Below are 144,179 nucleotides of genomic sequence, written 5' to 3'. Positions count from 1 at the left end.
GAATGCCAAAAATTCACAGACTGTCTCTTGACACCAAGTCATAGTGCCTATCTCAATTCAACAAGATGCTTGAGTCCCTTCCATATAATTAATGGCTACTTTGCCAACTTTTTGCTGGCTTCATTGCAAACCAATTCACTCCGTACTTAGTCCAAAGGAAATGGTCCAGCTATGCACTTGGCATTGGTATCTGAAGATTAAAAGCTTGTTACATACTTCTGAGAATATAGCTTGCTTTATAGGTCAGGACTCATTCATAAGTTCTGTATCTGACCTTATTAAGTTCTTGTCATTTTCTACAACCACAACATTAGATTAAAACTTATGCATATACCAAGTTTAAAATATGAAAGACTGATGTTCATTCTTATCAAGGCAGTTCCTCTCACTGATACCCAGGAGATGAGGAAATGTATTCAAATTCAAAGCTGCTCATGTCAGTCCTCACATAACCCTGAGGAACCCTTTCTTCAGGGAGCACAAAGTGTTATGTGGCTGCTGCATTCTTACTGCCAAACTCCCTGCCACTTCCACTTAAGCAGAAAAGTTTTAGCAGTTCCTCTGTGCTATGAAATTTACATTGCTTTTGCTACATAACCTTTTCCTGGCTGACAACTCTCTGATTGCTGTTCTTGAGATAGTGGGACAAGCTGACCCAATCAAATCATGTGCAGAGCCAGAGTTCAAGGAGGTTTGGGGTTTGTTATCAGAGGAAAGGTTCAGCCAAACTTAGTTCTGCTCCTGTCAGTCAGATCTGCTCCTCTCCCAAATTAAAATGAAGTTTCTGGCAGAGATTGCAAACGTGAGAGAATTATACTGGTAGAAAAGACACTCTTTGTGGCAAGATTTAATTCATTAACTATCATAACCAGAATTATACTGGTTTAATTTTCTCTCAATTTTATTTTTCTTTTTGTGTTGGTGCAAAAGCAATCAATTAATCTGGATAGTTTATGCATTAATAGGTTAGTATAATGAGAGAATTAGAAAAACAGCCATAAATTTTATGTTGAGCAAGACATTAATTTGTCCCAATGTAATTGGAACTGCAGAGGAAAGTGACGTGATGAAAGGGCCATCCTAATTCTTAGATGTTCTGATGTCCTGAATGTGGGAGTACAGTTCTCATCTAATGAAACACACTTTATTCAGTGAATGAAAAAAATATGGAATTAGATCTTCATGCAAACTACCATGTTCTTTAAGTCTCCTGAAATGCCAGACATTATTCCCAAAGGTGAGGCAGGTTAATGAAGGTAGAAACCTCCAGCTCTTCAGAAGACCTCTGAAACTACATGCTCTAAAATGTATGTTTATGTAATGCTATCTCTTTGTAAAATAATTGTGAGAGCATAGGATTATTGATAAATTCAAGTGAATAAGGGATGGTGCATCATGCTTTATGTTTTCACTGGAGCTTGTGAAACAGTGGTTCTTTAGCCTGGTTTCTCACCTTCATTTCCAACTAGGCCCTACTTATATCAGAGTTCAAGGAAAATATGTTCATTAAAGAGTTAATAATAGTATTTTGTTTTTCATCACCATCTTCCAATGGTAATTGAAGAGTTGCAGAGAATAAATTTAAACCTAAAGACTATTCCCAAGATGCTGAGCTGGTACAGTGAAAAAACCCAGCAGCTGAATTTTTTTATATTTACTATTTGACCAAGATAACTATAAACAGCAATTCAGTGTTTTTAAATGAGCAACAAATAAAGCAAGATTAAAAGCATGACTATATCTTCCATAACTCATCATATATTAGTTTTTATGTTCCCCATGAAATTAGTAATAATTGCACCCTTGTGAAAAGTATTCCAGAGAAATTAAAGGATTTCCTGATCCCTTACATGCAGAGAAGGTAACACAGAAACTGTTGCAGAATCATTAAGGCAAGGTGGTAATAGCCAGAATTTCTACCTTATCAACTCTGCCTGAAGGGCAGATGTAGTTGGGATGAAACTGAAAATTTTCTGGCTCTTTCTGGCTGGATTTTTTGTTTGAAATATTTTGTTTTATAAATCAGTAACAGTAAGCCCTGAGGACAGGGATGGAAACTCTGGCACTGCTGAGAACATTATTCATCTTCCTCGGCTGGTTGTTCAGCCCACTGGCATACAATCTTACATTGAAAGTGATAGCCATGCCTAACAGGAATGGATGATAACTTATCTAAAGGCTATATCTATTGGGCCTGTATTATTATATTGCAGGTAAAAGGAGTTTTTCAATTGACTGAAATAAAATGGAGATTTGGCACTGAGATTACTTATGAGTAGGATAAAGTGGCTTTAAGTTTTAAAGCTACATCAGAAATATAGTAAATACATCTTTTATTATTAGGTGCTGAAACTCATCCATGTGTATCAAGTCAGCAAAAAGCTTTTATACTACTCTCTGTAGTCTAGAGATTTCACTGCTGGAAAATGTTATAATAATTTTATAAGGTAGATAGATTATTATTACTTTAATATCTTTCCTTCAAAGGACAAATCAACTCTTCCCCCCAAAGAAGTCTTATCAGCTCTAAAAAAAGGAGCTAGTGAGGATCTTTTACACCTATCAGTCAGTATGTGAAAGAAAATGTGAATTATTCCTCTGAAAATGCACTTCTATGTATATCTAGTTCTATTTGTGTTTATTTTCATTATTCTTAATCTATTGCAGAGAAAAAGGGTTAGGAGAGAGAAAAGACTTTCAGAAGGATAGATACTCCCCACAACATACAGTAGGAGGAGGTCTGTAGGTGCTGGTTATTCTCTTGACCTCACTCCTGAAAATGTCTACCTTACTTTAAAAGGTCTTCAAAAATAAAATTTTCTTTCCTAGTGTGTTCAGAAAACACTTGACATCATTATATATACCATTATAAAAACATCCATCATATACGGTTATTTCATGAAAGTTGATTATTTCCTCTGACCAACCTGAAAAATTCTTCTAACTCCTTACACTTGTATCTGTCATCTTACATCTATTCATTTGTATCTGACAAAGCTAAATGTGCTCTGCTCTTTTCATCTTTCCTTTAGCATCTTGTAGTCTTTTATGTTCCTCCCTGTGCTCTCTTAGATGTGTCAACATTAGTGCTCACAGAAAAAGGGAAGACTTCAGGATGATCTAATAGATAGTTCTAAATCAGGAATTGGTTTGACAAAGTAACACAGGCTAGCCTGCACAGCCTGGCATACTGTGCCCAGTGAGGCAAATGGCAGAAATCATCTTAGGAGACAGCCAGGCAATTTTATATTGAGAGAAATTTGAAGGAGACAGTGACATATCAGAGAGTAAAAGAAAAGATAAGCTTAAGAGGGACAGACTTTGGGATAAGTTGGCTTTCCTTGCGTAAATAATTCTTAAGCTTCTGCAAGACATCTAACTTCAGCAGCTGATGTTTTATGTTACACTGAGGCAAAAAGTTTGCTAATGAAATCAAATATTATTTCATTTAAAAGGAGCACAGAGTTTTTTTCAGGAGTTCAGGGCAGGTTAAATGTGACACATTTGAGATTTAATATTTGAAAAACTAGCTTTCTAGCTAGAGATTCTGCAGATTTAATGTGCTTGATAAATCACTGTCATTGCTACAATGGGACTGACATAACAGGTATAGTAATAGAAGCCCAAAGGAAACACAACATGGTGAAGATGAATGATATGAAACAATACCTTTAATGGAAAGCAACTTGGACAGAAATGCCTTGAGCTGCTATGTTTTTTTATCACACTTTTTAAAATGTTGTATTGATTCGGCAGTAATTTTGAAACTTGAATGTAGGTGTACACATATACTGTAAGAATTTAGAAATATAAGTGTATCTGATGTATATAACATACATTATTGAAGATTACTTTGTTCTGTTTGCCTGAAACAATGAAAAATATATGAAAAGAAAGTGCTAAAGGCTGGGTGACTTTTAAGCCCTGTATAGATTTGGATATTTCTGCAACACCCATCAATTTTTAAGCACAATAACATAGAGTACAAGCAAAAGCTAGGAAAATATTATGGTATGGATTATGGAATGAGTTTTTTTAAGCACTTCTGCATTTGAGAAAATGGCTGTATTTGTACTTGGGCAAAGTTTAGTTACCAGAAAACCATCAGAGGCAGAATTTAGGTAAGGTATTTGCACCACTTTGAAAATTAAAACTCTAAAACTAAAATCTTATAACCTTGCCCAGACATTATAACTGATGTTTCTAGCAAAAAATAAGAAGCCACCTCAAAGTTGCAAGTTATAAGTAATAATTTCTCAGCACAGTTGGCATTTTACAGCATGTCATACACAGAAAAACGATGCAGTCACTGACAAAGAAGCAAAGGTATGTGATCAAAAGTCCATCTTAGGAAATATGGGAGGGGGTGAGGGAAAGAACTGGCAGAGCAAAACTGAGAAAAACTCACTTGATAAGTGGTTGCAATTAAAAGAGTTTAATAAATGAAGGGAAGGCCAAGAAGAACTGTAGTGATACAAAGGCAATCAGTCAGCTCCTCTCAGAAGCAGACCAGTGTCCAGTCAGTCTCTGGACAGCATCCAGAACTGGAAAGTCTGCCCCAGCACTTTCAATAATGCATATGATGCCACATGGCGTGGAACAACCTTTGGTCAGCTCAGGACAGCTGTTCTGATTGTGTCCACTCCCAGCCTCCTCACTGTGGGGGGCAGAGTGAAAGACAGAGCAAGTCTTGACTCTGTGCAATCCTATTCCAACATCAGTGTGTGAACACCAGCATTTTAGTCACAAATCAAAACCACAGGAGCACAGAGAGTGCTATAAAGAAAGCTAACTCTATCCCCACCAGACTAAGCCCTGTGAGTAAAAGCATTATGGATTGAAACTTAATTTTAGTCTTTGTCCCTGCCTGTCAGGGAGTTATTTGTTTTGGGGCATGATCCTACTGCCTTTTGAGTAAATGCAAGTAGACCCTAGTTCACTGTATTGTATTGTGGAAAATCTAGGTACAATATTCAAGCCATAGATGATTAAATGCCTTTGAAGCTGAATAAAGTATGAAAGTTAATTAAACTGAAAGGGTGGGATTTATGGAACATGGTCTTCACATGATGTGGTCTTCATGCTTCTCTATAGTCTAGATTCAAATCCAAGGATATGAAAGTTTTTGTCAAGATAATGCTTCATTTTGGCAATTTTACTCAAAGCTGGAATGATTTTTTTATCTTTCAGCACACCTAAACCTCTGCAATATTGGTCAATATTGAAACAATAATATATGAGACTGTCACATAGCCATTTACTAGAGTATTTGTATAAATGAAAATATAAACTATACCAATCCCAAAGTACCAGCACTTACTGTACTTCCTTGGACTGAAAAAATCAGGTGAAAAAAATAATCATATCAGACCCCTACCACTATTTCATTTTACATACATTTTCCTTTCAACAAAATTTCATCTATCATATGCAACAAGACCCTTTAAAGTGGATGCTGTTTGCCTATACTTGAAATATACTAATTTTTTTTCTGGTGCATGTAGACTTCTTTCATAGTCATCATTTATTGCCAGTTTCAGTTGTCCAAGCAGTAGATCCCGAGTCATCCTCATCCAGTTTCTTATCTCCTTTCCTTCCAACAATTCCATTTTCTGAAGACTCTGAAGATCCTTATCAGGAATGAATAATCAGATGTTGTTCTAATTTTATTAAATTAAAAAATCTTTGTTTTTTGCCTTCTAACCTGTGTCAGCTGCACTGCTTGAATTAAATTTACACACGCAAATGGATAAAAGATTAAAAAAACCTCACTGCAGTTTGAAAAACTTTTTGTCACAGCAAGAAAATGGAAGTTGTAGTGTTTTCTTTTCTTTAAATTATTCAGAGAGGAGCAAAAATTGCAGGTAAACATTCTTATTGGTGTAATGTCACTGGAGATAATTTGTTTTGCAAGTTATGTCCTGTGGCATTCTACCCAACTACCTCCTCCACCACTTTTCCTAGAGGTAATTAAAAGCAATATATCCTTTCACAGCCCATACACACCTTCTAAACTCAAGCCAACACAAACCAAAGTAAGTTAATATTTAATACATATTCCATTCAAAACATCAAACACCATAAATGCTGGTGGCAGAAAGAGCAATAAGTTTGCACCTAATCCTCAGTAAGAAGTAGAAGTTTAAAAAATGATAACATAATTTTGGTTTGTAGAGAAAAATCTCTCTGAATTTATTAGATTTGTCATTGCTGAAAACATGAGCAGCATAACTCCTGCATAGGCTCTATAACTGTGGTAAGCAGCACCAAACTGGGAAACAATTTTACTTAATGGAAATGTAAACAAAAAATAACTAATTGATCCAAGGGGATTCTCATGTCATTAAATGTCAAGTCAAGTTTATATGCAACAAACATCTTCCCCAAACTCACAATAATCCACAGCAGAATTGCCTGCCTCAGTGCTAGGTACATATGTAGTCAGCTTGGGTTTTTTGTCACAACAGATGCATTGGATTACTCATTTTCAATATTTATCACCAAAATAGATCAGAATTAACTGAAGAATATAGTTGGTTGCATTTACACTTAGATATTGACATAATCACTGTCTCTCAAAATTCCTAAGACTGATGTATACAGGCAAATAGAAGTAACTATTTTTGCACAGTCATCTACCATATTTTTCTATTATTAAAATTCACAACAGAAGTTGAACATCACACTCTTTGCAGGATGCTTTTATATTTTATGTATGCAGCTATAACCATTGGCAATGTCAGCTGGCACTTGTCAGAACAGCCATGCTCTTAGTAATAGCATTTCTGTCTTTTGGGAAGCTTTCAGAATTTTGGTTTCTCAGTTGAAGGGATATTTTTAGAACAGAAGATTAAAAGGAGCATAAAAATCCGAACCATCGGTATAGTACAGCTTATACAATTCATAGGTACTATCATATTTTCCTTTTCCAGGAATTGCCAATTAGCAGAAACAGTCATCTCCTGTGAAACTTACTGGTCATCTTCATTACGTTCTTCAAACAGGTAATGATCTTTTTTATAAGATTAGAACCTGTATTTACTCATATAGGTTGTTACCCTAGGTAGAAACAGCCATGCAAAAGAAATGCTGATGGCATTCCTTAGAGCAGGATAATGAAGGAAGTCAGACATTACTTGAAAATATTAGGGCACACCAGCTCTTTTAGTTTAAATGAGAACTGCATAATGGCTGTCACTATAAATGCTGCTGTGATCTGGATAAACATTAAATAAATCATACAGTGCTATGTATGGCTCCAGATGTGTTCCAGCCTTTATCACAAAAAGTACTCTCATTTGTCCCTGCCTGCTCTACTCATGATCAGGATCAGCTTTGCAAAATAGAATGTAAATAAAGGTAGAGCTGGAAATATGAGATTTACTAGAAAATTAAATGAAAAAAACCTGGTGATATATATGAGAGATTTATATTTCTAATGATATGCTCTTCCTTTTCCTGTCCCTGTCCCTAGGTTCATCCTGGAGACAGGGATTCTTTGTGGTGTGCTACCAGGAGCAGTACCAACCCAGCTCCAGGTGAAGCAGACTGTCTCCAGGGCAGCACTACTCCCACTTACAAAGTCCTGATGATCTGTGGTGTCTCCCACCCATCTTGGATCTCAGTCTAGGCACCCCAAGTTGGCATCCCTGTACTCACAAAGATGGGAATCCAAGGGAAGCAGAAAGACTGGAGCACTTATCTCTAGGTGCAGGATGTTCCTTCTGTGGGGGGGCAGTATCCCTTGTGATTACTCCATGACAGAGTGGAAGTCACACAACACAGTGGAAGTCACAGACTTTTGCAGAGGCAGGACACAGCCTTTCTGAAAGGTGGTTTCCCCTTGGCTCCTGTCAGCCCTCCAGCTCAGAAAGAACAAGGATGCCTTAGCTGTCAAGGTGGTAGGTTCTTCTGCTATAAAAGAACATGTTTTATGCCTGGATCCTTCTGAACTGGAACTTAAAACATTTTGAAAGTTTCAATTACATCTCAGAAGATATTTCTTCATTCAAGCAGGTCACAAAAGGAAGCAGGAAAAAAGTACTTGGAAGAATTATTTTTTGATGTCTGAATAGATGAAAGAGCTACATACCAAGCAGACAACAGGATACATTAGATGCTTTTCCCTTCTTGGGTCACATGCTGGTACAACACTCAGCACACATCATCTTGAGAAGTGATGAAATTTCTAATAAAACCTCTCTCTTTGTACTTCTTGTTCTCTTCACATTTTCTGAAGGTAAATTACCCTTTAATTTTTTTCAGTCTGGCTCACTGTTTGATTTCTCACTTCTCTCAGAGCTAGTTAGAGATTATATAGGAAGAGTTCCAGCATGCCCACAACCTCCTGTTGACTCTCAATTGCATTGTTTCTTCCTAATGACATTTACCTATACAAAAACTGATACAGTATTGACTTTAAAGGCATTTTCCCCACTCTTTCTTCCTAGGATGAAAAGCTCAACTTTTAAGGAAGCTTGTTGACTAGAGTAACCTTGAAGGTAGAAAGTCCTTCTTACTGCACATTTCTACCTTTTTTACTTGTCTCGAGCTGTCTCTCTCCACCTTGACCCCAATATTAAATCAAAATGACTGAATGTGTAATGTAATTCTTCAGATCACTGACGTGTTTTGTATTTGCCATACAAGCATGACATTCAGTCATGACACTGGTGTTGGACTGGGATGATTTTAAAAAAGATGTTTGGAAACTTTGACCTATAGACTATAAAACTGCAAAACATTGGCACTGGTTTGGTTTGCTTTCCATTGTAAAGCCCTTGTGGTATCTTAGATACTGTTAAAATGATAGCACATCATCTCCTGGCTCTCTTCCGCTCTCAGGCCAGAGCATTTATTTTTTATATGAATAAAAATAAAAAATAAATATAGATATAAATATATTTCATCATTGCTTTAACTTTGGAATTTTGTATACTGCACAGTTTATAGAAAAACATAAAATATTTCCATTATATTTGACATCTTCTGTCTGCCCATATCCAGACACCAGCTATTCCTATTTACTAAAAAAAAATCTAAAGAATTTTAAAAATATAAAAAATTCTTACTTCTCTTTCCCTTAAAAAATGAATGTGAGCTGTATTTCAATGTGTGTGAGAGAACAAAGATTGACTGTCCCCTCAAGGCATTTGGTAAGATAAGAAATAACCTCAAGGCAATATTGTGACTTTTGCAACTACTGCTGTTTTGGAGATGTAGGGTAACGAAGTCCATTCCTCCAATTTTAGTTGCCAGAGGCAATCTGCCCACAGAGGATAGAGCTTATGTTTCACATTTTTTGTCTTTCACGGATAATGCTAGAAGTAAGAATTATTTGACACATTAAAGGAAATCTCATACAAATCTCAATAGCCTCATAATTTGAAACTTTTTTTAATAGGCAAGAAATATTAGTTTAAACACTTAAAGTTTGAAACATAAGGCTGTTTTCAAATTTGTTACAGAAAGAAGGATGCAGTGTGCTCAAATTCCAGCACACCAACTGGGTTATGGGGAAAATGAGGTGGACTTAGTAGTACCATGAGCTCTGCAGATGTAAAATTGCCATTAAAAAAAGAGAAAGCCTTACCAAGTAGCTAACCTTTGGGAAAAGTATAAAAAAATACTGTCTTACTAGGGAAATATTTTAAGGTTGGATCCCACAGAACTCTCAAAGAAGGTCCTGCTGTAAGGCAATTATGAGCCTGGAACATGACCAAGTCCTACACTGCATAGAGTGGACATGAAAGTTAAAATAGCTGGAATAAAATTTTGGATTAATCTTACTAAAATTATCTCAAAGAAGAAGAGTTAAATATGAAATATAAAAACACATTGGGACTGAAATAAAAATCTATAACTAGTTCTTATTCTGCTAGCAAATGCATTCCAATATGTTAGCATTTTCAGCTAAACCCAAAATCATGAGGGAATTCTGACAAGAATTCTTCTCAGGGATGAAAAAGTGGAGTAAGATTGCACGTAGAACACAACATTAACCATTACAGGCTCCCTGGGCATACTATGTATTTCTGAGACTATGAGACATATTGAAAGTGAGGTGGCATTGAATTCCTTCTCTGCATCACTGTGACCCCTCTGTAGGGGGAAGCTGGCCCAATGTTTTCAGAGAATGTGTAACAAAAGAGCATAACTCTCTCTACAGGGCTAATTAGTCACTTGCCACTAGTTTCCTGCTTGAGAATCACAACACTGGGTAGTTTGGGTGTAGCCTGCTAATTACTTTTCTCTTTTACTCATTCTTCCAAGTCTTAAAATAAACCCAAATGAGATTAAGTGGGTCAATAAATTTCCAAATATTCACCGAAGCAGGAAATGTAATCTCATGGAAACCTGATTGCTCTAGAGACTTCTAAAAATCAGTGGATGCTGTGCATACCTGTTGAGACTCTAAGACACAAAGACAAGAGGGATTTGCTTGCATCCCACTCCTCCGGATTTTTTCCTTGTTTTTTATTGCTGGTGTATAAATGTGACAATAGCATGAATTATTTCTGCAGACACAGATAACCACTAGAACTTATATTCCAATAGATTCATATAGCATTGCAGACAAGGCACAAAGTTCTAGTATTAGTTATGTCACAGCTTAATGAATTTGACATAAAGCAAACATCCTTTCAGGAACACAAAAAAAAATATCCATCTTAAAAATACTGGCTACCTGTTTTGTCATGATGAGAAGACCAGCTGTGCTGCACTCTAAATTACTGGAAGCACTCGATTAGGCAATGATGATTTCAAATTTAAGGATAATCTGGACAAGAACAGTGGTTCAAATTTGACTTAAGCTGTTGTATGCTGGATAAGTTTAGCTACGAAATAAGGAAAATTAATAAGCTTATCTTACACTAAAATAGAATTTCAGCATAAAGACTGTTCAGTTAGAGTCTCATGAGAGGCATAATCAAGAAGTTTGAGCCTTTGTACTCTTTCCAAAGCCACCTAAATTTACATCATAGTTGTGTGCATATTTGTCCATATCTATACATGATGCAGACATTTGTGTGACAGGTTGTCAGTCTGGAATAAATTGACTCACATATTCTCAATACAGTATTTTGCAACCCAGGACCACTAGGAATTAAAGAACAGAAGTCTGTGAATATGGAATTTCTGAATAACTGCAGCGATGAGAGACTCTGCATTTCTGCAAGGAGTCTGTCTGTCGCCCCATCTAATGCATTTCCAGGATTTAAACTGCAGTTCCTGCTTCAGCAGCCCTCAACAAGTTACAAGAACAAATACACCCACTGATGATTTTATTCTACCGTTTTTATATCATCCATCTTTTAGTCATCTTTTTCAACTGGAATTATTTCTACAGGTATCTCAAGAATCCCCTTCCCTTCCCTTCCCTTCCCTTCCCTTCCCTTCCCTTCCCTTCCCTTCCCTTCCCTTCCCTTCCCTTCCCTTCCCTTCCCTTCCCTTCCCTTCCCTTCCCTTCCCTTCCCTTCCCTTCCCTTCCCTTCCCTTCCCTTCCCTTCCCTTCCCTTCCCTTCCCTTCCCTTCCCTTCCCTTCCCTTCCCTTCCCTTCCCTTCCCTTCCCTTCCCATTGATTTTCTCAGTTTCACATAAATATAATGCAAAGCATTTTGCTGAACTTAAGATACAATATAATAATATCTTAGTTCATGCTGTCAAAAAAGAAAGTCAAAACCATAATTGGATAAAAATCCTCACACTGTCAGAATTTTGGCATTTGGGGCACTATTTTTTGTCTGTCTGATAATGCAAAGTGCTGCTTTCCCTTCACAGTGGTAAATTTAAAATTATCTCATTTGCTACTGCCTGTTTGAACTTTTCATTTCTCACCTTTCATGTCAATCAGGGAATGTAGAAAGGGAAATAACTTCTTGGTGATTGGACACACATAGCTTTAATCATCTGTCAGCTTCTCTAAATCAGCAGAAAGAACAGTCAAAGACCGTTCAAAAACTATAACCAAAGTGTCTAAAGCTAGCCAGGTTTCTCTGATTGCTTGATTTAATTAAAAAAAAATTAAAAGTGAAAGAAAAGTACACTGGGTATCCAAAAATGAAATACGTAAGGGTTTGTTATAATGATCCTATATGTAAAAGACTATCTCTAACCTAATGGTTAATTAGACTTTGGAGAACATACCGTGTGTAGAAATCTGATTAAATGGAGACTATAACAAATTATTTCTTGTACCTAGGATTTTTGAAGGTAGATACCATCAGTCCTATAAGCTGGATTCTCACACTGGATACCCTCTCTGACGCTACCTGAGGCCACCCATTTCCATTTTCCTACCAACAGTTTAGCACAGGAATTAAGAAAAAATAATTAAGAAAAATTGATAGAACTTAAACAGGAATAGTGTTTGAGATAGGCGAGGCTTTCTGGGTACTCACTACCATTAACTCTGTAAATACATGTTTCTCTAAAACACAGTCAGGAAACCAGATGAGGGAGTGGCCACCTGCCATGCTTTGCTGCTATTTCCTGGCTGTTCTTGGATTTTGTCATCTTGCTTGCTCCATCCTGGCTGCAGAGCTCAGCCAGCGCTGGTCACAACAGGGTGAGTCAGGGGAGCAGTTTTGTCTCTGATGCCAAGATATTGACAGCAGTTGCTTATTTTATTTTGGCTGTTCCTTCTCTTCTCAAGGTCTTTTTTCTTCTCTTGTTTATGCAACATTTACTTCCTTTCCAGATTCTATAAATATTTGCTCATATTATTTTTTACATTGATTTTTGTGCCAAGTGTTTACAAAGTTAGATTTGTTGCCTCTTTTTAGTCTGTAAAATATCAGTGTGACTGTTAAAGGAATTCAAATAATTTTCCTAAGGGACCTATGATTTTTTAAAAGCTTTTCATTCACTCCAGGAAATGAATTTCAAGTCAAAAGGCAATTAAATTAATCCTGACAATGTAATTAAACATTTTCTTTGATGGGCAAATCCCAAGGAATTTGATGAGAAGCAAATAAAGGTAGTTATGAATTGTAGCTCCATTCTCTTTACAGAATAGAAAGAATGTAAATTAAGAGGCAGATACAGTCAGGAGCAAAACATCTCACAACACCACCCGAAGAGAAATTTATCTTTATTCTTCAAGTACATTCATAGCTTTTCTCTAATTGTTTTACTGTTCCTTCATGGATCAGTGGAAACATTAGAACTGTTGTCTCCTCTTGAGGCATTGACAGAAGTGAGGTGCAATTCTGATATCAGTGATTGACAAAACACAAAAATCACGGAATTACGGTAAAGATAAGGCCAAGTTCCCAAGGTCCCTTACAAGTGATGCATGTGGACATTACTCTGTCAAACAAGCACGGAGACCTTCAGGATCTAGCAGAGTTTAATAAGACAATATAATGATTTCATGGGATGCAGACAAAGCAAAGCAGATGCAGTTTGTTCAGTCAGATTATTTACATGCTTAGAAAATAAACATCTGCAAGGTTTTTATTTACTTTAAAAGGTTCAAAAGGTGAAATGACTGGCAGAATGTAGTTGAGGCTCATTGTATTTTTATTATTTCAGAACAATCAGGAGGGCAAATTCCAGATCCCTGGAACTTTATTGTAAACACCTAGTCATAAATAGTTTCAAATACATCAAAATGTGCTCACACATCTCATGCACTGATTTTTGTGGCACTCTGAGGAAAGACTAAGAACACTGCAGCTATTTCCACAGCAGCTGCATGTACTCACACACTGCATATCACCAATCCTGACTGAGTGCAAACACAACAGTAACGGGTAAAAATAAATGTGAAACAAAACATATTTTTTTTGGGGGGTGGGGTGGATCTATCATCAATGATGTTTCATTATATTAATTGGGAAGCAACACTTATGGCAAAAGTAGAGATGTTGGTGCTGTGCAAACAGTGATCAGAGGGGAAAAAGGTCTAAAGGCAAAGACTCCTGGTAACAGCAGTTCTACCACACCAATCTCTACCAAACAATTATGCAGATTATTACTTTACAAACTTATTGATAAGACAACAAACACAGACACTGCTCCACATGTTATCAGCATGTGAAGGGATTTTTACTATCAGATTTTGTGAACCTTTAAATTCTTCAAGATTCTTTATGATCTTGAATTCATAAAGATCAGCAATTTTGCTCAAAGTTAACACAGAGAATGTAAGAAGGAAGATTATTCCAAACAGTAATATACATTTTATAAATGTGTAGCTCAACTAAGCAGAAAAAGTTATCAACAAGCATTTAAGGAAACATTAAAACCACATAAATAATGGAAATCTATTTAGAATTTACACCTAATTTCCTTGAAATTTGTACACAAATTGTAATTCTGACTAGCAGCCAAATTTTGCAACTGTGATTTTTTTCCATAAAATACTTATGTATAATTGCAAATGGTGGATAATTTTATCAATTATTACAGGTTATTAGACATAGTTCAGTAACACTGACACTGAATTTACTAGACTTGATACAATTCTAAGATATTGATTAGACTCCAGCAGTTAATGACATTTAATATGAAGGGGGTTCCATTTATCAGGTTTATTTTATCTTGTGTATTTGGTTTCACTTAATTTCATTTTATTATCTATTCTATTCTATTCTATTCTATTCTATTCTATTCTATTCTATTCTATTCTTATATTCTATTCTGTTCTAGTCTATTATATTTTCTGCTTTATTTTATTGATTTAACTGATCAATATTTCTAAGTAGGCTCAGATTTTGGCATCTAAAACCTTCCATTTTCCGTGGCCATATTACATCTTACCAGTTAAATGGGCAAACCACAACTGCAACTTGCACATTTCTTTAGGATAGGCGCTGCTACTTTTCATCAATTTTCTTGATGTCCAGAGAAAGAGCTAAAATATTTTATTCCTTTAGACAATTTCAGGTCCTACCTTTCCTCAAGCATTAAGAAAGTTTGTAGGATTCAATCCAGGAAATGCTGCAAGGTTTTTAGTGTTATTTAATTATTTATTTCATTATGATGAAATGTTTGGATTTTAGTAAACTTCTCCATAGAGAATTTACTATGCTTTCTGAGAGCAACCTCTCCCATTATGAATGGACACACTTGGAGCTGTCTCCAGAGGCAGGCAACACCGCAGGTAAGAAGGGGAGGGGTGGGGAAAGACATGGTCACTCCTCCAGAAGCCCTCCAGAGAGAGGGCAAAAAAGGGTGTGCTCCATATACTCTCAGTGGTGAAGTGTTCCCCCTTTCCCTCATCCCTCCATGTGTCAGCTGGGCCTGGTGGGGTGGCTGCTCTCTGATCCCTGAGATGACTCCAGATAATGGTGTGTACACCTGGTGCAGACTGATGGGAAAGGGAGTGGATACATAGTGGAGTAGCTATCCAGATTTGTGCTAAATCCCTGCAGGGACTCATCAAGGGCTTTGACAGGAGTTAGGGGATATCCACCTAGGTGGTTTTGCTGAGAGAAATACAACTGCAGGATGTCACTGACAGCTTCAGACCTCTCATAAACTGAACTTGCATTATATTTATAATTTAATTTTTATTCTCACAAGTTTTAATTTCGTTGCAATTAGAAAAAGGATGCAGGGGTTTAATATTTGGAGCTGCAAGGACAATAGAGTTCTTTAAAGCTGTTAGTATTTTCTCTTAATCATTTTCTCTGTTAGTGTAAAGGGAAAAGAAGGAAATGGATTCAGTCACAGAACTGCTCAATAGTGTAACTACATCTCTCATCCTGGCAGCTTGCACCAGTATAACATACTTCATAAACAGTTACTTTGATGGACTGTACCCTTGTGACATTGGACAAGAGTAGTAATGGCAGGCAGTAAGTTCATCAAAAGGATTCACTCTGAAAAAGCTGCAGACCTTGTCAGAGGGTAACCTATGTGTGACAGCATGACCATTAATTTTCTCTTTTGCAAGTTTTTTTCTCTTTGTTAGCAGATTAGTCTTAATTAAAAACTAGCTGTTAGATCAAAGGCAGTTAGATCAAAGAAGGAAAAGGCCCAATACATTTATGCTCAAGTACTTGGCATGATACTTTATGAAAAGGCATGTGAAAAGTGTTATCTGACCATACACTTGTAGCCAGAGCCTGAGAAATCAGAGCCTCATCTTTATAGCTAGAGTCCTGCAGATTATCTTTTTGTTTTTTTTTTTTTCCAAGTCATACAAACACCCCTTCCAGGACTGTCTCAGATAAAGGTGTCCACTTATTGACAATAAACCTGGAAGTAGTGCCCAGCTTCAACAATAAATACAAAATAATCTTGGCCATGCTACAACTAAGCATTACTGGTTTAGGAGGCAAGTGAAGTCGAAGATGATTAAGTGGAAATCTGCTCAAAGTTTTAAGAAGGATTTGACAAGAGAAGCAATTTTCCTTTGAGCTCGTATTCAGCTTTGACTCTCACTAGAGCAGAGTTTTCATTTCACAGGCAGTCACTCACTGCACACCCAAGCTTTAAAATTTAATGAATGCATCCTTTGCAGGAGATTCTGGCAATAGCTCAGATATATTAGTAAGTGCAATGATGTCAATCAAAAAGGAAAAAAGAAGTGCAAGCAGTATCTTTCATTATTATGTTCATATTGACAGTTTCAAAGCTTCTGTGTTTTGAATTCTGGAACTGTTCTCTACTTTGAACAAAATATAACCATAAAAAAGGAAGCATATTAATTAATATAATATAATTAGAATAATCAGAAAGATAATAGAGCTATCTAATTATACAATAGTATATTAATGAATACACATATTTTAGGGAAAGTACTTTCAAATTAAAATAGCCAATGCTAATTTTAATTTAACTACTCTAAAAGGTAGCCACACTCACATATATAATAAGTTCAGCTCCTGTTAGGGTTCCAGTTAACACTTATACTTGCACTGCTAGGATTTACAAACATGCTGAAGCCAAGACAAGAGGTAACCTCATGGATAAAGTACAGCTGAAGGAAATGGGCTCAGCTGCTGGGAATAAAAGAGCAGAAGGAGGCACCCAAAGCTTTGCAGAGAGTGAGGAAGACTAAGAGAGGTGGGTGGTGCGGATTCTATGAGCAACAATGTTGTGTGACAGAAGCTGTCCTCACTGCTGGAGAGGCTCTTCTGGAGGGCAGAGGCTGTCCCAGGCATAGCTGAGGGACTTCAGCCCAGTGGTGGGATAGTACTGGTACGTTGCTTTCTGAAAATTGTTGATATGTGAACATGCATGTAAATGTTTGTTACAACTTTATCAAAGCACTCCTTGCATGTCCTGTTGACTCAGACCTTTTTGTGTTATGCTGGGGACCAATAAGACAAAATGCAAGTCTCCTTGTCAGAATTGCTGTATAGGACATATGAAGCTATTTCAAGTGTTGTCTTTATCTGAGATTCCTGGTTTTCTTGATCAGAGATAGCTGAAATTTAGTTGTTTCTATTCTCTCCTTGAAGTTAGGATGCAAAGGCCATGCAGATTTTAAAGGCAGAGTTTTATGAAGGTACCTCTGTGGAGGTGCAACGAAAATGCACCAACACACGAGTCATTCAACACAGAGTTATCTTTCCTACTGTATCCTTGCTCAATTGATGATTTTCTTAGATCCCACCAAAGTATCTGTGTTCTCCTTGTACAGGATGAGCTCTAACATATCTGGGTTTTAGGTATGTATCTTCTGCTTCTTAAGAGTGCCTGTGCTCCAGCTCTCTTTGTCTCTCCTCAGCCTGCTGCCTGACACTGTGCCAGCAGAGTGCAGCGTCCTTGGAGAGTGAGCCACGTCCTTCCCTCCTGGTGTTGTGCCTGGCTGGGAGCAAAGCAGCCTATACCTTCCATCACAACACCTGTGACATGCAAGTACATGCAGATGGAGGGGAAAATCAGTATATAGATGCATTGGGGTTTTTCTATTTTTATTTTGATCAGCTGTATTTTGTGGAATCCTCTGACTCCTCTGCCTCAGGGAAGATTATATCATAGTTTTCCCCACCTGGGCTGATAGAGAAGACTTAACCCATGATGCTCTGCAGCAGTACTGCCAATCTACATCAGATTGCCTCCCCCATTGGCCAATTGACACTGCTCTCCCCAATTATTCATCCCTCATTCCCCCTAAGTTGCTGCCCTTTGCCTATCCCTGTGCCCTCAGGTCATTGGTCACTGACCCCATATTCAAGTTCTGCAGACACATGGTTTGGTCTTTTGTCGCTGGTCCCTTTGGCATGCTGGATGCAAAAACATCTCACTGGAATGTACCACGCAAAGACCCTTCCTGTCTTTCCTCCACTGAGCTGTCTCTGGCACGTGCGTGTGCTTGGACTTGAAATGGCTGTTCTCGTGGCCTTACTCTGAACAGCTTCTGAAGGAGACGTTTCAAAGAAGGTCGCAGCATTTCTACCACCCTGCTACACTGCAACATTACTTGTTTATGTTCCAGTTACCTTCACCATCTTCTGGAGCTCACATCTGCTTGCAAATACTGGAAATTTGTAACTTGTGTTTATAGTTGGAATTTTTCCATGTTTTTATATTTCATGTTGCCTGATTTCTTTTCCTATTATAGTCCTGTGTTGAAACTAATAACTGCAATGGAAAGTATAGGAGACATGTAAATACAAAGTTGCTTTATATTATGAGACGTGTAAGCTTGATTTAATTTCTTTATCAGAAGCACTAAGTGCTCTTGTTCTTGCCATGACACTTTTTATCAGGACTTTGAAGATGATACTGATAATTAGCACAAATGTGTGCATGCATGAAGAACTCAGCCCAGCAGTCTCTTAAACTAAGCAAATTGGAAACCAATCAATTATTCCTAAGTAGGAAGACAACTACTTTACATAAGAAAAGATTAATGTAAAATGTAATTGTTGCTTTTATAAGCCAGGATTATTCATTATTTTGTGTCTCATAAAGTTGTAATCTTAATTACATAGAAGGCCGCATGTCAGATCCACAAGCCAAATTGCTACGGTTGTTCTGATAAACTCAAATCACGCACAGCATCCTCTCTGTACAGAATTTGTGCTGAATGAGCTCTTTCCAGACATTTCCTATCATTATTACTATGTAAAAACTTAATTTTGTCTTCTGCCTTGTAAAAATAGTCCACTTGGTTTCTTTGTGCATGTTTTAGCACTGAGCACTGAATGTTACAAGTTCCCTGCATCATACACAAATACAGAACAGCTTTCTTGTTTTACTTGTTATTTAGGAGTAGACTTATCTGTTACTTACCTGATACCACATACTGTTGACCGCAACTAACCTGTAGAAGTTTAAGAAAGGATTATCAACAAATAGAATAACTGAATGTAAATAATATTTATGGGGAGAATGAAACCTAATATCATTATTTCTTCATAATGTAAACATTGGTTTGGGGAGTATGGCAAATAGATTCCAGGAAAGCTTGCATATTTATACTTGCTTTTGAATTGCAGTGAATATGTGATAATTGAGAGCTGTTGTGTATTAAAAGTACATTTTGTACCTGCAATTTATTTATAAATCCACTGACATAACAATATTATAAATCTAAATATTGAGCAGTACTCTTGCTTTTAGACTTCTGACATTCCTGGGAGTACTGCTGCTAGCCTTGCCCCACCTGAAAATTGTGCTGAAAGCTAGTCTGTTTCAAGCCATTTCATTATATATCTTAATTTATCTCTATTATCTTGCCTAGTTTTTTGTCTTTATTAATACATGACACACTAGAGCACCTTTCAGTGCTGATTTATATTAGTGTCATGAAAATTGCAGCCTGCAAAAAGGAAATTCCTTCCCTCAGGAGGATGATAAATATCTACTTAAGCCTGTAATGACATTAAATATTAATGTTTTCCTGAAATGAATCAGACAGAAGAGGTGTTTAAATGAAGTGTGACCCAGAAAGCACAACCAAGTGAAAACAAAGTTTCTTAATGCACTTCTTAAGGTATCTCTCAGTATGAATGACACTTGAAAATACCAAGCCGCTTCAGAAAGAAAAGTGATGATACTTGTGCACTACTAGCAGTAGAGAGTCTCTTGAAGGAACAGTACATTTGGAGGGCTTTTTATATACCTAAGATTTAGCAAAAAAGGAAGGCTGAAAGCAAGATCATTAAATTAGGAGATTTTAAGGAGATTTTAAGGTTTAATATGGGAGAGTGGACTCCTTGGCTTATTGTGCTATGCCTTGTAATACTATGGACTTCTTTTGAAGATCTCTTAGTGATCAAAATGGGTTTTTCCAGTTTTTCATGAAACTAGATTTTATAATAAACAGAGTGTCTAGAGGCATTCAAAATGTCCATAGGAAAAAAGCTGTAGGTTACTTGTATATATATAATATTCACATTTCTCCTAGCAGGAGTCTCTGTGGGGACAGAGGACTTAGGGTCTTACGATATTTTGATATTTAGCTATGTAGCCATTTAAGACTAATTTTCTTGACCCTCTAAAGAATTGTCTCACCTGGCAACAGTTCAAAGCATGAAAAAACCAGATCTGTGGTGGCTAAATTTTTCAGTGTTACCTCTCTGCCTTAGTTATACATTATAGTGGCTACCTTCACTTTCATGATGTACTAGCATGAATGCTTTCACTATTTTGATTCTGTGAACTAAAATGCAGTCTTCAGATTTGCTGTAATGTGTGTGTGTGTGTGGTTGAGACATTTTTTTACTCTTTTTTTTTTTTTTTTTTTTCTGTTGTGAAACCAGTCTGGGAAAGAATCTACTGGCCCAGCAGGAAGTCTTCCTTTGAGGAAATTCCAGTAAGATAGCCCTTGCAGGAGAGCTGGGCTAATGTTTTGACAGATGTGATTACAGAAAAGATATAAGATGAAGTTGTACCATTACTATCAGTAATGTCTTAAACTGAGGTATTTAAAATGCTAATTTAAATTCCCAGAACTTATAAAAATTCCTAAATAACTGAGCTGTGAGGGTAAGCTTGAAATGAACCTCCAATGGCTTCAGGACAGAGGCAGCATTAAAAAGCAATGAACTGTGACTGTATGCTGAATGAGAAGTGCTGGAGAAATGTTTACTCTGCTCTTTCTACATATTCTCTATATTCAAGTTTTTGTTGCATTGTATGTTAATAGAACATCTTAGGTGCATGTAATTGTATGTTTGCGTGGAAAATTCAGTTTGAAACCTTTTATTTTTGCCAAGATGTATCTGTTATTTTGTTGTGCTTTAAGCCTGTCCTCTAGAAACAAATGGGCTGCTAACTGCAGGAAGGTCTCTGGACTGACGCGGCTCTGTACAGCAGAGGCTAATTTTTAGCTTTGTTTTCTCTTTTATAATATATTTTATAATATGCAAGCTGCAGTAAGGAAAGATCATTCCCCTTCAAAGTGCAGGGGGATTGGACCTGCCCAGACCTCCCTCAGAAGGAGACCAGCAGGGAAGCTGGTTAGGAAAAGAGGTTGCTTTGGCCTGGGGAAGGCCACCTTGGAGTTAATGGAATTCTCTGAGAAGTCACATAACAATCCAGTCAAGCTCTGTGCCTCTCCCCAAAAAGTGGCAAGATTGAGATTCAAAAGCCTGGAGAAAACAGGGCATCTGAACAGCAATTATCTGATGAGGATTTTGAGGGCCATAATAGTTGGGCCATTCACCCACCGTGGCTCTATCCAAGACGTAGGTGGAGGAAAGAATTGGTTAAATGCACCTGAGGAGAGTGAGAAATTATAGAAAAGGAAGGGCTAAAGGTTGTTCAGCACCAGGTATGATTATTCCTAGCTTCAAATGCCTTGACTGGTAAGGACTTTTCATTGGCACAGATATATGGCCACATCCAAACTCAGAATGGAGGTGATTTATTAGATGTGCTGGTGGCAGATAGCCCTCTTGAGGGCAAAAACTGGATACAACCTTCTTCTAATATTAACAATAACTTCCACCAGCTTTGACCAGTGAAAATATTTTCAGATAAATTTATTTATTTAGCTAAATAATTAGATAAATAATTACAAACTAAATATTTTTATTAACAATGGAGTAATTTAGCAGAATGTTGACCCTAATTCTGCTAAAATGACTCAATTTCTAATGAAAATACATACTATTACAAAACAAACTAAAACTGAACAGGACTCTATCAGCTTTTAAAGCACAATGTAAAGCTTCCTGTTCTTTATTCTTAAAACCAAAGAATGAAACTCCTGCACCAAGTGCTACTGGAGGGGAAACAAATACTTATGGTACTGTATGCTTAACAGCCTAGATAAACTCTTATTTTGCACTGTTTTTGCCTGAAACACTGCTTGGTAATGATTTACCTTGAGGCTTTTTTCCTCTCTAGAGTAAGACTCCTGGAGCAAAAATGTAACTATTAGAAGATAAAACAAATCTTTCCAACTTTGGAACTACTAAGGCTTCTTCATTACTCTGTATACTTGTGATGCATTTTTAAAATGCAAGGCAGAAAGGCTAAATACAAACTAGAAAAATATTCTCTTATTTCATTCAAGTACTTCTAGAGGGACCAACACTGATTAATGTTATGGAAGTTACTAATGTCAAATATACAGACCTGTGTTAATGCACAGTAAAAAAAATCCCTGGAAAATACAGATTGATGCTTCTTTGGGCTTCATACATTTATTATGTTGCAAAAAGAAAGAAATTTGGGATTGCTTTTTCATGTCATCTATCTGGCGCATTGTAGTATAGCTAACTGGGGTAAATGGAGGACATAGAATTTGAAAACTCCATAAAGCTCTGTTGCTCTGTCTCCATATGACAATGTCAAAGAAACTTAGACTTGAGTTGCTTGACCTGTCATAATGGATGATGAGGATTCAGTTTGCCATATGACAACAACAGGCTCTGAACTTGCATAGCTCTTAGCGTATGTAGCATGTATAGTTCAGAGAAAAAAACAGTATTTCTGTTCATACATGAGCATAGGGGAATGTCTGCTCTTGGATTTGAGATGTTCTAACAAGAAGTCTTTTCATTAAGAACCCCTAAATGAGGCATTCTTTTGTACATGTGTGCACCTGGAAATGAAAAATATGGCTGTCAAATTCCTCTAGGACAGAAATATAGAGGACTAAAAATCCTCAAAAAGAATATAAAATCTTCAACTAACTTCAGAGAATACATATTTATTACATTTTTCTCTTGAATATAGTTATTCAGTACTACCAACATAGACAGCAAAATCATACTCAAATGTTCATGTGTTACAAACAATTGGAAGAATAACTCCCAGAGTTTCTAACTTGCTCAAAGGATATCTTAAATCATTTAACAATGAGGTCCTGATTCATGTGTTACTCTGCCTGATGAGACACCTGCAGTCATGTGGAGGTCATTTCTAAGTCCTTAATAGGACACTGAACCTTGTTAATGTTACTTAACATCACTGTGGAGAGAGATTTATTTGGCTTTTCTGAAGAGTATATGGAGTTAAATTTAATTAAAAAAACAATAGTGATTTTTTTTTTTACATTTTCTTTGCAACTTAAATTGCAGGGTTTTTCTTCTATGAATCTCCTATACTTTAATCCTCAAGTAGGGATTTCTTTTATTAAAAGTTTTTAGGTGTCCTATGTCACTATGAATTAGTGAAAAGTGCCTTTAGGTTTTTTAGTACCATAACCCTGCTTGTTTAGAATCTGAGTTCTTTTAAGAGACGCTGCTTGCTTATCTCCACCTGTAACTTGAACTGCTCGGTCTTTCAGATGTGTGGATCAGAACTCAACAGGAATTCACAGAGATTCTGTGTAGTTTTAATATTGTCCCCTCTTGTTACCCAAACCCCTCTACTGATGACACACAACATCTCCTTGGCTGTCAGTGCACACTGACAACTCTGCTAAAATTGGTTCAGTTATGACTATGTCTTTTCCCTGAGTGTTAGCTGAACAAGGTATTAATTTTTTTTCCTCTAGATCTATTCCCAAGTTTTCACCCATCAAAACATCCCAGTCTTACCCATCTCAAAGTTTCAGTGGACTTTCCTCCCTATCAGCACAGTACTGTGACCTTATCTGTAACACAGGTTGCACTACAAATGCGTTTTCTACACATCACTGATCATGTATTCAAGTGGTCCCAGCACCAGTTTTCAGGAAGGTTGTATTTCTGACTTTACTGCTATAAAAAGTGACCATTAAGCCCTATCCTTCTCTTGGTATCTTAATTAACTTTCAAATCATAAGGAGATCTCTTCCAATTCCATATTATTTTATTTAATAAATCCTTAACAAGGGATTTTTATCCTTGTGCTTTTCAGACACTATTTTAGCCATCTACAACCTTTGTGAACTTAAACTCCCCTTTATACAAGTCCTACACCTTTTTGAGATGACAATGTTTATCCTTACTCTCAGTAAGCTTACTCATTATAGCCAAACTGACCATCCCATCAGAATTAGAAACTGTTCACTGGTCTGTAGCTTAGCTTTCCCTCTAGAGTCTCCTTTTTATAGGTGATAGATGTGTTGGCCATCTGTCAGGCCTCTGATGCAGAGGCAATCTGTAATGATAGGTGAAGGCACCTTGCTCTGCAGTCTCACATGTGATTTCTTTCAGAGCTCTTTGATAAATGCCATTCGGTTCAAGATCTTACCAGCACCTAGCTTATCTATTTAAAACAATTACACAGAATGTCCCAGACCATGCTGACCTATATCTTCTGGCCTACCTGGTACAGAGAAGTTGGTTCCTCTGTCACAGTCTTTATCAGTGGGTGCCCCTTTTTATACCTTTGTCATCAACCCTCTGAATAGTTCCCTGCTTTAGGTGTATTTTAAGAAGTCTGTGCTACCATGCTACTATGATGAGCATCATTTTCAGATAATTTTTTTGAACCTGTTATTTTTACAATTGACCTGTGTGCTGCTATGTTTTTACTTTTTGAATTGTGGCACATATTTTATCTCTGCTTCTAATGAAGTATTAAACAGCCACCAGGCTGTTTGTAGGTGTCTCGCTTTTTGCTTATTGTTTGCTGTTATTTGAGTGGGGTAGGTTTGTTTGCATTATTAGCTGCCTTTATTTCTAATATAATCCAACATAATTCAGATTTCACTTTGTCCTGTATTACAACAACATTTATCCTACTGTACTGTGGTTCTTGCTACAGAATAGCTATCCCATGATTACCTCTTACATAATACATTAGCACCTGGGCACTACTCAAGCTGCTGCTTTTGATTTGAATACTATGTCAGATGTATTAGTTGTTGCAGCAGGCAGCCATGTGTCACTGGAATCCTTTACCTCATCATAAGCTGAAATATTTAGTCTCATTAGCACAAGGTCTTAGGATCTCTCACTATTACTTCCTATCTGAAACTTGCAGTTTTTCTTCTTTCAAGTCACTTGTCATCTTGATCAAGTAGCACAGTTCTAATTTCTTTTTTAGAATACAATTTCCAACCATGGAGACTTACTGCTCTGCTTCTTGCAACATGTGCATGCTGTTGCATTCTATGTAATCTTTCCCATACAGCCCCACTTTGTCACCTGCAGATCCAGCTGTGCCATCCTTAAGTCATGAGACCGATAACTGTCCTAGTTATTTATTTTCCTACCACAGCTTTGAATGCTTGTTATACCAGGGCTGTTGTTCAATACCATACAATTTAATTTTTCCATCCCTTTCTCAAGCCTCTAGCACTGACATAAAACTCTTGCAAATTCTTTCCTGGCTTCCTTGTACTGGCACGTGCCAGTCAACTGGAATCATGGGCAAGCTGATCTGCCTTCCTGAATAACAGCTGAAGCATCTCTGAAAAGGCTTCAACCCCCTTCACAGTCCACATCAGTCAGTGAACCAGGCATTTTGAGTTTCAGTATTTACTCAGCTTCTAATTTAAATATCGCTCTATAACCTTCTAGTGTTTTCTCTAGGGTAATGAGTAGGTCTTGCTCTGTGTTTGTGTAAGATATAGGCTTTCTCTCCCTTTTCTTTTTTTTTTTTCCTTGTCCTAAAATGTTTCCCAGTTCTTAACATACCAGTATTTCTGGAGGAGAAATAGGTAAAAACATAAGATGAAGTGAGTTCTGTAAAGTCTAGTCAATCTTATCCTCATGCTTAGAGGCATTTTTATATTATGAATGAAGAAATTCCTAATGCTACTGATAGTGAATTGGTACTTGGAAAAGTTCCAGTTAGAAAACTGCCAATAGGGAGGAAAAGAAGTAGGACTGAGGTAGAGTATCTTGTGGTTGTTGTTTCCTAAGCCACTGAGAATAAACTATGTAGGTGTATACAAAGATTTATGAGTAACTCACATAATATGAGATGTGAACTGCTAAAAAAACCGGCATTTTTAAATGGCACTACTAATTCCTATATAAGCTTTTCAGAAAGCTCAATGGACACATAAAACTGGCAACTGCTGTAACCCCAGTTCCAATAGACTCATCTGTACTGTGTTACAAGCATCATTCAGGATAATACCTTCCTCCTGTTGCTACTTCAGGAAAGAAGCATGTTTTGGGTTATGAAATATTGTTGCTCCCCACCCTCCAATTTTGTCACCGCAGACTCAGCTTAAAAGGATCTGAGTTCTGACAGATGTAAGCCTTCTTTCATTCAAGATTCCATAATGAATTCCATAATGAATTTCATCCTTTGGCATAAGACAGAGATGAACTTGTAATGCATGTATTTACACACTGCTGAGTCAGGAAAAGGACTCCAGGATGAAAATGTTGTAGAATAGAATTTTATGTTAATGGCTCAGCATGTCAGAGCTGATCAGAGACTCTATACAAATATTCTGTTACAAAGCAAAGTGAGGGTAGGGTGTAGTCATTAAATAATAGTTTCTACCAGGAAACTTAATACTAGCCAAAGAACTGTTCAAAAACACATCTCAAAACAAAGTTCAGGTGAAAAATCTCAGAAATACCCTTTGGATCCATGTAGTACAGTTAATAAGGAAGACTTAAACAGAAGCCCATTATACTGAAATTTATTTAAATTCTTGAGCACACTATATTCATAACATTTGAGCACTTTCCAATGAGATATTTACTCTATGTTTCTATAAATGATGCATTCATTGCATAAAACTGCATTCAATTCTCTATCACCATACTATATAAATTATCACAAAAACAGATGAACCAACAAAAGATTCTTGAATACATGTAACATTGGTGGGCTGAAAATAGCAGTTATAGCTTATCTTCATGGTAAGCAGCTCTAAATGAATCTCGCTTGAATTCATTTAATTAAGAAGCTGAAAAGAAAGAAAACATGATTAAATGCTGAAAAATGCATATAAAACACAGCACCAAAATGATTTGAAAAGAATAATAAACAAGGGCTTCAAAACATTAATTTGAAAAGTCATTTGACATTTGTGTAATAATCTCTTAAGTTTTTATATTCAATTTAGTAATTATTAAGCAAGCATGAAAGTTATTAAATAAAACATAAGTGATTGAAACTTAAATTTGCCTATTAAAAAATTAAAAAGAAAAACACTTTTCAAACATCTGTTCTCTTTAATCAAGTTCTGCATCTGCTCTTACTACTTGAAGAGAGAAATCTCTCCCAAGGGATGTTTCAGGTTTATTTAAAACCATCTTCATTTACTGCTGAACTGGCCCCAGAGTTGGGAGAGTATAGAGCAATTGACAAGGTTCTGTAGGGTTGCTGACTCTTAAATTCTTAGTATTTTAATAAATTAAGAAGTTTACAATGATATTGCTATTTTACACCTGGAAGGAAATTTTTTATTTCTAAAATGTAGATATACGTCACACCTTTCTAAGTACTTTAGCAAGTCCTATGGACTGGGAAGTGGGAACCCAGAGAGACAGAGACTTGTGCATGACTATGGACTAACTGTACAAACACACAGGCATGGAACTACTAAATGGAAGTACTGCCTCTAGCTTTGCCTGGTAGGTCTTCCAACTCCTAGATATGCAGTGTGCACTAGCATACATGTAGTAATCTCACCAGTTATTCCATTCATGGCATTAATTAATTAATCATTACAAAACATAAATACAAGTGTCACACGCTTAAAAGACTATCAGTATTAAGATGTTCAGTGCTACAAAAATCTGACAAGATCATTAAGCAAGACATACAAAGCAAGGCAAAACAGCAACTCTCTGGGTCCTGGAGGGTGAAGGGATTAATGATAAGGAAAAGCTGGCGAGAGCAACATGGAGAGATGAACTGCAGAGGGCTGAAGGGGGAAGTAAGAGAATGCTGAGCACATGTGACTAAAAACATAACCCAATTTTAGAACAGATGTGTAAGACCATGTATAGAAAAGGATCTGAGAGGAGAAGAGAGAGGACTAATAGTAAAAAAGTTTGGAGAGAAGAGTGGGAAGGGCTGAAGATTTCTTAAGCCTAGCATTGATAGGCTAAAGAGGTGTAAAAGACTCAATGTAACAGCAAAGAAATACAAATACAGCAGTTGGGTCCACACATCTCGAATTCAGATCTCCCATTTTTTAAAGGATTAGAAATCAGTACTGATGTTGACACTTCCCTTAGAGAAGAATATGGAGATTTGTGGCTTTTCATGAATTCAGCAATGTTTAGATGAACAGAGGGAGACTGCTGTGTTGCATTTCCACAGGCAGCTTCTTTCTTGAACAATATACTGTTTAGCCACATTAATAGTAGTAGTATAGAAAATATTAAATGCAAAAGCTTTGTTTTGACATCTGTATATTATTGTTTTTCTGTCTTTTAAAGTAATCCTGATTCTTGCTGTTTTAAAGAAAGTAGCCAATTTTGCTGGGTACTATAGATCAAATTGTGAATCCTGGTATTTATCAGAAGTAGGTTTACCAATTCATAAACTTAAGGTAAATAAATTTAATTGTGCATGGAATATCTAAAAAGCTGCTAGTAGTATGCTCATGTTTATGAATAAATTTAATTTCATATGCCTTTAAATATAATTTGTTATGTGTATTAATATTTTTCTAGTATATTTCAAAGAAATAATGATTCTATTTACTTGCATTTAATTTCAATTTCAATATTATACAGGATTTCTTTACTGAAACTAATTTAACTACAGCACGGGTAGATGTGTATACAGTGAATGTGAGGATTTTTCAAGCTATGGAGCATCTTGCAATTTTTGTGTCCTGTTGCATTGACTGTCCTTCCCCAAGCAATAAATGAATACTTTATGTCTGAGTTAACATTTATGGGGTTTTGATGAAAATAAGATATCTCTTATCTATTACACTTTGCACAGCTTAGTTCCTTTTCTCTGCTAGCCAAAAAAGAATATGAATTTTTCTTCCATCAATACATAGTTCAGAAGGCTGATTATTTTTTATGTTTTAATTAAAAAAAAATCACATTAATCTTGTAAATAATACTGAAATATAATGGCTATGAAGGATAATTGGATAATGAAACATTCAACTGCCAGTCAAGTTCTAAAAAATTCAAAAGTTACTTAACAAAAAATTATGAAAATGTAGAATTTTCAGGTGTTTATTTCATTTAAATTGAGATTAAAACAGCAAATGATAAAATGTAGGCTTGAAAGAACAATTTAAAGTGTTGTGAGTATTGAAGCTGTGCTAGAAGTTTCTTTCAGAAAACAAAGCTGAAAAAACAATCTAGAGCAGTTAAGTTGCAGCCAAAGCTAAAAAAAGAAAAAAACAATAATTTTTTTTTATATCTGTAAAGCGTGGATAAAACTTTTCTCTGTGTCCTCTTGAAGCAATGAAACAAATATTTACATGCCTAAAATTCCCAATAACACAATATTGTGCTTATGTTCTTAGTACTGCTGTCATTCTTTTTCCTATTCTGTATACTTTTTGGGGTGAAACTGCCTAAGGTGTTGTTTCCAGAGAGCCAAGCTCTTTCCTGACTTGCAAAGTCAACTTAGAGCTCATGGTTTTGACTTACAGTGAAGAATAGTCTCTGTGCCACTCCTATATGTATGAGTTGACAGATAAAATTCTGTGTTGATATAATGGCATTTTATTGCTAGGTCACTGAGTATCTGATATCTAACATGTCATTTATTCACTTTAAATACTAGGGTGAAAAGACTTGCTAAAAACATTGTCTAAGATATATCAACACACTTGTCTTATCCAGAAAGAATTATAAAGAGAAAATGCTCAACGGTATAAAATAAAATTATTACATAATCTTTCATTAGTCAATGATATCAATTAAAGTGAAAGTTTTAGCAAAATGAAAAATTTAATCTCGTTCCCATAAAAAAGGTAGATTAATACAGCCATGAAGAAGTCCTGCCATGGCAAAAATGGCTATAGCAGAGAGATTTGCTGCATGTGAGCTCATCCATCATGACTGGGTTTGCTTAGTGAGTAACCTTCATGATGACCCCCACTTTGCATTACTGTTCCCATTTCAATGCCATACTGTGTAAGAGTATTTTACCAGCATATTAATTAAACAATTTTTTGCCCAACCCTAGCCTTCAAGAAGAAAATCCTGTGAAAGAAAGAATCAAATCAGAATTGGAAATGTCTGAAGTGGATTGAAAGGAGTCTGTCAAAATTACTTTCGCTTCCTATATACATGCTCTCTAAAGAGCACCTTATAGACCCCATTAGAAAAAGAAATAATGGTGTTTCTCCAGTTTATGTTTTTCCACCTCTGTTTTGATTTGTCTTCGCTACATGGAGGTCACTGCAGAAAGAGGATGCACAGCAGGTTGTGTTACTGTTTACTTACCATTGCATGATGTTTTACAAAGGACTGACTCGGTTTTTCAATGCCAGAGAAAGGAAACAATTTTGGACATTTGAATTTTTTTAAGTAGGATAGTGAAGTTGATGCTTGAGGTCATGCATATAGCATTAAAGCAATTTCAGTTTTCTTTAACTGTTGCTTTAGGCAGGCCAACATAATGTCACTTTTTTCCTGACAGATCATTAGTATTCATTGTTGTTAGTATTGTTAAAGGCAAAGTTTTACTAGCCTGAGGACAATTCATCACATAAAGACTGATAGTTTCAAGGTGAAATCTACAACCAGTGAAAGGAAAAGGATAGACATATTTCACATCTTAAGATATATCTGCACTGGGATCAATTGATGAGGCGTGGAAGTGGAACATCTTAAGGAATTCAGACAAAGATTAATGCATTTTAGCATATATGACAAGTTAAAATGCAGGATACTAAATTAAAAGGGGAAAGAGAAAATAACAGAGTTTATATACTTGGTCTGCCTTAGTGTTTTGCATGTTCATTAGAATCTGTAAGAACTATCAACAAAAAACAAAGAAGTTTCTCCAAAAAATGCTACAGGATTGTGAAGAAGATGACACATTAAGACCACTAAGTGTCAAAGAATCAACAGTATGTTTATTTAAAATACCACAAAACTGGGTCAGAGCTACCCAAGAGAACAACAGAAACATGAAAGATTTAACACTGCAAAGGACCCACTAAGCAAATTACACATTTGTGAAACTAGTCAATTAAATTTGGTAATAGCAGAGCAAAAAGATCAACTCCAGTGATGGTTTCCAACAATTCTGCATTGAGTGAGGATTTAAGATTAAATGATTAATTTATTACCATGAAAACTTGGAACCACCTAGGACAGACCAACTAAGCCCAAAAGACCTTGCTTAATCGTGCAGAAGAAGTAACATTATTAAAAAACTCCAACAAAATCACATAACACTTAGCTAGCTATTAAATATTTCCTATGTATTTAGGAATGCACACTGTTCATCTCTTTATGAATTTACTTGATTTGTAAGTTGTGGTATTAAGTCTACTTAGCTCCTTAAGACAGAATCTGGTTTATGGATCTATTAATTTCTTCACAGTAACAACATGATGTGGCATGACTTTATTTTATCAGGATTGTGATGAATTATCTTTTTTCATTGTCCTGGATTTATTTCATTTTTAACCAGCTTTAGCATAGTAACAGGTATGCTTACTTTTGATATGCATCACCTATCAAACCACATTTTTAAAAATTAACCTCTTAATAGAATTCTGCCCCCTAAACCCAAATCTTGCTGTCCTTTATGCTTAGCTTGGATAATAAAAGAGAAGTATGAAATCTACATAGAATCTACACAGAATCTAGGGGAATGTTCTGCTAGACACTCCCATTAAAAAATATCTGATATTTCAATAAATTCTAGATTAATTGTGGGGAGAATAAAATTTAAAAATCCATTCCACATAGTATTTACAGCAAACAGATTAGCAAGAAAAGAGGGAAAAAGCCCTACATTATTTAAATTAAGATTCCCAAAGCTTATAATGCCTTATACTACAAGATATACTAGGTGATTCAGTTTGCACTAACACCAATGGTATCATGTTGGCAGGCAAACACACAGAGCATACTAAAGCTCACAATGCTGTTCAGCACCAGACATTCTAGGTATCAGACCAAAAACCCCCATTGCAAACATTCACAAAAGCAATGCAAGGTTTGGCACAGATATATAAGCATGATAATTAATAGATGATGATATGAAGATTCCTAAGATGAACTAAAAATGAAACTAGTACAACTGTCAGGTTCTCTTTAGTAACTGATAAATTTCAGGGCAAGGAACACGCCACCACCACTGCCTTCTCCATTTAATAAACTTGTTATGAGGAGATGGAAGGGAGCTTACACCATGGGTTGCCATTCTTTGGAAATGCTCCTCAAGTGAGCTTTCAGCTGCAGATAAAGCTCGTAAGTCCTGCTTCTTTAATGTTTAAGACTTAAGGAGTTAATGGAAGGTAAGAAAAGCTCACAGTTAATAAAACTGGATCCTGCCTTTCACCTCAAATCATTCAAGCTGGAAGTAATCTCCAGAGAGGATGCTGAGAAGCAGGACATTCAATCCCAAATGGCAGTATGATGCTACTGGGCCCTTTCCAGACCTCTTTGCTCAGCAGAAATTACTAAAAAGCAGCAAGAGTTTCCTTGTCTTCAGTATTGTGTTATTAAATAATAAAACTAATCTGAAGTAACCTAATGTCAATTAAACAGCATAAAGAGACCAAGCTCTGTAAAAATGAAAATAGTTCTGAAGTCTTAGAGCAAAAACTAGTAGAAAAAATTTCATATTATAGCTGAAATGTTACATCTAAGTTGGATTTGCAAGGCTGAATCCTTTTTAGTGGCATATAACAAAGAATACAAAACTGGATGTTTTGTATTAGTACTAGCTGTATTAATCATGTGGCCTAATCAGAGAAATCTACTTTTTCACCTGTCAGAAAAATTGCAATTGTTTAACTGACACGTGTATGTATAATTTAGAAAAACTATAATCCTTTCTCTCCTCCATGGTGTGGCTGACAAAAGAAAAGGGTATATTTAGTGAAGTCAAATCTTAGCACTGTATGGTGCTTATTTGTTTTGTGCCCTGTCTTTTGTACATCTTAGTTATACAAAAATAAATACCTAATAGAGCCTTACAAACTAAAGCATGTTTTCCTTTTGCATTTTTCAGAGGGCACTGTGTATGTCATGCATCTGTGCTCAAACCCTTTTAACTGGTCTGCTTCAACAGCTGCATTCCAGCCCTTTTTGGTTTGCTTAAATTAATCACCATTCTTCTGTTTTTACCACCTTCCATTGACTTCAGTGGTAAAGATTAAAGATTGTTTAGCTGAAAGCAATTCTTAAACTTCTACAAAGCTATTACAGTCCATAGGATGAGAATTTAAGGACAGATTACCTGTATGGGTAGCCATGGTATTTGGAGCGAAATATCGACAGCAGGAAGCTGAAGAAAAAGACCACAAGACCAAGGCCTACCAGACATATTACTGGAAAGAAAACAACTTTGTTTATTTGCACATAAAAGATTTAAAACTGCAATCTCCACAAAGAATATTATTTACATCAATCATTTACAGAGAATTTTGGCACAGTTAAATACAAAATGTTACTGCCTTGACTACTGAAGCCCACTATCTTCTGACAGGATTTCAAACAGATATGGAAATAACATTTATGGTTATTAGGAAAAAATAACCTGTCAGGGTAAATGTATTTTCAAGAAAAAAGCAGAAATTTAAAAGTCAAATGTATGTGGATGCAAACATCTTACTGCTGATAATGGATTTAATAATCCATTAAATTATATATATCAAATAATGTCATTTCAGGTATTTGCTTGTTCTTTTTGAAAAAAAAAAAAATACATTTAGAAAAGCAATTTAGTCAAGTTCCTTTGACTAATGGAATCATGTTGTTTCTAGCCAACCATCTATGTCTGAAGTAGCAGTAAAGGCAGCTTAGTAACTACTTTATCTAGTTACTAATGGTTAAAAATTTCACTGTTCTAAGTTCCAAGGCTGGCAGCTAAATCACTTTTTACTCTTAGCTCAGTAGCAATATAAATCTTCAGGCTTTGAAGGTAAAAACAATGATGCAGATCTTCTGACACCATCCAGGTGAAAGTGCTTTGCATCTTTTCAGGCAAAAAATTAACTAACAAAATAAATGCTTAAATTAGCAAACAAAATTTTGAACATCTGTTGTCATCCTGTGGAATAATAGCATAAAACCTTCTTGATTGTAATAGCCCACTCTATTGCAAGTAAATAAATTTTTTAAAAAGGGGGACATGTTACAAACTGATATGCAGCTCATCTACATTAGATAACACTTTGATTCCAGTGAGCTACTTTGATTTTAAAAACTCTTCTTCTTATACTATTCCTACTTTAGCCAACTCTTTGCTATTTAATTGCAATATTCATGCTTCAAAAGTGTGCTGCCTTTGAGTGAAGGATGAGAAAACATGAAGCTAAGGAAATTGACAATGATGCATTTTTTCATTAAAACTGACCATGTGGAAAGTGACACATGTCAACTGGAATATAAAATTTCTACAGTTATTTTGAGAAAGCTAGCCAGGTACAATCCTAATAAACATACTTCATTATAAAGAAATCACCACTCACAAATATGATTTCCAAGCATGGATGAATAAATTGGAAGCATGAACGGTGCAAGGCAGATACACAGACAGCATTCACATAATGGCCACAAAGAACAAAGAGCCTGAATTTTTACTGCAGTCCACTGATATTTCACTGTGTCTGTGTTCACAGGCCCAGATCTATGATAATATTCCAATTAAAGTTAGTTCACTGTATCCTTTTGATACCTTGTGAAGGCTGACCTAGAACAGAAGCTAGACAGAGCCAAAGAATAAAGTTGGTATTTATTAGAAGGCCTCAATGGATACAACTTGGGCAGTACAAGAGCCCAGCCAGGGCTACACCCAAGATGAACACAAAATGGTCACAAAATGGACTACCATTCACAGGGTCTCTCACTTTTATAAATCCTGGTCCATTCGCATATTGGAGTTAATTGTCCAATTATAGCTTTAGGTTTTAAGTCCCATCCTTATTGTTTTTCTCTCTTCATCTCACCATTGTTTATGCTCTTGGACCTAAAATTTGGATTGGTTGTTCTTGGTCCCAGGCTAGAAAAGGAATTGTTTTGTCTACCTACTCTGTGAAGAGATCTTACCATCCCTTAATATGAAGCTCAGAACTATACACTAAAGCAGCACAAAATCTGAAAAATATAAAAGCTAAAACCTAAGGCATCACTTTGATACCATTGTTAAAGCTAGTTATTGTAGAAGATATTCAGAATTAATGACAGATCTACAGCTTGCTGAAGGAGATCCTCAAATCACTATAGATTAGAGATTTCTTTGGCCTTGCAACCACCTATTATGAAGAGTTCTAGAATGCTATTAAAGAAAATAGTTGACCAGCTCAATCTGCAATACTGTGTGTTACAAGGAAGCTAAAGAACTGACCTCAAAAGAAAGAGGAGGCAGTGTAGGAAATCTGGTACGTTTCAAAGACCTTCAGTGGCTTATATGAGAAAAATAAGTTAGGGGATATAAAAGATGCAAAGGCAGATGGGCATCTTTGTTTCAACCTATGTCATACTCAGTAAAACCTTGTTTGACATAACAATGAGGAAGTTTGATTCTGGATGAAATACTTTCATATTGTGTGTTTATGTGATTCATTGACAAAAAAATCTCACAAATACTCTTGAGTAACAAAAAAAATCAGAAAAACATTAAAAATTGCACTTCAAGCTAAATACCTTTAGACATTACAGATTACATATGTTCTGTATTACAGAACTACTGCTGAGTTTCCACCTTCCTCTGGAGACATGATACTGGCAAGAGTACCAAATAAAATAATTTTCACACACTTTTGGATGGAATAATCTTAAAACAATGTTTTAAACTCTTGTTCTTTGAAATCACTGACTTCTGACATAATTCAAGAGCCAAAAAGCATTTATACAATGTAGCGTCAAGCTGTACCTTGGCTGAGAATGCTTAAAGTATTTTTTACTGTTTCTACTTCATGTGAATGCAGTTTTATTGACAGAATTTTTATGCTCTCCTCTTTTCCAAACAACTAAAGGTAAACATTGGTTTAAGTTAGAGACCATCTGAAAACTTAATCAGATATTCACTTGTACTTTGACAAGTGTCTTCTAATTGTCTAAGCATTTCCTTAGCTATAAAGTACAACTTACTTCTCCTTTTTCCAACATCACCTTTGGAGGTAGCAGCTTCATTCAAGAGTACCATTCCCATGGTGATAGCAGCATCTGAATCACCATTGTCAAGGAAAGCAGCAGATGTGTGGATACCTCAGAAAGTCACAAAGGCACATCTATGAACTACAGCTTTCAGGTTCATAAAATGAAATAAGGTACTTATTACTTAAAAACTACATATCACAATCTGTACTGTGCCGACACACCTGTGGCAAAAAGGCATAGAATCTTTCTTTGTGCATTCTGGATTTAAAAAAAATGAAAGAAGGTTCAAGAAGCTTTAAAGGACAAGTCATCAAATAGGACACAAATTTTGGACAGTTATGGAAATAGCCATTCCCAAATATTTTAAAATATTCTGTATATTGGTAGCAAAAGATTTTTAAAAACAAAACCTGTAAGATCCAGAAATCATTCACTGCAATTGCACACAATTCACCGGTTATTTGACACAAACTGAAGCAGCTGGACTGGTTTATCTTCCTCTGCATTTATATAAGACATTAACTCCCTCTTTAGTGTCATATTGCTTAACAGTTTAGCAGAGAAACATCTCAGAGGCAAAGTCCTCAGTCACTTTCAGTGTTTTGTTGTCTCATTATAAGTGTTACAAATGTGAACAAGTACATAACGATAAAACAATTTCACTAATCTAGCAAGCTTTTAAGCCATTCTCCTAATTGTTTATTTCAAACCATATGAACAAAAAGGAACAGTTACTACTGTGCATAACATCTGTTCTGAAGCAGAGGCAAGCCTGAATGCTACTCTAAAGGGGTGAATCATGAGAACAGTAAGTTACAATAATAATAAACACGAACTTCAACACCTTTTTATAGATGGTCAAATCATGTAGTTTTCAACATTACTTAACCCAGGGCATGATGACTACAGACTTCAAGAATAAGATGTTATTATTTATGCACACTATTCAAGAAGATACTTCAAATGTGCTAGATTCATCAGTAATATCTGCATATTGTAACATTACACTTGCACTAATTTTAATATATTAGTATTTTGCATCTAAGGAATGTTCAAAATAAGACCAAAATATTCAAAGACATCTGAAATTTTCAATGTAAAATTTTAATTAAGCTGAACTTGAGCAAAAGGATTTAGAGCTGTCAGTGCTAACACAATCACACTTCCTAAGAGATGAGCAGCCTGATTCAGGTTTAACTTCCAAATTTTATAAACACTGAGAAAACTGAGAAAAGTCAAAGGAAGAATAAAAAGATTTTAAAAAGTAAACATCAATGGTGAAAGATGGCAGAGGCAAACAGGCAACATGAAGGAGATATAATTTTTAACATCAACTCTCTGATGCAGACATCTACCTACAGTCCTAAATTAAGCCACAATTAAAATCATGCTAGTAGCTCAAATTAAATTCCTCACACATGTACAAGCTGTAAGATATAGAGCCACTCTATGAATAATTGGTTATGTTCAAGTCTTCCAAAAGCTTATGACTGCACTTGAAAAAACACTAAAAAAAAAAAAAAAAAAAAAAAAGGCAAAATATTGTGAAAAAAATTTAACTTGGAATCCATGATACAAAAATTGCTTTCTAAAAGTTTCATTTGTTAAGATTCAGATTCACGAGCATATGAGACTGGGAATCTCCTGTTCTACTGCTCTGCTCCCAGCAGGGAAAATGAATTGGGGAGAATGTAAAGAGAATAATTCAATTCAATTTTCAATGTTACAAAAACATAAATTAACTGAGGCAGTTGTCACAAAAAGGGCTGAGAAAAAAAATTTCCATATGTATTTCTACCCTATTCAAAAAAACCCCTAAGGTAGCATTACCTAATAACTTTATTTTACCAATTCCTAACTTAGACTTATAGTACTGCTTTTCTCATGAGTTTAACAGTCACAGGAAAAAACCCCACAGTCCCAAGATGTAAAGGTAACTCACCAGGTCTTCTTGGGAAAGTACTGCTTTTTGCAAAGGTTGTGAAATGCCTTGTAAATGTTTTTTGTTTTGTTGTTTTGGTTTTTTTTTTCTTGATTATCTCATGCAGTATCGGTACATAATGTGTTTCTTAGCTATTTCTCTTACCTGGCTGCTTTTGAGAAACAAACCAACCAACCACACACTAGAAAGCCATTTGGGAGACATTCCTTCTGTAACACAGTTCTTATTTTCTTAGCAGACCATGAGTTTAATTCACTTTTCTTACCATCAGGAACAACAACCTCACAAAAGTAAGTTGTCTGCTCTGCAACTGAGAATTATAGGTCTGCAACCACATGAATTGTGCTGGGGGTTTCTCCCCCCCCCCTCTCTTTTGGAGCTTCACATCATTACCCCTGAAGCTTCCCTCACACTACCACTATTTTCGCCTCAGTAGTTGTTTCCAACTTTAATCAACATTGCTGAGCTTTCAGCCTCATTGGCTGCCTTTTACCTTCAATGATATCAGCTTCATATCTGCACTGTAACACTGCATGGTACTTGCCTCAGGTCCCTGTTGCTAAAATAAAAATTCAACCTGAGTTGTCATTTTGATACAATAATTAGCTTTTTACCACAGAACATATAGCTTGTTTCACTATTTTTCACTCATTTCTAACATTCTATGTTATGCCTTTACAATGTCTTGATATTATACAACATAAAGCAACAGTCCCAGCTCTGAAAATAATCTTTTACAGTATTGCAATTCTCTAATAAAATTTTAGCAAGTGGGTTACTTGAACAGTTTTTTATCTGTAAAAAATGATGCATTATTTTCCAATTCCTCTTTAGCTGCCTCACTATGCAGTATGAAACTATTTTGAAAAGATGAGAGGAATGTGGCACTCATATAAGCCATGGAAAGAAAATGTTTTCTGATAAATTTCTTCTTCTATTGAATTTTTTTGTGTAAATCCTGTTATATACCTTTTCAAATTATAACACTTTTAAATATGAAACTTCCGCTTTTCCTTTTCTCACCTGATACATGTTTTCATAAAAAATGAAAACATATTATTTATATAGGGCTTTTGAAAAGGTTTTGAATTTTGATATAGTAATAACAACAGTTTTAAAGCAGAATAAAAAATATATTAATAATAAAAATTTATAAGCTTATACAGAAAATGATCAGTAGTAACAGAATAAAATATTCAGCCCTGAAAAAAATCAAGACGTATGACCAAAAATAGGGAAAAAAACAGACCCCAAATCCAAAACAATACAGAACAAAAAATATTGGATCAATAAAACCTAAAATTATAGATAGCCTACAAAATGAAACTAATTGCATGTACATTTGGGATACTTATAATTAGCATACTTAAAGAGAAAATTTAATCACAGAATGCCCAAAAGAAACAAAATCTGACCATTCCAAAATTTATTAATGTAATACACAATTCATATCTTTATGTCACAAATTTATTCCTAATTAGTAGTAAGTGAGGAATGAAAGAAGGAGAGAAAATAGCTTGACTAACATTTGGTTACTTTTGTGAAAAAAGTTTGGTGGTCTCATTAATATTCAGTTGTTTTTCTGCCAAGGGTGCAAAATCTGTCATTAGCATTACAAACATAAAGAAACAACTACCTTTAAAATGCAGATCACGCAGTTGCTTAATAATGCATGAGGAAGAAAAACTAGAGAACAAAATATTCACCCACTTGAGTCTGTGCTCAGTTTACTGTTACCTAAAATGGGGATAGATTATCATGCAATCTTTAAAAATTGCTAGTTCAATTTGTCAGACATGGAACAAATAAAAGCACATACTTTTTTTTAAGGAGTAATATGATCAACAGAAAGATCTATGGAGGTGTCATCTTCTCTCTTTTTTTTTTTTTTTCCCTTTTTATTTTTTTTCTTTTTTGATTTTATTTTTTGGTTGGTTTGGGTTTTTTTTTTGCCAGAGGGTGATGATTTGAACATGAGAAATTGAGAAATGCTTTGCTGGTCTCTTACAAGAGGGCATATTATGCTGATAGAGATATTTATTTTAACCTTTTCCTACTGAGACTTAAACTTCTATGTTTAAGATGACAACTCCTGTATATTTAATCTCACTGAAAAAGGATGATTTCTAAATCAGAAGTTGAAAAAGTGGAGAACACTCTGAAAATTATTTATCTGAATATGGATTTATGGATGAACACACAATCAAGCTGTATTTAGGTATTTTTATATGGCCAGGAATCCAGTTGTAATAATACTAACAACAACCCTGAACATACTTTCTGTTTAAAACCCTCTGGCTTCATCTTAACTGAATAGTTTTTCAGTAATTTTAGGAAGTATCACACAAGTCTTGGCACTCAATTAATTCTACTCAACTCCTTGAAATATGCATGTCACAACAGTGAAGTAGCTCAAAGTTTGCATTTCTACCACTGAAGTGCCAACTACACTATACTATTTTCCTTTTTGATGCTTTTTAATAATTTTAACAGAGTCAGAGAATAGAGTTCACACCAATATAGAATTTCCTATAGTGAAAAAGTTTATTATTAATTTCATTGGTTTCCATTTCAATTTATGAATCTGTCTCTCTAATCCACAGACAATCTGATGGAATCATTGCTCTTGTGGTGCTTTTACACAGCTCAGAATGGAAAGGCCATATAAAAGCATCAGAAGAAGAAAAAGACTCGGGAATCTGTTTTAATTCAGCTGCAAAATGGAGCATAGAGATTCCTGATTAAGTGTGTGTTAAATCACTAATCAAACATTCAGAGTTTTTCAGCCTGATTTACATCCTAATTATTCACATTTAGGATCAGCTAAAACTAACACTAAGGAAATTAATTTTACATTTATTATTTATTACCTTTTTGGTTGTATAGATTACATCTAATGACATTTCAGGTTTAGTCCTGTCCATCTTCCAAATGTCTATACTGTGGTTTGCCCGATAGTAACATTTTTTTAGCTTTGCTTATGTTTTGTAATCAGTTTCTCTGAATTTTAAAATATATATTTTAAAGAAATATTCAAATCACAAAAGTATAAACACCTCTAGAACAGGTAGATGCATAACAGTACTTTACTTTCTTTAATGTTAAGCATACCAGAGAAACAAATAAATTAGGGGATTTCTTAACAGTTTAATTTAACTTTTAAATGCAGACACATTTTCTAAAACAAACTTCATTTGAGCTATTTTTAAGTATTTATGAGGCTATATAAATTTCTCTCACTATTCTAACGATATTACATCCCCCTTATTTTCAAACACTTTATTTCAAACACTAGACCTAGTATATCTCATCTGTTAGCACACATTTGATACTTGCATACAGACACAATCACTCTTGCTTTCTCTAAAACCCTATAAATATTTTTTGAGAATACCACATATTCTTTTCCACACCACAAGTCATCATCAATGGGAATCCAGGCTGTCATTTTACTCTCCATCATTCCTAGGATCTAGGCAATATAATTTATTTCGCTGCATGCGCTTGAGGCCTACTCCATTAGTAAAAAGTATATGTGGATCCAAAAGGTAAAAATTGAACTTTGGACTAGATTTCTACATCTTTTAGCCATTCAAGCAGATGTGTTCCTTAACCATTAAAATATTCATTAAAATAATTAACTGAAGCCTAAAAAAACCCTTAAAAATGTCTTCAGCCTGTAATCAGTGAATGCCTCTTGTTGTGTGGATTAGTAGTCAGCTATTTGTGAAAGGCAAATAAAAATGGGCCAATTGCCAGAGCAGCTGACAGCTAAATTAGCTTTGCAGGGATCTACTTTTCTATTGGAAAATTTAAATCAGAAACTGAAAATGGCTGAAAATCACTGAAATTCAGAGTTGGTAAATTCATTCAGAGGACACACATCATATGTGAAGGTCGTTCACCAATTCCAGAGTACTGCAATTAGCTGATGAAAGATTATGAATGATGTTCCATGTTGTGTTAACAAATGTTCAACTGTAAATTTAATGACTTTTCTAAAGGGTGATATTATGAATTGCTTTAAGGTCAAGCAGTAGGAGACTTAGGTAACAAAGCTATCTTGATTTTTCTAACTATGGTCTCCTTATGCTTCATTACATTTAGAAGGAATCAGACAGCTTCCCCCCTCCCTTTCAGATTCTTATGCTCAGTGACTCTGACATACATAAAGTCATTTATTTACATTCTTCCTGTGGAAAAATTTCCTCATACCACAGTGGCACAAAATATACTTACTTTAAATTGCCTCTGTACGGCAGGAAATCTCTTTGATAACAGGTGCCATTTTAATGCTACCAAAAAAAGCATTCTCCCCTTTCAATCAATATCTCCTATCTACCTATGCAGGTGTCCCATTAAACTTTGCCATGGAAATTCAAATTAGGAAACTGAAAAGACATTTCCATTTTTACTTAGGTTAATGTGTTCAATCAGCATCAATGCTAAATTTAACAGTAATAATGAGAAAACATACCAGGTTAATTATAACTGCTAATTCCTATAATAATGGTTTAGGTTTATTTCCTGTATAGGAGATAAAACAAATATATACATAAATAGTTTGCTTAGTAACTGAAACTCCTTTGATAATGAAAATATTTACTTTTAAATTTACTCCTTAAAGTAAGGATCCACTGTTACTACAAAAGGGAAAAAACTATGACATATCATATTCAAAGCAGTTTTGTTTCTCCAGGGAATTACATAAAAACTTGATGAAAATTAATTAGAAATACTGAGTAGTGTCTACAAAAAGAAGGAATAAAAGAATTTAAGAAATCTTTTAAATTCAACACAGCTTATCCAACATTATTATTCCTTATCTTTCTTGCTGTATCTTGACACCCAGAGCAATATTTACAGCCGAACACTGCACACTTCAATGCGTTTTTGGATATAACAGCCATATACACTATCTGTATTCAACTGTAATTAATCAGTAATACTGATTGGGCAGTTTACTGCATGTAATTTCTCTTAGGCAATGGCAGCTCTTCATTCCAAAGTTATCCCTCTTTCACCTTTATGTCTTCTTAATAACTCAAGCAACACTACTTCAATACCCATGTCTTTAGTTTCTCTTTCTTGTCTCTCCAAGAATATCAAATTACTCAGCATTTAAAAAAAATTTATTAATACCTGATCATTTCTGCTGACTCCTCTTATCTATGACCCAATTTCTGTCAGAATAGGGTTGCAAGAATAGACACCACAAGTGTGGAGCATCTTCTGCATGGAAAAAGATAATTTTTCAACTTGAAAAAAGAAAAGAGAAGTACATTTGGCGAACTCCATAAAGCTACAAATAGAAGGGAAAAAAAGAGAGAGAACAGACTACTTCCTATGACTTATATAATGAAGTCACACAGTACATTTACTGTGCAAATTATAGGCTAAAAAAATCCTAAAGGAATAAATTCCGCATACTATATGATTTTACACTGAAAATTTATTGCTATAGAATACTATCCTACAATTAACTAAAAAAAAGGATTAAAAGGAAGTAAGAAGTTATTAACTGATGGCTAGAATCTATAATATTCTTTATAGTCAAACTGGCTCAAAAGTCCCTGAATCATTTATTCTGTTCGGTAATTTTGTTTTGCACAATTTTTCTCTATGTTCTTAAAAGTAATTGCTGCACTAATACATTTCGTTGCAAACTGATGATAACTTGAGAAACTTTAAACTTTAAACAAGAGAACTTGCTAAACTTCATTGCTAAATGAAAATGTGCTCTTTTTGCATGGTAGAATTGGGTATCTAGCACACAATTAGACTGCCTTACCAGGATTGTGACTGTGAACTAAGTTATTGCCCTGTGTAAACTATGTAGCCCTAGGATCCTTACAGATAGTCGAACCCTTCACAAGCAAAACCTTGAATTACAGACTGCATAATGTTTAGCACGTTCACATCTCCATATATGTTACTGCTTTTATAGAATTTATCATAATAAAATTCACTTAAAAAAATCTATTCCATGCTCTTATTTAAATGCTTTCTTTTTGTCATCTGCCATATTTATTCCACAGCAGTTATACTTCTATTTATATAATGACTTTTTGATAAATTTGGTACTTCAACAGAAAGTCTCTATACTGAAATAATTCTATAACCCCTTCCAAGGTATTAAGTGTGTAAATTGAACCCAGTTGCTTGAAGCACTGATTATAATGATGATGTGAGGATATATATTACATAACATTTCCTTCTCAATTGCATATGATAACAAGGTTTTGTTGTTTCTGGGGAGGATGTAAAAATTGGCCATTTTCAAAGAAAGCTGAAAGCAGACTGAAAAGACTGGCATATTTTTACAGATATAGCCTCAAACTGAATTTATACCTAACTCTTATTCCATATTACTTTTTTCTGGAAATAATGATAAAAATATTTTCTTATTAAATTTTTTTTTAACCTATTGATTTATGGTGAACAATGTTGTATAATGTGGCATAAATAAAAGCAAACTAAAAAATGCACAACCTTTTGTTTTATTTCTAGGCAATAAAAATCTAAAACATAATGGATCACATACTTCTATTCCATAGAGTGTTCTCTTCATTTTTTAATGAAACCTTCACTAAAGCTCTTCCACCAATTCTATAAGGCTGGCAAAAAAAAATCCAAAGGGAAGCCAAATTTCATGCCAGACAAGACTGTAATTCATACCAGAATGCACCGTGAACTCTAGGTTGGAAGGTTCAGACTGCATGAAAAACAGCTTCACATATGAAAGTGGAGATTACGTGATCTCCATCCTTAAGTTTTGAAAAAATTGCACCAGACAAGACCAAGAAAGCAAGCGCCAGTGTTAGGGATAATCCTTCATTAACAGGATGACTGAAGTATATAGTCTTCCAAGATCCCTTTCAACCAATGCTTTTAAGATTTCCATAATTATTTCCTGAAGTTAACTTTCCAATACAAGAGAAAGGGGAGCCAAAGAACAAAACTGAGTAAGTGTCATCTTGTCAGCATAACACAAACTGCTCAAAGTAATAGCCTGGAAGTCACAGAAGTGCATAATATACAAGCACCATGACATCTTGCAAGTCTTTTCCAACCTTAATGATTCTTGGATATCCAACCATGTCTTTTCACTGTTCTCTGCTACATGTTCATGAAGACATGCAGTTGATGAAGTTCATGAAGAACTGCAGCCCACTAGAAAGGATCACATTGGAGAAGTTCATGGAGAACTTTCTCCATAGAAGGAAGCAAGGGAAGAGTGTGATGAGTCCTCATCCTGAGGAAGAAAGAGAGGCTAAGACAATTGTGATAACTGGACACAACTTCCATCACTACTGTGGGAGACCAGGTAGATAAATCAGGAGTAAAGTTAAGCCTAGGAGGAAGGGACGGGTGGGGTGAAAGTTGTTTTAAGATTTTTTTTATTTCTCATTACCTTTCTCTGATTTGATTGGTAGTAACTTCAATTAATTTCCCTCAGTCTCTCCCTGTCCTTATCATGACCCATGAGCATTTTGCTACATTTTCTCTCCCCTGATCAGCTGAAGAGTGACTGAGTAGCTCTGGCAGGCCCCTGTCCAGCCAGGGTCAGCCCACCCCTAGTGCCAGTGAAATTCAACCCTGTTACCAGTCCTTGACGAGCACACTGTACGTGTACATCTACCTGGTATGTAATCAGTAACTTTGTAGAGATTTTACTGAATTTAATTTTGCCTTATAAAATGACTTAAACTGAGTATCTGATATCTTCACATGTCCTTCTTACCCAAGTCCTAATTATGTAGGTACAGCATGGAAAATCAGATCTGTATACAGAAATCATCTAGCAGATGGGGTAGAATCACTATCTAAAACAAAATACAGAAATTCAAAGGGAATTCATATTTTTTTCATCTGAGGTATTAAAAATTCACTTTATAGAGAAATACGACATTGCATTTCAACATCTAGTGAGAAGTGACAAGCTTATTACTACAAAGTAAAAAGAAGCAACCAAATGAAAGATGTACATTACTGGAATAGTAATATCCTGTTTTAAAATTCAATGCATCTTTCAAAGGATAAAATGAATCAGGCATATTTTTTTCCTATATCCCATATTTTCTATCAACATTTTCTGAATAAAAAAGTAATGAAGAAGAAATTGAGCAGCTCAAAATTACTAGCAATATTGAAAGAATAAAAGAATAGTAATTTTCATGAGTAACTGTTAAACTCTGTCAAGATTTTGTGCGAAAGATTTCATTGTAAAATTTGTGTGTGACCAAAATATCATATCAACATATTGAGCCATTAAATGAAACCTTAGAGAATTGTTTCTGCAAGTGGCAATGAACAACATCACTGAAAGGATTCTTTCAGACAGCTGCATTAATTTAGCTAGCCAACTTCCTGGTTTAAAGATGGTATCTGCCAACAAAAATATATCACTTTCATGCCTGAGTCAGAGAAAACATGTCATCAATAAAATTTTTATTTTTAATATTTTCTGGTTTGGGGGTCTACTTTTCTCATTCTCAAGCAGTCAATGGGATTATTTTAGATAACAGGTTTGTTTAAATTGTGGCAGTTCATGAAAAGCAGAAAACCGTGAAATCATAAATTGCAACTCTACAAGGGAAAGCATAAAGATGATACCAGTAAAATGCATACTCTATCTAATAAACAAGAAACTTTTCATATGTCTCTGTGTACTTTTAAAAAAATGCAGCATTTAAAGCAATTATCACTGAATTTTGACGTGGCAGTTTTCAGGTGGAAACTCTGTAGCCCCTCTGGGTAACCTGCTTGCACGTCTGTGCACCCTTACAAGTAAGAAGCATCTTTTTATCTTCAGACTGATTTTCCTGGTTTTCAATTTTAGTCCACTGCTTCTTGTCCCGTCAAAGGGCACTACTGAGAAAGTCTGTCTCCTTCCTCTTCATGTGCTCTCCCTGGTAGTCTTCTCTAAATTAAACTGTTCCAGCTCCCTCTACCTTTTCTCACAGGATAATCCCCTAATCATCTTTGTGGTTCTTTGCTGTACTCCCTCAATTAAGCCTGCAACATTCCTGTATGAGAGATCCAGAACCGGAAATAGCATTCCAGTCCAATTGCAAATATTATATTTGCTCTACAAAATATGATCAGAACTTTGAAATTAAATTAATAATGGCTATTTATTAGGCATATAAGGTTTCACAGGTAGCAAAATGGATGCCAGGCAAATGAATGTAATGAAGGTGTTGTCTTTGGATAGGAAATGCCAAAAATGAAGGTACACAGGGAAGTTAGAGGAAGGGCAGGTTCTAAGGCAACATAACTTCCAAGAGAATAAAAGAGTAGCCATGATCATAAAACTTGGATCCATCTATTACTGCAGATTGGAAATATTATTTTCTTTGCTTGTTTCCCTTAGAGAAAGGTATTTGTAATGGAGCTACTGAACTTTAAAAATGGTTAATGGTGATTAGACTTTTCATTCAATGAAGAAAGATGGTAAGAATCAGGGGTTAAAATTCCCAGAGAGAATAGAAGTCTTTCTTACAGTTTATTAAAACTTTCACAAAAAATACCAAACCCCAGCCCCACCCCCACCCCAAAAACCCAACTTAATTTTCTCTGACTCATTAAGACTGAAAGAGCAAAAGTAGGTCTCAAAGTCTTTCTGTGAGGAGGTGATGTCAGAGCAAAACTGATTGAGTTATTTGGTTCAAGAAGTAGTAAGTAAACTGTTTGTATTAGGTGGGGGAAAAAAAATCCAAGGACTATTGGAGGGCAAATCATTTTCATGCATGCTTGGTAAATTACTGTATGCCTTTCTTGTAAGTAAAAAGAAATACATTTTTTTCATTGAAATTTTAATTATTATCAGAAAGATTTGCGTTTTGCCACTGAAAAGGTAACCCTGAAAAGAAAAAAAATTAAGAATAGTAACTAGGCACAAGACTAACAAAGGAGGTAACAAGGTGCACACAGGTGAAAAGCAATGCCAGTGTTACCTGGCAGTAAATGCAAACAACAATGAATATTTATTTCAACATATAATAAGTAAGCCAAAATACAATACCTGCTTAAATGTTCAATGATATTCACTGCCAGAGAAATTTTATTTAACAGCACACTGTACCTCATATTGGTTTTTAATATTTATCACCAGTTGAAGGATACTCAGCAGAAGAATTATATGTGACTCTGCCACAAACTGAGCCTGGCTGCTTCCATGTATGTAACTCTGTAAAATAAAAATGAAAAATATTAGTCTTTAAGAAATCCATTGAAAATGGCATGACCAGATATGTGAGAATAAAAAGAATAAAACCTGTTTTGCAGAAAAATGCAGGCAACAACAGCTAGAAATTAATAGCACAGTTTATGTATGTAGGTTTAGTAAAAAGGAATGTTAAAAATTTAGACGAAACACATATATAGAGTAAATGTAACAGGAAAGCATTATGCTGGGCTCTTTTTCACAATGCTGCTACTGTGGAATAAAGAACATGCATTTATTTGCTCAGGTGATACAATTTTTCAGAAAGGAGATGATAAAATCAAGGGCATGCTACAGCATGGTTTTTACAAAAGTGAAAACTGAAGCCTTTCTCAAACAAATCATTATACTTTAGTCTTTCTCAGATTGAGTGAAGTTTCTTCATACAAAGTCTATTTTTTCTTTCTCCAGTAGGTTACAATTGTGTTCATCAAAGTTCCTAATACATAAACCGTTTGATTTATATGGAAATATTGTAAAATAAATGCTGATACTAAAACTAAGTCTAACACAATCTATTGCTCTCTACCTAAAATAACTATTGTTAATGGGCTCCTTTTGTACATTTATTTTAAGAATCTGCAGTATATTAGTGAAAAGTTGTTAGTGTTTATTGTTAACTATCTATGACAGCAGTAAAGGAAGCAAAAATCTGAAGGGCTGACAACATGCACAAAATGAGGGAGATTCTCTGTCTTCCTCTCCTGTATTAATTACAAACACTGAGTACAGTTTGTCATAGCAAGCTATGTGAAATTAAATATATTCATTTTCTGAAAATGATATTTATATATATTATTCTTGGGCATAGATCAAATTTTCACCCTAAGTAAATGGAAAGAAAAACACTCACTAGTAAGGTAAAGAAACAGAAAACTTTTTGCCCTCAGTCTGAATGGAGGAGTTTATTTGTTTATTTAACTTACATGTGTTAATTCAGTTTGTTCTGAATAATTTTGACTTCGTAGCATCCTTGTCATGATTCAGAACTCAGATTTGAAATAATTGGATGCTTCAGCATACAAAGGAATGCTTTCACGCACACGAGTTAAAATCTGATAGATGCTGTGTCAGATCATGTCATTTATATTTACTCGGTAGGTTGTTATCTATTGTTTTCAAAATTCAATCACATTATGCTCATTCAAATAACCAATTCAAACCTAAACCAGGCAAGATCTTCATTTACCTAAAATTTCTATTTCTCTCTTTCTTTAACAAGATAAAAATCACTGATCTCATAAGAATAGCTCATTGAAATTTGACATGACAATGAGCCAAACTGTATTTCTTGATATTTTTTTGCATAGCTTCTTATAAATGTATAAGTGTATAAGGCTAAATAGACACCCACACACACACAGCTATATATACATGAACACATGTAAATAACAGAAAGGAAGGAAATAAGAATATTTCACATTAATAAAAATTAATGCCAAAGTTAAAATGCTTGATAGACTGTGCATTCTGATTCAGTTGTGACCATTGTCCTGTGAATAGTGACCTTCTGTCATTATTTTGACATTATATTTTTGAGTTTTTCTCCTAACAGGAATGAAGAATCACTTCCAAAAATTTTATGCTACTGCTTCTGATGACCAAAACCTGTTCCATGATGGGGAGGAATCACATTTTAAGTGCTGGTCTTAATTGACCCTCATAGTAACGTTATTTAAAAATATCACTCCAGCTTGTGTGAATTCTGGTTTCACTTGGGAATAAAAAAGAAAAAACTACAAATAATTTTATTAATGAAATAGGACAGTTTTATAACCATGTAGCTGTCAAACCTGTACAATAATGATTGTTTTAAAAACGCCAGTAAATATGCTCTCAACTCAGAAAATTTCAAACATGATTTTTCAGCTGCTATTCACACTTGAAAAAATTACTAAAATTTATCTTAAGAATCTTATATAAAAAAATTATCATCTAAGGATGATCAGAGTTTTCAGAAAACCCAGTTTGCAATACTGTCCATTATACTACTTATAATGCAAAGCTGAAACACCACAAAAAATACTAAATGCTTTAAAAATGAATTCGATTGTTATTGCTTTTAAAATCATATCCTGGTTTTAAAAAGAAGTATTAGAAGAAATTCTGATTTTAAAAACTTTATGGCAAGGTCTTGAATGCTACTGAAGTGGTATAGTGATTTAATGTAATGTACTAGCAGGCTTGATATCACAATAATATAAGGATACAGCTGTTGGAAGGGACCATTAGAGGTCATCTGGATCAATTCCCCTGCAGGAGTAGGACCATAAACTAGATTAGGTTGCTCTTGTCCAACCTGACTCTGGATGTTTCCAGGGATGGGGCATCTATCACCTCTCTGAGCAACCTATGCCAGTGTCTCACCACCCTCATGATAAAAATTTTTTTCCTTGTATCTTGTCTAAATCTAAACTCTTTTAGTTTAACACTATTACCCTTTGTCCTATTGCAACAGGTTTAAAACATCTGTCCCCATCTTTCTTATAAGATCCCTTAAGGTATTGAAAGTCTGTAATGAGGTCTCCCCAGAGCCTTCTCTTCTAATTCATTGTTAATCACTGTGATAAAATCCTAATAACAATAAAGAATTTAGAGCAGAATATCTTTTCCTACCTTTTGGTTAAATTACCAGAGCAATTAGTTTTATTACTTTATGCAAAATATGCATATTTATATAAGAATTCGAACAGTCTCTCAAAAGATAAAAGTCCTTAGGAAAAAAAATCATGAAAACAAAGATCTACTCATTACCAATATTAATTAGGTGAAATATAAGGTCATACTTGCCATCTGATACTTAGTATATAGGAAAAAAAGAAAAACATGAACTCAATACTGCGTATTTGCAAATGTGATACCTGAACAAACCAAACAAAAATCTGAAACAAACAAAAAAAAACCTGACAAAAAAACTAGAATATTAATTTCTGGCTAAATGTCTCATAGGGATCCATGTTATAATTCTATTTCTTTAAATGAGAGGTGCTAAAGGCATAGCCTTGCTTACAAGGAAGTGGATGTTCTTTGCTTTAGTCCTGGAAATATCATGTGTATATTAAAAAGCTAGTAGGAGACAATTGTTATGTTTCCAGAGAGAGGACAGAAATGAATAAAAGCAAAGGGAGTAGCCAGTTTGAACACAAAACCCAAGTTTCATGTTTGAGAGGTCAAGAGACCTCAGGTCAACAGAGAGAGTTAAAGTAATTGAAAGCACTAGCTGAAAGCCACTCAAAGTATTAAATAAGGCAGATGTTCACAGAACAGTATTGCCCTCAAAAAAAAAACCAAACAAAAAACCAAAAAAACCACCAAGACAAATCACTATTTTAACTACCAACTTCTATGTTCTATTACAAATGTTCTTAGGTAGATGATTCTTAAAAGTTACTTAGCAGTAGATCTGTGTGTGATCAACAGGGTCCTCAAACTGCCTCCCCAAGACATTGTTCTCCAAGCACTCAAAACAGTAGCATGGCACATCTCTGTAGCTATGGCTCAACTGGAGCAATGTTTGGTAAGTAAAGAAAGTGACAGACTATTCCAGGGATGAAGATTAACCAAAATAATTTATATGTGACAACTTATTGTGAATCACCTGAATTTATGACAGTACCTCATTCTATTTCTTATGAGGAATGGATACTAACCACTTCACTAAAGAATTGCAGGGTGTGTTTTTTCCTCAGTGAACCTTCAGACCTAATTTCTAAGACAAAAAACAGAGTAGATGTTTTCAGAAGACAGGAGAACAGTATTTAATGTAAAAAATTATGGCAAACAGCTTTTCTTGAAGAGTGAATGGTGAGAATTGTATGGCATTTTTCTTTGTGTCCTTCCCTACAGGCATATGACAATACTTTGAGGGCACTTGAAGCATAGATTATATGCGTATTGATACATATTTATGCAAATGTACTCCCCACACACCAGTTCTGTACACTGCAATGGCCACTGACTCATCAAGTTTTGAAATTCATATCCCTCTGTGACTCATACTTACCTAAAATAGAAATGTATTTAAAGAAACATTTCTAAAGGACTATTGAAGGATTAGTAATTTATTAATTCTCAAACTAAAGAAAGGAACTGATCATATGTGAAGTTTCTTTATTTTCATACTACTTCTTTCCTTCTATAAGAAGATTGCTGAATGACATTCTAATGAAATTTTATTTGAAGCTACAAACCATTAAAACACTAAGACATACAATTTCTGGTTTTGCCAAGTTTTCTGCTTTTTGACACTGAATCCACTTAATATTTGGAAACTGTGAAGTCTATCTGGCTGCAAATGCTTTAGGCAAATGCTTTAAATAAATTCATTACTAATCTCAGATTTTCTCTTTATTTTTAAAGGCATCAAGAGGGAGGACCAGGTATGTGCAAAGATAAAGTCTGTCAGAAGAGAGGCAGCCATAGTTTGAGCAGAAAACTGGACAGCCACACAATTAGCAGTGCCACACAACAAACAACAGCAAATGTCATGGTGGTAGGACTAATAGGGGAACCATAGGCTGAGTCTCACCTTAAACAACCAGACCTTCCCCAACTCAACCATTCTCCTGTATCAGGTCTCATTTCAAAGAAGCTATTTGAATTTTGAACTGGAATAATCATATCCCTAAATCAGGCCATTTTCTTTGGCAGTGACAAACAATTGTTCAATGCCTGCATATTTTTACAAAACTGTGTTAAATGTTTATCTACTATTCATAAACTCATTAAATATTTAGTGTTATTGAACTGCAGATGGTACACACACACACACATATATATAAATACATATAAAATCCCACGCCACAATACTCAAGGATAATAGCAATGTAATATTCTTTTTCAATTTCCCTAAATGCAATGTATGTTTGTGATTTCCCTTCAAGAGTGATGGCTGTCATGGTTCAGTAATATACTTAACTATAGTCTGTGCTCTTTTTTTCCTTTCTGTTAATGCAGTGTAAATAAACCAAAAACAAAGTAAGGAGAAATAAGGCCTCTGCAAGTCATGTGCTATTCTTAAGCAAAAAGAATTTTGGACTACCCAAAATTAAAACCTGATTTCAGGTGCTTTTTAAAAACAAACATCACAATGTTTATTTTCCATTAGTATGCGCAGGAAGGATACTAGGGTGAAGGGAGCTGATTAAACTGAGCTGGGTTTAGCAATAGCCTAAAATATAAAATGTAAGGCTACTTCATGAAGTATAATTTAGGATAACTGAGAAATAACTCATCCTGAGTTTATGAGATATGATACACATTCAATTAAAAAGTGTATTGAAAACTGATCCAAAACAGACAATTTTGCTAATAACTATTCTTGAAAATGATTAATTGAATTTGGATTGTAGTTTGGAAGAAATCCCTAGATAGAAACTGTGCCCTGAAGGAGACAACAGGCCAAGTTCAAGCTAACGTATATAAAAAGCAATGAAGCAACAAAGTAGTTAACTGCCCCAAAGAGAGAGTTATGAATTCCACACCATTAGGATAAGCACTGTTGATCTGTCTTCTTTCACTACATTAATATTCAGGGTGAAATTCATCAGAGAAAGGAACATTACAGAAAGCCACGGTTTACTTAATTATGCTTGAGCCTTCGGAATGGCATACTTTAATTAAAGACCACTAATTTTGCCAAGAACATGCATTAGGTATAAGCAGATATTATTTTCTCTTAATTTAGAGAGAAAAAGAACCATGCAACATTCTCAATTCAGATTTTACATAATTTCTAAGTCCAGGAACAGTAGGACTTTTGGCAGTATTTAAATGCCTAAAAAGGAGAAGTTCTAAAACATTGTCTTACAATATCATTTCAAGACCTTTTCATTTGAACTATGAGTGCAGAAAAAGCTTAAACATTTTATGGAGGACAAATGATTCATTCAGAAAAGCAAAAAATTTGAAACCAAACATCAAGGCATATAAATGTTTTACAGTGTGATTTCATTATCATACCTACATTTCTCCAGACAGGTTTTCTTCTAAGCAAACTATGTAACACTTCAAAACCAGTTTAAACTACTCAGCAGGATTAAGAATAAAATCTTATACAGCTCAAAAACTCAAGCTTTCCGACTCTGTTACTGCAGCTACATATTTAAATATTATGCTTTCTAAAACCAGCACAGTTTCACATATATTCACTTGAAGCATACACTCCAAATATGCTTCTTTAATTCCAATGTATTAGTATTTGTTCAGTTCATACAGGACATCAGTTTTAACTTACTTATGAACCCAATAGGGGACTTCCTATGAAGTTGTTGGCCTAGTCATGTCTGTCAAAATCTCAGAATAGTAGCCTAATCTAATTCCCTGCTTTCTTTCCATCACAGAAGATACTATTATCTGCTGGGGATAGCACATGTTTGGTGACCTATTTTTCCTGTAGCAGCCATCCCTCAAAAGCTCTTCTTGTGACCAATGATGTGAAAAACCATGAGATGATACTGGTTTGGGCCTAAATTATTCACATGTGTGAGAATGGCTACCAGCTGGGAACATCTGTTAGCACATGGATGCAATTTGCCAAATTAATAAACTGTTTTCTTGGGACAGAGGGATGTAATATGGCTATGAGTTTATTTAAGAGAACTTAACACTGAATCTCAGTAAATAAATATATGAATCCCATCTCAAAAACTAAAGAAAGACAAGAAGTCTTGAAGCTAGTTGATTTACTAAAAGAAACCTCTGACTAGTCTAATCACATGTTAATATTCAGTAGTTAGGAAAATGTCCAAGTATTTAAAGGGCAATTGCTTTTATTGTAGATAACCAGATATAAAAGGGGCATCTGCAAATGATGCTTAATGGCTTCAAAAATTAATGTAGTATTAAACACAAAATAAATCTAAACTCACTTACTGCTAACAGAAATCCTAAATAAATAAATTTTTAGCAAAATGAAGACCACATATGACAGTAAGAAATGTGCAGTCAGTTATTTGAGACAATATTTTTTCTAGGAATCTTCATTTTATTTAGCAATAAACAGAAATAATTAACTTTAATTTAACACCTGAACTTTAATTTAACCTACCTGAAAGAAACTATTAATTTTGAACACTTACTAGCTTTATAAGCATTTCTAACTCAAATATAAGCCAACAGTCCACCAGCCTAGTGAAAATTTCATGTATTATAATCCTAGCAAGCAATCACTCTCAGAAATGTCTCTACATGAAATAACATCTAGCTCAGTTATAGACTAGCAAGAGCAGGACTAACAAAAGAGCTGAAGTGCACACACCAGTACATTCAAAATGGTGAGGAATAGGCAGAATTATTATATGTTGCATTTATGTACTTTCAGTAATTTAATTCAATTTACTCAAGCACCTTACACTGCAAATTAGTATATCTAGAAAATCAGCTGGACCTAAAATAAAACTCCATGTGTTTATTATTTTTTCAGCATCCTTGGTGCAACAGTTAGTGTAAGTATTCAGACTCACTTACTAAACAAGACCATAAATCATATCAGCCACTTTTGATGGGTACGTTTAATAGCTATGGATTAAATCAATGCTTTTTAAGAAATATTTACTGTTAGTGTTTTTTTTAAGAATCTATGTAATACAGAGACAGACAACAATCTCATACAGACTCTGATTCCCTCATTTTTAAATTCAATGAATATGAGTTTCATTTTCCAGTCCTGAGCTCATTCCTGTGTTCACCAATGCTCAAACCAAAAACTGAGTCAAGAGACAGTTTTCATTGGATTGGCTGGCTGGAACAGCCTGTGCTGGCTGCCTTCCATGAAGTCCATCTGGCACCAAGCACAGAATATGATCTGGGTTTCCAGTCCTAGAACAAAAGTGGAAAAATGCTGCTTTACTTTTGAAGACTAGCAGGCTGGAAAGGGTAACTGGTATAATTTAAAATAGCATACAAACCCTGGTTTATGCTGCTGCTCTGGTTGTTCCTAGACAGCTTTTATAGCTATACTGAATTATTTAGGGTTTCTAGACATACTATCAAAGGAGATAGTAGGGATTATCTCACAAATCTAGAAACTGTAAACACTCTGCTCAGATAAAGAGGCTTTGATATAACCTGCTGAATAAGAATTAATTCTGAGGGACTTCTTCCATATTTATTAATTAAAAAAAAAAAAGATAACAAAAGATGCAGCAAGTCTTCAAATAACCTTATTTTATTTGATTTCAGAAAAACCACAGAACTTAAACCTCTCATTAGGAATAAAACATTGCTACCCTTAGAACCTTAGTTACTGTGTTACATAATAGATGAAACAAATGCAAACAATATCTTCCCTCTAAATGTGCAATATGACACACAGTATCCAGGGCAGAGACTTCAACAGAGATGAAGACTTCCAGGATCCCTCAAACAGCATTTTGGTAGGCTGAGGAAGTTTGAGTGACACAGCTTAGCCTACTTGCCTAAGGAAATAAAACTTTTTTTGCAATTACAATGCCTTGCTTAATAACTTGACTATTTAAAAAAAAGGCAAAAAAAATTCTCACAGAAAAGTGATACTCCTGAACATTTAATTTACAGCTGGACAAACAAAACAGTGATTCTACAAAAAGAAAAGCTGTAATTAAAGTTTAAATATTAATAGTTGTTCTGGAGTATGGACTGCTTGCACAACCCATGGAAGCCAAACCATAATACTCCTAATTAGGAAACAAAAGAAATTGAGATGTTTTTCATGAACAGCATTTCACAGAATCACTAGGTTGGAAGAGACCTTCAAGATCATCAAGTCCAACCCATGCCCTAACAACTCAACTAGACCATGGCACCAAGCCACATCCAGTTATTTTTCTAAACACATCCAGGGATGTGTTTAAAAAACACATATCCCTGGACCTCCCCAGGCAAACCATTCCAATACTTTACTACTCTTTCTGTAAAAATCTTTTTCATAATATCCAACCTATATTTTCCTTGGTGCAGCTTAAGATTGTGTCCTCTGGTTCTGTCCATTGCTGCCTGGAGAAAGAGACCAACCCCCACCTGACTGCAGCCACATTTCAGGGACTTGTAGAGAGTGATAAGGTCACCTCTGAGTCTCTTTTTCTCCAGGCTAAACACCCCCAGCTCCCTCAGTGGTTCACCAGCCTTGTTGCCTCCTCTGGATGTGCTCAAGCATCTCAAGGTTCTTTCCAAACTGAGGAACCAGAACTGGATACAGCACTCAAGGTGTGGCCTCACCAGTGCCAAATACAGGGGAAAAATTACCTCCCTGGTCCTTTCCCTAAAAACACAAAATATATTTGTAATAACTATTTCCTGACTTCATAAATATCTCTTTAATTTTTGTCCTTTGATGCTGAGCACAATATGGGATAAATCTCTTTAGTCTCAAAAGAAAAAAAAAATATTGGCAAAGTATGCACCTAGAATCTGCCATATACCTATCTATTCCATAGTGTGGAAGTGTGATGATCTTCACAAAATTGGTGTTCTGACAAAGAATGGTCATGGCAAAACAGGAAAGAGCTACAGTACAGTAGAACAGAAGGTCTCCTTATAAACTATACAGATAGAAGAGCTGAAAGAGCCATTCAGCTAAGCTCACATCGTTGGTGTTATCTAAATTATGGTTTAGAATCTAAAACTAGTGAAAAAAAAATTAAGTTTCTATTCTCCTGGGTCTGTAGTAATATTTTCTTTTGACAAAGAAATTACAGCCATTTTGGATAAAGCCTTCAGCATAACCCCATATACCTTTTCATAGTATTTATGACTCAAAATATGTTTTTAATTTCCTAGTCAGGAACTGCAATATTTTCTCTTTTGAAATTTTGAAGTGTTATTTCAATTGGATTTCAAGCTGTGAGGCATAGAAGGTATTTTCACTTAAATACTGAAGTGCTGCAAGCAGAAATGAAGACAGACTACTATGACACTAGTTGCAAAATATGCTGAAATCAAAGGGCTGTGAAAAACAGAAACAAAAAGAAGTTTACTTTGTAGCAGAAGCAAGAGCAGGTATCAATGCCAAATTACTTCAAAGCTACAATCCAATTAACAACAATGAAGAAGTTGGGAGACAGTGAATGAGTCTGTTCTGATAAAGAGTGAAACTTTTTGCGTTGACATCTGATGATAAGGAAGTAACATTATGACCCTTAACTACAGCTGAAACCACAGATGATTGCCAGGGTCAGCAAAATGTTACTAAAATATTGCTGTATAAAGCTACAGAGATATCAAAGTTTGGCAATAAACTAGGTGGAATTGAAATCCAGCAAGTGGAATCCTATTGTTATATGTAATGAATATAATTCGCACCAGTATAATATGATGTATGTAATATTTGATATTGCTGGGAGGACACACAAGTCGGCATTGGGAGTTGCCCCCACATATTCGAAAACCGGTCTCTGACAAAACCTCATTTGCAAGCTAATACACGTGGCTCATGTGGAGATGGGTCATTTCTCGAGGTGATACAGGAACACCAGCGCATTGATTATCCCAGCGACAACTCGAGATTGGGATTGCTGGAACTTTCCAGGCTGATACATCTGAATACCATGTTCCAGTCACTACATCAGGGAGATTCATCACCACCCGGACACTGAATTGTTCCAACGCAACCAAACAAAGAGAAAAGAGACTTTATGAATATGTGGGACTCTGAATGGAAAGAAAAGGCTGATTGCCAAAATGCCCTCAGGCAAAATATTCCCTATAAAAACCGCTGGTACCGGTTGGTTGGTGTGTGGGCATAGGGGACCCTCTGCTGAGGCTATCCACTCTAAGATGCACCCATTGCCAATCCCTTTTCCTTGTGGCTTGCTCAGAGAGAATTCAATCACTGTAATAAAAATTTTTATTTTTTAATTTGGCTGGATCAATTTTTATCTATAACACTACCAATGCAAGCCATACATTCAGATTCCAGCTGTGTCTTGTCACCAATTAATAACATTTCTAATAGCTATGGGAGCACAACATCCAATATTACTGCAGTGGGGTGCTGAGAAGCTGGGTATACGATATGGACAGCAAAGAGTTAAATTAAAATCACTGGAGTAAATGGAGCAAGAAGAGTTATCTGTCAAACTGCTGAGGTTAGTTTGTGGCTCGGGGCAAGAAGTAAAAGTCTTCTCATCTTAACTCTAAAAGCAATGCAGTGACTGAAGTGCACTGATTCTGTGTGGTGCCTGCACTTCCTAATTCAAGAATTGCTGGTTATTACAGTGCTGTATTTTTGCTGCAGCACAGAATGAGTGTATGAAGTTATATCTGCTTTGGTGCCACTAATACCTCAATACCAAACAGAGGAAATCCAGTAGCCACAGTACAGGCACTTGGGGTGGTTTCACATTCTCCTAATTCTAATGCCAATGCTGTGGAACACGACAAGGTTTAATTGGAGCTTATCTGGAAGGGAGGACAATACACCTTCGACAGGCTCCTGCATAAGTATAAACATTCACCCATGACTGCTCAAGCTCAAGCTTGCCAAACAAGCTATCTCACTCCTCCCAGACATGAAATTAAACAGGGAAGACCCTTCTGAAAAAATGGGAGACGCACCATCAGCAGTGCAGCAAGCATTTAACGAAATAAAACTTAAACCTCCACCTTGAGAGATATCAAGTTCAGGCAGTTAAACAACTTGAAACACTGAAGTATAATCTATCTCTCTATCGGGACAAACCCCTCTGAAACTTGTCTTGTTTTCCTATTCCAAGAATAAAGCCAGAACACCCAACCTAAAGACTAAAGGAACCAGCTTGAAGTGGGGGAACTGCCATTCTCTCAATTTACATGAGAAAACTCACAGAAGACAGCCAAGATGATGCGATAATCTCTTTTATTGAGACCCTTTTAACTTTTTTGGTTGCTTTTGTTGTAGACACAGGAATCTCATTCTAATCTATGGATTGTTCCTTTTTTAATGAATGCTCTATAGTAGGTGAAATTATCATTTTTCTTTTTATAGGAACCTGCTAAGAGATGAAATTGAGCTGTGATGAATGGATGAAACTTTCAGTTGCCACTTTAACTGCCTGTAGTTTCAGTTTATTAATGTGATTGTGATCTGTGTTTTCATCATCAGCACCTTGTTGGGAGACAAAAAATATTAGCAGGACTGCACATTTTATATGTTATTGGTTTGATTTTTGCTAACTCTGTCTTTTTACTGAAAAAATGGTTTAAGGAAAAGCTTTTATATTTATCTTATGGATGTATAATTTTGTCTCAAATTTAGCTTTGGAGCTGGTACAAGAATTCAAATTTAGAATCAGAGAAAATGTATTAGGCTTCCCAGGTCTTTCTTGGACAGTTTTAGATTTATTATGGTTTGACTAAATTTTCCAGAGATAATAACAAGTGAACTAAATAATCTTGTCAAAACAAAAGAAAATGTTACATACAAAATGGTTGAGTACCTCTTCCTAGACCAGAAGGGGGAAATTCAAAAGGAAGAAAAAGCAAGCTGGGATAATACAGCTAAACTTAAAAAGGATAATTTTCTTTATGACCCCACCTGTAGTAAAGCCACAGGTTTTGCTTTATGTCAGGATTAAATTACATGGAGCTGTACTCTATGTCCTGGAGAATAGAGTAAATGTAAAGATGTGTTTCCATGAAAACCTTTTATATGGAAACTTTTTTGTATTTTGTATGAAAACTTTGTAAGCACAAGCAGTCTTGTTGAAGGTACACTATTATCAGTAATGTATCGAATTACAGAATTCCTTACTAGGTAGGGCTCCTTGTCAGTCTTCCCCTTTTGATCACTCCAAAACAAAGATTGCCTTAAAGGAGTTAACACCAATTCCTGGCCTGTCTCTTGCTCTGCTCGCTTTTCTATTTCTTTCTAATTTCTCTACCTCCCATTTTACTGGTAAATAAAATCCATACTATTGACTTTGGCACATGATGAAAAGATATCATATGCCAAAGTCAATAGTAGGGATTTTATTTTTTTGCACCTTAATTCTTGCAGAGGCATCTCTCAATAACTGGACTCTAACAGCTTGTTATCTTCCCAGTACAATCTCTCTCATTTCCTCTTTGTTTTTTGCTAATTAACACTTAAGATCACAAAGAAGCAGTCATTTGGGGAAAAGAATTCAGGAAAAATACATTATCATGACTGTAAAAGAAATCAAAATAGAACTGAATGCCTAAAAAAAAAGTGACAAAACCAAATTCCTAATAAGTTTTGCTGCACTCGATTTTAAAATTTCTATCAGTATCCTAGAAAAAGACTATACTATTTGGAATTGTACAGCTGAGTTATAAAAAAAGTGTTCAGTGTTGCCCAGAGCATTTTTTTGTATGGTATATTAGGTCTAGTTAGAAAATTGGAAGAAGTACTGCTGACATGACATAGCAACTGAATAAAATGAAGCCTTTATTAGAACAAATTGAAAATACAAGAATCACTCCATGTTTAGAATATAAACTCTGAGAGCAGGCATATTTGACAAATAGATATTTATTTCACAGTAACAAACTCTTTGAATCCATGCTTTATGAAGGCACTTATTTAAAGTTATTGCTTAATGCACTAGCAAATGCTTTCTAATTATTAGAATAAAGATGAGAACATTTTTTCCAAGGATGTGCATGCTGTTAAGAATCTTGTACTTCAGCAACTATCACATTTGTGATGATGTCTTTTATAAAGTTTTGTTTATGATGTCAGGCAATCACTGAATATAACATAAAACACCAGTAACTAAAAATTTTGTTATGACACAAAACCTCAGACCTATTTGTTGTATTATCCTTAGCAAATATTCCAACCTGAAATGAATACGAATCAAATACTGCTGTCAGCAAGACAAGCTGCATTTCAAGTTTCTTCCATCTGCTGGTGCCAAGAAGAACACCCAAATAGTCAAGCACTGAAAAGCTCCAGGATTGCAAAAAGCAACACAAGTTCTATAGGCATTCTAAACTATCATTACATTCAAGCTTATATTGAAGATTTTAAATGCTAGCTTTACTAAAGAAGAAACATAAATAAATTAATACCTAGAAGGGGAGGAAAAAAATTAATTGAACAGTGAATGTCCATGTGTTTGGGACAAGGAAAAGTAGGAATTATTTGATGTGAAATAAAAAAACTCCTATGATATTTTAAGGGCTTGTTCATGAGAGACTTTGATACTTGGACTACAGTTTGCAAGGAAGTTAGAGTATTACAAGTACTTCATTGTAAAATTGCAGCTCGCTTCCAGCTCAGAAAGGAGAGAATAAGCTTAGTCATATTCTACAAATATAAGTTATTTAATGTCTAACTATTGTGCTTTGAATCATAAAATAACAAAGTTGTACTTTTCAACATAATAATTGTTTTGAAATAAATAAACAGGTGACTGTGGACAAAAAAGTTTTTAGGCCAAAGGCAAAGATTATATAATTAATTTCATTAACAAAGTCTGAAATGCAAAGCAGGATTTTGAGAGCAAAAATAATACCTCATTATAAACTATTCTCTTTCTTTGCAGTAAGAGAATAAGTTTCTTCACTTTAGTAGATTGTGGCTTGCAAGCAAATTTGGGCAAAATTGTTAAAAACCAAAAAATTTAAGATGGTTCAGTTATAAGAACAGCATATTAATTAGTTAGAAAAAGGCAAAATACTGATGTCAAAAATAAAAAAAAAGGTTTCAACACATACGTCTTTACTTTATACAAGGTATGAAGATCTAGTTAAAACAGCTCAAGGTGACTTTGACCTAAGCAGATTCCTAGTCTCACATATTTGTAGAAGAGCAAGGAAATTTCTTTGTACCTGAAATAACTTGGATGAAATAAAGATTCAAAAGAAGTCAATAAGCTCTTTGGTATTGATTTCAACGAGCCAATACTTCATTCTGATGGTTTATTGCTGATAGAATTTCAGAACATTAATATTTAGAAAGACATATAATATTGAGTAAGCCACTTAATTGCACAGAACAAACTATAAAGTAAAACCATTTACTCTATATTAAAGAATTTCAATATAAAATTTATTTCTACATAACATTTAGCTGCAGAAGGATAAACTGGCTGTCACAAGAAAAATCAAGCTTTCAATATACAAGAATAAGCTCTGCAAATAACCTTGGGCAAGAGATTCAGCAGATACAGTCAGACACATTTTTGGTGGTTAGAAATGCCTCTCTCCCAAGTTACTTCTAAATTGACCTGGAGATTAATTATTTAGTGAACCAAAATATTACTTACATTGAGTGATTGAACAAGAAAAACATATAAGAAAAGTTTAATCCCTCCTAATGCTCCACATTAAATCTGGCATCATACATTTAGCAGTTGAAGTTTCTCAGTTGAGGTTTTTTCTCTGCTTGTTACTTTTCTTTTTCTTTTTTTCTTTTAACATGAGTGAATATAATTAGCTTACTCCAAAATGCAACTAACAGATGGAGCTCCAACTTTTACAGTAGTGTCTACCGCAAGAAGGAACAGTAATGGTTAGAAACTTCTGTATGTAATGGGTGTGCTCACCCTTCTCAAAGATTATGAAGGGAAGGGCTAATCACACATAAGTAAACAGTCACAGCCCTCTAAGTACTACTACTACTACTCTCAACTACTAGTACTACAACTATCTCTCAACTCCTGCTAGTAGGAGGCAAGTTTCTGCCAAATCCATCTATCTTTTACATATCCTAAAACTCCAAGTGATATGGAATGCAGCATCTGCCTCGATAAAGTACTCCAAAATACAAGTTATTTTCAGCACTAGAAAGTACATCCTTATGTACTTCTGTCTTTCCTTAAGCAGTTTAAGAGCCTCCTGTTAGTGAACATCTTTTCTAATGATCTGTCTCTAGTGATCTATAGTCCCTCAAAAGTTAATCTGAACAGCTGGCATGCATTGCAACTGCATGTATTAGCATGACTGTGTATTGCTCCCTACCAGTCCACATCTCTTCTTCCTTTCCTCTTTACACCTTGCTAACTCCAAAGAACATGAATTAGTATATACACTGTGTAAATGATTTAGAATGCCCTTTGAAACAGGTAAGCTGGCTAGCAAAAAGCTAAGAGCAGCTTCAAATATAGATAATTGCTTAGATATCTTAAAGACACAATACCTTTATTTTTAAAAGTTAATCTATGATATAATCCGTAAAACATTATCAGTAAGCCTGTGCTGCTGTCAGAGCATTTTGAACAACATTTCCCTATGTACCTGGAACTTTGAAGACGGTCTTTCACATACAGATTGGGGAAAAAAAAAAACCAAAATAACAATCTTCTATAGCAGAAAAGCTTAAATGAACCACTACTATCTGAATTACTCTGGTAGATGACAGTGCTCAGAAGCTTCCTCAAAAAATACTGTTCTTTATCATTATATTAACAAAATAATTGAAAGAAAAGTTGGATAATAAATGAAGTATTTTTCATCTCATCTTGTGTCTGCATTTTCATTTCTTTCAATTGTCTTTACTTTTTTTTTACATTTTGGAACCTTCTAAAATGAGAAAATCTACTAAGATTCATACTAAGGTATGAAGAGAAATATAAAAATAAATATTTGAAAATAATACCAGTTTAGTATAGGATTTTAACAATATATATTTTTATATTTTTTAGAGCAATTAATTACTCCATCAGGAACAGGAAAATTGAGAAAGTATGCACTTAACCACTGCTTCACCTATTTTTGCTTTCCTGAAGGCAGCTAGATTGGCAGGGAAAGAGATAAAGTAACTAAGAACTGCAAAGCAAAAATAACCCCAAATTTAGCCTCATTCTGTAAGATCAATACTATGGTCCAACCTTTCATGTAGTAGAAAATATATATTATCAACCATGTACCTTACTAAAATCAGCAATACTCTGACAGAAGTTTACAACTTGCAGAGTTCTTAACACAACATCTAAAGTTGATCTAAAGGCAATTTCTGAATTAATTTGAAATCTTCCTGTCAAAACCAACATCTTTCTTATCAGCCTCTTGAGTGATGATAACAGGGAAAACAGGCAACTTTATAAGATTTGGCATATTGTTAACACACCAAAAGAAGAACTATCTTCAGTAATAAAAGTTCCAACCACTACAAAATATGGTCAATTTTGTGCAATACTAATAAGGTCTAGCTTTCAGCAAAGCCACAATTCTGTTAACATAGACTTCTCCAGGCACTTAAGATATTTGATGATTTTTTTATTTTCTAAGAATGACTTATTAGATCTTAAGAGTTATTTTCATACACTTGAAATATTTGCGATTGCTGGTGAAACTGTAAGTTCTGTGAATCTTTATTTGGTAACCTATATATTAGACGATCTGAACTTCATTTAAGTAAAATACAAATATTACTTCAGAATATCTAAATGCAGTAATTATTCATAAGACTACCTATATTTTTAGTTGAGTTATTCAATCATTCTTGCAGAAATGATCTCAAATAATAAGTGAAATATTGCTACCAATGACCAGTAAGTGAATGGAAATGAAAAGATAATCTTCAAAGCTGTCTACAGTTGATCAGTAGTGGTTAAGCCCTTAATTAATTTCAGTATAGATACTAACAATATTGAAGTGGGACACATGAAAGTTAAGCACAATTTTATTACCATGCAAAATTTGCACAGTACTTTTGAATGCACTGGTATTTTGTGCATTAGCTAGCCCATAGAAAAAAAAATTATAATATTTAGGAATTAAAAATAACAAGCCAAGGAAGAGATACTCAAACAAATTCTCAAAGATGGGGCTTGAATACCTAATTAAAAAAACCTCTAAAATTCCTGTAATGGTGATCACAAATAGCATTTAATGGTATTTGTATATTACACAGTGTGCTAGATTTTGTTCTGTGTTTCACATTCCAGAGCTAAACTTTGAAGTTCCAACTGTTTGGTAATTCAACACACACCAGAAAAAACATATTTAATATTAATTTACTATAGAGGAGGTCAGAAACGTGTTTGAAAATTACTATTCTCTTTTTTTTTTTCCAAAAATGCTCATAAAAGTCTTTGAAGGACACCAGAGCATTATTTCATACTGTATCAGGACTGACAGAAACATTCAGAATTTATTTTAACAGTCTGACATATTTATCATTACATTAATATCAAAACTGTATTAAAAAGTGAATTTCAGTACATGCAATAAGAAATTGGCTACACTACAAAAGCACTGATAATAATGTTATCTCTTCTGTTCCAGCAAATATAACCTCAAAGAGGAAGCTTCCCTCTACTGACAATTCAAAGCCTTCTTGAGTATTCACATTATGACTCTGACACTTGCATGACTGATAAGAGACAAAGTCAGAAAAAGTTTGAAGGTCATTCTTTTGTCTCCCTTGAAACTGGTATTGTTAATACCATCTAGCAAGCCTTTCCTGGGAAACTCTTTCTTTGGAAATGCACTCTATTTGGGTAGATATTAAAATGCAACTACTGCATGACAGGAAGTATTCTACTCGCCTTTTTTTTTTAACTTGACATATTAAAAAAGCCCTTCAGGAATAATAGAACTGACCTTTAAAATTAAAAGAAGCAGCACTGAGATAACGAAATATACCTCTACATACAAAATGTTTGCTAGTTATGTTAAAAGATTAAGCTTTTAAAACTGATCATGTCTAGGATTTAAGAAATAAATATGTATTTTCACTCAAATTTCCAAAAAGTTCTAGAGAATTATAAAAATATTAAAGTTCTGAAAATTGTGTTGGAAAGTCAAAGGAAACAGGATAAAAAAAATATTTCTATGGTGTGACCTGTTAAATACAGAAAAACTATTCATAAAATGTTAAAGAAGCAAATTATCCTCACAGTATATTAAAAAATAATGTATGACAAAGGGGCCAGGATTCAACGATTTGTAATACTTCCAAAAATTACAAATAATCTATACTGAAAAGTTTTTTACATACAAGGGATGCAACATGTTTTAAAATTACTATAATGCAGAAATAGCTTTTAAGTTAGCTTTACAGTTTCTCAGTTGAGAAATTAAATTTGACAATTGTCGTTGTTGAGGCAGGACAAGAACAGAAGAACTCCAGAAGGCTAGATGAAGTGAACTCCAACTGATTTATTTCAAATACATCGCTCTTTTATAGAGAGCATTGTGCAGACTAATTTAATTGGTTTTAAAGTAAAAATATCTCATCCATTGGTGTGCAGTGAATGATGCATGGTGGCAGGACATATCTATAAACAATGTGAACAACAAGAGAGATAGAGAATTATTTACATTCCTTTCCAGCTCTTTCCCATGCCCAGCCTGCTTAGAAAACCTCTCTTTTCCTCTCAGACTGAACTGAGAATACCCATATGATAATTAAAAAAACCTTATACTAAACTTGTTGATAAAAGACTTAAAGTAAGACAGGAAGTTAAATTGAAATATTCATTAAAATTATGGAAAATTTGAGTTAGCTATCAATTACATACAGATACCCTCCCAACTCCCACCACATCTCTTCTCAACACTAAAATTTACAAATTTGGAACAAGGAAGTTTACTCTTTGGTATACTCATTTTCTAAACATTCATTTAAAGAGGCATTTTTACCAACAATAAAAAATTACAAGACTGAAGAGAAAGGATCTTCAACCTAAGTAAACAATATATTTTTATATCCAATGTACAGCCTAACAAAGCCCTTAACTTAGGAAAGCAAAGTATTTAAGTCAAGATTCTGAGGAGCCTACAGACATTTGGTCTTTTCAAGAAATAAGAGAAAAGAGCAGTACAGTGCTACTAAGATAAAAACAGACAGGACTCAAAGCTGTATCTTAGCTTTTTCTCATATATATATATATATATATATATAAGAAATTTACATATTTTTATCATATACAATATCATATTCTTTTAATGATCTTTTACCAGAATACACCTGGTAAAATATAAGACACACCTTCTCTTAGGAACAGGCGCATTGGATACAAATCTGTGATTGAAATGATGTTAATGGAACTAGAGCTGCTTGCACAAAATCACTCTTCATACCAGAAAGTTTGACTGGAAGAACACAACAATTACTGATATAAAGATGCTTATCTTGAGCTGCAGTGGACTCAAAGAATATGCTAAAATTAGCAAGTAGTACATATTAATTCTTCAAATGCAATATACACACTGCACACATTTCAAATAGCTCTATTTCATACTAGATCCTCTTTGGTCCAACAGACTGAACAAACCAGTACCATCTGGGAGTGTATAGGTAAATTCCTAAATTTCATCTTCTAGCATTATTTCATACTAAAGGATCACAGGTCACATGCCCTGTTTATTGTAAACCAAGGTACAGAAGATGGGTATTAAAAGAGCAATCCTCACCTGAACCAGGCACTGATGCGAGTGAACATTTCACTCACTTCGTAGGACAATGAAGTTGAGAGATAGAACTGAGACCCCACTCATGGAGAAGGATATTGCAGAGTAGAACTGAAAAACATTCAGAAAAAGAGCTCCTTATGGTAGACTAAAGACTAATTGTCTAGGCAGAGTGCAAATACTACTAAGAGTGGACCTCAATGATCAGTATGTGATACCTGGCAGATTCCATTCTCAGTTGCCTACTGATTCCACAAGAATCAATAGTATTTTAAGTGTCTTTTGATAGGAAAAGGGGCACTGTAAGAATACTGGAAGCACAAAATAGTTTCAGGCAAAATGACTTGAGCTGTATGAGTAAAATAAACTGAAGTAATAATAGTAAAACATTTTAACCTTTCAATTTAAAGATTTTTACCTTTCAAAAGAGCTCAAATGAAATGAAAAAATTAACATGGAAAATCACCCACACTAGAAAAACTTGGTGAATTGAGTGAGTCAGATACTAACCATTAAAGTTCCTTGAGTTATTTTGTATTTATATCCCACACAACTTAAAAAAAAAAAAGCAAATAAATTAATTATTGACCTTTTGGAGAAGCACTGCAGAACTAACTGATGAACAATCCCATGTGCAATACAATGACTAACCAGAGTGCAGAAAGAATGGAAGGAAAATAACTAGCAAATATATTTCCCTCTTAAAAGGTCAAGAAACTTAGGGACAAAAAGAAGTTGCCAGGAGGCAAACGGAAGTGGCCCCATAAATGAAACACAAACAGGTAGCTCACATTTCAGTCATTAAAGCAGAGAAAAAGCAAAAGAAGTTAATATGCAGTAAAAAGTGGTAATAATCCAATTTCCTAATTTGGTGAATGTTTATGATGAATAAAAGAAATACAAGTGTCCATAGCTGAGAGGGTGCATCTATACCACACAAAAATTTGCTGGAAAACTCAAAAAGCAGAATTCCAAAACTAGTACACGAGTCTTAAAGCCCAGTAACAATTTTATGTACTGATTCAAGACAAATCTATCTGCCCATGTTAGTGTAAATCCACAGAAAACCATATACAGAAACCAAACACATCCTGAAAAGTAGATTTTCAGTAACATGAAATGTTTCTGAATAAATTTTGAAATAAAGAACAAATAAACATGTGAAGGAACATGAAAAATTACATGTAATATAGCACATTTGATCCTAAGACATAGGATCCATTAGACATAATCTTTTTTTTAAAATAATTAATGCTCCTGACCAAAAAAAAAAAAAAAAGCTACTATTTATCTGGACTTTGGCATTTCAATCCGTTATATTTACAGGTGTTAAAAAATAGGATTAGAACAAACTTGGTAAGCAGCTTGAATAACTGGCTCAACAGGAGACAGAACAGACTGTTTAAAAATACCTAAAGGAAATCTGTATCTTGGGACTAATTTATGAAATTTGAAGTTGATGACTTGAGTGCAAAAACTGGTATTAATGAATTCAGATGAGGCCAGATAAAAGCCACCACTACTTTACACAGGAAGAACTGAAAGTCGTATGTGTCCAAAGTCAGAAGGATTTCCAGAAATTTTGTTCTCATTGTATGAAAATAACTCAGACAGGAAAAAGTATCCATTTTATATATATGGGCTGAATATGATTAATATACATGAACAAATAAGTCAAAATCAAGGTTGCATGCATGATCCATCCAATAATTAAAAACTTCATTTGAATACAAAAGGTTGAAAAATAGCACTGCAAAATGAGTCTGGGAGCAAAATCTTAAGTGAGAGGCTTTGATAGGATATATTTGCCCATGACTGGACAATGCATAAGGGCCCTTTTGCTACTGCATACCCATGCACTGCGAATTAGGCTTTAAAGGTATTTTTGAGATCACAACTATGTAATATGGTGTAGATGACTGACTGAAAAGAAAAAGGGTAAAAGAGAAAGAAGACAATTCAAGCAACTAAGGACTGAACTATTTAGCTTGGTATTTATGTTAATAACCCAACTGACCAACTGCTTATTAAATAAATCAGCAGACGTGTGCTTGTCACCTATAGCAATAAAATCCAGGATGCTGCTGGAAGATATTACTGCTTTTTGTTTCTTCTGTTAGGGTTTTTCCCCAGATATCCTTTTCTTTTTCAAACTGTCATTCTGTGTTTACTATTCCAGCTGTGCTGTCTATTTTCAGGATGCATTTTGCCATGTGCTATATAAGCTGTCTTTTTTGGAAGATAGGATGTTCAGAACAGATGTTCATAAATTTATACAGAAAATAATCCTCTGACTAAGAGTGGTTTAAATGTGTCTTTAATCTGCTTCTTCTAAATTTTTTTCCTCAGCTTTAAAGAAGCTTGTGTGGAGGGATTTCAATTGTTTGTTCTTCAATAAATTAAGCTTTCCAATATTTTAGCAGAGGTAGGAAACTTGCAAATTAAACAAACAGGAGAAGAAGCTGGAAGAAATACAAATTAAAGTCTGTTGGGTTTTTTTTGCAGTTACTCAAATTTTTCAAAATATTTGTAGACCTGAACTTGATCCAGTGGGTTTTCAAAGTAAGAGCAATACAGCAGACCACAAGTCAGCGTGAGCAATACCTGAAGTGGCATATACATTCACATCATAGTCTTGTGGTTTTGTATTTTCCAGAGCTAAATAATAAAAAAGTTAGCGAATAATTTTTGGGATTTTAAATAACTAATAGCATTATTTAAATTCCATTTCGATCTTAAATCAATTTTTAAAGTCTATTGTTAAACTGTACAGCTGATCCAATGCTTGCATTATCTCTATTTACTGTAGCACACTTCTAGCTAAATGCTCATCCAGTTCTTTACAGGGCTATACAAAAGGGCTGTGCGTACTATCATTTTGTACTGGTTTTAACACCAGCAGGCAAATTACACTCCAAATAAGCCACTTCCCTCCTTGCCCTCCTTTTGGTAATTTCCTCATTTCCAGCATTAAGAATATCTTAAATGTCAGTACTGGACAAGACCAGATAGTATTTATTAAGTCATTATGACACTTGATTGTGTTCTCTGTTGTCATGGTTTGACATGGAAAAAGAATTTTCTCAGAAGGAAGAGGTCAATTTGGATATTGACCAGTTGAAGGTGGACACGCCTCTGAGAACACAGAGGGGTTAAAAGCAGAATTCCCAGGAGAACTGGCTCTCTCTGGTTCCGGTCAGCGCGCAGTGCAGCCTCTCCCCTCCCGGCCATGGCTGGGTGGGGAGGGGAAGGCCCATGGCCTCACTGAGGTAGATCCAAGGGTGGAGGAACTGGAACAGGGCTGGCTCCTGCAGATGGAAGGGGGGAGAAATCTGGGATGTCTCCGTTCCCCCCCCAGAATCTCTCTCTCTCTCTCTCTCTCAAGAGACATCAGCAGTTCTGTCAGCAGTTCACCACGGGGAAGGAGAAGAGCAGGGGGGCCGCAAGGTGCCCAGCTGCCTTTGGGAGCCGGAGAATCCGGGCAGAGAGCCAGCCAGGGAGTCAGGACTTTTAACCCTTCCTGAGAAATGAAAGCTTTGTGAAATTTTTCCCCTCCTCAGTTTGAAAGAGAGGAAGAGAGACAGCTTGGACCCTGGGATGTTAGAATGAGAAATTCTAGATGGGAAGGGATGAAGGAGTGGCTTTTGGCTGGACTTTTTTCTTGGTGGCCACCGACTAAATCAATCTTCTCCTCCAAGAGAGACTGTATTTTGGGAGGATGCCAGTGAGCCAAGAGACCTGCTTCAGCTGGGAAAAGACAGAAGTGGAGCGAACAGAGAAAAGTCAGGGGGTTTGTGGTGGCGTCCTCAAAGAAGGAGAAGAGAAGAAGATCTCTATTCTTGGACCCTCAGCCCCAGGGGGAAATGGCGGGGGGGACTGTGGTCCCCAAAAATGAAAAAACTGAACTGTTGTTTTTTCCCCTCTTGGCAGGGCATCCTTGAAAGGAAAAATCCTAAAAGCAGTCTGTCCATCCATGCATTGGTGGTGAGAGCACTGTGCATGGAAAGGAGAAGGGTCACCATGGCAAACTTTTTCTCTGGGCGGTGCCATGTGTGACATGGAAGCACAGGATGTGGCAGCTGAGTTTCTTGGGGGGTCTGTGGCACAGGAGAGACTCTGTTCCCTCGAAGGACTGAGTATTGATTGTCTGGAGGGTGGAAACCTGATTGGGGTCCAGATTGTGTCTCACTGTGGTTTGTTGGAGTTGGGTGGTGGGAGGAGGAATGCTTTGCCAGATTTTCATTTTGATCTTTGTGTGGGTTTTTTTTTCCCTTTCTTTTTTTCTTTTATAGTAGTAGCTTAATAAAGTTTTTTTCTGTTATTAAGCTTGGGCCTGCTTTGCTCTGTTCTCGATTGCGTTTCACAGCATTCAATTGAAAGATTGCATTTTCATGGGGGCACTGGCATTGTGCCAGTGTCAAACCATGACATCTGTCTATAAACAAATAAAATGTCAGTAATAAGATCTATGATGGATTTTTTTTTTTTTAATTACTCTGGTATATAGCCACACAGAAAACAATGGGAAAATTCCAACCTTTATACACCTAACAGGGATTACTCTGATTAATATGAACTATGGAATAATTTTTTTCTTCTTTGTTTTTTAGAACATTGATTATTAAAAAAAAAGCAAACCATAAACCAAATTCTTCTTTCATTCCATTGATCCATAGTAGAAGTGTAAGAGACTGTGTAAATGCAGACAACTTCCTTCTTTTAAACAGCAGTGCTATTTTTATTTCATGTAGAGCATTTTGCTATGCTAAGTGACCCCAGGACCTTAGGGGTCACTTAGGATTATTTCATGCTTTTGTTTACTGCTCAAAAGCTAGACTTGCAAGACTGTCAGTAAAGAAATCTTTTTAATTTGCACTGTACCTGAAGTTGAAGAACTGTAGCCTTTAACAGCTTTGGTTTAAATATTAATGATAGACTTCTATGGGGAACAGTGAAAAATGCCTCTTTTTTGCAGCACAAACACATACAAAAGAACTACAGACTATTTCAAATAAACGTGAAAGTTTGATTCTGTGAGTACTGAATACTAAGAGTAGGTGATGCACACAAAACCTGCTCCTCAACCCACTTCTGTACATAATATTGACACAAGATACCTTTAAAATCTTTAAAGAGCAGATCAATTACAGCTGCTATGCACAAGCAAACTCTCCTAAGATGGGCTATAACTCTGCAATGTTTTTTTAAGTGAAAGACAGAAGTCTGTGTGTCCAAAGGCTAGTGTGAAACAAAAATAATTCCTTGTTGTAAAGCTTGTGTAAAGCCTACTCCTTTTGTGAACTTGCTTCTCAACAACGTGGACACAAAAGAAGTTTGAATGTTGACCAGAAATCAGAGTTGAAGTTAAATTATGTCCTCCCCATACTCCAAGAATAAGGACAAAGAAGTCTGAAAACAATAATTCCCTTACAAACATTTTGGTGACTTTTTGAGAAATAAAAAGACATAGCAAGACACTTGACTTAGCAATGTCTGCTTCTAAAGATAAGCATTTATAATGTAACAGCCATGTAAGCTACTCTTGAGCAAGATCTAATTGGAACCTAATATAAATCAAACTTTTCATCCAATAGTTTAGCTTTTAACATAATGGAATAGCAGAAAGCTTTAATGTTACTAACACATTTTGTATGGTATTTCTGGTAACACAAGCTTTATAGAATTTGGAAAATAGTTTTCAGATTTCCAGGATATTTTACAGTGATTACTGAGAAGACAAAAGTATATATGTATACATTCGAATTCTTTTAAAATTATAATAATTACTGTAAACAGAAGCATAACACCAACCAATTAACATTAGATAGAGAAATTATTAATCTAAGAAATACAAAAAGTCAGGAAACAAGGTCCTTAATTTATTGAAAGAGTTTCATTGTTTCTTCTAAAGCTAGAAAAAAATTTCTTTCTGCCATTGGAGCATTACTGTGCCAACAGTATATACTGTGCCAAAAAGATATGTTCCTCCTTCAAGTTGATTTTCACAGTTGCTTTGAATAGGTCTATTGTTATAAAAGTCACAAACACACCAACTCCTCCTCTGCTCCAACAAACTACAAAAACAGTTGAACCCAACAGTTAATTCCTGCCTTTACCAGAGCACCTACTTTCACATTCTGTTCATATGCATAACCCTGCCAAGTATCAGCTTATTCTATGTTAGTTTTAGTATAGGAATAGGTTTTGCCTACCTGAGCAAACCAGTTGAAGTCAAAACTGATTCCTCAGCTACCAGGGTTCAGGCTGTTTAATTTTAATTCAGTTTGCTGTTAGAAGTGGAGGAAAAAAAAAAAGGAAACTACCAAGAGCAGAACTCTTCTAATTCTCAACCCCAATGGAACAAATGACAGCAGCTGCAGCAGCATTAACTTTGATAATATTTATAATGCTTAAAAAAAATATGTAAGGAAAACAATAAAAGCAGGTATGTGTGTCTATCCCTGACTATAACATATAGATACAAGATTTGTGTGGCAACATCTATAAATAAATTTTTAAAAAGTCTTACTAATTATTCAAAGAAAAGAAAAATGGAAAAAAACGCCATATAAACTGCCATCCAGAAACTCAAAAATATTTGATATCTAATAAGTGAGGTATATAGCACCACCCTACTTGCCTTTGAAGGCAGAACAGACTGCATGTACAATAAAACCTTTTAGTTTACCTTTTAATTTAGTCCTTATGTCTTCTTCTATAGTATCTTCCTTCAGTAACAGTCAGTTAACATGAAAGTTTAGCCAAAGAAAGGAATTAATGCTGGCACCAGAGCTAGACAAAAGAAAATGTCAGAATAACTTTTTTTTCCATGAAAACATACAAAAATAATTTTATATTTAATAAAATATCAAGTAGCCAGTAATTATTGACTTGCAGAAAAAAACCCAACAAAACCCCAAAAATATAGATCAAAGTAAAAGTTCTTTATGTTCAATAAAAAACCACCCTAAAAATGAGTAACAACAATAAAAGGATTTCTTTCTGAACCAGAGATTATGGGTGAATTACTCCATGGAGGACTATCTGAGGTATGCTGCTTCATTTACGTTAACACACTTAAATGCATGTTCCTTCTCTTGACATAGTCCACAGGCATAAGAGAAGTGGATCTGTTACACTGAAATGACAGCATTAGAGCTAACTAGCAAAACTACATGGAAAGACAAGAGCTCACCAACATAAAAACACACCAGCACCAGAAGGCTCTGCAGGAAAGAAAATATTATGAGACTTTCCTAGTAGTTCACAAGACAATTCCCAACTGCTGAAATTTTACTTCAGGAAAAAGAACCTTGCAGCCTTGTACTACAGACTATGTTTCTGTAGGGAATAGGTAAGATTCACAAAATAATCCATCAAAAAGAGTGGAAGATGGTGTTGCACTACATGGAAAATATGTTCCTTTCCACTCCTCTGCCTTCCCCAGTCTCCAAGTAGTAGGATTTTAGAAGAAAACAATTAATTAACAGATACAAGAACATCTGCGTGGCTATATTGAGAGAGCAAAATCTGACTACTCCAGGCATAACATTTTCTTGTTTTCAGTGTGGATTTTGTAGTGATATCATAGTATCACTTAACCAAAATTATGCTGTTAAAAGCTCTGAAAAGCTTTACCATTGATTTAAGTCCAAATTTTATTAAAGTCAATGTTAAACTCTAATTAAGAAGTCAGCTAAATCAGCTTTACTGAAGAGGAAGATAAAATTTACTTTGACTGTTTCTGAGGGAAATGAAAAACAAAAGAAAGTAAATTAAAAGGTAAAACTAAAATAATTTTGTGGATGATTAAACACTGGAATAGGTTGGGAAATTTCTAACCATGGAGGCATTCAAAATTCTCTTGGACTAAGCCCTTTGTCAAAGAGAAAAAGAAACCTCTGAGCAAGCAGCTGGATTACACAATCTTCAAAGTTACCTATTGATTGTTTTAATAGATAAGGCTCTTACCATATACGTCTCCCCAGTCAGTAAAGCCCAGGAAGATAAAAAAACTAGATTCCTGTGTGGCATTTAAGCTGGCCTTACAAAAATGGCTCTTGTTCTATTAGTAACAGAAGAACATGAACCAGTTATTCCCATGTGCCATTCTGGTTTTCTGCCTTAAAGTATATTTTACTGCATTGCATTATCATTTTATCTTCATGTACCGCTGTCAAGGCAGGACGGGAATGAAGAGGCTCTGATTCAGAAGGCTGTTGAGAGTAAACTCCTATTTATTCAAAATGCACCGCTCTTTTATACAGGATATGGTCCTCCACAAGGACCAAATCCATTGGTTCTGAAGTGAAAACAACCCATCACCATTGGTGCAGAGTGCTTGACTCACAGTGATAGAACTTAACTATAAACAATGTGAAAAACAAGAGAGATAAAGAATTATTTACCTTCTTTCCCAGCTCTTTCCCAGGCCTCTGCCTGGTTAGAAACTCTCAGTTTCTTTCTTTGACTGAATCTGAGACCCACATACTGCAAAAATTCATGTATTTGAGGCCTCCCTGATTTCTGACATAAGAGCTGTTCTGAAGAAAATAGTTCTTCCAAATGAAAGTAAATGGCTTCTATGAGCCCATTTACACTTAGCAAAAGGAAGGCAAAGAGTGGGGGCAAGGGGTGTTTATTGTGGTAGTTGAAAGTGGTATCAGTCAATTAAAATTTCTGTTACAAGAAGCAATTAAAACCTGGCAAAGTTTTTGATTTCTGTTTTATTTTACTAAATTTTATCATAATAGACTACTTACTGTGTGATTACTTGTCTGAAATCTGGGTTTACTACATGAGAACATGTTCCATCTTTACTCAGATAAAATAACAGCAACAGAATGGTACTATGTGAATTTCTACAGCATGTATGTGTCCAGAGTTGACCACTGAAGAACACAGAGGTTCTAATTCCTCATCACAGCAACACTTCTGTCCCATCTTCCCACCTCTTCTTCCCACAATAAAAAGAGTACCAAATATTGTGTAAGGTTCCCCTTTTCTAATGTCAAGGGAGAAACACACGTTATACAGAAACACAGGTTATACAAACCTTATGCTGCCAATTGATAACTTTTTTGACTAAATTATGACAGAAATTTAATTTAAAAGCTTTAGAAACCCTTTACTTCTTATAGCTTCTGAACAGACTCACTGCTTTGGTAACAACGGGCAAACTATTTCATTAAAAGCACTCATAAGTAATGCACTACTCATTTCAATCCAGCATGCCATTACAAATAATTGTCTATTCCAATAAAATATTATGATGTATTTTCAACAGTACTATGGCTATGATTTGTGGCAACAGATGCACCGAAATATTGCTGTGGTAAAAGTCAGGCCAATCTGGATACCTTATGTTAGGTACTGATATTAACCTGTATGAACTCTTTTTTTTATATGAAAGCAAGACAAACAAAATAATATATTAACAGTAAAGTGACTTTTGTCTGTATTGCACTGCTACTATCAATATGGCTACTTTTAGAAAAGTCAGGCATTACAAAGACAATCTTGGTAAATTTTACTTCAAACATGCTTCCAGATACACTGAAGGCCAAAGGACAATCAATTTAATGTGACTGACTGACCTTGAAAAGGTAAGTTGTTATTTAAAAAGTTTCATGGAACAGTTCCTTATATTTTAATTAGATTACCAACAGAAACCATAGAAGAAATAGCCTTGGTCAGTGACATTTTATCCTGCTTAGCAGTGGAGGATAGTGAAAATTAAGAATCCCAATATTCTTAGCATACATTTTTTAATATTACACATTTTATAATATTATAATACATATAAATACCTTTGTTTTGTATTGACAAATGAAAAATATACACCACAAGTCAAATATATTTTTCATTTAACTTCAGAAACATACAGCTTACTACACAACTGTAACAGCAAGAGAAGTGAGTAAAGATCAGTGTTTATAAAACTACAAAAGTAAGCAGGGGAAAACCAGGGTGAATAAGCTCTACAGTTAAACAAATATTTATATATAATGTGATATTATAAGGTGTTTTATGTAAAAGATCTTTTAATATACAAACTACTTCCTAAGAACACAACTTGTGTTATTCTTAAGGAATTTCAACAACTTTTTAAATATAAGACAATAAAAAATCCAATTAATATAGTGGCAAATAATACTATTGTCCATTTCACATAGCATCAATTTACACAGGAAAACCACCTAATATCTGGTAATAAAATGCCATAGTTTCCTCTTCACACAAAAACTTTTCTCACTCCTAATACTTTCTTTCAAGAGAAGGCAAGAAAATTACAAGCTTTGAAAGCCATGCTAATTCAGCATTTTAGATCAAGCTTGCCCTTTTCCCTGGTCTCTTTTAGAGCAACTTTCCAACCATTTAAAAGATGCAATATTGATCACATTCTACAATAAAATTTGTACAATTTGTGTGCATAATAATGATAATAAAAAAAAGGCAGCTAACTCATGGTCAGATATACAGAAATGCTCTCTTAGCCATTGCTGCTATTTATTTAAAAGTTAATGAAAATCTACTGAGAATTATTTGCTATTAGGTAAATTAAATAGCAGCAGAGCTACCTCTACAGAAGGCTCAAACCCATATAATTGCTTTCTCCAGTTCTGCTTCTCTCACCATCAGCTCTATACAGATCAAGCTCTGAATAAAAATCAGAAGTCTCACGAGACTTCATATACAGACACCAACAGAATGTTTAATTGTCACTCTCAGCCCCAGTAAAACAGGTTCAGATTTTAGCAACACACATTCAGTAAGGGCCCAATCCTAACAAAATAGTTTGGCAAAAAGATGGAGAACTCTAGAAATAAAACAGAAACAAAGTACGTGTCAAGATAGAAGACTAGCACAGTTTTATGAACTTAAACCAAAAATGAATTAGAAAACAATGTTACTGTCTGATTCAGCTTTCTACATAAAAATGGATGCTCTTCCATGTGGACCCAAAACCTGAATTTAGTTGATAGCAGTAGGGAATAAAGGAACTACCTGCAACAACTGCAATAATAGAGACCTTCAGCTTTATAGAAGAGACCACACAGAAATATAAAAATATGGTTTCAAAGCTTCAAAGAGTACAGTCATGCAGTTAAAGTAGCTTAGGTAGTCACAAACACAATGCAAAAGCCAAGTTTTAAGAACTGGTGATGTTAGACGCACAAGATGCTGGCAAGAGTAAGCAGTGTTGTTTAAGCAAAGGAAATAGATGTCCTTTCATCTTTTGAAAGACCCCCAGGAATTTAATAACAAATTAAATGCCATCTAAAATTACAGCAAGAACAAAGCATATAATAGGAGATATTGGAGGCAAAGAACAGTTTATGAAGACAGAGTATTGCCATTTTCAAAGTGTGTTGGCTAGTATAGAACTGAACCACTAACTTATATGAAATAAGAAAAACTAAGAATCCATAATTTTGAACCTAATAATCAAACTATTAAGCTTAATGAGCTATTTTTGCACCCTCTTAAAACCAGAAATTTCCATGGTAAGACTGTCAACAAAGTTTCAGAGTACTAAATACAAGTAATTGCAAAAAATTGGCAGGCAAATTTGGAATTGTTACTAAATGCTAGACATTGCAAAGAAAGTGATGAGTTAAATTTCATCTAGATGTAAAGACAGCAGCTGCTGACAATTCACAAAGTATTACAGAGAATTATCATGGTTGAATAAATCTCACAGAAGGTTAGACAAGCACATTTATTACTTCAAATTTACAGAAACACAGATAAGTATTAGAAAAATGAAACAGGAAAATGTTCAAGTGTTATTTGAAGGGGAAAAGAACCAAACCACAATGTAAAATAGGAAAATATTTATAGCCTACTTATTAAGCTTCTAACACTTCTGAAGTTAGAGTTTTAAATGACAATTATACTGGTCAGTGATAGATTAATTAAAGTAGGATCTTGGTAATCTTTCATTTATTCTTTTAATTCTTAGAATCGAACTGGTTTTACTTACTGCGACATACAAAGCAGTCAGAGCACTGATACATATGAACAAGGAGAGACAGGTGAATCAGAGGTACAAAAAACTTACCTGAAGTCATAAAATGCATAAAAGCCAGTAAAGAATGTATGTTGACCAGTACAATTGATTATTATCTAGATTTTAAAACCATCTTTACCATGATTTCCATTACTTAGATGTGTGTACTAACATTGCCAAAGTAGTAGCACTTCAGACATTCAGGATACAAGTTCACACTCTGAAAATGTAGCCAAGTCAGCACAAATTCAGGAATATTTCAGAATTATTAAATGTATGGTATACTTCCAAAACAGGCTTTAAGATAGGCAATGTGTGTAAAACTGGATAAGGTACAAACTAATTTGTCACAAACAGTGCTTTCGGTAGACAATATTTCTTCTTTGTGTCACTCCATTGAAAAGTGTAATAAATTTAATACTGCAAGGCAGTAATGAAAAATTCCAAATTTTCATAAACAGCATTTTATTGAGGTTATTTATGCATTATCTGAAAAACAAAGTTCACAGATGAAATCCTGTTCTATTATGACATCCATATTCTGTTTCATTCCTGATAAAACACAGATCAGTAATTAATTTCAAACCATCATTTTTTGCTACTCCAATTAAGATATGACACAAAGAGAGCTTAAAATAATTATTTTCTTTAAGATGTAATACAGTTTCCTTTAACCAGTGATGGACAAAACTTAAAATAGCTCAATGGACTGTAAGTTATAAAAAATATAGCTTCCTGGTCATTGTATGTTTTGTAGATTCCATCTCAAGAAATTGCTTTAAAAGTCATAAACAACAAGGAGTGATTAGGAACTAGCCAAAGTAATTTTTACTTTCCTAATAGGCAAAGAGAGTTTATTCTTCTGAGATCTGATGAACATTTATTAACTTGTAAGCAGGAAGAAGAAAATAAGGTAATCCTTTAAAGGCAGCAATAACAGGATATCAAAGTAATTTTGGCAGGAGTCAATGGTAACTACTTAGTAAAGCTGATAAATAGTTTAAATTGAAGGAGAACAGAGATACAGGAAAAAGCATTCTTTATAAGTTAGTGGAAGAGTTACAGACATGATGGAAAATGGTAAAAAGCACATGAACATACTCAGCATCTCCTTCTCTAACTAAAATGATTGGAAGAGGTAGGTAAGAGGTTACAAACCTCAAAGGTTTGTGTAAAAAAAAGGTTTGTGTAGCCTAAAAGGAGAAGCAAAACGCTTTTTTTCTACTGTGTGAGGAAGCACATCCCTACAAAATGACACAACATCTACCTTTATCTTTGGGCAGTGGGAATTGTGTGGTATGGAGCAATTTCTAACACATTCACTACAGCTAGGAGATGCAGAGAGAGAAATTAGAACACAACCACTCATTTCATTGCTCAAATCCAAGATGGTGGCACCTTCTAAAGATCTGAAATTCCAAAACAGACTCTGCTTGCAACTAGTTTAAGACTCTCACAGACTTTAATACAGACCTATAGACATGCAATTATTCACAATTGTAGGCACACTGTAGCAAGTGACTGTCTAGACATCCTTTCCCCTCAAAATAAAATTATAAACTCACCACTTGTCCATTCTGAGGATTTTTATGTGCATATGGTGGTCCACGGATGTGATTCCACATCTGACCAGATGTCATAGCAAACACAACACACTAGAAAAAGATAGAACAATATATTAATTGATTTACTGTGAATGACTGAACAGAAAAACATTCTGCTGCTTACTCCTGCTAATATTTTTTCACTAACCAGACACAGTATCTACCTCTATTTGTATTTTAAGATAGTATCTTCAGATTCATAAAATTCTTCATGACTTCTACCATTCTGAAAATGAGCTAGCTCAAGTTAGATTTTCCAAATTTCACTTGAAATAATCCTAAATTTATGCACCATATCTACATGAAAACAAGTATTTGCAGCAGTAGAAGGCATTTATTGTAAATGTTCTGGAAACTCAAATTTATACAACCTTCCATGAAAATATTTCTGCCTCTAAATCTTATACTAATATTTATCTTACCTTTCTGTTTTTATGTGTCTGAAATTATACATGAAGTAATAGAAAAAATCTAGATAGTAAAAAAAATCTGTCCTATTTTATGAAATTCTTATGATGTGTCCTATATGACTGAGATTAATTTTAGCTATGACAAACAGCAATGGTTGATTTGCTGGAAAGGTTGAAAATTCCCAACAGAAAAAAAGTGTGAGGCTAGGTTAGGCTATGTGACAACTGTAGAAACAGACCTTAATGCTTGTAGAAGATCATACTGTGGAATACACATGACAAACAGCAGTCATACCAAGAGTCATTAAGACTATTTTAAAGAGAAAGTATAGTATTTTGGATTATCAAGTGAGAGAAATAGGAAACATGTATCATCTAAATATGTCTTCTGTTTTATCAGTGCAGATAATCTTTACAAAAGCTACATTTTTAAGCACAGTACATGCTAATTTTTATTGTACATCAATATTTCAAATAGCATAAGAAAATCATGAAGATATGGCAGATGGATCATGCCATAATGGCAGATGAATCATGGATGTAAAAAATTGTACCACAGTGTGGCAGCAGCTCTCTGGCCACAGAGAGCAGGCACAGACTTTCCCAGGCATTTTCCCAGGGAAGGCTGTCAGAAGATCAGAGAAGAGAATGAGACACAAATCTTATCTCCATTTGTTGCACCTGCTGTTGTGCACATGTGGAATGTGTCATGGAGGTTTGTTTACCAAAGGGTGATTTCTTAATTGGACACTGGATGGTGTTTGGGCTGATTGACCAATTAGGTCAAAGCTGTATTGGACTGACTAGAAGGGTTGTTGAGTTTCTCAATAAGTATAGTATAATATAGGATAGGATGATATAATAAAGCAATTGATCAGCCTTCTGCAATCATGGAGTCAATGCTAATTATTACCCAGCTGGGGGTCTGCAGTGACACCATAGTGACTAACTAAACCAGGGTTTACTAAAACCTTTTAGAGTGTTTTTGTTGAAGAAGGTTTAGTAACAAGTTTGCGAAGTGAATATAAGCTAGTGTAGCTCTGTATCCCTGTAAATGCACCATTGCTACCTCTAGAAATATCAACAAGGCCTTCATAGGGAATCTGGTCAAACTTTATTTAAATCTGTCTTGGCTTTCCTGGCTTTGGGTTTTCTTTTCATGTGGTGTTTGGGTGGTTTTTTTGTTTGGTTGTTTTTTTGGGTCTTTTTTTTTGCTGTTGCTGTTTGGTAGTTGTTGGAGAGGAAGGGTTTACCTATTTAGCTAAAACAGCAGTTTTCTCTAAGATCAGGTGACCATACCTAGTTTACATTAAATTGGCATATTATTTTTTCCCCTCTATTCTCTTTAGGATGAAATAGATAGTACCAACATATTGATGTATTACAGTAGTGATGACAGCAGAGGCAGGCAAAGTGTAAACATAGGTTACAATGTGTCAGTATGGAATGACAAGAAATGATGCACAGGATTACACTGGAGATCCCAAGCCTATAAATAGTAGAATAGTGAATCAAGAAACACAGACATGGGAGCTTGTAGAAAACCGTTTTAGTGCTAATAAAGAAAACAAAGGACAAGCACCCAACATATTTAAGATCACCTCAATTGACCCTGTAAATTCTCATGTGAAATTTTGTTACAGATAAGTCAAGAAGCGAAAAGTGAAAATAGCCCAAAGTGGACCCTAAGCCAAGGAGGAAGAAAGCAGCAGCATCATACCCCTTCCAGCAAAGACCACGGAATACTGACAGCTCACCATAATACCACATCACCCCAAAGCAAAAGAATGATCTGCAGATCCAGAGAGAAGCAGTGGAAGAGTAACCATGACATAAGAGAAAGGCAAAGATACCAAGAAATGCATGCAGAATGATTTACTTGTGGTGTCAATGAAACTTCTCTTGCAATAGAAAGAGAAGATACATTTTCAAATACGGTTTAATTACTGCTTTGCTGTAGTGCTACGATTTTAATTACAATATGAAAAGGTTCTTATTTTTAATATAAAATGTGTTTCATTTTGCTTTTTACAGGATTAAGAATGTAACAGCATAATAACTAACAGGGCAGATGAAGACATACTGGTAGTGATTGCTAACAAATGGATTTTGTTTTAATTAATATTATGCAACAACATGAAAAGAGTATACAGCGACATTATTGGAAGAAGAGTGGCATAGTTATTTCTATACCTTGCAGATTGTTTTAGCATAGAAATTTATATTGCAATTTTGGTGATGATTCACATTATAGCTTATGCAAAAGCACAAAACTAGAAATTTAAAATATGGGTATCAAAAGTGAAGTGAAAGATATTTAGAAAGGAAAAAAATTAGCTGAAAATTCAAGCATTGAATTTTCGTAACAGATGAAGAGAGTACACAAACTGTGCCTCTCTAAAAGTGTGTTCTCCATAAGAAATAATTTTTCTCATTTTTTAATTACTGTTTGTAATTTGTAATCTCTAGGGCCAAATCTCCTTCTGTATGGAAAGATCAAAAAGACTCTACCCCATTTTATATATAGTAATATATTTTATAAATTATAAATCTCCCAAATTACTGAAGATCTTTCATGCTTTAAATACCACCCTGAGAGACAGTATAATATCTAGCAAAAAAAGTAACTAGGAGATGCACTAGTGGGGAGAAGAAAATGTCAAGTATAAACATAACTGAAAAGCAAGACTTCAACAATACAGTTATTTAACCTGAAGGCATCTTTCATGTTCTTTCAGTTCAGATTGTTTGTGAGAAAAAAAACCTTATTTGGTCTACAACACACTGAATCTGCAATGATTTCCTTCCATCATGTTCCTTTTTATGGTGTTTTTCCACAAACTTTTTCAGCAGCCAAAATACATTTTCCAGGTTCTCCCTTGTCCTTTTCCAGTCTTCATCTATTTTAAGTATCCTAAGAACAGAGCATTTTCATCATATTCCTTATGCAAGAATTTAGTATGCTACATACAGTGTTTGACATTGGAGCTCATTTTGCTGTGCTCTATATTCTCCAATTACAATCATCTGTATAAAAAAAAAAAAAAAACATTGGAAACTACAGACTTCTATTGTTTGTAAAATACACACCATTATTTGTAGAACAGATGCATGCATCTGTAATTCCTGCTGATACACAGTGAAACATTCCAAATGGCATAGTTTCCATAGGATCCTATACTTTGGGATCCAAAAGTTTCCACACTAACCATTACTGTGAGTTGATTTTTCCCAGTTAGAAACTTTGCCAAATTAAGTCCAACAAATTACCGGCTTGTTCATATTTACTCTCATATGCAGAGAAGTGGCACCTTTCTGCAGTTTTATTGGATCTTGTCAAAGTTCAAAGGATGAAAAGAGGAGTAAAGGAGAAAATTCAAGTTAAGCACTCTCTGATCACAATGCCACTTTTCCATAGTAAAGTCTGTATTTCAGCATTTCTACAGAGGAATACTACAGAGACACACCTTTCCTCCATCTGCTCCTTCTTTCTTACTGTCAGACTCCAAGAACAGTACTAACTGCTGAATGCCACCTGATTTATCAATGGAATTCAGTTGGTTTTGTTTTTTTTTTTTTCAGGACTTAAGCTATTTTAACAGCTTCTAGATTTAGGTAGCTTATTTTGCAACTAAATAATAAAAGCAAGCAGACAGAGTATTTGATTCTGTAGCCAAACACTGGTGTTCTAGGTGAGTACACTCCATGTGTAGATGGATCTGCTGCAGGACCTTGTTAACGAATTACAACTGATGCTTCCTTGATGGCTTCTATCCTTAGTTTCACCAAGGGGTTGACTACTTTAAGCTCACCCATGGCACATTTGTGTGTAAATCACAAGGTTTCTAAGAACAGATAAAAGCACCAAGAGTCCCAGAGACCACTGAATTGCAAGCAAAACACAACTTTCACAGGTACATAAGCAAAATTTCTCAACTGTTCTTGGTCTTGAAAACTTTGCAAATTATTTATTTGGGTTTTATACATCCCCTTCTCAAAGGCCTAAGTTTTGTTTAACACTGTCTGCTAGTTCATTAAACAAAACTACTGGAGACTTAAAGAGTCATTTAGTATGCGTTTTGAAGAGAAGCTTCCTATTAGCAGATTGTATATAATACCAATAATTAGATTTCTTTGCAAGCTTAGACCCAAGACCATGGAAAATGTTGTAATGTAAGAAAAATAATGAAATTTTAGATTCATTTATGGATATAGTTAAATTCAAGCATAAGTTCAATAAAATGTTGACACATGACAGCTTGTTCTACACTTTATTTCTATATTGTTCTGTATATGTAAATTCAAACCATTTCAGAATACTGTTTTAAAGAAATGCAATCGTTTCTTATCCAGTTTAACTTTGCTTTTGCACTCAATCAAGGCTCTCATGCTATGAGATCTGTACTCTTTTTCTAAATCCATCACTTATCAGACTCTCCATTAAGAGATATACAATTAAAGTACAGAGTACAATGCAGAAGCAAAGAGAATGGATTTCTGTATCTTTAAACGTGCATCTCTAAAACCACTAACTACAGGAAGAAAAGGAAATTAACAATCAGAATTTATTGATGTTCTTTTGGATGCCTACCTAGTCACACAGAAACCTTAGTTTTTCTGTTTATCTTTGAATAAAGCTCATTAATTTTTTATCCTCATTTCCAGAAAGGGGTGAAAAAGTCACTAGTAGCCATAAGACTCTCCAAGCTCCTTTAGACCAATAACTGCTGATGAATGTACTATGTGGTGTAAGTACTGGGGAGTGTATTTCTCATACCCATTAACTGTTATGAGAACAGTAAACACATTGTCTCCTCATTCAAGTGACCTATTATATTTAGCCCAAGAGAGTTAAATCCTAAGCAGCTGCCTTCTAACCTCAGCACAGACTTTGTCTTCCCTGATTCCATAGGTATATCGGCAAATCTGAAATATATGCATAAATTAAACCTGAAAATTACATGCAGGAAACAACAGCTTTGTAAAGAAATGCTATCAAAAAACAGTCTAGCCAACAGAACAGAAACTCTCAGCACACATACTTTTGTCTAAAATGAAGCAATTCCTTACCTAAACTGCTAGAACCTTGCCTAGTTTATACCATTTGACCTTTTCTTCTCTCTGTTTAAGAAATGTAGAGTCCTGAAGAGTCTTAATTGCTTCTTGTTACCAGCATAAAAGGACAGGAGTTTTCAAATATCTAAGGACTGAAGTCCTTTGTCATCTTTGTGTTGGCATTTCAGAGGGAAAATATCCATAGATGAATAGCAGAATTTGAATTAAAGCCTAAAATAATCTAGGGGATAAATTTTACATGTGATTTCAAAAGACATCTTTTAGGATACTATGTACTGAGACTCAGTCATCCTGGTTTGCCATCCTAAAAGTCTTCTGGGTAACGATGCAAGTGAAAATGCCTAAGGCATACAAGATCCTACCAGAGCCTGCAGTACTTCAATGAAGGGATGAAACCACAAATATTGCTGTGGTGCAATCTAATGCTGAGGGGCAAAACCAATTTGATGTGGTCTTGTGTGAGCTGGCATTGGAAACAACATGTGGGATGAAACCTGTGGTCTTGCTTCTGCAAGTCTATCAAAACTATTGGCTGCATAATTAAAAATTGTATTCCTAAATAATTTTCTGAAACAGTACTGGAAATATTGTCTATGAGACAGAACATTTTTCTATCAATGAAGTAAGTTATCAAATAAACATTTCTGGGATCCCCTGTCAAAACAGCACAGACTCTTTATGCTGAGAATTTTCGTCTACTTTTTAGCAACAGATCATTCCATCAGGCAGAGTGACACCGTCCATGTTTCTTTTAAAAAGTAACCAACTTTTATTTTTTCTTTTTTTAAGAATAGGGAACATAAAAATGTTCAGAGCGAACTGAGAAGCTCTAACAAAACAAGAAAACAAGAGTCCTCTGTTTGCAATGATACAGTTTTCAGTCACTGAATGACAATCTCTATAAAAAGGTTTCATTTGAAATTAAAAAAAAATATTTTCAGTATGCTTTATAAACTAGCTACCTAGCAGTACATCCAAAAAGCATTTAAACCCTAAACCTAAAGCTTTTAGAAAAGTGTTTTTGTGCTTTCTCAGCTCTATAGTATCTGAAAAAACTGCCCGTAAGGAACATAATAATTGTCGATACTTCTGCTGAAAATGAGGGCTTTGTGTTCTGTATTTTTTAAACATCTTGCCGAATTTCTATGTTTAATTTGGTTTTGAAAGTTCAAAAAAAAAAAAAAAAATCATGAAAAACAAAATTATTTAGAATTAAATATTTATTACTTATTTATACCCTTCAAAACAACCATTTTCTAAGCATTACTTTCCGTCCTTAACTAGACACCATCTTCTCAATTTTTCCTTTTAACGAGCTTTTATCAAAAAAAAAAAAGCTCTAAGTTTACTGGTAGAAAAAAGCACTATGTAAGAGAATCATAACTATACAATTCTGAACACATTATTACCTTATATATTAATATAATATTAGTGAGTGCCCATTTTCTTCTATGAATCACAACAAATTTTAGTCATTAACTGAAGTCATCTGTCTGCAATCTGGAGTTCCTTCTGATTCCACCAAAAAGAAGTTACAAAAATAACCTGTATGCCTGTGCAGGTCTGAAGTCCAAAAAGACTTCTGGTGAATGTATGATCTTTGCTAAACCAGCATTTTACAGGATATGGGGCTTTTATTACATTGTGAAGTCAGAAGAATAACAATTAAAATAGTAAAGCACTGGCTCAATGCCATGATTAATTACAACATACTTTCAGATATAAGACCACTTCCTAAAACATCCTTTAAGTGCTATTAATTTTTAAAGTAAACAGAATTTTACAGGAAAAAGTATTAGCAACAATATAGGGCATTAATGCCTTTTTAGTTACTTGCTTGTCTTTACAATTGGCAGGATAGCAATTACTGAATGACATGAATACATTTCTTAAAATCTTTGATTGCATTTGTATCTGTCCTCAGGAGTACAGCTGACTGTCATTATAGGTTTTCTACACAGAAATTAACAGTCATGTTCAGATGGAAACTCTTGATCTTCTGCTAAAAAATACAGCAAACATTCTAAAAAAAATTGATGCATTCCTTTTCTCAATTTAATTACATCTTCAACTATTTATTACAGTTTGTAGTATAATGATTCTATGATTTCAAGAACACATTTTTAACCTCTGTAAGACAAAACCAACAATTCCACAAAACATTGAAACAAACTTTTAATCTGAAAATTCTGAGGTATGAATTTGAGATGAAATTTCTGTCTACTAAGAGAGTTTAAGGATAAACAAAGGAAATACCTCTGATTACATATCTTTATGTAATTTTTTGACACAAGTATTGATTTTCATGTCATAATTATTGTTTTAGTCAGGTTGTTGCTAAAGATTAGAAATAAAAAAAAATTTAGACTGATACATATCAAATGTGAGATTAACTGGTGGTAGAGCATCTTTAGAAAGTATTATCATTGAAAAATAATGGTAACCTAGAAAAATATATGGAATTAAATAAGAAAGACTTTGGGAGAGACATGTCAACAATCTGTGCTAGATCTCAGGATATTCCAAATGACATCCTAGAACAGAGGAAGACATTCTGATCCTGGTTCTCTAGATCAAAAGGGAAATTCATTCTACTTGAAATTTAGTCTTAGGGGTGGTTTATTTGAAAACTTGTTCTGTATTCCTCCCTTAATATATGGTGTAGATTAACAAACTGCTTGAATAAAGATGTTTTCCTACACTAGTAGGAAAAGCTATGACAGCACATGAGAGAAAACAGTATTATTATCAGTAGCCATTATTCAAGATTAATGCCAAATATTAAATAATTCTGAACAAAGAGTTTTCCTTAAGATCTTACTAATAATCTAGACATAAAAATTAGTTCCCACCAGATACTAGGTAATTTTATCTTTGACCTTTATGAGACAAAGTCTGCCAAAGACTCATCAGGTGACAGTACCACAAAAAGAAGATATCTTCTCACATTGTTGAATCAGAGCAGAATAGCAAACCAGTAATACAATATTGAAAAGGAAAAACCGGTTTTAGGATAACCTAAGTCTAGCACAACTAAAACACACAGAACTATAAAAGACCCCAGGTTGAAAGAGACCTCAAAAGACCACCTGGTGCAAGCCTTCTTGGGAAAAGGAGTCTAGATGAGAAATAAAACATGAATGCTGATGTACAAACCAAACTCATATTCCAGCTACAATTCTAGCCATGTCCTTTCAAGAAAGGTTAATTCATATTGATACAAGTTGAGGAAAAGTCTTTAAAATGATCACAAGAATAAATAATCATTTAAATGGCAAAAGAATACAAGATTTGCTTATATTGCAAAAAACACATGGATGCCTTTCTAAAAAGTAGCGTTCTCCATTGATATAACTACTAGTGCAGTAAAATATGGGACTGGATTCAATAATTACAGACACTCGTCTACCATTCAAACCCATGCTTCTGATGCCACGTCCCTGAAAATTAAATCTTTGATGCCTCTCCTCAGATTTTTCCTTTTCTCTTGGTCACAATGATGTCAGAGAAATGAGTGCTTGTTTATACAACATCTACCATCCCTGGATACTGTTTCCTGTTTAAAACTGAGACAGCTAAATTGCACATCCCACATTTTTCATCAGTCTACTCAGGTACTCGAAAACCACCATGTAAATAAACACAGTGCAACACACTATTAAGCAAAATCAAGCTTCATTCATTATTTATGGTTTTGAGGATTTAGCTGACTAATATTTCAAACAGACTTGGCTAGATCTAGTCTTTCCTCAGAGCTAACACTAAGATCATCCTATTCGCATTTAAGTTAATAGTAGAACGTTAAGGTCAGTACTATCAAAACCAGTTTTAGAAACAATTTCCTCTTTTTCTTTGTTTCTCAGATCTTTTATCACTGCCTTAGAAACATAAAAGCCTTTGTTTTTTCTCAACCTTTCATTACTCTAAAGTGAATATCTATGCTAAACCAATTGATCAACATTTTGGATTTTATCCAAAAAAGGCAAGTTGAACCATAGCCATAAACATCAGTATCAATTATTGGAAATATTTTCATACTAAAGTTCAAAGAAAAAACTGCAGCTGTCAGAGAATTTGCTAATATTCAGTGAGTCGCTCATAGTAACTAATACTCACTTCTTATGAGAACTAGACCTAAAATCTGGATTATAAATCATTCTCTGACAGTACCATTCTGAACAATGTACTAATGCAATGGTTTTTAAGTTACCCTGCATATAATGAACAGATATATGCTAAGATAAGAAATTAATAAAAAGCATATAAGGAAAATCTGCATACCAGAGCTGCCATGGCCCAGCCAGTTTTGTTATAGATGAACTCCAGATTATTTCTTCGCAGATATAACAAGCCACCAACAAGAGATACCAAAAGAGCCAGTGCAATTGTACCAGAATAGTTAGGAGGCCTGAACACTCTAATCTGGAAAGAAAAATGCAAATACAGATTGTAATAAATGTTTACATACAGATGATCTTCCATGTAAACATAATAAAGCACTTGAAATCTGGTTTCAGAGTCAGCAAGACTCTGAAATATAATTTAATAAGAAAAAATAATTCTTTCTTTAATGAGCACATACTATGAACAATGTTCACGTTTAATTTGGAACTGTGCAACTCTGAAACATTATTTCTTCAACAGATTTGCAGGCTATGTCTGAACTAAAAGCAGCTACCTTCAAATCTAAGTGTTTTGTATAGAATTTTGTAAAGCACATTTTAATTATTAACAGCTAATTATTACTGCTTTTATTTATTATATTATATTTTACCTATATTATATTTTATCTAATATTTACTGTTTTTATTTAGACTTAGGCTATAACAAAGCAAGAATGGAATATAATCTGCAGAAGCTCTCACAAGTACCAAAAATGTTATTTTTTTAATGTGTTGTAGAACCCTCACTTGACAAAGAAAGTTATTAAGGAAAGATGGAATTTATCATCAACCTGTCTCAAACCACAAAGATACATTTACCTTCAACTTTTAAAATTGCTGAAAGACTTACATGAACATCTGTTCTGTCAGCTATCCATTTAGCTAGCTGTTCAGCTGCAAATCCGATTCTCTGCAGGTCAAATGTGTCAGCTCTCTTGGGTTTACCCTTTGGAGGAAAATGCATGAAAGTCGGAGCAGAGTTCATATTCAGCTACAAAACCAGGAAAAACAGGAGGAAAAAATGAGTAACCTTATCCTCAAAATGTAACATCACAATAGCCTCAATAACATAAATCTAATTAGCATAAAAATGTCACTTTCCTCCATACATTACATTTTTTGAAATATTCTCGTATATTCTCATAGTCCTCCAAAGAGTCGTCGCAATATTCCTTACAGTAGATTCTTCAGGTTGTTTAATTATTTAGAATGTTTCCCTCACAAGCTTATACAGTATCTTATGCTTTAATGTTCTCACACACTCCAAGACCTTTCCTGTAATTGGTAAAACAGAGACCCCGCACCTAACCCAATCTATTAAAGTATATTAACTTATAATTCTAAGGGAGCAAAGTAGCTTGACATTGTTTAGCTACAAGAGACTAAACACTAGTGAATAGGGTTTTTTTGAATCCAAAAAGGACTGGATAACTAGCTTAAACTGTGCAACTTGCCCTAGAAGTTGCTGTTAATTCATGTGCTGATGCCACTGGAACTATTCACTGTATATTAAAAAATCCTCAAAAGTGATAAACAAATAGATCTAAATACACATTTGCTATTTGAAATTTTGACTTTAGCTTTGTAAGGTAGTATGGGAAAATGTAATTTCACTATATAAAATTCCTCTGTATTCAGGTCATCTCAGAAATGCAATAAAGCACTAGAAAAAAAGAAAATTAACATAAACAAAATCAGGGGTAATATTTAAAGGCGATGCAATATGGGGCTTTTTAAATAAAGAAGTAAGTTTTTTTAATTCCTGAAAAATTAAGTTCACATCACATTAGCAAAAATGTATATTAAATCAAGTAAACAGCTGAATTTATCAATACAAATTACCAACTATTAAAATATTTTCCATCTAAGCAAAAAAAAAAAATCCCTCTTCTTTACTGAAATAATTTGGAAATAAAAAATATTTCAAGAAAGGCTAAGATACATGTTATGAAATAGTTAAATAAAATATTTTATAAGATAAACATTCAGACATCATATAGGGTTTGGAGGCAGCTGATCGGGAACTGCTCTGTCATTTCTCTAGAAACATGGCAAAAGCTGCAAATATCAAAATCACATTACTTTTTTGTTTTTTTTTTTTTGCTATGGCATCACTATTACATGACTTTGCACACATAAATGTAAAGTCAGAACTGCATTTTCCTCAAATCCATCTTGAAATAGTCATTAGTGTAACTTATTCTTAACATTGTCTGTTAAAAAAAACCCCTTACATATTTATGTTTGATTTTGTCTAAATGTAAACATGATTTCAATTGCATGTCATTTGAAATAAACTGAATTTGTGCCCTGTTACACAAGGAATAAGTTGAACTGGACTCTTCTAACAAGTGTTGATTGGCTTAAGGTAACATCAAACAAAGTATTTTGTATTATTATAACCACGAAGATTACAACATATACAAAGCTCTCCAGTCTACATAGTTTATAGGCTATAAAGTCTTGTATGGTTATAGCAAAAATAAAATTATTTTTTAAAGCAAGATCTTAAGCCACTAATAACCATTTTTATACAATACATTCTAATATATCAACTGGAAGTAAAAATATTTATTAAACACACTATTTAAACTTTTTAAAGTATTTTAAAAAGACATATTAATCTTTTCCTCTGAACATTTTAAGTCACACACTTCACCAAAAGGAATTTAAGATATAGAGATACCTTCAAAGTTTTCCACTCCTTCTAATCTGCACTTTTAGCTTCAATCAGTGGAAAAATATCAAAGATAAGCATGTCAGTATTCATTTTCAAGAGATGTTGCTTTCCTTGATTTTTCAATTTCAGAGAAGACCTTAAACTATTCTCCAATTTTTACTCTTCATAGTCAACAAATAAAATGTAAAACAGTCAGTTCTTTTTTCCCAGAAGAATTTCCAGACTAAATATTACTGAAGCTGAAGAATATTGTATTACATAAAAGCAATTAAAAGACTCTTTTACTAAAGAGGTTTTTTCCCTAAAGAGAAAATAAAGAAAGTCTTTAAATGAAATGTTATTTACAATGTATTTAATTCTAAAAAACAGTCTAAAAATTGCTTAGAAAAAAAGTTGCATATATATATATATATATATATATATATATATATATATATATAATGCAATCAATAAAAAAATATTCTAAACTACACTTGGAAAATACTAGATATGGTCACTAGTAGAGTGTGTATTCACTGATGTCACAGAAACTGCTGTTTTTTAACCAGGAGGAAATTGTATGCAAAGCAGGGGTACACACCTACAAACAGAATTTAATTTATCTTGTATTGTATTATTTGATGAATTGACATGTAGTTCTAAAAACTGACAATGCTTTGAAGTATTCAACATTTACCTGCTGAAAAACATCTGCCCCTTCATCATAATCCACTATTGTGAAAAACAGTTTGTTTGAAAAAGCAGATGAATAGCGCCATGAGTTAGCCAGCACTTGATATTCCTCATTAGCTTGCCTGTTAAGGAAAAGAAACAAATATATATCCATATGCCTTCACTTTAAAAAAATATACTACAATCAGCTGAAATGGTTAGATGAATTACATTTGCAGTATCATTCTCAACATCCATATTATGAACTAAAAAGTTTCAGCTCCTTATGCAACTTTCTGTTTCAAACTTGTCACCTCCAAAACTGGAAATGTGTTAAGCTATACAAGAGAAATCCTAAGATGATATTAAGAAAAAGAAATGTTTTCCATATTTAAAATCTCAGTAAATAGGACTAGTCTGAGTTGGAAGTATCAAACAGATCTGCTAACAGATCCATGCAAGGATATGCTTATGGGGCCCTTGAGTGCACTATCATATACGACATACTTCCTAGAAACAGCTATACATAAGGAATTTTGCAACTAGGGGACAAATAACATACAACTGTGAAAACAGTATGTTCCTAAAACAGCAGAGCCATAGGAGAGCCAAAAAGAGCCAAACTATGAAGCACTGGGGAAATGATCCTAATGGAATAAAAAGTAGGCTTGAAAGCAGCATGACAAACTCCAGGCTATTTCTATAAAAGTTTTAAATATGGTAATTTTGTACAACATATAATCTTCTCTATCAGCACTAGAAGGCGATTTGCTACTAAATATCCTCCTAAATAAAATAGCCAAACAACAAACAAAAACCAACCAATACACCAAAAAAAAAAAAGCAAACCCCAAAAAGACCCACAAAAAATACCTAAAGAGAACACAAATCAAAACAAACAACTTTGTCCTGACTTTACTAAGAGGAAGGGAAAGACAAAGGGAATTCCAGGAGAATAATACTAGCAATGACATCTGCTAAACACACAGCACCATAAAACCACAGGGTATTCCACAGGACAAATCTATACCAACTAAAATTCAGGGGGAAAAAAAAACCAAAAGGAAGGAATGCTTGCAGTATTTTCTGATTTAGAGAGGTTTCTCTGCTAATTTCCATATTATTGTTTAATCAATCCACTGTAAAGTCCAAACTAGTGTTTTACCACTTGACAACTCATCTTCACATACAATAAGATACTGAAGTAGTATAAATTTGTTCTGCAGCTTTTCCCAAAATAGTGTTTCTACAAAAACAGTTCTATGTGTTTCATGGTGCAGAACACTATTTAAAAGTTGTAAATGCAAAAATCTGTTTGCTGCAAGAGAAACTCTGCACTAAACATATATAAGAGAGAGCAAAGAAGGGGAAGAGCATCACAAGATCACAGATATCATAAGAACTTTCCTGTATTTCTCCGTATCTGAGATCAACCTTAGACATTAAATATATTACATACAAATTCCAGCACAATTGTGTAGTACTAAGAAATCTGTACTATACTTAAACAAAAATCATAAAATGCAAAGAGTTAAAATGAAAATTGTTGATCTCTTACTCCCACAAAGAATTGAAAACATGAAGCACAATAAAACTCAACTTTCACCTGTTCTGGTAAAATTTGCTATTTAACACCCTTACTTAATGGGCAGTTTGCAATTAAAAAAAAAGAAAAGAAGCAATTTAGGCATTAGATTGGTTACTTCTAGAAACAGATATTATCACTAAGCAGACTAACATTCATTGTCATCCTGAAGAGGGCAGTCAGACAACATCAAAGGAATGCTGTAAAATCTTAAGCAATATCTGTAATGCACTCTTCTGTTAAAGCTGCTATATTTAAGCTGAACCATTTTTATTATAAGAACAAGATGAAAATCAGTTCATCTTGATGCCACCATTCTTCTTTATCTACCTTTCACTTGTGAACCCCAGTATTTCTGGGAAATTCATATACTCCACTTATGGCCCACTATATGAGAGGTTTCTTGGTCCCATTGATCTCCATGTATTTTGCATCTTTAAACTATTTTGAATTAATGGGTGACATTTAAAGTATTATCTTGCAAAAGCCTGCATTTTTTATCACAGACTCAAAATACAATTTCATCCTCACAGTGAAAATAGCAAACAATTCTATGATGCATCCTCATAGAAGATCTTGAAGGGTCTGGAAACGAGTTGAAACAAGGAGCAGCAGGAACACAAAGTTAAAGGATTACCATACACACATAACTGAAGATCATCCTACACACCACTGTATCATTTGCAATTGATAAATTTCTGATAGAATAATGTTAGTAACTTATTGTAGCACTAGTTCATTCCTTTTCAGACAAAATAACAGTAAAAAGCATAAGCACTTGACTGAAAAAATTCAGTCTTCAATTATCAGTTATCAACTTGACAATATCAACTGTCAAGTTTTTATCTACCTATCTCTATAATTAGTTCATACAGCTTGTTTCTAGGAAGTAATGTCAATTATACAAAATTACTAGAATAATTATGTGAAAATCTATAAAGGCATAAAAGCAAAGAACTACACTTGGGTCTGAACTCAACAGAATATAATGTTAGCACTGCTTATTTGCTTGACAGGATTTTTTAATAGATGGAGAAGATTTGAATGTTATTGCTGCTATAGTCACCTCTTTAGAATTTTGTCATAATAGCAACACAGGAGCTAGCAACAACAACAGTAATACTGACCAGCTACCAGAAAATAGTGGCCAGATCAAAAGGGAATGCTACTATTAGATTTGCTCAGAAAATTCAATATACTGGAAAGTAAGCTGCTAAGCAAATGTTCTACAGAAATTCTTCCATTATGCAAGAGGTGCTCATGAAATATTAAAAGTTTTATTTAAAAAGATTAATTATGTGTGTGTCTATAGCAGTTAATCAGATTTGTATAACTTGAGCTATATTTAATGAGATTAATTTTATTCTATTGGTCTGACATTATAGTAAGGAAAACAAACTGAATATTAGGAAAAGAATAAAAGAGTATGGAATTATTTTAAAAAGAAAGCAGTAAAGCATTATTTTCTAGCACATTATGTACAATACTTAAAAATGTACAGTTGGCACAGAAGTTACTTACACATTCTTATCCATCTGTTTAAAGTAAACTGTGATCAGTGCTGCAATTTACTTCCAATACAACATCTGGCTTTTATTTGGAATGGTGTTCCCCAAAACTAAAGGAACAAGGAGCTAAATGCATATTTTGACATCTTCTCAGTGTCAAGAAGGCAATAAATTCAGAATGCTTATTTGATTTTGTTTAGGATGACTCATAATGTCCTGATGAAAAGCACTGAAAAATCTACATGTGTCTAGAAAATTCACTAAATGCAACAAAGAGTATAAACACCCATGAAAACCACGCATATCTATAAAAGGGGAAAGCAAGCTAAATTCTATGTTATTGTATTTACAGCATCCCATGAAATTTTCAATATTCTGTAGATGAAAAGAAGCTATGAGGTCCTCTTTTGTAGAAGTTTCAAAGTCAAAGAATAAAAAAAATTGTGATCTCAGGAAGAATAAGGAGGCTGTTATGATTCAAGTATAAAATTATTGCCTTGTTAAGCAGGACTCATCAATACTTCTATCAAGGTCCTGAAGTGCACAGGAAAAGCAATTGTAGAACTTTCAACAGCTTGTTCCAAATTTCCTATTCCTTCATTGAACAAAAGTTCAAATGGTAATTCCCTCTCAATACATTGAAGAGACCTGTCAATTATTTTCTCCGCTCTTTACCAGCTAGCAAAAAACTAAAAGATACTGGATCCTGTTTCTTCTTTCTGATCATGCTCCTTGACTATCACAATTCTTTTTGCTGTTGATCTACTCTTGCATCAGCTACTTGAAAACACCTATCTTCTGAGATTTTTTTTTAAGCAGGGAAACTAACAATTTTTTTTTTCAGAATTAAAAAACCTCCTCTTGGAGATCTCGTTGATATGGTAGATGTTAATAAAAGTATTTGGAATCTGTTCTCATGTATTTGCATTTCCTTCCATTTCCTCTGACAGTGCTCTCATCTTTTCAAGGAATGCTAAGAAAAACATCAACACAAATATGCATCTTTTTGTTGATGGACTTCAGCTGTTGAGGAAAAGCTCATGTGACCAGTCTCATTCCTCTGACACAGATATCCGTTTCTAAATTAAAATAACCCAGCAATGAATTTGTAAAATGAACCAGACAAAAATGTCAACTGTTTGATAACAAACAAAACACCTCTTGTATAAACCTGTATTCAAAGAGATGGTTGCTTCCTCCAGTCAGATAAGAGAAGCAAAGCTTAGAAAGCAAACTAAAATATTTCATATAATGTTTATGGAGTGGTCAGATAGTGCAGCAACAAACAAAAAAGGAGTTAATTATAACAATGGAAGATGCAGAGGAGCAGTCAGCATCAGCAGGCTTGAGCTAAAGCCCTTCTGTAGGTGAAAATCAAAACACTAATAATCAAGTGAGGCAGGGGGGATCACTGAATTCTGGTTGATAAAAGGTGCTGATTACTTTAGAAAAATGTAGTGATAATAAAATGAGGGAGCAGATTCCAAGATGCAATAAGATGAAAATCACAGAAGCTGGCAGCAAATTTTCAGCTGAAAATGCACTCAAGTTAGTCCAGTAGTTACCATTTGGTTGCATGCAATACAAAGTACAGGCTGAGGAACAGTCCCTTCATCTCTGTGAAGATACTCCTGTCAGAGTGAACGTGGTTTTTTCTCCTTATACATAAGTAATTTTTTTCAGTTGTGAGACTGATAAAGTGAGTGAGATAAACTATCTGGTTGAGTGAAGACTGAAGGACAAAGGGAAAAAGGAAGCTAATCTTACATCCTGAGGAATCACTATTTAGAGTCACTATTTATGTCTGACTGCTCATCCAAACTGATTCATCATCACAATGCATCAAAGGACCTTTCATTATCTACCAATGTACTGTTGAAGAATATATACACCAAGAACAGCAGTAACAGGTAAATCAATTAAAACTAACTAAGTTTAATTTCCTGGAACCAGAACAGTTTAATCAAACACATTTCCAAACATGCATGGAAAAAAAACCCATCCTAAGCCATGAGAAACACATTTCAGCCCTGTTCAAGAGCACATTGAATACTTAATCAGTTATTCCTACTTAATTTCCTAACAACAGCTGTGTCATATTGAACTTAAATAACTGGAACAACAGGAAAACTGACATTTATGCTACCACTAACACAGTTGTAAAGGCATCAGATATCTTTCAATACTCTCTTTTAGACCAGAAAACTGGAACTTATTTGTCCACAAAGGTAGATGAAAGAGTTCTGCTTTAGAATAAAGACAAAATTTCTCTAAAAAAACCTCTAGAAGCATGACTAGGGGCTCTACTAATACATATACATAGCTGCTGGTTTTCAGAAGTTATATGTTAGGACTAGATTGATTCAGATAGGATTGACTGAAAGGATATTTTTTAAATAGAAAAGCTTTATCTAAATATCTAGTGTCCCAAAGACTTCTTTGTATGCAGCATTTTAACACTAAGTTGATATGATTTCCATACACTTTCACAAAACATGTGATTTGTGTGACTGATGGTGTAACATTCTCCTTGCTGCACAGAAAAAAATCCTCAGATTGTCTGAGACAAATTTGGTCAGCTTTCCACATATATCATAGAAAGATAAAATACAGAAGTGTCAAATCTAGACACCAAAAGGAAAACTTTTTTTTTTTTTTGGATAATCTTGTGGTGCATAAACCAACCACACTCAATTTTTAGAGAGGAAAAAAGTTCTCATTATTGTGACAAAGTTACTCAAAGTCAAAGATTTCAGACTAGGTACTTCTTCATACACTCATTTGAAATATGAAATAGATTTTTTTTCTTTCTATGCAATTATTCTGAAAGTATTTTGACTAGTAGCAGCTAACTTAAATCTTGAACAAGAGCATCTTCACAGAACATTACAGATTAAGTTAAAAAATCAATTTATCCTTTAGGCAAAGTGGTTAGTGAATAGCTAACAATCAAGTAATGCATGCATTTCAGTTCTGTATATCCTTTCAATGCTCCTGTCCATTAATTAACCATTGATTTGAAAATGTCCATTTTCCTGATAATGGTTTTATGTGCAGTATGATCAACCTCGTTAAATTCCTTTTATTTCATGTGAACAAGTGGATCACAACTTCACATTTATTTAAGCAAACCTAACTGAAAGTAGTGTGCTTATTTTTCCTTCATTTTATGCTTAAAGATTTCCAGTTGCTTCTGTACAACGTATTTAGTCTGGTCTTACCTAAGATAAATTTTATAAGATCTTTTTCAGTACAGTAAATAATTGCAAGAAAAATAAACTTCCTTAGTAACAGCAATAGTTATGTTGTTTAACATGCCCTACAAAAGATCTGTACGTAGACCAGGGAAAGAATTTGCCATGGCCATTATAATGATAAATAAAATGACCCTTACAAGGCTGAACTTGGTGCATCTCCTGTAGCTGTACCCACTGGATAAATAAGGAATGATATAAAACAATATGGTAAACTTTCAACTCCTGTATCATCTCCTGAAGCTGAACTCTGGCAACATAAAGAAGAGACAACAGCAAAGAAAGTGCTGAGCTAAAAATTATCTTCACTAAAGAATGTTAGACAATTTCTGTACCTAATCCTTCAGCTTCACAGTTCATATATGGAGGGTGAAGTGGAAAGACAATTTACATACTCTCCCTCAAAACTGACCAACTGACTTTAATCAGAGAAAATTAATGTATAAAACCCAAAAATCTAATTAAGAAATAGACAATTACAGATATCCAAGTTAAAAGTATCAGTTGTAAATGTCACATTGCAACACAGCAGAAATCCAACACACTGCTGCATTTGCCAACTTCACATATAATTTAAATAAATGTATTTAAAAACAAGAAATAGTATTACCTCATATACAACCTACATTTTTCATAGTCCTACAAAATATTTTGCTGCCTATTTAAATAGTGTTTAGAGCTCCCTGCTCAATAATCCCATTTATTGCTAAACACAGTAATTTTTAATGCATATTTTGGCTGAAGAAGGCTTTATTACCACAGTTTCTCATTTAGTGAGGTACTTAAGTGTATGACTACCTTTCAGTGCCTTGGCCCTTTTTCCCTATACTTAGTTATTTTTGGATTAACTTATTGCACTAAGAACTTGCAGAGAGAGATCTTGAACTTAGAAGACTACCAGAGGCACTCTAATACATATTCAGAATGGAGCTACCAGAACACATCAAATTTCTGTGACAGACAGTATTCCCCAATATCTATGACCTCATGAAAAATGTGCTAGCATGTAAGAACTGTTCAAAACTGTGAAATCAGAGGGGAAGACATCTGCCTGAGGACCTTGGGCATCTCTTAACTCAAGAAATCAGTGAAGTGTCGTATTATTAAATGGCAATGAATCACTTTTGCCACAAGATGTCTTTGGAAAGATCAGATTAACTGATAATTAAAGAGAAAGTCTTCCTCAGCTATGTACATTTTATTCAACAGCAATTTAAAAATCAAAACCTGGAAGAATTCTAAAGTGTGACATGTAGATGAAATGTGGTTGAAAAGATGCTGTAACAAGCACATGAGCCTGCTGCTTAGTGAACATCTATCCCATGCAAAGAACAACCCTACTTGGCATATTGCACATTGATGCCAACGTTCCCTTGAAAACCGAGGTAAGGAAGATGAGAAAGGTCACAAAGGTATAAATTACCTGCAAACAGAGCACTGCCGCTGTGGCTGCAGAGCAGTGAACATCACTATCACAGAGTAGTTACGAGGTGGAGCCTTCACAAATCTTCGGAATTTATCTCCGTTCATGCGGATGACTGAACGCCTTGAGCTCCACTCCATCAGCTGTTCCACTTTCTCAGCCAAAAGATTCTGTAATTGAGGACAAGCATGAGGAATGTTTAAGCTTAAAATTTAAGTGCTTTGTACCTATATTCTGCCTTTGCACTCTCAAAACTCCTATGGGCTCAAGATGGAAGTTATATATAGCTGTATGTAGCAGAGTTTAGCTAATAGCATAATTTAGATTTTCATATAGTCAACAAGACTTTAAGTATATAAAAGAGTAACTCAGTGTGGTCTTAAACAGAAAGAACACATAAAATAAAACCAAACAGGTTGCTACCAAAGGCAAAGGAGTAGATTAATGATCACTGCCTAACTAGAAGATAGCAGTACAGCAATCATTTACCTTCTGTTTTAAAAACTGAAGTTTTAAAAAACGCAGCCTAATGTTGTATTTATTCTATTTAGTAAAAATCACAGTATTGTCAGTCACTCGAATATAAAGATGAAAGAAAAATGTAACTACAAAGAGAGAGAAATAGTTACTATGTTTAGAATTTCTTACAAATGTATCATAGTGAATTTAAATTCATGCAAGTTTTATATTTTACTAGAGACAAGACCGTACTGTCATATAAACTCATCTAGGTACATTTCATTATTAGATCAACATTTTAAGCTGATCTGAAGACTGAGCAGCACAAAATATTTTGATTGAACTACCATTGTATAAGAAAAATCTGCTTGTGCATTGTCTTTTGCTTGAAAGCATTCAATCACATGAATGATTTAAAAGCAAGCTACGAGACACAGTAAAAGACAGCCATCTTTATCTAATTATTCCTGTGAAAATCTATTTAGGGTTTTGGTTATTTTTTTATCAAGTAAGCCTGATTCCACACATGCTCAGCAGAAAGTGTTTCGTTTCCTATGTTACTTAGGTTCAGCAAGGTTGTACTGACCATGCTCTAGGTGGATTGCTGCATACAGCATATCAGGATTAATGCATCTATCTTGCTTTAAGTCTTCAGCTCCCTGCTCGCTGGCCCTCTGGAAGCTGCCTTTACCAAATGAAAACTAAAAATAAGAGTGGAGGAAACTGGAATATTACAACTCAGAAGCTAAGTGCAGACAGACAGAAACAGAAAGTGAGGAAGGCACCCCAAACAAAGAGGAAACTAACTTCAGAAAATTGAAGATGCGAAAACTCTGTTAAAATACATATAAATTAGTGAAAAGGTTTACAAATTGGTCAGGCTCCACTGTGGAGGGGTAGAACTAGCTTAAAGAACATATTGAAATAGGGACACTCTCAATAAAGAGAGCCAGATGACAAGTAAAAGCCAAACACTGTGCAAGAACAACTGAGCAAGGAGACAAGGTGGCTATTCTGAGAGTTTTTTAAAAAACTGAATAAAATATAAAAATTAGGTCATCTAGTAAAATTTTAACAAATCTGTAATGCTATGAGAGCAGAGACAGATATATGAGGGGAAGGAAGGAATGAACTGCAAGGATAAAGAAAAATTATATTTTACATCAGAACTTTCACCTTCAAAATTATCAGAGCCCCTTAGGGGCTGTGCCTCTTAGGCACAGGTAATTAGAAGGCTTGAGTCCAAAAGAAGCTTTGATGAGTGTGGTTCATGAACAGTTCTGAAATATCTGCATTTACTTGACCCTATTAAAAAAATAGGGTCAAGTATTTAGGTTTTTGTTCCTGTTCTCAGAATTTAGCTGGTATTTGTAATCATGAATGTGAAGGAGAGATTACAACTCTGTTTATCATGAGAATATCAATGATTCAATGAAGACTTTAACTTTTCTTCTTCTAAAAGATATATGTTTCTGGTGGTTTTGCCTCAAGAAGATATTATGTAAGTTCTTTTCTTTAAGAAGAATCATAAAGCAAATTACATAAACATGAAGCTTACACATTTGTAAGATTTCCTTCAATTAGCAGTATCAGGATTAAATCTTTGTTAGTTTCAAAAGATTCATTCATTTTGCATCAGGGCACTCCAGCCAGTAAAGGCACAATAAAATACAAGGAGCTAAAAAGGATGGGAACTAGTATATCCAAAAGCATTAATTATTCAAGCAAAAAGATAAAGCAAAGAGTACTAATAAAAAGCTATAACTTATATTATCAGAGGAACGATGCATAATATCCTACTTGGTACAGAAAAACAAATACTTTTCAGATTAGGCCTTATTCAAAGAAAAGAAACCCATGAAATAGCATTAAGGGTATGAAAGCAAAAGCATGATCTTGACAGAAAAAATCCAGCTCTATTAGTGACACATAATTTGCTTCTATAAAATACAGTTATATAGAAGAATCTTTTCAGAGAATTCCCAATTCTAGTTTTACTTGGAAGCTAGTTGCCAATAAAAATTAGTCTTGATTCCTTTAGATTTAGCCACGTGTAACGTCACCTTTCTATAGTTCTTGTGCAATATTCATTATAATATTCTCAACCATTTTATCACTTTTTGTTGTTTTTCCTATATGCACAAGTAAAAAGTTAGTAACAGAACTAACTTTAGATGTGTACTACACTACATAAAATCAAGCTAATATTTCAGGAGTGTAGACCTCAGGTACAATGTATATACTTGCTTCACTGCATTCTGAAGAAATCTATCTTTTTTAAATAGAAAGTTATTAAATAGACTGCAGAGAGTGGTTTGCATCATAAAACATTCTACTATAGGCTACACTTCTCTTAGGTAACTGACTGCACTTCAATATCCTACCAATTTTTTGTACACTTATTTCAGAGGACTTCTTTTGCAGAATAATTAAGCAAAAAGACCTTGGGACTGACATCTCTAGAATTCACAGCACAGCCTTTCTGACTTGTAATTCTTTAGAAAAAGATGAAGGTCCAATATTGGTTTTGTCATTTACAAAATATTTTCACAATGTATGCTCCTGAGCAAATTAGTAATCTTTTCCTCATTTAATTTGATAATGAAATCTAAGAAATACATCTGAGAAATAAAAGTTTGCATTTTAGCCATGCATTAAAGCTGAGTCTTAAGGAAATATGGCACATTTTACAATTCCAACTGTCTAATTCAGCTTTGGATCAAAAAGGCACCCACTTAACAGACACTACACTCAGAAAACTGGTCAGTGTGTTAACAGGCAGAGGGCAGGGGAAAGTGTGTTTTAAAGTATACTGAAACCAGCAGACCAGTCTTAAGGATTTCATAATTCTAGAATTAATTTGGATTTTTTTTTAAGATTTTTTTTTTTTTAATAGAAGTGTAGAAAACAGAAAAATATGCTGTTGAATAAAAGCATGAGGTCTAACTCAGCCAAAAATTTTCTCCTGTGAGAAAGAAGAGTGATGAAAAGTGAAGAAAAATTGACAAAAAACCACGTAGAACAAAAAGGCAAAAATTTTCATATTACCCTAATAAAAATAATCTACTAATATCCTAGAAAGCACTGGTAGAAAAGACAATGGTCTATCCCAAATTTTTCTTGCTGTGAAGATACTGAAACCAAACATGTTTTCTTTCAACCTTTACCATCCAACTATACAATCAATACATACAAATGTCACCAAAGTGAATTGCCATTAAGATGCTAGACACAATTTTTATTAACTTGCCTCTTTCCATGCCCTGGGAAGTCTTCTGCCAGAGAAAATCCAGAAGACAAAGAGAATGACTAAATCTAACAAAACACATCTTGTGATGACAGAAACACAACAACTGTTATTCGAATCCAGAAAACAAGGGACATTACCTCATTTTCACTCCAGATTTCTAATTTTCTGCTCCTTTCCATAGTCCCTGCAAGTAAAGACCCTACATATATTTAAATATATTCATTTATAGGATTCCTCTAAGCACTTACCAGATTTATGTTGATAACTGAAAGGGTTTTAGTTGAAACAATAAGGGAAAAAAAACCCCAAAACCAACCAACGAAACAAAAAAACATAAAACCAAAACCCTAAGTATGAGAAAGGAAATTCTTCCTGTAAAAAGAAAACTCCAGGTGTGATGTTGCAAATAGCTACAAAAGGATCAACAGAAAACAGTCTGTAAAAGCACTAAAAACATTAAATCAATGAATGAAGAAGTAGCCATGTATCATTGACTTATTTTCATTAGCTGATGTTCCAAGCAGTATATAAGAACATGTATGACCTATGTGTGGAAACAAAATGAATGCTAATTTCTGTAAACAGAACTACAACATTACTTGCTGTTACTACACTATTTTGTAGCAAGTGAAAATATATGGCCCATCAACATTTTTACAAAACTAAATAAACCTTAAAAATCTGAGAAAATCCAAAATCCAGGAATTTTCTTACAAAACAATAAACCTGTTCATTTTTTAGAAAATGAGATTATTTCATAAAGTGACCACCTATGAAAATTGTCTTTGCTCTTGAAATAGTGACAGTCATTGGTACCTTTCCCTAAATCCTGTTAAGCAGATGAGCACTCCCCACTGAAATAAAAGCTGCTTGGGAAAACAATTCTAAAAAAATTCCTCTTTTATCACTAAGGCTAGTAAAATATTTTTCCAACTGCAGTTGTCCCTATTATTGAGTCATAAAGAAAGTAAAAGAAAAAAAGGTAAATTTAATCTGTTACAGATCTTGGTTTCCAGTGATGTGATGAAACAACCAAGCTACCTGTCAAAAAACTAAGTGTGACAAGTTATGAAACTAAAGATGTTGGTAGGCCAAGCTTTTGGCATCTGCACTTGAAGCAATTCCCTATTAGGGACTGCTTCCCAGTGATCCCCCATATCTCCTCTGCTTCTTAACCCAATAGAGCTTGACATCTACACACCTTTCCTTTCATACTCTGTGACTAGCAGATTAGCTAATGAGAACACGGCTTTATTTATTCACTCTCCCAAGACACAGTGCCTACAAGACAAAGCATAAACAACAGGAATCACCTTGTATACACATGTGTTGCCTCACTTGACTTTTAATCTTTCTTGGCCAGATTTTCTAAATTTCTTTTGGTCCAAATAAGACTGTTGTGGGTAGGGGGTACTAAACAACAAAAAACAAAATCCTAAGTGCTGCTTGCTCTGTCTGTCCAGTGGATGCCCCTGATATTTTCAAGATTTCTTCTTTAGACTTCATTTACTTTGCCTTCCTTTAGAACATGACACAGGCATGCCCCTAAGACATAAGGGCTATTGGAAAAAAACAAAGAACAAAGTCCCAGTGATATTACTCAATGATTTGGTGTTCAAATTAGACTCCTTCCCTTTGAAACATACCAGCTCTAACACTTTACATATTTCAGGTTTTTCTGATGTAATAGGGTCCTGAATATTGCTGAATACTGCTGAATATGTGAACCTGGAAGACTTAAGACCTCAGCTCCAGAAAGATTGCGTCAAAAGCAGAGCTACTTTACAAGGAGAATTATAAAATAGCCAGGGACTCAACCTACTAATAAGGCTGAAGTATTGGTTATTATGAAGCCATTTCCCTTTCCTAATAAAAAATTCAAATTCATTCCAGTACTTCAAATTTCAGTTTTCGTAGTGAAAGAAATAAAGAAAGGAGTTTCTAATCTAACTACAGATTTTGTTAAGTATTTCTGAAATGATGTTGCAAATTAAAAAAAAAAAAAAGATGACTTCACATTCCCTTTATGTGTATTTTACCAACACTAGCTGAGGCAGATTGAAAAATCACCCTTGAAAATTCTGCTTTGTTTACTCAGGTGGATCAAATCCCCAAAAAATGCTAGCTCTGTACACAATTATTTCAGGACAACACTCATTGTGGAAAAAATCAACGAACCAAACAAAAAACAAACCACAAAACAAGGTTGCACTGATACTCCATGTAAAGTATCTCATAAATCTATCTAATGCATGTAGCTTAAATTCCAATTTACTTTAACAGTCTCCATTTTAGTCTTTAATTACACTAAGAATAATAGTACAGAGAAACTAATTGCACTAATAAACACATTTCACTAGTATGTTGTAAGAACATTTAACTTCTCTAAAAGCGTGTCTGATAAACATTCACAGATATGAACTTACTGACCCCATTAAATTGGTGGCAGAAAGATGATGGATTCAACATTCAAAGTGTTCTTACAGGCTCTGCTGTCCCTTGGTCATCTGATGTCTGCATAAAAATGTCATTTATGCTACCATACCCTTGAATATATAAAAAATATATTTATCATTTGTAAAACTCAACACACAATAACAGCATTTATTTAGATAATTTAATATAATATTTCCTACACACTAAAAAGGGAGAAGATAGAAGGCTGCTTTCCTGCATAAGTCTTCTAAACAAAGTCTCAAATACCTCATGGACTTGAAAGTGCTAAGAAAGGTAATTTCTTTGATATGTCCACATTTTCACTCTTCTCTCAAATATTTTTTACACTGTTCTAAAACCTGGGGAAACTAAATATATTTCAGTTTTGTCAAAATTTATTCATCTTCAAATTAATGCAAGCAGCACCAGTAGCTTAATCAAAAATATTTAATCCCTATCTTGAACTTGTCTTTAAACAGGAATAGAAACCATAGGTCACGTCAAAGTTACAAACTGTAATTTCTTGATTCTCAACCCTAGGCCTAATAGAGAACTCCAGGATTAAGTTTCTGAATATTCCAGTGAGTAACACATTATTCTGCACCCATAAACTAATTCTTCTATTGAGAATGACTATCAGTACAGCAAATATTTTCTTCTCTGCTTTCTCTTCTGCAAGAAAAGCATGAATTAATGCAAATTTTACTAACGACTAAGATATACAAAAATCTGTTTGGACACTTTTTTCCTACCCAGATTATTTACTTATTTACAAAAAGCCATTGCCAGAACATAACTGAGAAGCCATGTAAGCTGGCACAGTATGACTGACTTAATATTATGCTCCATTGACTCAAAGTCATTTAGCTGTGACTGAGAATTTGCTTTTTGAAATGAGACACTGATTTTCATCTTTATGTAAAATGCCTACATAGCGGCATTATACCAAAAAATGTCCTTTTCAGGCTGAGTAGAGAAATGAACAGAGAACCAAAACTATGTGGCTTTTTGATTTTTTTTTTTCATTATTGTTTTAGCCCATAAGTTGTTCTATTACCAGCTTCAGAAAAATCTGGTTAATTTCCTATTACATGAAGTTGTCATTTTATGAACATTATGAAAATATTAACATTAATATTTTTTACACTGTGTAAGATGTAACATTAAAAATAACCTGCACAATGGTTTACATTGATGTATTTTGTCCAGTTGATTTTACAAAGATCATCAATTTCCATTAAGTACAATCAAAAATAGACAACTGATTTCAAAATCAAGAAATTCACCGTTTTGTATTTACTTTTCAAAATTTTCACAATTTGTCACAAACTTTAGAGTAACTTACATTCATTTAAAAAGAAAGTTAATCTGATTTAAATAAAGCCTATAAGATCAACAATATGAATTACAGAATAAGACTCTAGTACTATAAAAAAGTACACAGGTTATTTCAGGAAAGATAATACCTACTCTATTGCATTAAATAAACACAGCTTAAACTATTTAAGTTTTATAGAAATAAATTTAAGTAAGATTACTTATGTGACTACAGGATTTTCCCCTGTTATTTTATTTTACTTTTTTTTATAAGCATGAAAGTAATTAATTACATAATGAGAAATATCAAAAGGTTGAATTATAAATTAGAGAAAAGATTCTACAACAAAAGCACCAGCTAAGCCTCAAAGTACATTTTGCTTAGGTCACCTTTATACTGGAAGGATATTAGTCTCAGGAGAGCATAATATAGGACATCCAGGATGATGCCAAGAGTTCTTGCTATACACAAAAGCTAAAAAAGCTCCATTTACTCTCAGTGGAAAACAATTCAGGGTGACCTAGCAAAAATATTGCAGAAGTTCTTAAAGATGGGAAGAAATCTTTAGCTAAATATTAAAATTATGCACAAAAAGTTATAACTAATTCTGCACATATATTTCAATTCATTAAGATCAAACTCCTAATTTTAAACTACTATATTTTTTTTCAATATTCTGAACCTTCAGATTCCTGGGAATTGGATTCAGCCATACCTTTCAGAGTGCTACGTTTCTGATTTTTATGCAGATACTTCAAGCTCTATGCACAATTATTATTTCCCAAATCAAAACTCTTTCTAAATCCAGGAACACATTTCAAAGCTGCAGATTATCAAAATGTTTAATATCAACTTCTCTAGCCTGCCATTTTTAAATATTTCTGATTTTTAGGTAAAATTAAATTTAATTAAGACAGCCTTTTAAGCTAGTTGCTATTTAGATTGCCATTGTGAGTTTCTGGACCCCAAGGGTTTTTTTGTGAAGTTCAGCTTTCTGCAAGAGTCATCTCCAAGCATTCAATTTACAGAGTAGAATTATGAGTTAACTACTTAAAGCCATTCGGGAACTAATATATACTTTGGGTACCTCTCCCTTGTTACATAGACTATTGACTTCTCAATACATTATTAACATTGTTTATGTTTAAAAATAAGTAACTCTTCCCTTCACTTCTTCAGCATTCACTGAAATCAGCAGGCAGCTTATTTAACCTAGATCATTTGAAGAAACTGTATTTCTCTTAAAAGCAAAGGTTTGACACTACAGATACTTCTCTGTTTTCTTCATTCTAAAACTAGAGTCCACAGTGTCTTCAAAAATGTGAAAATGAGTTCTTTTACTTTCAAGTACTGTATGTGAAGCTGAATGTTCTACAGTCAGTACTATATAACCAACTGTTCCCTCTCAGCTTTATCACAAAATATTTTTGCCAGCTGAATCACTTACACTATTAGAAAAAGCAAGTGTTACAGAGTAAGCCATAAGAACCTGGTAATACAGGATCAGGTAGCTCATATACTAGATTTGTACATACCAGAGCATGTAGCTCTAGCACCCCAAATATCCCAAATTACATGCTGCCCTGGGAAAAATTCAAATAACTTATGTAGTATGTTCCTTATGGAAAACAAGCAAGCAAACAAAACCAAAAACAAATAAAATTTTAATAACGAGTGGGCGGGCAGGAGGAATAAAATCCCAAATCAAGTAACAACAAAATCCAAACAAAACAACCCCTAACCTCTGGGCAACTCCTGACAATGCTCAATCATCTTCACAGTACAGAAGTGTTCACTGATGTTCAGGTGGAACCTCTGGTGTTTCATTTTGTGCTCAGTCCTATCACTGAGCACCAACAATTCTGGCTGTCATCTTTACCCTTCGGGCATTTATTTACATTGATATAACTCCTCCCAAACTTTTGCTTTTCTAGGATAAACATTCCCAACTCTCTCGGCCCTTCAGAACATTAGGTAGAAAGCATGATATTTAAAGGATGTGCATGAAAAGACATAACTTTACTGAAGAGTGATTCCATCCTATTTTTTGTGGGGTTTTTTTGTTTTGGTTTTTTTTTTTTTTATTAATGTAAAGCAAGTTCTACTTTACAGAGCAGGTAGCATCTAGGGAAAATGTGACTTGGACAGACACCAACAAAACTGTTCTTTTGTTCTAAGTGCATTTATTCCCTGTTTCACAATAAAGTAATTCACAAACTGAATTGCTGTTGAAATACTCCCAATCATCTTTCTCTTTCTATCCCTTACTGCCCATTTCTCTGCATATTTGTGTAATGATAAGATTTTATGCTGAAAGCTGATAAAATAATGATGATAGTAACTTCACAAAGAGGTAATTCACCTCAGAAATTTGAGGTTGCTTTGACTTTGGTGGAATGCTACCAATAAATCACAGTTTGAAAGGGGTTGAAAAGCCAAAAAAGCAGCAAAAATTCAGGGTATTACTGGATTTTCTCCCTGAAAAATTAAAAAATTAAATAGAATCTGGATTGTTTTTGCTCTCTGTAAACAGGCATGCTAGAGAGACATTTTACAAAGCCATTGATAATTCAGCTCTCTTCTCTGAAGAACCACAGAGACTAATCCCTCAAAGCCCTTAAGCCATGTGCTACACTGAAAAATTACCCAAACAACCAAACTATGGCTAATGCTAAAAAAAAAAAAAAAAAACCAAAAAAAAAACAACCAAAAAAACCCCACTAACTTTCTTCCTCTTCTTCACCTTTCTATGTTATTCCAAACACCAGGTTAAAACACAGATGCTGTATTTCCAATCCCTGGAAGTACAGAATAAATGACTAAACTACTACAATGAAAAGAAGTTGTATTAAAAAAAATATTAAAGGCTAGCTAGGGAAAGAATCAAGAACTTAAAGTGAATTAGATTATAAAGGAAGACTGGGAAGTGGCAGTAGCAGCTACTGTTAAAAGAAAGTTAAGGACAAATCAATTCAACAACCATTTACAACGTATAACACAGAGTAAATACAGAATAAATCAGAGAAGATTTGGTTCTATGAGTGAAAACATACCAGAATGAAGGGGTAGAAATTAAATTGTTCCAAGGCACATAAGCACTGTTCAGTAATCAAAAATATAACTGCTTGAACAGGAAAACAATGAGACCTCAATCAAGTATAGTGAAATTATTTTGACAGAATTTCGTTAAGAATAATGCTTGCTTTTTTTTTTTTTTAAATTGTTCCAACAAGGAATACAAGAGTACTTCAACCTTCTTTGTTATTATATAACACATTTTTTAAATGAGATTATATAACATGAAAGAATTTTAGAGGAAGCTAAGTGACCTTTAACAAAAGCAAAAATCAGCAGAGTTCTCCATACAAGCACAGAACAACTAGTTAGCTTCATACAGAAAATACAGAAAGCATCTGGTTGAAACATATTTTGGGTATGAGTACTCTGGCTTCTTCATCCTCCAAAACATTAAAAAAAATAAAATCAAAAAAAAAAAAAAAAAAAAAAATCAAACACAAAAAAGAGCAACAACAAAAATGCCAAATCCCAAAATCAACACATTGGCAGATGTCATGAATTTGTCTTTTTGGTACTACTGAGAGAATCCTCAAGAACCTATTTCTTATTGGCACCTTAATATAAAAGGACATCTTGCTGATTCGTACACTGGGAAGCTAAAAAAACAATATTAAGTTTCTCACTTGCCTCTTCACAACAAGTGAATTAAGAGAGTAATGCCAGAGGAAAGATGTGGTGATGATAAGTAATTAACATTTTCTGTCTTGTGACAAGGCAGCTAAGTACTTTCTGAAATAAAATACCTAACTATGCACAAACTAGTCTGTGTAAAATTAAAGAATTTAAAAAATTATAATGAAAAATTGTAGACAAAATAATTAATCTTTAGAGTGGAAAAAGTTGTTACTGCCGAAGGCACTGGAACATCTTGTAATTAGCTATGACAATTTTTACCTCCTCCTTAAAATTCCATTTGTTCTTTATGTTTTATCCATTAACCCAAGTACCCATAGGTAGAAAAGAAATTAATATTGTGCGTAATATCATTACTATTCTCACTAAACAAAAATGATAACTCCAGACTTGGCTAATATAAGACCTATCAGGGTTTAAAACAATTACAGATTTAAAACAAAGCAAAACAAACAACAACAACAACAACAATGAAAACCCACCATCCAAACAAAAAAGCAAAGAACTCTCTTAGATTACTCTTTTGCTAAAGAGGAACATAATTTCAAGACCTAAACCAGTCAAGAACTAATAAGCTTCAATTCTGTAACAGACCAAGGAGAGATCTCTGATTATTCTGCATCTAAAATTTAGGTAAAGAACAAGAATATTTGCACTTTGAAACAGTAGGGTGCTTAAGGACAGAGAAAAACGAGAGAGAAAAAAAATTATTTTGCAGTTTGTTTTTTTGTGGTGGATTTTAAGGAGTCTGTTGATATAGAATAATTAAAAATATTAAGGAGAAAGGAAGCATGACTATAAAATGTAATATTCCACAGAAACATCCTAGAGCTTTGCTTTGAAAACAAGTTTAATAATAAATCTGAGAAGCACTTCCCCTATTTTTTCCTAGCTGAAAAAGAGACACTTTTCCTAATTTTCCCAAGAATCACTTTTCCTGATTACCTTAATGAACACAGAGATATTCTGAAGTCCTCTTTACATCCCAGGTCCATCATCATAGGATTATAACAAAGGCAACACAAGCTCAGGCCACAAGCCAGCCTAGTTCACATGCAATAGTGGATTCCCACACAACTCAGGTATTATTGCAAGTACTAAGCAGACATGTATACTAGTATACTAGTAGATTTTGAAGTCAGTTTGGCAAATAAAAAATGCACCTCAGAAATGCTTACTTATAGCCTGGGGAACAAAACAGAAATAGTTTCCCCACAAAAAGTTTTCCTTCTTGAGTGTGGAGGTCTTCAGTACCGCACTTACTGCCATGGAACACTGACAGCCACTTCCCTAGTTCCCTTACAAATGTTGCAACAGTAGCCATAATAAAGAACTAACAAAGTTTGCCATTTAGAAGACAGGATACATTGCCACTACTATTTTTTACAGTAGCACAATGGTCTAAGCTAAAACAGGTGCTATTGGAAGGAAAACTGACCCAAAAGCACAGAATGGTTCTGATCTGTTCACTTCTCAATTTAACAAGACAAAATCATTTATAGAGGTAACCTAAGAGGCATGTTAACTAGTGAAAAATCAAGTGAGAAAAAATCTATGATAAGCTTACACCCCTCTTGCTCCCTGAAGTAGAGTAAGAGGGAGGATCTTCTGATAAATAAAGAATAATTGCAATAGAGAGGAAGGTTAGATGGCCCCAAACCCAACTGTACGTGATAAGTAAGTGCAAAGCACATCAATATACTTAGCAACAAAATTGGTGAATATTCATGGAACATGCAAGAACAAACAGTAAATCACCTCATTACAAGGAAAAATGCCAATCAGGAATATTGACATTGGTTGTACCTCTTTAAATATAGTCAGTCTGGGAGATTTTCATCACAGAAACTTCTTGCAGTCTTAAAATCATGCCAGAGAAAAAGCAGCTAGTTCTTAGCAATTTATTCCAGTTTTCATCTGGCACAATTTACACTACACGTTGTTCAAGGAAGGCAGGGTTTCACAGATCAAGAACTGGACATTAAAAAAGAATACATTTTCTACAGAACTGTACTATTTGTGCTGTCAAAATTTCCTTTCCCCTGCATTATGTATGTGCATGTCTCTAACTAAAATTCTCAACTTACACAATTAGTTTGCCCCCTCTATATTTAGAAGAAAACAGTTATGAAAAACTCTCATTCTGACAAGCTTAGAGATGAGTAAATTAATAGGAATTACATTCAGGTTCAAGAAATACACTGCAGACATTTCAACTCCTCCCTGAACATTCAGTGAAATAATACATCAGTGACCACAGGGAGGAGAAAGCATCACCAGAAATTAGATGCAATTACTGCCCCAATCCCTACAGACACAAAGACTGAGAATACACTTTATCTCCATTTGACAGAAACCTATCCTTTTACAAGAACACAACATGATTTGCTATAAAGTTTTAGGTCTGAATCACATTTAAAAATAAGTATGAGGCATTACTTTCCAATTTACTTTGCTGGTACACAAGCCCTTATCTCCCACTCCAAGAATGTAGCTAAACTGAATTGAATTTACTCTGCAAAACAATGTATATAGGGCACAAGAAATACAAAGAAATTAGAAATAACATAGTTAAATATTCTGCATTATGTATACACATGGAGGTACATTTGCAGGACTGAAACTGGATGATTATTAACCAAGAACAAAAATGGGTTGCTTTATACACACAATCCAACTTGACTGAAATCAGTGACTGCCTAAGTGACTTACTATTAGTTTGGCTCACATAAATATCTAATAATTTATTTTTGAGGCACAAGGTTAGAAAAGACTATATTTATTCTGAAAAAGTAATGCTTTGTCAAAAACTATGTAAATGAATGGTTCAAATAACAAATAAGAGTGCAGAAAGGCAACTATTTAAAGATATCATAATATAGAACAGATATGGCTTGTGAGCCAGATGGCTTTTTACCAGCTGCTTGTAAAAGGGACTGGGAGAAATAATCTGTAGCATGACTAAGTCAATTTGCAGATACACAGCTCTGTGTTCAGGATAAGTTAGCAGAATTTGTAACACTAAAGTAAAGCTTCATATTTATATGAAATCAAATACTCTATTAGTGGCATATTAACAGTTCCCATTTAGAATAGAGTTAATCAATGAGAAAAAATTACTCTCTTGGTACTTCTAAAAGGCATTTAAACAGAACATCAGGGAGAAGTAGCAATATGCAAATAAAGCAGTTTTCAGACAATTAAAACTCAAAATTTCAATGAATACAAGAAGTTTCAGGAAAGGGTATATTTTAAAAACATTAATGGAAAAAGACAATGCTTTCAGAGAGGCTGCAGCTTTTAAAGGAAAATTATCCTAGAGAGAATTCAGTTCCTCAATAAACTGTAGAAATCCCTTAGAGAAAGCTCCACTATCTGCTGATCTTTCCTCATAGTCCATACTACTGCTCCTTTTTCATTTTACACCTTTATCGTCACCCACTGTCAGGAAAATATCCACTTTTCCCATGGATATTAATGTGAAGAGAGGTAAGTATTATTGACTTACTGATGGCAGACTGGGCCACCAGAACCTGTTGAAGCAGAATACACAATGAAAAAGAAATTGAATTTCTTCTTCTAGGAAGATTTCCAGGAGATATTCTAAAAGGAGCACAGGATCAACAATAATAGGGGGAGGAAAGGAGACCTGGAAAATGGTCGAGGGGTATAAGGATAAAGGATGCAAGCTTCTGCCATGTATACAGCATATAGCTGAACAGTATACTCCAATAAGTGCTACAAAGCTGAAAGAAGCAGGAAGTTACTTTTAAAGTGTTAAATAAAAGCCTACAACAGAATCCATGACAACTGTACTGAACTCACAATTGAATACAACTTTTTGAACTGCAAAACAATATACGTCCTTGATATTACTATAGGCCAAAATGCATTGTTCAGCATTCAAGTGTAATATTGGAGTTCCGTTTACATTGAACCAGTTGTGCAAAGGAATTGTTCTTTCAGTATTGTTATTCATGTTATCAGAGCACTAAGAAATCCTAATCAAGGAGCACAATTTAATTGTGTGTTACTGGACAAGCACATTAGAGACAGCTCTGGTCCCTAAGAATTTGGAAGCTGCAAGTCAAAGAAGACAAAACACATGTCATTTGCTTATTTATATATTTTCTACACACAGAATACAAGAGACCAATGAAGATCATGGATTAACATGGTCCACAGCTGCTTTGCCACATTTTTTGTCTAACCACAGACAAAATTTTAGAAACTTGAAAGCAAAATGGACTCAGAGAGGGATTTTTAAAAATCAGTTTTTGCAGTGCTTTGTGATATGCTGTTTCAATAGGAAAATATTAATAAAATTAATCCACTTGGGTTTAGGATTTAAATGAATGGACAACAAAGATGATGCAGGATAATTAAGAGCTAGAAGTTGGTACAAAAATTGCTTGGGCATGAAAAGACTAAAGTAAAATATCTTCAGTAACTTTTTTTTTACTATTCATAGCTGCAGAAGTAAATGGTATGTAATCTGTCACATATATTGATGAACTAGGGCTAGAAAACAAACAGAAGACAGATGTGGTAAGTAAAACACTGCCATTTTTGCAAGTTTTCAAAGCAGACATTACCTTAATATTCATTAACTGTAGAGAATCTTTATTTTATCCCCGAAGCCCTAATTATTGTGAACCCACACTGTCATCTACACTTTTTGCAAGACTGCATCCTCTCCCTTTTCATAAAACTTAATTAAATCTTTAATAAGCCAGTATAAATGTAAAGGATGTGGAAAACATAATATCACCTTATGCATATTTATTAAATTTCTGCAAACCCTAAAGCATTTCTCCCCAAATTAATGGTATGGAAAAAATTGGTTTAAGTTTACCTAGCAATTTCTTTTCTTGCAATAATTCCATCTGTTAGCTCTCATGGCAGGGACCATGGTACAAAAGAGCATCTGAATATAGTCTACAGAACTTGGTATCAACCCCACAGCTGATCATTTCCTCAGGTAATTGATTAAAATCATGCTGTTTTAATCATTGTGTGAAATTAAGCATGAAATCTACCCACCCTCAGCAAGTGGACAGCCTTATTTTCATATGCTTGCACAAAATTCATATGCTAGCATATAAACCAGCTTAAGATCATCGAGGAAGTTACCAATGACATTCTAGTGGTGTTAACACCGTATAAATATGAATTGTGGTGTTGAAACTGGTGATAGTATAAGTGCAATCCAATACAATTACTTCAGATAACTCATTAGACCTCTTTCACAAGCAAAGATCATAAGATAGATATGACAGATCACTCAACTGAATACTAATGACTGCATGCATGCAAATAATTTTATCCTAAGAACAAACACTACTTTCAAATAATATTAACATATTTAAGCCATGGGGACAGAGGAGGACAAAATGTTCAAATGTTCCAAATAGTTGAAAAACTGCAGTAGTTTTAGAGAAATTACATGAGCTCTAAAAAAAAGAAATTAATCTTAATTCCAACTTTGAGGCTTGTCATGAAAACCCTATAAATTAATTGATTGATTAGACAACTGCACACTGTTGATTTCCTCAGGTTGTGGAAAACTTAACAACTATGAAAGAATGACTTGCATTATTCATCTGGTCTAACTCTGAGATCTACAAATGGCATTTATAATGTCAGCACCAAATTCCAGTGCTGAGCACTCTGATAAAACATTTGCCTAATATTCTAAAAAACTATATCCAACCACCTTTCAAATACCCAAAGCCCAATGACTAACAAGATAGTGGATCTAGTCTATCACTCTGCAGTGCATGTTTTGTTCATCAGCAGTGATATAAGAAATGGTTATCATCACCTACTGATGGTCTATCCCATGCCAGTATGATAAGCATATGCAATAATATAATTGGCTAATTACTTCCTCATTTCTTTGTTCAAAAATTGCCCTCTCCTCATCAACTTAGAACTGGTATTTATTTTCAAATGGCTGCAATTCTCCCCTCATTCCCCCTGACCACAGTATTCCAGGAGAGTCTTGTAGAAGTGACTTTCACACTTTGTTCCCAAGCACACAGAGCAATCAGGTGGGTGAGTACAACATAGAGAGATACTGCACCATTAGTTTTTAATCACAAGAAATAACCCATGTCATGCATAAACCTACTTGTCTCTCTCCAAATATCTGATGTAAGATGACCAATATATTAGACTGAAAAAAGACTTCTAGAATCATCTCATTCAAAACAGTCAAGTGAAATGAGCATCTCTTATCAGTTACTTCAAGACCTAATGAATATTCACTGCAGCACCATTCCTTTTATAAAAATGTAATATAGTTTCAATTAAAATGGTTTTAAAAATCATACATTCTTGATACTTACTGTTTCTACAATTTTAAATGTTGTAGAGGTCATTCCATTCAACGGTCACCTCAAATCATGGTTAAATTCAGGAGTTTCCATGGGCTGCTGAGGGCATTGTCCAGTAGAGTTTTTAAAGTCTACAAGGATGGAGATTCTGCAACTTCCACAGACATCCTCTTCATTATTAATTATTTTTTCCCAAAAATTTCCACTGAAAATTTTCTTCTTCCTGCACCTTCTGGCTGTCTCTGTCACTTCATTATGCAAACTACTAGATTATGAATAACATTCCTTATGTTTCTTAGAAAAAAACTTAAGGAAAAAATGAAGAGTTCTGATCTTTCACCAATTCAGAAACCGCATGATTTGCAGATTGACAGTTATCCATAGAAGGGAAGAATCCCTACTCAAAGCACGTAAAATATAAAACTTAAATGATTTAAAAACTGATTAAGTACGATATGCCATATAATCTTTTTGTGTGCACAGGAAGAACCAAATGTGTTTATCATAATAGTAACATAGAAGTCCAGTTCTACAAATTTAAATCTCTTCTAAGTCAAATGGGTAATGTCCAATTCAAAGGTCAAACAACCACAGATTTACTCCTAGGTCAATGTTCCTTAATTACTCTCAGTCCCAGAAAGCTGAAACTGCATTCATTGTCTAAGACCATCATCAGTAAAAGGTCCAGATATCAACCCAATTATCATTAAAGAAGTATGTGCTTCATTAAGAGAATGGGCTCTTAAGCAGCTGCAGTAGAGAAGCCAATATTTGGTAGAGTCTTAATGCAGTATACAGTGGGAAAAGGAGAACTGACTTTTACTTACTTAAGAATGCTGACACACTGTGAAGAACATGTTTCCATACTACACTGATTAAGATGTAACAAACTCCCTCCATGGAGATGGGAAAAACATCATTGCAATCCAATTTGTGCATGGCAAAATATAGGTCTGATTACATAATAAGTTTGAATATAAATGATTTGGCAGCTTCACTTCATTCAATATTCATGGCTAAGAGACAGAAAAAAATCTACTTCAGGCCAGAAGCAGTTCTTGTAAAAGAACAAATTAACTACGAAGCAAGGTAGCTGTGAAGTCTTTTGAATAGTAACTCTATTCAGTAAATTCAGATGTATGTGAAATGGGCAACACTACACTAGATAGTAGGGGAGATGAAAAGCATTCACTTTCTTTGACAGCAAAATACTTGGCAAAGATGAAGATTAATAAAATGACAAGGCATGAGCCATAAGACTTGTCAATCCTCTCTCGATGCAGCTGCAACTGCAGATGTAGATTCCTTAACAGCATCATTCTGTAAAGCATGGAAAGAGACACGCAAGACCTAGGATTGACAAACTACTCAACAACTGAGCATTCCTCATGGAGAGATCAATTTGTGAAAAACATAAGGCTCAAGAAAACCAGAGCTGAAAACAGTGGAAGGGTGGAAGATTGCAGGTTGGTGAGGCAGTAACACTTCCCCTCTCTGGGTACCAGTTTGCAGATGTTGTTAGAAAAAAAAAAAATACTGGATCTGGTGAACTCAGTCTGAATTAGTTAAGCCATTCTAACCCATCTTATATTGAGATCCTAGATGATCAGATGTTATAAAATATTCAAAGCACAAAGTAATTTTAAACCACTGCTCAGAAAAGAAATTAAAAAAGAAAATATGTCTTCTGATTATCACAATATGGCACACGGTTTCCTATTCTGGGAAGAGATATCATTGGAACCATTTTCATGCAACAGAACACAGCAACAGGACAAAAATCCCTTCCATGACGGCTCCTGTCAATAGATGGATAATAAGAGAGGCAACAATTAGAGCTTAATGAATAAGAATCATCCCTTTTATATATTAGAGCAAAGAGTGGTCATGATGAGATCAGAATCCATTACTAGCCTTATGTATTTCAGGGAACTGCAATAAGGACTGAAACAGAAAAAATAAAAGCATTTGAAATAGAACATACTTGTTGTGATAGCATTTCACACCACGTCATCCCATTTTTCCTCTCCTAGTGTAGCAAAGTAAAAAGAATTTATAGAGCTAATTCATACAGCCTAGCTTGAATTTTCAGGGAAGAAATGCAAAATCAAAACCTACAAGTCAAGTGAAGACCTTCAGCCAAAAGCAAGGAACTTATTTCATCTCAAAGACAAAAGGAGGTCACAGACAAAACGAATCACACTGAGTCTCTGAGAACTACTACATTTTATGCCATGATAAGTAAAGTCAGGTCCAACAGAATAACAATCTGTGTTGAATATCTGTAAAACTGAAAGTCCTTTAGTATCTTATCTGAAGGATTTATTCTTTTGTTACTTTGCAGTGTTTAGAAACACAAGAAGAGCATATGACACTTAACAATTCTAATTGTTAGTATACACTAACAATCAGAACAGTATGAGTAGGAATTTCCACAGAGAAAACCTGAATCACATGAAATACTCACCGAGTATTTCCTTCTGCAGTGTGAGTTACAAGACAACTTTCTAAAACAATGATTTATCAACCTGGAAACAAATGAATGATTGATTCAAGTGCAAGTTTAAAAAGTTAAAAGCCAAAAAAAAAAAATTAAAAAAAGGAATTCCTAAATTTAAATCTTTACTTGCAAGGTGCATAGACCTGGAAGGAAAGCTTAAAGGTAAATAACTAAATTAAGAACAAATACAGCACTCAGTCAACTCAGAAATGGGGAGGAACTTGAATAGTGGCTGAAATAGGCTGATGGCAACTAGGAGGAAGAAGAAAATAGTATGATCTAGTCTTCCTTGAATGTGGTCAACTGAGCTCATTTGGATACTGACAGGATATATTTGTATAAATACCAGCACTAAATGTGCACGTGGTCTCTGATTTTAGAATAAATCACACAGATCAGAAGGTAAGAGAAAAGATGAGTACCAAATAATGAAATCAAACCCTTGATTCCTTTCCACAATTGTCTGCAGATATTATTATGATTACAGGTGTGCTTTCCTCTCCCACTCCATAGAAATCCAGAGGGTTTTATGGGAAATAACGAAAGAAAATTTTCTAACAAATACAAATTTCTTCAGAGACATCAAAATTTCACTCAACCTACTTTTGCATTTCATTCATCTCTCTCCATAGAGGATAGCAAAATCTGACAATCTATCTTAGAACAACAGACAAAAACCAGATTGTGGGAATACTTTTAAAATCCATCTGTACATACCAAGAAGAGTAGAATATCAAAAGGAGGGGAAAATTTAAAAATACCAAAATTCTTGAGAAGAATGTTGTAAAAATTGTAGAAAAGATGCAACTAAAGGTTATAAGGAAAAATATCTAGATAATCACAGAAGTGTGACACGAAGTCAGAAGTATGATGACAAAGAACATACAAAGGAAAACCATTATATGAGGAAAAAGTAGACTCACTGGGAGTTGCAACATGAATAAACAGACTGAAAGAAAAAGAATGCAGTATTACACTGAAGGCAAGAGACATACAGTCTAATAGAGGAAATGAGTGTAGGCAGCCTGAAATTTGACTATGAACAGACTAGAGAACAATTTTTGGCAGAAAATACATGGATAACTTTCCCCAGAGCAGCCACAAATGTTCCAGGATGAAGCCTGCTCTCTGAATTGAGCAGACTTTAAGTTTGCAATCAATATATGTGAATATTCTATTTCTAGAGAAAACAGAAAAAGCTAAGCTAAAAAATGGAATAATAAGAATCAATCCATACACAAACAAAAAAAACCTGACCATCTGGGTTACAGGAAGGAAATGAGACTTTTAGGTTAAATAGAATATGAATGTAGTCACAGGAAAAACAGAAGTAACTTTTACTGTACCAACTTGAGTTTGCAGCTGGTGAATCTGCATTTTATAAAAACCCAGAGGGTTTGGAAAACAAGTTATACCTTGAAAACAAAAAATAAAAACAGGTGGGGAAGGCAATAAAAACTGTATTAGAAGATGACTAAAAATGTCAAAAATTTGCAGAATCCCTATCAGAGGAAGGATACAAGATTATAAGAGACAGATCTACTATTATGCTTTTTCTTTTTGAGCATTATGGCTAGATTTGTATAAAATTAGAAAAATATGCACCCTTGCATCCACACTTTTTCAAGACCATATCATGCTGGCATTGTCAAAGTTTCAAAAGACACCAGGGAAACTGGGGTTTTTTGGACCATGTGAAATCATAAATATTTGATGGACTTCTATTATCCATTCAGTTTGTTCTGCTTTTAGAAAAAAAAGTCATAACATACAGAACTACATTTCATAAATAATTTTAAGTCTAACAGACTTTTGCCTATCATGAGCACTTACAGAACTTTTTTCCAAAATTAAATTTACTAAACTTGACACATTATTTGCTACTAAGAAAGGCACAGAGCACATAAAGACCACTTTTTCCAAGAATTGAAAAGAATTTGTGTTGCCATACCTTGAAAATAACAACAAAAAAGAGAAAAAAAAAAACAAGAAAATGCAATGTATACCCCTTTCTTTGCTATCAAATGGAAAAAGCAAGAAAAAAGAGAAGTACCAACCTTTACAGTTTATAAAATGGACAAGCAACTAAAGAAGTTACACAGGAAACCAGTCATATATCTAACAATTGAATTCAAATACCTAAAGCCTGCAGATGACTCCAGCATTAGGGGCAGTGCGGTGGTGTGTTTTTCTTTCATTTGATATTTGTTTAATATCTGTTTCCCCCCCCCCAACCCCCCTTTCCCTGCCCCTTTCCCTAGAACCTTCCCTGTCATTCATTCTAGCCCCCTCCTCAGCTTCCAGATGTTAGTTCTGCCCTAAACTCCTCCCCTGCTATTCCCTCATTGGTTACTGTTCCTACACCCGTCCTCCTGAGTTCTGTATAAAACCTTTGCCCCCCCGCCCGCCGGGGTCTTGGGGCTCATGGAATAAAACCATCTCGTTCCCCCCCCAAGTCCCGTGTCGCCTTCGTCTGTCCCTGCGCGCCACGAACTGAAACTGCAGAGCTTGCGGGGGAAAGCGGCCGCCCGTTCTCTTCCCTCACCGCCCAGCCTGGCACGGCTCGGAGTGCCGCGGCTCGGAGCGCATGCCGCGCCACAACATATGGTAGCAGAGGATGGTTCCCTCCTTCGTCTTGTAAAAAAAACGGGCAAATTTGTGGGGGCGCCCGCCTCACAGAAGAAGAAGGAGGGAAGAAGAACATCTACGGCCGTAAAAGCTCTGCCGGATGCTATGAGGAGCTGAGCGCCGAGCGAAAAAGATTGAGGCTCCGGGACCTCTTTGTTCTCGCCATCTTCCCGCCCGGGAGCAGCCGCGCTGCACGGGCAGCCGGGCTGCAGAGCTTTTTGGCGGGCAGACTTACCCGAGGACACAGAGGGCGGTTTTGGCAGCGGCTCGGGGGAGCCTGAAGAGGGGCTGACCGAGAAGAGGTTCGTTCCTCGGTCAGCATCTGCAGCGAGACCACCGGAGGCTGATAGTGGCCGAAACCAAGGCTTCGGGGACGAGTCTTGGTTTAACGGGAACACCCAGGCTTCCGGAAGGGCCAAAACCGGGAAGGAACATCCCCAGTTTTTAGCGCGACTTTTCCATCGAGTCGAAGAGAAGATTCAAGCCATCTCCGTCCGAGCCTGCAAGGTAAGGTGGGCTACACGGGGTGGGGGTCGCCCCGACGGGCGGCTGGGTCTGCCACCTTTTTTTTTTCTTGCGTTTTGACCCCCGTCTGCGCCCAGACTGGGGCTGTAGCCTTGCATGTCCCTGGCAAGCGGGTGGGTTTTCTTTTTCTGGGGGAAGCTAGCACTGAGTGCTATCCTTCGCCTAGTCTTCTGTGGGGACCTAGATTAGATCGCTTTTTCTTCTCCTCGAAAAAGTTGTCTTCTCTATCCTCCCCTCCCCATTCTGGGCTGGACGGAGGGGGTAGAAAAGACACCAGTAGGGATCAGCTAAGAGGGCGACACGTTAGCTATAGGAGCGTTGTTAAAAGGGGCCCTTTACACCCACGCATTGCGCCGACATCCAGCTGCGTCGGGCGGCCCCCCCCCCCCTCCTATAAATTTCCCCTTTTTGCTTCTGTGAAGCTCCCTATATCCCCATCCCCTCGGACTTTCCTAAAACCCTTTCCTATCCTCCCTTGGGGATTGCTGTGGCCGAGCCGCCCCAAGTGCCCTGCCGGACACTGCTCAGGCCAAGTGCAGTGTACCCGGCACCCCCTCCCAAGATGGCGCTGGCCACGCCGCTCGGGACCCATTTCCCGCCTTGACCCTTCTTTTCCGCCCCTGGCTTCCCGCCAGTCCCATTTCTCTCCCAATAGCCCTGCACCGTCCCTGCACGAGGCTAGTCCCTATTGTGGGGAGGCGGGGTTGGATATTCCCCATCCTTCTTCGGGCTCGTCCTCCGGGGGGAGGGTCGGGAGGGATCTTCTCCCGAGGAAATGGAGCCGAAACCCGGGACTGGGGATCCGTCATTTTGTCTTCCCCCTGAAATGGCGGCGCCCCGGTCCACCCCTTACCGATACCCCCTGTTAATCATAGCAATCACTAATTAAGTGATTGTCTGATTCCCCTATCCTATTCCTTAATGTACCCTACCCAATACTCCTTTTTATTTAACTACGAATTCCTCTTTTTGCTTTTGATTATTTTTGAATAATCTGTTTGTTGAGTTATATTTTATAGAAAAAAAAATCATCCCAGTTAATTAATACTCAAGATATTAGGCCCACCTCTCAAACGGACATTCAAATTGAACAAACCACATCGCTATCTGCTGACTCTGCTTTAAGACAAGCGCCGTTATCCGCTAACTCTGCTTTAAGAATTTGAGAAGCTAAACATCGCAAGCGCCGCGACGAAGCAAATTCTAAATCAGATGAAGTCACAAATCCTGCTGTACTTTGTACCCTTAATTTGGACTTTCATTTAAGTCAATTTTATATATTCCAAATGAAGTTTTTATATATTTCATATGTTGTAATCACAATTAGTTTATCATTTTTTAATGTCTTTCAATTTATGTTTTTTTAATAATATGTAATGTTACAATTTGATTTTATATTAAGTTGTTTTGTTGTAATTATAATTAATTCAGTCTTTTCTAATATTTTTTAACTTAAAGGCTGTGTTTAACCATTATTGCTACAAGAATCACTCAGCTACTATATCGCTTCAGGCTTGCTGCATTGCTGCGAAATTTAAAAATTTATTAGTTATATTTAGTTGATCTTTTATTATATTTAATTCCAATAATTCCATTTAATTATTTTATTCAAATTAGATAGTTGTAATTTTAATCATTCTAATTAAATTTTTTAGTTTAATTTCTGTCAATTATTTCATTCTATTTCAATTATTTACATTATTTACATTATTTTAGATTGTTACTCAGAGCAGCAAAACAGCAAGTTTTGTGCAGTCTTGTGTCTAATTTAGGCTGTTACTACTCTTCCTGCCCTATAAATGCAATAATGTGTCTTTCATGTCCTTTAAGTAATTTACAATGTTATCATATGATTTTATATTATTTGCATGTTTTATTAATTTGCTTAAACCACAAAATTCTCCTTCTTTTTGTAAAGAAAAAGAGGGAGATGCGGTGGTGTGTTTTTCTTTCATTTGATATTTGTTTAATATCTGTTTCCCCCCCCCAACCCCCCTTTCCCTGCCCCTTTCCCTAGAACCTTCCCTGTCATTCATTCTAGCCCCCTCCTCAGCTTCCAGATGTTAGTTCTGCCCTAAACTCCTCCCCTGCTATTCCCTCATTGGTTACTGTTCCTACACCCGTCCTCCTGAGTTCTGTATAAAACCTTTGCCCCCCCGCCCGCCGGGGTCTTGGGGCTCATGGAATAAAACCATCTCGTTCCCCCCCCAAGTCCCGTGTCGCCTTCGTCTGTCCCTGCGCGCCACGAACTGAAACTGCAGAGCTTGCGGGGGAAAGCGGCCGCCCGTTCTCTTCCCTCACCGCCCAGCACGGCACCGCTCGGGGTGCCGCGGCGAGGAGCGCATGCCGCGCCACAACAGGGCAGTCCTAGCAATGTCTGTCTCTCAAGCTGAAAAGGTAAGACAGCAAATTTCTTTCTTCTAAAAGAACTTCAGAAAGTAGTACCTTGTTTCATTGCTTCACACGAAATTAATGAAAGCCCACTTTGGTTTCAAGGTCAACACTTCCAATTTTTTTTTTCTCCAAATATCAGTCAATCTGTTTTAGGACACTAAGAGTAATTACCAAAGACAATCAAAAATATATACATCATTTGACATGGTCTACAATAGCAACATGATCCAGACACTTTAATGGACAACCTACTATCAGACCAGAAAGGGAAGTGTCCAAAGCAAAGCATGCAAACTAACAAAACTCCTTCTTCGTATTAAAGAAAATTCACATTTTCTCTTGCCAGAAATTACAAATTGTAACACAGAAATGTTCATATGATACAACTATTTAATCACTACAGTTTGGATGCAAATTAAAACTGTTGATTTTTCCTTCTTTATTTTCAAGATATGCAAATCCATCCTCATCCTTTTTTTTCTTATGATAAAACATTTAAGTAAAGAGATTCTACAAGCAATTTTAAAAAGCTATTAAAGTAGGCAGTAGAAAACATTTTGAAGGCATCACAATTAATTGAGTCTATGCTTCACTTTTAAAAATTAGGAAATACATACATTATAGCCATTGCACCTATTTTAATGTATGTTTCAGAGTACTAGGTCTCCTAATACTTTCTGCAAACTTTTCATCACGGTCATTGTGAGAGAAATCTTCATCTACCCTCACATTATTTCACTGTCATTTGATTGCTAATGATTACTGATAAATTCTTTGCCACCTCTGACATTAACTCTCCATAGTTTTATTATGTCGTCCATTCATTGGTCACTTTATTGTCACAGTTTCCTAGCAAATTCTGTTTCTCAGGAGGCATAACCACATAAATATGATAGAACCATGAATTTTAGCGTTCTTCTTCATGCCTAGTACCTCAGCATTTTCAAACAACTAAACCTTTAACCTCTCTCAGCCGTCCACATGAGGTTCTGGCACACTTGCCATTTACTCATACATTAAGAAACAGAAGTATCACACTTTCCTGAGCAGGAATTCCTTTAATCAGAATACTACCTTCCCCGTAAGTACTTCATTAGAACAGAAAGGACATAGCATGCTGCTAAGTTAATTAATGGATTCAATGGTCAAACAGGAGGTAGCAAATCTCTAGTGGCACATAAAGCACTTAATCCTTTTAATATAAAATAATTACTTTGTATTTTTAGATCTATTTCTGAGTAGTTTAAGGAAAAACTATTCATAGATAGTACCACATAAAGTTTGTCTAAATTTAAAAAATGAGATTGGTAAGACCAAAGCAGAAGTTCATTGTGGAATATTAAATCATGACTGTACAAACAGTCAGGAAGCTTTAATGAAAAACCTAATAGTTTTCATCCGTTAATATGTTATTGCTGTTTAAACAGCAATACTCAGCACTATTTTCTATGTTGAATATTAAAAATTCAGGTACCTTATAGTGAATAACTCAATGAATCACACTGAGGAAACTTGGAATGAAATTAATATCTACATTAGAAAAATAAAAACATTATGTGCTTACCAAAATTACATTTCATTCTCATGAAAACATTCTCACACTATCATGAAGTCTGTATTTTTAACTTTTGAAATCATCTTCTAAAATCCACATGAAATTAAATTTCCAATTCTATCCATTTTTCATTCTTAGAAAAAGTTGCTGTAGTTCTAATGATGAAAACCAGCTGAAAATGTCTCTCTAAGCCCATTTTAAAGCACACATTTTAAGGTTTTTGTATAGTCAAGATTCAGTGTAAAGACTTGAGTAAAAATGTGTTTCCTCCAGAATATTTTTACTATCAAAACAGTTCATTAGATTCACAAAAAGTTCCATTTTCACTTGGGAGAAGTACAGACATCAAATTACTTTTGAAAACAAAGTTGCTGTATCAGCTAATGAACTTGTAATTTTCTCCCTCACAGCCAAGCAAGCATGAGTTCTGCATGACAGCACAATGCATTCATTGCTCAAAAAAAATTATGTAGCTATAACTGAACAGCTTCAGATAGACTTTTGAATCACTTAAGACACATGCCAATAGACAAATATACTAACACAACCATAACTAGATCACTTTAGTATGGTGGAACAAAAAAATGCAATGAAAGATTAAAGTTTTATTGTCTATGATTCTACATGTCATCTGAATGTGCAATATATACTTGAATTTACAACCTAACATTGCTCACTTGAAGCTCTTGTAAAATGAACACGCCTAAGGTGTCATCATATCTGTCCTAACTTTATGAAGGGGACAAGGAGGGAAATAGTTGTTACACAGATAGGACCATCTTCATCAGTACTGTGCCCTACAGGTGGCTAAAGCTCCAATACTAACATAACAGAATTCTAGAGTAGGGTGACTTTATGCTTTATTGCTTCTAGGTGTAGCTCACTTGCTAATACATTATCTACAGTATAAAAAATTTTGCACTAAAATTTATCAGCATTAGTACCTCTCCTCTCATTTATCATTTCATTAAAACAAAGTAAAATAATGTGGTATTTGACAACCTATAGATGAAATCATTATAATCTTGCGCTATACTCTCTTTTGCTTGTTATCTGTAGAAGTAATGAGGTACTTAGATTAATCCACATAGAGCAGTTAATTGAGGAATTTCGATCTACAGCAAACAGAAATGGAAACCAGAGTGGGCAATTTTAAAGTTGAACAAACTTCTCCTGTCCGCCACCAGGTACTTACAAAACATACTTAGATTTTGTGTAATCTCCCCTTGCTTGGATATTACATTTTTGTAATATCCAAATGGCATGGAATACTGAAAGAAAAGTGCAGATTTTAGAGCCTTTATGTTCCAGGGCTGGCTCTGTGAGCACTGGGTGTAGTGCACTATACTTAGTTCTTCAGCCACCTCCACTGTCACAGACAGTCACAACTGAGAAGATGACAGCTACTTAAACAGAGAAAGCAAGTGTACAGAGGTTACCCTGAGAAACCTTCACTACTTTAAAGTAACCTTGATTTCGTTCATTGCCCTCCCAGCTGGTTTGGCAGGCAGTACTCACGTCCAGATGGTGGACAAGTAAACCTACTTGAACAGATTGTATTACAATGTTTTACACTGAACAGTTATTGGATTAAATGTATAAATAGCTGTGGGAACCCAGGACTTTCCTCTTTCAAATGATCATCATTCAGCTACAAAATTAACTTCTCTCTTGTCACTCCTCTGTGGCCCAGTGAATTCTGCGACATTCTCCAAACCTCTGTGTCAGTGTAAGAGGACAGTTCAGAGTGCAAACAATGCTCTAGAGGGTTAAAACAACTGATATACTTCAGAGCAGGAACTTTTTGAATTAATAAAATAACGAAGATCATCTTAAGAGGATACAAGCACCCAAAGGAACAGACAGACAAGTGTTCGGGGTACTTTATGTGAAGCAGCATAAAATTTCCCAGAAATCAAATTAGTATCAACTGTTCACACTGTATCAGTTTCCCAGACATGCTTTAACCATAATTCTACTGTGGAAGAGGCTGAGATGCCACATTTAATTGAAAATTTAACTCCTATTGTGAATGTTACAAGTTCATAGCACAGAATGACTTAAAGAAGCTTAGTTTCTGTGCACAGAGTGGGCTAAAATACAAGATGTCAAATCAGATGAGGTCTGTCCTTTATGCACTAAAGTAGAACTTCAGGTAACTACTACTTTTAAAGAAATTGCATTATGTTAGCAGCCTCACAAACCAATATGCATTTACATGAGGGCATTTTAGTTTAAAGTTTTACTCTGAAAGCTACATTCTCCATAAATCTGGTTAAAGCATTTTGATCAATTATAGCATCTAGAGTTACAGGACAAAAACCCACACATGTCAACACCAAGACAAATGCTATTTCATCTAGACCAGGGCAAACCAATGTGTGTAGGTATATGTGTGTGCATATACAGGCACACACCCCCACATCTCCACTGACTAATTTATTCAGCTTACAGGAAACAAAAAAAAAAAGAAAAGGCTTACAATGCATTTGAAGTGCAAAACAATTAGCAATGTCTTTGACAGACTACAGGAAAAAATGTTCAGCTCCCTTGAAGTTGCAAAATAGAGCTTAAATAGTAACCAGGAAATTAGGTGAAAGAATGTAGAGGTAGATAGAACATTGTAAACATAGCTGGAAGAAGTGCATAAACAGAAAATGAGGAAGCTAAGTGGTTTTGTGGAAGTTATGTAAAAGAAAAAAACCAAAAACAAAACAGTGCATGCCCTAAGAGAAGTTCAAGCCATAGTCCCTTAAAATTTTGGGGCTCTCAGTGAATACAACCACCTTTAGATGATCCTCTAAGACCATAAAAAGACTTCCAATAAGGAGCAAAGGCGTGTAAATTCTGATATTTATGTATTAGCTTGGAAGTGTGTTGTAGTGGCTATGGTGTTGTAGTGACCATATGACTACAGTTATGATGGAATAAATACCCTGTTGTAAAATTTCACGATACACATTCAATAAGAGGAAAAATCCTGTGAATGTGTGCAGCACTGTAATAAAGAATGCCTGATTTCAAATACTTCAAATTCTGATAGAAAGATTATTTTCTGGCTGATTTCAGTATCACCCCAAACCAAAAAAGCATAAAGGAAATAAAAAAAAATATAATATCTACAGTTTGTCCAACAGATATCAATAGCTTTATTTTTTCTTCTAAAAAATTGTTCACTAAAGAAATTAGTGCACTGCTCTCTATAACTAATAGAGATTTGAAAAAAAAATAGACAAGAGCTTCTATTCATACCTAGCTTAGAAGAAAAAGTATGCCACAACAGAAGGAAAATGTTTACACAATAACTTCAGCATGAATGCACCATTTGTGTCCTTTTCATAACAATTCCCGTGTCATCTACTCCATGTGCTATCACATTGTCACTAACTGAATCCACCAGACAAGTAAGAGGCACAACAGTCATACAACTTCAGTTTTGGACTGAACTTCCTGGGACTGGAATTCTTGAAGTTCCTATGAAATTCCTGCCCTTCACTTTCCATTTCAGTTGAAGCTTTAGTAGAAATCAGGCATAAAACAGAAAAATGGAAAAAATTTCCACTGAAATGCATTAGAGCTGAGCCATCAGCTACCAAGAGTACAAATCATGGCTAAATATTTAGAATTGTGATGCAAAAATAATATAGAATTCAGATAACTTTACTAGTTTCTACCCTCTAACAGATTTCAGAAGGATTTAAGGACACTTACTTCTGAGTACATTTGATCATTGAACTTGGCTTCATAGTTTTTTTTTTTCCCATGGAGATTTTTTTCTATCCTTCGGCCCAATGATTTAAAAAAATCCTGCTGTACCAAAGAAGTTCAGCAAGTTCCCTTTATTTTCCAAAACATAGGAAAAACAGGAAACAATATTCAGGAAACATGTGATGGGATTTCCATTTAAGTAACAAGAATGTGCAATGTTACACCAGACAGAAGATTTGCACATGAGGCTATCTTGTTTATCACTGACTAGATCTGAGGATAGAAGCTAACCAAGTTCATCAACCACAGGCATCTGCAACACAGTAATTCTGCTTCACATCCAACTTTTAATTAGCACAGACATAGCACTAATGGAAGAGAAAGAATTCTCAGTGATCTCTAAGCCTCTGAACATGCCCTACACTTTAACATACCAGACTTGGCTTTGAGATCCAGCTGTAGCCCCACTTAAGAGTCAGATAAAGAAAGTGCAAAGTGCATTAGTTCCCCTAGGCATCATCTGAAAATACCTGATATCGGAAGACATCCTGGTAAAAGGTATCACAAAAGATTCACTTGAAAACAAAAACCACTTATTGCTGCATGAGTTTGTGCACTCTTCTAAATTTCAGTGTTTGACTCAAGTAAGGGGAAGTGTATTCGATACCACCTTCAACCACATGGAAGTATTCAGGTCTCACAACTCAAAATCCCTGAAACCTATCCTATAAACCATAATCAATAGGCACACTTTTACAATTTCACATGATCTGAACAGAAACCAGAATATATAATACCTTAAAAACATCACCTTAAGTACATCACTATGTGATGAAGGAAAAACACTACTCTAACCAAGTTATTATATTATTACTTTTATTTTTTAATTGTTATTATTGTTAAGGACCATGTACATAATCATCACTGAAGAATCAGTATATTCAGTCATCATCACTACCTTCTCCTCCTGTAGCTGAAAAGTACACAATATTTTACCAGTACATATTCTGAATAGTACAGCTTTTACAGTTTTGACTTTAGCATCCACATTCTGGAGAATTACAAGATTTCAGAAACATCCTTTTGCACTTTGTATTCCCTAGTTCAAGATCACCAACTACAAAGACTGCTGTTACTGTGACCTATGATGAGGTGCTCTACTGTTAACTAAATTACTCTACAATTCCCTCACCTTATTGTAGCTTGAATTCCTCTCCTTGGAAAGACATCTAAACATATGCAGATACAGCTAATTTATTCCTTCACTCTATGCAGTCCTAGCCCTGGAACTCCTAGGGTATCTAGAAGAGCATTACCTGGGTTAGTCAAAACAGACACAGGTATTCTTTTAGTATTCAAATACCTTTTTTATCTTGTTAGATAACCTTGAAAAAAACAAAGTAGAGAAAGGAACTGTGTCTCAAAAAAATCTGTCTGCTCAGCTTTCTCACTCCCTGTATTAATCTCCAGTGCAGAATCTGAATGTCTAGCTATGTCTTTTATAAAAAGACAAAGATTCACACTAAAATACTTTAAAAGGATTAAAAATAAAAATAATTTTAATATTCATCTTTTTAGTGCATGAGTACCCCAGTGAATCTAGTAATTATGGATTAAATGTAATTTGTATTTCACTGCAGTTTACTACCAAAAATAGAAGATAGTCATATGCACTTGATAAGTAAGAGAAGTAAAAAGAACAAAGTATTTTAAGCAACAATTTGAACCACCAAAGCAAACAAAGACAAAGCAGCTACAATTACCGAAGAAAGTTTAAGCAATACCAACCAAAAAACACCTCTCCTACTCTATTGTTAAAATAACCATATTCCTCAGCCTAGTGCAGAAAAACCACTGCAATATAACACTTCATTATACTAAAGAGACTCTTGGTGGACAGCAAAGTCTTGAGTTAAAGGCCTAACTTTATATTCAGAATGCATCCAGCCACTAACAAGATCTGAGAAACAAAATGTGTGAAGAAGTCTGAATGTGTATGTATGACCTCAAAATCGGAAAATATAAAGGGAATTAGCTAATTAATTAACTGTACAACTGTCAATTATTTTTCATGAAAAACAGGCTAGATATCAAAAGATTTCACAAAACAATCAAGTTGACAAAAATGCCTAGTAATAATTATAAAAAAAGACCCATAAATTAACCTTAAACTATAAATGGGAATTTTACAGTATTACCTAAACTTTTGCTTGATAAGCTCAAAAATCTACATTGAAGAGATATTTATATGGCTCAGACATTAATGCATACACAACGAAATCTCATAAAGCTAAACAGAAATGCCAATATCCAAGATTCAGTAGACTGTCATAATCAGCCTTTTTAAGGCAATTGGCTAACAAAAACAGTTGAATATGCTAGTTTTTTAATAGTAGAGAAGACAGCAATAGTGATTTGAAACTATGAAAAAGCCAGAGTAAAAGCAGAGTAGAAAACGGTTTCTATCCTTCAAGCAGCAGATGCTACAGCCTATAACCTTGAGCAGCTTTGTGAGCTCAAAATGTCATTCCAGAGGGACTGCATAACTGTAATTACCACTTCTGTTATGAACTTGATATACAAAATGTTCTATGCAACACAGCCAAATTCTGCTAAGCTTAATGACCAGTTCATCCAAACTACAAAAATTAGTTGCTTTAGATTCAGCAGCAAAGGATAAGAAAAATTAATGGAATGGCATAGTTAGGCTAAGGACTACAACTCCTTAAGAAGAGATTATGAATGTGCAGTATTCCAGAACAGTATTATCAGATACAATCATCAGAAGAAAGTAAAATCCTAATAGCAAATCCTATTAAGTGGGAAAACAGTCTGTCCAGAGAAATGCTTCAACTTCTGCCACTACTTTAGCACTCAGGAAGAAGAATGTTTTCATGAAGAAGCCTGGAATAGCAAGGGTACGAATCTTTTCCATGTCACAGGACTATTTTCTGTAACCAAATTATTTCCAATCCTTTTTTTTAATTTTGTCAGAAGCAATCCACTCAATGCACATATAGATTTGTTTATCCACCTTAGAATATGAAGGACTTCTGATAATCACACATAAAAAGATGAGTTTCCCTGTCTGAAATGTAACTTTCAGGTTCACTATAAAATATTTTCCATTTGGTTAATGGCAATCCCTTATTATTGAAAGTTGTAAAAAAACAAAAACAACAACCAAAAAAGCTATTATATTTTATATATACAAACAATGAAAAATATATTATTATATATTTTTATAAAACCCCATAGCATTAGATAAAAAGAAAATATAGTTTTTTTGTGATTTTAGCTACTCTTATCTGTAGATTTATTAGAGCAAGAAAACAAGGCCTAAACCAAATACCAGGTAAAGGTATGTCCTTAGTTCTGACCATTATCTTAGCCAATAAAATGTGACCTTGAAAACACTTCTAAAAATTAAGGTAATAAATCTGAAGACCCAAACCAATATCAAAAAAACCCAGTGCTTTCTAATTTTACTGACTGATTTTTCCAGAGCATGTAGAACTCGAGCAGATACAATCTGTATTTTCCATGTGGTTGCACAGGATGTGCTGTATAAATGGTTATAGAACAGAACAGGGGAAAAGATCAATTATGCCACTGATCTGTCTTATGATAGCAAGGATGCCAAACAGAGACATCTGGGGCAGAAAACTTTCAGTAATCGAATCACAAAATGCTACTGGGCTGCTATAAGCATCCTTTATTTCACTTAGTGTATGCAGTCACTGAAGTTTTCTACACAGATTGGTCAAAGCCAGATCTGCTAGTCAATTTTGTCAAGCTTTTGCAAAACTTTAGTTAATTGGAAATAAAGGAGAGAGGGATATAGATGCTTTATGGGGTTGTACAAAATGAGTAGAAAACAAGGAATTTTTGCAAACATTTTTTTTCCTCTACAGTGTCCCCATTCTTTTTAGGTCAGAGTAGAGGAAAACATTTAGAATTGCATTTAATGAATTTTATATTCTCAGGCATGGCTTAGAACTGTTATTTCACTTCAAACTGACAACTTATTTTAAAGCATTGTTTTAAAAAAGCCTCTCTCTGCTCTAACAACAGTTAAAATGTCCAATTACATAAATGCATACAAAATCTCCACTTAAAATACATCTTTAAAATGGCTTGAAGGCAAATCTACAGTGAGTAATTTCTCTCCACAGATTCAACCTTTGCCACATCTCAATTTTTTATAAAGTTTTTAATGAGAAATCTGTAATTGGTGTAACTGCCAAACACTTTCATGCATCCTGTGTCAAAAGCAAAAACATGCATTGTTCCAGTCTGAAGACCAAACTCAAAATTTTTACAATTACAAGATGAAGAAGGCTTTATTTTAATTTTAAACAGAACTTCTGTAGACCAAGAGAAGAAACTTAAGTTTCAATTATCATTGTTTTTTAAATAGTATCAGAGATCTTGAAAAATGAAGAATTTATTTATTGAACTATATGTGAAATTGAATATATGCTAAACACTCTCCATTCATTACAAACCTTTTTTCCTGTTTTCTTTTTCCCCACTTGCTCTACCACGTTTCCTAATATGTCTTTCAATTAAATAAGCATGCAGAACACTGAACAGAAGAAAAGAATGCTACAGATCATTGAAAACAGCACCAAGAGATAGAGTAAGAAACTAAGTAGCATTCCTTCCATTTTGGAGCAAGACTAAGGACAACATGTTTTGCTGGCTCTAGTTCTGAATGGGTGCGAATTGCTACCTTTATGGTGAACAACTACCAGAAATTAGATGGGAAAGACATTTTAAAGTGTAAGATGCCATTCTGGCTGCAACATGGTAATAATCAGTAACTGCAAATAAACACAGTAGACTCACTATGAAACCCTAAAGGAAAACCAAAACACATGGTGCAGAAACAACAGGATAGGGCCAATCTATCCCAGTTCATTTCAAATAAAACAGGAAAGTATGATCAGGACTGAAGATTCTCTCAGAAAAATTATCATATTTAGTACTTTAAGCCTCAAAAATATACACAACTACTTCTATTTAATTCAAAAAATAACAATCAAACAAACAATAACCTGTTCTTTATGGATGTGATGAGGACAAAAATTAACAGGTGCAAAAATATAGGCCTTGAACACACAGAAATTTAGGTTAGATCTTTAGGGGGGAAGAAAAAGCCAGAAGTTGTAGAGTTAACACCACTAAAGACTTTTATTTGTCAAGAATAATAAAAGTATGGCTGAGCTTTGGGATAAAGTATCAATTAGATTGGCCTTCCAACTCTATCTCCCACAATTTCTTACAACTGCCATAGCTTCTACACTCAGCTGGGGAAATGACACAGGGAGAAAAAGGAAAAGAACTATTATAAATATATGTGTCTTGAAATCCTTTAAAACTAATCAGGGCAAACTAAGATATCACAGAAGCTTGCCTTACAATATTTTTATATGAGTTCAGCATCTTTTTTAGTAGACTCAAGCCCAACAAAATACTTCCACCTGAAGAAAGCTTATATCTAAACAGATCTCTTCCCTGTGTCAGATTTAGCAGTAATGACAAACTACCTGCAGAAAAACAGTTACTCCAATTGCCTATCAGTGGTTTAACTAAGCTTCTAAGCCACCCACATGAAAGCTCAAAAATAAACATTATCTTCTATGAGAAATGCTTTTAGTATTTCAAAGACAATGTTCTCTATGTGTTTCAGTCACAAAAAAATCTATAACAGAAAGCCAAGTAGTATATTTCAAAGTTAATTACTCTGATGCCTTTAATTTTTTAATTGTTTAACCAACCTCAAATTTGTATAACATATATAAAAAGCATTGCAAGGACTGGGAACGGAAAATGCCTGTACATTAATACAATTATCTCAAATGCTGTGAAAAGAGTCAATTATTATTTGTCTTATTATGCATACAGTGTCCAAGAGAACAGTCCTTCTCCAGTGTCTTGCTGCTACTTCACGAACAAGATTTTTTTTTACTTCATTTTTAATATTAAAAGGTACTCTTTAGCACCCAAATAAAAAGCAGGTTTTTCAAATCTAATTAGCTTCTAAGTGTGAGCTATGGGGGAAAGCTGCAGTGTTGTTCTTCATCTCATTTTCAAATTAGACATTCCAATTTTCTATTTATCTCCTCATTTATGAAGGCTGTCAGGAATGTCCATAATATGGAAAACGTATAGCAAGAATAAAGCAAAACAACAGGAATGTTTTGTGTTTATAAATTCATTAAGTCATTCTAAAAATAGCTTCCATGAAACCAGGTGACTAATAATCTAATTCAAATGTATTTCCAAACAGCTCTTTAAATTCTTGCAGATTTAATCAAATTTAAAACCTACCTTGGCACTTCTCAATAATCTGGCAGAGAAGACAGTTTCTTTAGTTATAATTAAGAATATTTTACTATATAGGATGATGTGTTTTAGCAATTTAAGAACTTGCATATATTTTAAATACAGCTTTAATGTAGTATTTCACAATCAACATAGAAATTTATAACAATGTTTCCCAGTTTCCCTGGTTATTTTCACTGCTAGCATCAAGTCCTTCAGAAACATCTAATATCTTAACTCAGTCCTCTTCTTCCTGCCAAGTCATCGCCACCTCTTTCAGGCTCATACAACTGATCCAGACACCTCCAATTATTCAGACTTTATGCATATTTTTCTATGTAGTCAACACTTAAAAAGATAAATTAATAAAAAAAATAAAATCATTGTCTTCACCAAGAATATTTTCCTTCCTTAAGATTAATCTCCAACATCTCAAGTTCTTGTAAATTTGAAGTACTTTTCAAGTAATCAAGTTTTTTATAAAAAATTTGTTTAAGAGTTTCTTCTCTCTAGTCCTTTACCTCTCTTTCTGGACAACCAAACAAAAACACACACAAAGCGCAGAGAAAACAGGAAACTGAGATATGAGTTGATTTTATCTCACTTGATACACATTTTAACCCCACTACATTAGCTTTTCTCTTGCAGTGTTCACTTTGAAACAATTCAGTGTGTGTTCAACCATTTCTCCAACTTCCAGAAAAAAGCTGTCAATCTTACCAGTCTTTTATAAAACATCTTCAGTTCACTCTACACATTTAACTTCCATCACCTTTACCTGTTACCACTGTGCTTATGGACAGTGGTGTGAACAGTAACATCCCACAGCACGAGATCCTGCACTCTTTCAATTCACAAAATTTTCCTAAGAACAGTTTTAAAACATTATTTCCAAACTACTTACTGTAAGTTCAAGTTTCATTTCTCACATACAGATGTTTTCCTCATTATATATATATATATATATTACGTAAACTATTACAGCTTTGGACACGAAGGTTATAGGGCAAGAAGAGTCAGATTTTAGCCCTAACATATGCTACACAGAACCATACAATGTATAAAACCCCGGGAAAAAAACAAGTTACACTTTATTTTAAGCTTGCATTTCAAGTCAAGCAAGAACTTACAATACTCTAATAGTTTCTGTAAAGATGGAGTCATAGATACGCTATGTCTACATAAAGCCAAGGGTTTGTCTGTATGAGCAGTCCATTGTGTTAAAAGCAAAATATTAAACAGGAATGAAAAATGACAGCAAAAAGATCCAGAAGACTGAGATGTGTTAGCTTAAATCAGTTAAAAAGGAAAACACTGAATAACAAGTTTTACAGAGGAGAAATACCTGCTTCAACTGTAATACCAAACAAATGGACAAACAAACAAGCATTTCCATCCTTTTATGTACCACCTCCACAGTAGGACTGGGAAACTTTCTAAAATGTAGTTGTACATATCCATTTTAATTTGCTGTTATTTACTTGTTAGGAAAAGGATTTCACTTAAAAGAAAGATTATTTCAGCTATCTTGGTAGCACAGCTGGTACTCCACATGAAAGTGTCAACAAAAGTTGCAGTGCCAGCACATCGCAGCAAGAGAGAATCAAGTGTCAAACATTAAACACATTTTATTAAGAAAACCTAATAAGTTAAAGTTTTGAAAATAAGTTAATTATAGTAGCAGAAGGGCAACACGTTGACTGCTTACTCATTCCAGAAAAAGTGGAAAAGGCAATGAATGCCTAGAATGAAGGTATTAATTTTTCACCATGACACCCAAGGCATTTATTTCAGTGATCAGATTACTTATCTTGGTAAGACCAGAGTCACACCATTATTTAGATACTTAAATAAGAATTTTACATATTAACTTTGGCTTAGTAAAACATAGAATATTTTGAGTTGGAAAGGACATTGAGTCCAACTCCCAACTCCACACAGGGCAATCTAAAAGTCAAACCATATGCACAAAAACATGTCCATACGTCTCCTGAACACCTACATGCTTGAGGCAATGACCACTTCCCTGGGTACCTCGTGTGCCTAACCACTCTCTCAGTTAGGGTCTCTTCCCTAATATCACATCTGAACTCCCTCTGAAGTAGATTTAAGCCATTCCTTCCTTCTTGTCACTGGACACAAGTGGTAAGACATCCCTGTTGTTTTACATCTTTGGCCTATAAGCCTTAATAACCTACATAGTTAAAGAAAAACAAAACAAGCAAAACACAAAAATTTTGACCATCACTCTCTTTATCTAAGCTGCTAGTTCAGAGAAAGAATCAGCTATAAAAACTGTTCCTTCCTTTTCCTCCACCAATTTATCTTTTTAAGTGTTGACTACATAGAAAAGTATGCATAAAGTCTGAATGACTGGAGGTGTCTGGATCACTTGTATGAGCCTGGAAGAGGTGGAAATGACTTTATGAGTCCTCCCCGCAATACCAACAGATGTCCAAAAAAAAAAAAAAAACCAAAAAAAACCCCCACAAAACAAAACAAAAAATAAAACCACTCTACAGTTTGGTTAAAAGCTAACTCCTTCCATAACTGCAGTTATAGTGACACTGTAAAGAGACACTACTGGGTGGCCTAGCACATAGTGTGCAAAAGCCTAGCCTGAAATCTAGGGCAACCTAGGAAGAGAAGTGTAGGGAGCTCTAGCAGCATTGAAATCTGGAAAAGGCAAGTATGTACACCACACATTTTTGCACACTTCCCTATTTAAACACAAGAGTTGGTGAAGATAAGCTGTTGATATGAACCTGAATTAAAACTGCTCCTTCCTCCACATCTCTCTTACCCAGAGAGTACCATCACCTACACCTGCACTCACACACACCTGCTGCCATCACTTTCATGCTGGTTATTAACGCTGGGCATTCCGCTCCGTTGGCACCACAAGCAGGGGTCTAACTTCCATCGCCCGGGCTCCTCGCCCCGCTCTGCTGCCAGCCCCCTGGCCCACCGCAGAGGCGGCCCAGCCGCGCCCGGCGCGGGGGGCCCGTGCCCCTCTGTGCTCAGAACCTGCCATTTCATTTCAGGGCCCACGGCAGCGGCCTGGGCACGGGCAGCGGCCGGGCACCGCCATCCCGCCGCTGCTCCCGCCGCTGCCGCTGCCCTGGAGACGCCGCCGCCGCCGGCATCACCTCCCGAGCAGGCAGGGGCACCGCCTGCCCGGCGCCTCCCGCCCCGCCGGCGCCCCGCTCGGGGCCGGCGAGGGAGAGGGGCCGGCGGAGCGCGGGGGGCCGGACGGGGGCGCCGGGCGGACGGGGACGCGGGGACTGCGGAGAGGGAGGCAGCGCGACAGGGCACCCCTGGCCGGGCGCGATGGCCAAAGAAGCGAACGTCTCTACCTCCTTCTTTTTCTGTCCTCCCCCGAGCTGTCCGCAGAGGAGGAGCAGGAGCAGCAGCAGCAGGGGGACGCAGCCCCCGGCCGGCAGGTGCGGCAGCCGCCGCGCTGCCCCGGCACCCAGCGCCATGTTCCGCCCCCGCCGGCAGCACCTGCCGCACCGCCACGCTGAGCCGGCCCGCGCCCGGCCAATCGCAGCGCCCCGCGGCGCGGCGCCGCCTGGGAAATGTAGTTCTGCGGGGACCGCGGGGCCAGGTCGCGCTCGGCTCTGCGCGGGTGCTGCGGGCAGCGCTGGGGCTATGCGCGCCCGGGGGCTCTGCCCGCCCGTGGGCTCTGCCCTGCCCGCCCGGGGGCTCTGCCCCGCCCGTGGGCTGTGCCCTGCCCGCCC

At 35.0% G+C, this 144,179-nt stretch overlaps 1 protein-coding gene across 2 annotated transcripts; it reads right to left on the bottom strand.

Moving 5' to 3' along the window:
• Positions 1 to 26,877: 26,877 nt before the first annotated feature.
• On the bottom strand, positions 26,878 to 143,964 carry TUSC3 (tumor suppressor candidate 3). 2 transcript variants are annotated; one of them, XM_021534976.1, is made up of 10 exons: positions 143,796 to 143,964; positions 103,288 to 103,457; positions 95,543 to 95,660; positions 93,037 to 93,177; positions 92,305 to 92,445; positions 82,499 to 82,588; positions 48,541 to 48,604; positions 36,462 to 36,536; positions 33,607 to 33,697; positions 26,878 to 27,163 (listed from the first exon to the last, which is right to left on the bottom strand). In XM_021534976.1, exons 1-10 carry the CDS (start codon positions 143,919 to 143,921, stop codon positions 27,148 to 27,150), a joined length of 1,032 nt encoding a protein of 343 aa, XP_021390651.1. In that variant the 5' UTR covers positions 143,922 to 143,964; the 3' UTR covers positions 26,878 to 27,147. The 2 variants fall into 2 exon arrangements, with proteins under 2 accessions (XP_021390651.1, XP_021390734.1); XM_021535059.1 differs by lacking the exon at positions 33,607 to 33,697.
• Between the last annotated feature and the right edge of the window lie 215 nt (positions 143,965 to 144,179).

This window comes from Lonchura striata, chromosome 4 (genome assembly GCF_046129695.1).
Source record: "Lonchura striata isolate bLonStr1 chromosome 4, bLonStr1.mat, whole genome shotgun sequence".
Taxonomy (NCBI): Eukaryota; Metazoa; Chordata; class Aves; order Passeriformes; family Estrildidae; genus Lonchura; species Lonchura striata.
This window is presented reverse-complemented; position numbering and strand designations above follow the sequence as displayed.

Bases quoted from the DNA above. Each gene is read 5' to 3' on its own strand.
- TUSC3 (XM_021534976.1), bottom strand. From the start codon at position 143,921: ATGGCGCTGGGTGCCGGGGCAGCGCGGCGGCTGCCGCACCTGCCGGCC. The intron at 48,605-82,498 runs GTGAGTTTATAA...TTTATTTTACAG, and splicing joins ATCCTCAGAATGGACAAGTG to AGTTACATACATGGAAGCAG. The intron at 36,537-48,540 runs GTATCCTTCAAC...ATGGTGATTCAG, and splicing joins ACATATAATTCTTCTGCTGA to ATGCTGCTATCACCATGGGA.